Source organism: Balaenoptera acutorostrata, chromosome 2 (assembly GCF_949987535.1).
Source record: "Balaenoptera acutorostrata chromosome 2, mBalAcu1.1, whole genome shotgun sequence".
NCBI classification, from domain to species: Eukaryota; Metazoa; Chordata; class Mammalia; order Artiodactyla; family Balaenopteridae; genus Balaenoptera; species Balaenoptera acutorostrata.
Genome location: NC_080065.1, coordinates 102589931 through 102734109, shown reverse-complemented (window position 1 = coordinate 102734109; position 144179 = coordinate 102589931). Strand labels below are relative to the sequence as shown.

General features: G+C 38.8%; 1 protein-coding gene and 2 pseudogenes across 1 annotated transcript; 1 reads left to right on the top strand and 2 right to left on the bottom strand.

The window, feature by feature from the left end:
* Positions 1–62840: 62840 nt before the first annotated feature.
* LOC130706547 (protein FAM170A-like) lies at positions 62841–67786 on the bottom strand (annotated as a pseudogene).
* LOC102999947 (peroxisomal multifunctional enzyme type 2-like) lies at positions 67654–143316 on the bottom strand. Its single transcript, XM_057539146.1, has 21 exons — positions 143075–143316; positions 138065–138118; positions 123737–123844; positions 121394–121453; positions 119766–119787; positions 119619–119665; positions 118021–118105; positions 116748–116935; positions 110537–110628; positions 107905–107929; positions 106192–106320; positions 102889–102992; positions 101208–101444; positions 98660–98711; positions 92453–92524; positions 89461–89564; positions 85030–85095; positions 76953–77022; positions 76145–76251; positions 74254–74340; positions 67654–68608 (listed from the first exon to the last, which is right to left on the bottom strand). The coding sequence occupies exons 1-21, from the start codon at positions 143130–143132 to the stop codon at positions 68582–68584; spliced, it is 1794 nt and encodes a 597-aa protein (XP_057395129.1). The 5' UTR covers positions 143133–143316; the 3' UTR covers positions 67654–68581.
* LOC130707034 (transcription and mRNA export factor ENY2-like) lies at positions 133202–133512 on the top strand (annotated as a pseudogene).
* Positions 143317–144179: the final 863 nt, after the last annotated feature.

Below are 144179 nucleotides of genomic sequence, written 5' to 3'. Positions count from 1 at the left end.
TGGGGTTGGGTGGTAAAGGGAGATACAGGGATGATACCGAGCAAAGCTAGCCTAATGTGCTTTTACTCTTAAAGGAAATGAGTTTTTCAAAATGTGGACTGGGATATATTTTTTCTAACAATATAGTCTTAACAGCCTTACTGCAAATAAAAAATGCCACAAAGACACAAAATAATGGGGAAAAGGCTTACATTATCCCTCAAGAGATTAAAAAAAAAAGTGTTAAGCTTCTCAAGACTAAATTCCTATTAATTATTCATTTCTGTACAATTACTCAAATGACAGGAAACAGTTTTTAAAAATCAAGATTTTAAAACATGCGGCTAACAGTCTATTAAGACCCTTTTTAACTAAGCAAGGGAAAGTTCAAGAGCAAACTGGCAAAGGCCATACTTAAGTAAAGAAAGAATTGTTCAATTGTGAAATGAAACACTACCCCCAAGTGGAAACTGTTCAAAGTGCAACCAAGTGCAAGCAAAGGTGAGAACTGAAGACTGTATAAATAATTATTGAGATCAATGATGTGCAGTGAAACAGTTTCAGAATAGATTTATTCAAGACAAGTCTCTACCTTAGAGAGTACAAACTTAACACTGACCCCACTCAGTTATCCCACTATCACCAGAGCTAAATCACAGGGATTTCAGGCTTAACTAGAAAAGCACTGGTTACACGCTGAAGGGCTTGGATAGCAACAATGTTCACAGATTGTATACAAAGAGAAATGCATCCACACTATGTGACACTGTTCAGCTTAATTATATGACTAAAATTCTAATCACAATAATATTTTAAAATACCATTACCGCCTTATACTGGTATGTATATACTTTACATTTTCAAAGACCCATCTATGTACATTGCTGCATTTGATCTCCATACAGCTTTTTAGGAGTCTGGCAGGAACAGTTGTTCCTATTTTCACAGAAGAGCAAAGTTTAGGAAAGGTTATGTAACTTGTTCCAGGCTCCAAAGCTTGTCCAGGCTCCAAGGCTGTATGAAATGGCAAAATTCAGACTAGAACCTGGACCTACCACAATACCACTCTGCTCCTCTAATGCTGTAAACAAGTTTCTTTTATCCTAATTATTTCCACTAAAAAAAAAAAAAAAAAAAACACATGTGCTTGGGGAGAATATAGAAGGAACAGTAAATCAGCCACCCCAGTCAAACAAATAGCTTTAAATTAGGGAGTAAAAATGGTTAAGATTATGATAGTTAAGGACAGAGTCTTTTCAGCTAAAACCATCAAAATATCCCCCAAAGTGATATATTTGTAAATCCTCCATATAAAATCCAGTTTATAGCTCTGAAGAGTTTTGTTTTTTTTTTTAAGATGTAAAATCTTTTTCCTATTTCTGTCATTTTAAATAAATCAATGACTTGGATAGTCTACTAAAGACTACATAAGGTTTTTTACTAAAAATCCACCCCAAGATTTTACTAAATACCTGCAATATGCTAACCACTAGAGCAGGGATATAAGAATCCAGAGAATTCTAAAACACACTTGGAGCCTGTAAAAGTACTCTATTAATAGGTAAATGGATACCTAAATACAAAGTATCAAGTTATCAGCTATCCAAGCCTGAAAACAGAACCATGTTTGTGACAAGGCCTGTTTCCCCATATCCTCCCAACACTGGACATCATCATTCTTTTCAGTATAACAATTAAATGATTACAAGTTGTAGCTCATTATTTAATTTACATTTCTTTGAGCACTAGTAAGGTAACATTATTTTCATGGGCTTATTGGTCATTTATACTTCTTATTGTTTTGCCTGCTTAAATCACGTTTCATTTGGGGTGTTTTTCTTTCTTACAGATGTGTACGTGTCCCTTACTTATAAAAGATTTTAATTCTTTATATGTGTTGCAGATCATAAGTTCCTTTATTGAAATGTTGAAAGAGAAACAGAGGTAACATTGGAGCATTAATATTATTTGATGAGCATTACATACATTGTTTTCCAGTGTTTTGTTACATAAACCAGATTGAGAAATCTGGATTCGTCTTTAGCAATCCTATTTGTGTACAGGACTTTGCTCTCAGAAGTTGGTTTTCTTGTTCTTTCTTGCTATCCTTCAGCCCTGACTATTGGCTCCAAAGACTAGAGCAAGAAACATGCTTTGGGTCTCCTGATATCAGGGCTGCTAAACCAGCTGAGGGAATATACGTCACTTATAGTTTGATAGGAAAAAAAAAAAAAGCAAATCAAATTGATTATCATCTTCCTCAAACTGTCCCACCTTCTCAACATCAGTTTGCTGGGTGAGTTATTTCCCAGGTACTCTTTCCTTTCTCCCATTTCTGAACAGCACATGTCACTGAGTCCTCAAGGCTTGACATCAATTTCATTATGATTCTTCAAATGTTCACTCTGTTCCCACTCTGTATCCAGCACTGTGCTAGGTGCTTTAAGCTCGCAAGGTAGACAGTTTGTGCACTGAGGAGTTTCCAGTTCTTTCGAGGAATCGTTTACTGCCATTTCTTTCCTATTCTATAATTTCATGCCCAGATTACTACAGTTGCCTTCCCGGTGGTCTTCTGCCTCCAATCTTAATCTTTCCAGGCAATCAGCAGACTGTTGCTGGGTAATGGCCCAAAGGCAGCCTTTATACTACGTCATCCCCTTGCTCAAAATCTGCAGTGGAACCCTAATTATTCACTGCCTAACTTTCAAGATCCCTTAAAGTCTGCCCTCACTTTACTGTTTCACTTTACTATAAGTAGTTCGTCCTTTTTGCTGTAGCTCAGTGCGGGAAATTGCTTATATAGCAGTTTCTAACTTGCCCCTTAATTATCAAGAGTAATAATGTTATAATGCTTTGTATTTGAAGAGTGCTTTATCACTGTGCTTACACATATTCGTGTTCATATATTTATTCAATCCAAGGGTTTGACACCAGCTGAGTCATATCCACTACCAATGACATATCTATAAACGACTTTTATTTCCAAAGTAAAATGGTGCTTCCAAATTTACAAAATCAAAATAACTTGCATATGTATTGATTCTGTGAGTGACATCCTTTACAATGAGTAATCTGAGAAGCATATAAAAAGATGACATGGGCAATATTATACTACAAGTGTACTTATTTTTTGGAGAGGTTATTTACTTTTTTTTTTTTTTAATGCTTTCAAGAAATTCAAACCCTGCAGATTCAAAAAGTCGTTTTAATCCTTGTCTTACCCCAGAGGTAACTGCTATTAACCATCTCTTGGATGTTCTTCCAGACATTTCTGTTTTCTATGCTTGATGCCTTTCCTCCTATTTTGATAAAGTTTCCGATAGCAAACAATAGCATTAAGAATCATTTCATTGATTTTAGAGCTGTGGGCCCAATGGGGATTTCTTCCTGTATTCTGTTCATGTCCTGACTGCTACCAAAAAGTATTTAAGGTGGCTTAAATGTGCAAGGGCTATTAAAAAATGGAAAAATTAAGAAAACGTTACATCAGAGAAAGAGAAGCCTACTCAAACCATATGCTAATGGTAGTTACTCTATTTGGGGACAGTGTCAGGTTTACCCTCAAGCTTCTTGACAGCCGAAGAAAAGGCGGAAAACACAGAGCTGTCATACTATTTTCACGTTTGGTAGAAAGATGCAATCGCCCTAGTTCATCAGAGTCTTTTCCAGAATGGCGCTAAATGTATCTAAATATTTGAAGACCTCCAAAATGTTATGACAGTTTAGAAAGCAACGTCTTAAATTAGGGCTCTTTAATTTAAGGGACTTAATCTGTCTCAACAAGAAGGCATCAAAGGTCTCCTTAAAGGGAGAAGAAACTGAAAATGAGAGACTGAGTCCCCTCCAGAGTTCAGATCTGGGACCCTATCTCCTGTTTATATGCACTCACCACCTGGGTAATCTAATCCAGTCTCCTGGCTTTGAATACCACCTAGAAACTGAAAATAGATTTACACAGCTTCAACCTGTCCCCCCAACTACAGAGTCCTATGTCCCACTGCCTACCTACTATCCCCATCTGAAAGTCTACTGGGAATGTCCCCTCTCTGCGAATCCGGCCCTCCTCCAGTCTTTCCTATCTCAGTAAACCACCACTTAATCCTTCTCTCTCCCTTTCAACCCACATCAGCAAATAAGCAAATCCTGCCATACCTACCTTCAAAATATATCCAGAATTTAACTTCTTTGCACCACCTCCATCCCTACCACCTGTCTGAATCACCCCCATCTCTTATGTAGATTACTGCAATAACCTGACAGATCTCTCTGCTTCCTCTTCTTTTTTTTAACGAAAAATCACAAGTGTGGACAAGAATTGTTAATAGGATAATAGACCCCAATATGCCCAACGTACTTCTCCACTTCCATGTCTGCTCCCCTAGAACCTATTCCTCACACAGCACTCAGAATGATCCACTTAAACCTTAAATGAGGTCATGTTGCTCCTCCACGCTCTCCAATGGCTTCCCATCTCAATCAGGGTAAAAGCCAGTCCTTACTCTGAACTAAATGGTCCTACATGACCTGACCTCCTGTGATCTCTCATCTCTCACTTTGTTCCCCTAGATGACTTCACGCCAGCCTGGGATGCCCCCTAAGCTCACTTTGACATAATCTTGAGCACAGTGCCCAGCACACGGTAGGCAGTCACTATTATTGGCTTTTTACCCCCTTTACAAAAGGTTTTAATTCTTGATGTCATTTAATCCCCATCATAATCCTGGAAGTTATTAGGTAAGGTGGCTACTAATATTCAGAGGTCATGTAATTAGACAGCAGAAACAGGATTTATAGCCTGACCTAACTTCAAAGACAATTCACTTTCCCCACTGCAGTTCACCTTCTGGCTGTCAGGATCACACAGCGGTTAAAAACACAGGCTCTGGCATCAGACCACAGGAACTTGTAACTCATCTTTACCAGTGATTATGCAACTGCAGTACAGAAAAGAAATCATGTCGATCTTACTTCAAAAGATTGCAGTTTCAATTACCCAAAAATGCTACTCCTCCAGTTCAAGAATAGAAAGCATTCTGCCTTTCTTACTGTCCAAAAAGAGGTTCTCCTTGCTGGAACACTTCCATCTTCTTTGTGTTCACGCCCTCAAGACAAAACTTAATATTCAGAGAACTCGATACAGCTCACCTACTGAGGAAATCTCAAACCTATTCCATTCCCAACATTTCCTTCAGATATGTGCGAACATTTCTTGAAAGATGTAACGTGTACGAAACCAAATGTCCCTTGTTGTAATTATCAGCCACAGGCTTAGCAGTTCTTATACCCAGATTTAAATCTCCCATAATGCTTTATATTACGGAATATAAAACATAGCAATCATATTTACATGAAGAGAATATCTTAAGTGATACCCTTAACTTTGGGCTTGGCCAGGTGATTTCCTTTGGCCAATGAAAGGTGAGTAGAAATGACATGCCACTTCTAAACAGAAGCTTTATGAGACACCAAGGGGATCCATTTTTATTTTCCCTCTGCTGGAAGAACAGCCATGATGAAAGTTGCTCCTTCAGCTGGGATCCTGAAATTAGTACGACACATAAAGCAGAGACACAGCTGACCAGAAGCTGAAAGGTCAGATAGGTATGAAATTACCCTTTTTTTAAAAAATAAATTTATTTATTTTATTTATTTATTTTTATTTTTGGCTGTGTTAGGTCTTCCTTCCTATGCGTGGGCTTCCTCTAGTTGCGGCGAGCGGGGGCTACTCTTTGTTGAGGTGTGTGGGCTTCTCATTGCAGTGGCTTCTCTTGTTGCGGAGCACGGACTCTAGGCAAGTGGGCTTCAGTAGTTGCGGCACACGGGCTCAGTAGTTGTGGCTCGTGGGCTCTAGAGCATAGGCTCAGTATTTGTGGCGCACGGGCTCAGTCGCTCCGCGGCATGTGGGATCTTCCCGGACCAGGGCTCGAACCTGTAACCCCTGCATTGGCAGGTGGATTCTTAACCTCTGCACCACCAGGGAAGTCCTGAAATTATCCTTTATTATTATAAACCATTGAGATTTGTCTGTTAACTCAGCATAACCTAGCAAAAGTTGACTTATATGAGAAACAAGGTACTCCATTTCTTAAGGTCTTACTTCTTACTGGCCTCTGAGCTAGTCATAGGATTAACTGATTAGTAATTTTTCCATAAACAAGATACTCTGATGTCATAAATCCTAGGTTTGCTTACTCCTCTTTACTATGTTTTGCTTACCCAGGTAAAAATATTCTGAGCAGAACAAAATTAACACAGGAGAAATGTTAGCGCACATGATACAACCTGGACTCAGGGCATCTGTGTTTTAAAAAAGTTAAAGCAGAGGGTAGTGGTGGTTAGGGAAGAACAAAACCCATTGGTAGCCCAGAAAGTTCACAGCTAGGTCACAGGCTAAAAAGTGGTAGAAAATATCAGTGAAAAGTTCTACATTTTCACAGAAACTAAACTAAACTAAATCTGGCTCTCCAGCCTAGTTTGGTAAATATTTTTCCCAAAACACTAATTTTCTGCCTTTTTGGACTCTCACAAGCACTTGCTGCGATACCATCCCTGAGGCAATGACAAAATAAACAGATACACTGTCCCTGTTTACCTTTTTCTTAGAACTGAAAAACTCCAATCTGAGTTCAACAAATTCAAAGGTAATAAATAAATATAGGAAAACTGATCCACATAAACACATACTGCTGCAAAAGGTTTTACAAAACAAGTTTATAAACTAAGATTATAACTTAGTCACAACAAAAAAAGCAGAAATTTATTCAACCAATCTCAAAGACACACCAACCACTCCCCAGCCCGCCCCACCCCCAGAAAAGGGCTACAGCAAACAATAAAGGAAGGAATGAACAAAGTCCCTTCTTTACAAAAGGCAACATTCTCGGAACTTTAAGAGATACAAAAGATAAAATGAGATACTTGCACTTACCGAATTGAGTGGAAAAGATGTAAATAAATAAAAAGTTTTAAGTATTAATAAATAAATAACAATATATTTTTTTTAAAGAAAAAAAAAAAGTAACAACATGTGCCTTTAGGCCCTGACATGAAATATTTTGGGGAAAATCTGGCAAAAAAGGCCTGAACTATACATGCCCTGACCAAATACCACAATACAAAATTTGTCCTTGCCCCAAGAAGTAGACTGGATTAACAGACAGTGGCTATGATCTTAAACAAGGAACATCCAAAGTCGCTGTGTCCCTTTCATAAAGATATATGCTAGGTCCGGGCAGCCGAAGAGTGTGGTTAGCAAGATGAACAAAGGTGCGCAGATGAGAGCAGCAATTAACCAAAAGTTGATAGAAACTGGAGAAAGAGAAGGCCTCAAAGAGTTGCTGAGAGCTAAATTAATTGAATGTGGCTGGAAGGATCAGTTGAAGGCACACTGTAAAGGTAATTAAAGAAAAAGGACTAGAACAGTTACTGTTGATGACTTGGTGGCTGAAATCACACCAAAAGGCAGAGCCCTGGTACCTGACAGTGTAAAGAAGGAGCTCCTACAAAGAATAAGAACATTCCTTGCTCAGCATGCCAGCCTTTAAGATTGAATTAGATTGTGCTGTTTTGTGGTTTTATTTCTGAAAGTAAAACTTGCCATAAATTAGGAATTGATTTCCCAAAATAAAATCCTTTTTTGTATGATGGTATACAGTTTTCAGTAATGATGTATACAACTGTATTGATATTTTTCCCGAAATGTGTTATTTTATTAAATATCTCATGAATGAAAAAAAAAAAAAGATATATGCTGAGGAAGCAAAGTATATTCAATATCCTGCTTAGGTCTTCTTTGTTTAGAAAACATGGCTGCTTCTTCAGTCTTTTATTACACATCTCCGTAAACAAATTGGGATAAATTTGGCTCTCTGTATTCCCTGATAAGATGTAGGAAAACTGGGATTGGGAGGACAATGATGTGGGCCAACAATTTTAGCCCAGGAAAGATATTAATAAATATTGGGCCATACATCTGCCCTATGTACCTACCTGGCACTCATTTAGATATTCCCCACAAAGACTTGGCTGTAGACAAATCCACTCCTAGGTCCATACCAACTGCCAAGTACATCAGGCAAACCACTGAGATTACTAAAACCTCCCACTTTTGGTGTATTCTTCAATACACCATCTTCCAACTGATCCCCCCATAATAAAACTCATGCAAGTGCCCCTTTAATTTAAAAAATTTTTAACTGTTATAAAAGCTTCCATTTGAAAAATTTTTATGAAAGAGATTAAAAAGAAAACACTTTGGATTCCCTGATTCCAAACATTTAGTTATGAAAATGCACTTATTTCTTACCTTATCAATATATTTAGACTTACAAGGATTCATCTTGCACCAGTCTTCTACATCGAAAAATTACAGCCCACAATAGACCAAATTCAAGAATTTCCTTTTATATAATGAATGTCAGCTCATCTTTCTCAGTTCTATTAAGTTGCAAATTCTGTGAAACTAGTTCACTTTAAAAAGTAAGTTACAAAGTTAGCCTCAATGGGGAAAAAAATTTTGCTGGCAGAAGAAAAAATTAGTGATGAAATTTGACCTTGACAAATTATTTCATGTGAATACAAAGGCCTCTGGCTTGTGAAGACTGTATTTTAGTTCCCAGCTACTGAATGAAAAGAAAAATGTATCAACTTACCAACAACTGATGCACCTCTTTCTGCAAAAGCCAGGGCATAGGCTCGGCCCAATCCTATTGAAAAAAAAGAAAAAAATCAGAAGGTTGAGCAAATGTTAGCATAATTTTTCTGGTCCACTCAACTCAATCCCTATTGCAAAGTAACTGGTGAACAATTAATTACATTACAAAGGTAGAGCTTTCATTGGTACTCTCAGCCTCTACTTCACCTACTTCTACTTTCAGGGGTTGGAAAGCTTCAAACTGTATTTTCCACCTATTCTACCAACCATTTCCTATCATTCTACCTAGCTCTAGGATGGATGCTAGATGTGAATTGGGTTCCACCATTAAACACATTTGCATGAAATGTGGAAGGAGGGAATGAGGCAGAAGCCACCTTACTGTGACTTTTGGATGTTACTGTTGGTTAAGAAGCTGATTTCTTGAGGCTTTCTAGGTATTAAGCAGGTATAGTGGCAGCTTCTAGATCCAGCTCCCTAATTTCTGGATGGCGGCTTCCATTCTCTAGATCCCTGGGGCCAGTGGCTATTTGGGCTGTGGCAGTTCCAATGGTAGCCTCAGAGGTAGTGGCTCCCCTAATGGACCAGTTTTATACTGTTCCATAAGGAATTCCAAGAGGAACTGCCTAAAACCCAACTGCTTAAATTAAGTCCTTTCCTGTTTCAAATATCTAGTGGTTTCTATATCCTGCTCTGAACCTTGACTACATAATCACCACACACAGGAAATATTTAATTCAGACTCAAAGGTATGAGGTGTAAATTTATACATCCAAAAATGGATACGTGCCCATATAAATTGTATAGGCAGAGAATATCTCAGGAAGACTATATAAGAGACTGGCAATTAGTGGTTACCTCTGGGGAACAGAATTGTGTAACTAGCAACAAGGAGTGGAAAGCTTACTTCTGCATTGTTTAAATTATTTTAACATGCACACGTTTTTTTGTTTTTTTGTTTTTTTTCTTTTTGCATGGAAATTTACTGTGCCCAGTTTTACAGAACATCCCTTACAATTGCCCAGGCCCAGGTCCTTCCCCCCAGATAAGCCTTTGATAACATTCTCCATGTCTCCCGTTGTTACTGGTCAGCAGAAGGGTTTCACTTCTTCTGGTGTCAATGTGGATCATCTGAATTTCCCTGAGCAGGTTGGACACCTGAGGGGTGACCAGCACCACCAGCCTCCTGGTGGCCCTGTGGTCCCGCAATGATTGCCCCAGCACCAAGGCCCCCTGGCAGTAGACGTCATTGGTAGCCAGCGTGACAAACGCCTGGTCAGACACCGGCATGGTTTGAGGCCCAGCGCGCCCTGGGCACCGGGCGGCCAAGTGCGCCTCGGTGCGGGGGCGGCCTCGAGCAGGGCCTGGCGGAGGCGTCGTCTCCAGGCGACCCGCGCGGACTTCCAGGCCTCCGGCGCTCCGGCAGCCTCTGCCCGGGACGGCGCCCCTGCCCTGCGCCCACCACGCGTCCCCGGCGCCCCAGCGCCTCGGCCCGGCCGGCGGGGCTGCGCTCCGGAACCACAGCCCCGCCCCCGCTCTGCCGCCCCGGGCGCCGGTCCACGCGGCCGCCGCAGCCCCGCGCCAGGCCGGCGCCGCCTCGTGCCCCTGACGCCCCGTGCACACGTTTTTTAAAATGTAATTGAGAAATTTAATTGGTAGTTTAAATTTAATTTGAATTAATTGATAAACATGTAAACAAATATTGAGATGGCTAAATTATCAGGCTCTTCTAAAAAGAACCCAAACTATAAAGTTTTCCAAAACTAAAAGATCACCAAATAATTTATTTTAAAATTTAATCCACTCTGAATGGATGAGAGAGAACCCACCCAATATAATAACTCAAGTCTCCTCATATTTTATCAGATCTAGGCTGAAGCACTTGCTCTAAACATGAGGTTTTCAGAGAAATCAAATACTCATAACCAGAACGCAAAAAAAAAAAAAAAAATGGTAACAAAGAAAATCATCAGATGAAAGGAATGGGGTATGTCTCTCGTAGAGATTGATCTAAGTTAATCAGAGACTTATCTCAAAACCAAGCTATACAATTCTCTGAAAAGATATGTCAGTAATCTACTTTTACCATAAAGGCCCATGCAAACTGTACACAAATCTGTATATAAAGTTAAAAGTGACATTCTCCTCCCTGTTTCCCTGTAATACCACTCGTCCATTAACAGGTTCGTTAAGTGTCCTCCAACGTTTTTATATCTGTGCTTACATAAACATTATTTAAATACTTTATGTGTCTTTGTCTCCCCAACTAAACTAGAAGGTCCTTGTAGGTTGAGATTATGTCGTTCTTTTACATTTCCCACAATGCCCAGCACATCTTTACAGTCAAAATGCACAAAAAGGTAAAGCCAAGAGCCTCTATTTTCTCTTAATCCTCTTTTAAATCCTGTCTTAACTTTCTCCCACACCGAAGTTCATTGTCAACCGTCCTCTCTCCCCCATTTCTCTTCTGACCTTAACTTCTTTAGCACTGTCAAATATCAGTTGATTCTTTTCTCACAGTGCTTGTTCAGTGCTCTCTTCAGTGGGTTAGACTTCTCTCTGCTTCAAGCTGACAGAGCCTCTGAGATTAGCTTCCTGGACTATTTCACCTTCTAGCTTTACCAATCAAAGGAAGTCAAATGACTTCGAAACCTCTCCTGACTCCAGAATCTCCAACTACTCACACACTTCTCACTATCTCCAGAGCTACAGCTTGCTATTTTATAACCATCTCAAATTCACAATGGCCAGACTCCCTTCTTCCACGGCCCACCTCCACCACTCTCACAACTACATCCCCAGCAACTACTACAATCAGCTAATAAATACGAATTCCCGTTATACCACCCATCACGGCAAAATTGTTTCCCTTAATCCTAGACAATTCTAAACCTCTCCTTCCAGGTCTCCCATTAAACTATTCAATATTCCAAGCTAAACAACAGCACCTGAATAGTGCAAAGATATTTCTATTCATCTCTAGAACATGCGTGGGTTGGAGTCAGACTAATTCCCAGACACAGGCCTGGCAGGCATTCACGGACACCCTCCTGGGATGTTTAGCAGTGCCTCAATTCTACAGATATGTATCCTTAAATGAGAACCCCAAGACCTCAAGGACAACAGTCTTCATGAGAGGACTGGAATTAGATCTCAATCTCTCTTTCATAATGATGGCCCAGTGTAGACCTAATGACAGTCTCAACTTTACCACAAAATTATATCTGCCCCAGATCAGTATTCAAATCTAATGGCTAGTAATTGTATCATAATCCAGGCTCTTTAAAATACGGATCAGTTCATGAACAGGAGGTGCTAAATTCAGAACTGTCTAGTCACAACCCATTAATACTTCACAAAATCAATTTAGTGGGTTGTAATCTGCATTTACTTAATGAAACAGAATAGAAACGTTCAAAGTGCACTGCATTTACTATGTACCGTGTCATGAGCTTGTTTCAAATATGGTGTGTGTGTGTGTGTGTGCATACCAGGTCCTGGTATAAAATGTATTTCATACTGTGAATCACTCACTGTCAAAAGAGGTTTAAAACATGAGTGCTTTACTTAATTATTTCCATCAAAAGCAAAGTGTAAACAAAATGTTTTCCCAAAAACATAATCATTTTAGAATAAATATAGCTACGGATAGAAAACATTTGGCCACCAATTAATACTAAAGATATTTTCTGAAAGGAAGCATGTGAATCCATTTTATAAATGGAGACGTGAAAATACGTATGAATTAACTGTCAGAATTCCACTGTTTGTGACTTTTAATATATAATTCAAATTAATTCTGCATTAGGTCCATTCTAGGTATAAGGCACTACCAGTGGGTAATCAAAGGCCCATTAGGTCAAGATCCCTGCACTTGGAGATTACAGAGATCATGGACAGGTGGGAAATAGTGTAAAACCTCACTGCAAAGCATCCGTGTGGGTATGAGTGCTTTGTCTTAAATTTTGTCCTTTAAAAATAGGGTTATTTGGGGACTTCCCTGGTGGTGCGGTGGTTAAGAATCCACCTGCCAATGCAGGGGACACGGGTTCGAGCCCTGGTCCGGGAAGATCCCACATGCCGTGGAGCAACTAAACCTGCGCGCCTAGAGCCCGGCTCTGCGACAAGAGAAGCCACCGCAATGAGAGGCCCGCGCACCGCAACAAAGACCTGATGCAGACATAAATAAATAAATAGAAATAAAAATAGGGTTATTTCACATAACCAATCTCCACTTGGCTTCTGAAATACAGGAAGATCTGGCCCACTTCAGAAAGGCCTCTGCTCTCCAGTTCCTACTGCCCCCACCCCACTCTCATTTTATTCCTCTATCACCTGCCTGAGTCCTGCAGGCATTGGAGTTTGCAATCCGCTTGATAAACACACAAAGTCCAAAAAGGAGGACTCTTATCAGATGCCTTTTTTTAAAGAAGGCCCTCTCAAGAACTTAAAATCATCCGACAGAGGGAAAGATGATTGACTTTTCAAAGGCAAGGGGCTGACATCTCTACTACTGCGGGGGTGATTCCAGCCCCCAGACGGCTTTTCCGCCACGTTTAAAACACTTGACAGAGGCCTAGGGAGTCTATTAACAGGAAGAGTCGCAATCGATACGCACAGACGGGCGTCGGGATGAATTTTACCTAGTTTTGCAACCCGCAGCCGAGCCGGGCCTCTCTCCTCTCAAGACCTGAAGCCTTGAGAAGCTCCCACAGGGTTGGGGGCGGGTGGAGAAGTGGGCTGCACCAGGAGTTTCTGGCTCCCCACTCAAGGCTGGCCAGCCCCTCCTCACCATCCTCAGCCGATTAGGCGCCCGGAGAACAATCGTTGTCCGTCCTCCCACCCTCAACCCCACCGAGTCCAGTCGCTCGCTCCCCAAGCCGCCCCGCCACCGCTGCCCGCAGCCCAGATGCTGAGATCGCAGCTACAGCTGCGTGCGGATCCCGGACCGCTGGAGGACGCCGGCCCTCTAGCCTTCGCGTACTCACCTCCCCCCCGCGCCGGTGACCAGTACCACCCGCCCGTCGAACCTCAACGGCGACGCCATAAGTCCAGCCTGCAGCGACACATACACTAGCAGAACTACTGGAGTTCAGACTGCGGGACAAGGAGGACAGGAGGACAGGCTGGGGCAGGACGGCAACGACCTGCCAGTTTCTGCGGAGGAGAGAGACGCCCGAGTTTTCCAAGTGCGCCTGCGCAGCGATCCCTTGGAACTCTGGGAAATGTAGTCCAGCATGCCTCCAGTCGCGGCGAGAGCCTGCCCAAGAGGCTTGGCTTGAAAGGGCCAGTTCTGCGGCCGGAAGTAACGGGAGCTGCTGGGACCTGTGTAGTAAAATGATTGACTCCCCTAACTTCATTCATACTTTCATCCATCGTTTTGTCATTCACTCAACAAGCGTTTTCTGGATTTAGGCGAGGATGCAGCCCCTATCCTTAAGTAGCTTTCAGAAATAGCAAGGGGTAAAAAAGATTTCCTAGAATGTAATCGTTGGACCTCTTGGATGGAAACCACCTGGAAAAATGCAGAGTCCTGGGACCCCAGGCTGACCTCCTAAATGGAACTGTTACCAAACTGGTCAACTGGACCCTCACTAAAGTCCTAGCCAGGCGCCGACACCCAGGGAGGTTCTTTTTCCGCTCAGATTCGCACAGCCAATAATGAAACCTATGCTGAGACTGGAACAGCACAAGCTTTCATTAATGGCCAAAGAATGCAGAAGCGCAAATTTAGTTCTCAAATCAACTTCACAACCGAATTGGGACAGAGACACCATATGTTTAGGAGGGCCGAGGTAAAAGGGAGGGAATTGGAAAGAGTGGGAGGCATACTCACGTCTTATCTGAGAACAGGGTTGTGGTTTGGACACAGAACTGATGCAACACTCTTTTTCAGTCCTTGTATGGGCTTTTCCAGTTGTTGTCAAGGCGATCATCACCTGTCATGGTGCCGGTGGATGGGCCCTTTAGCATGCTAACGTATTACAATGAGCGTATAATGAGGATCAAGGTCTACTGGAAGTCAAATCTTCTGTCATCTTGGGTCTAGTTGTTCTAACCAGTCCTTGCTTTTCTCTTTGCAGCTTCCTCCTGAACTTAGATAAGAACAACTGGTTTCCATTCGAGGGAGGGGCAGGGGTATGATTCTGGGGCAACAGCCTTGGTAACAGAATCTCAGGGGACAAAAAAATGTCAACAGGTGCTCCTAAACGATTTTTGCTTTTGTATGGTGAGTACAGTCAAATTATGTAGGTTTTCTCAATTTTGACACTATTGAAATTTGGGGTCAATAATTTTTTTGTTATGTGGGGTTGTTCAGTGCATTGTAAGATGTCTAGAAACATCCCTGACCTCTACCCACTAGATGCCAGTAGCACCCACCCCCAAGTCACAAAAATCAAAATTGCCTCCAGACATTGCCAAATGTCCTCAGTTGGGGTGGGGTGGGGATAACCCCTGAAAGAGAACAACTAGTTTATACTAAGATAAACTAAGCCTCAGAAGTAACATTTTTGGAAACATAATTTTACTAGAATAAATAAACTTTAATGTTTATTTTCCAAGGTGAAAATAATGCTTTCTAAATAGTTACTAAATAGCTTCAGTGGTGTCCAATTTTCAAGCGTGAAATTTCATTTTGGGTATTGTCATGCACTTTAACACAACTGAATTGAACATATGAATCCTCATGTGGTGTCTCATAAGTCAATATCTTAGGCAAAGAGGAATCTGAAACTTTTTGAATAATGGCTATGCTTGGTTTCCGATTAAGTCTCCATTTGTTCACACTCTCAATATACTATCTCTGTCCAAAAGACATAGTGATGATATGGGCTTCCCTAGTGGCGCAGTGGTTAAGAATCTGCATGCCAATGCAGGGGACACAGGTTCAAGCCCTGGTCCGGGAAGATCCCACAGGATGTGGAGTAACTAGGCCCGTGCGCCACAACTACTGATCCTGCGCTCTAGAGCCCACGAGCCACAACTACTGAGCCCACGTGCCGCAACTACTGAAGCCCTGGCACCTAGAGCCCGTGTTCCACAACAAGAGAAGCCACCACAATGAGAAGCCCGTGCATTGCAACAAAGAGTAACCCCCACTCGCCGCAACTAGAGAAAGCCCACGTGCAGCAATGAAGACCCAACGCAGCCAAAAATAAAATAAATTTTTAAAAATAATAAATTAAAAAAAGACATAGTGATGATAAGTACAAAAAGAGAATTATAAAGCTAGGATCAAACAAAAATCTTTGTATTTCCAGAGAGAAACCCAAAGCAGAGAATGGGGCTATACTCACAGACCTATCCTCACAACTTACTGGAATCCAAGTGCAGAAGCAGGAAAATATACCTGGAAGGTAAAGGTGATAAAGAAGATTGGGGCTCAGCTCTCTGAGAAGTCATCAGTTAGTGTCCTTCTGTTTATAAAAAAAAATTTTTTATTTTTTTTTCCACACACACACACTGTATTTTATTTTTACAAGAGATAAATAGACTGACACCAAGCATTGTACATGGATGACCACAACAAAAGCAACAATGATTGCAATTACCAAACATGAAACACACTCATACTATGTCATAATATTGACATTCAGTCCAGTAATCCTCCACTGTAACAGCTCCTTTACTTTGCAGTGAAAATTGATTTGTATATTCTTTGCCTCTGAGTCCTTGTGGGATTTTTTTTTTAATTCAGACAGATAGTCACAAAAATTATACTCATCCTCATCAGTTCACTCAGTCCCATGTAATTAATTTCTTTTTTATCTTGATCTTTTCTTAGCACTTTTATGAGTTCATCAGTTTTTCATTAGAGTTCTGAAAATGCTTATTCATTCAGTTCAGCAGTACAGTCAGTTACCAGAAACCTGTACTTGTCAGAGTCTTTTCCATGAATTTCTTGAAGATGAAACCCTTTTATAGGAACATATTTGCAAAATCATCAGAGTACACCCAGAACTGTCTGTAAATGACAAAAGACTTCAAAAGGACCATGGTTAAAGATTTGATGAAAGTTCATAATAATGCAGTTGACAAGAAAATTAGTTATTTCTGAGATATACATTTTAAAGTAATAACTAGGATTATTACTTATAACATTATACCAGAACATATAAGATTTTTAGAAGTTTCCTGTAATGTCTGAAACATTTATATTAACATATTTCCATACATATTTCCATACAAATACAAATATAAGATTTTTAGAAACTTCATGTAATGTCTGAAACATTTATATTAACATATTTCCGTACATATTTCCATACAAATACAAGATTTTTAGAAATTTCATGTAATGTCTGAAACATTTATATTAACATATTTCCATACAAATAACCCAATGAAAGTTTAGTATTAGTTGTTTTGTTTGTTTTTTTATACTGCAGGTTCTTATTAGGCATCAGTTTTATACACATCAGTGTATACATGTCAGTCCCTATCGCCCAATTCAGCACACCACCATCCCCACCTCACCGCAGTTTTCCCCCCTTGGTGTCCATATGTCCATTCTCTACATCTGTGTCTCAACTTCTGCCCTGCAAACTGGCTCATCTGTACCATTTTTCTAGGTTCCACATACATGCATTAATATACCATATTTGCTTTTCTCTTTCTGACTTACTTCACTCTGTATGACAGTCTCTAGATCCATCCACGTCTCAAGAAATGACTCAATTTCGTTCCTTTTTATGGCTGAGTAATATTCCATTGTATATATGTACCACAACTTCTTTATCCATTTGTCTGTTGATGGGCATTTAGGTTGCTTCCATGACCTGGCTATTGTAAATAGTGCTGCAATGAACATTCGGGTGCATGTGTCTTTTTTTTTTTTTTTAATTTTTTTATGTGGGATCTTCCCGGACCAGGGCTCGAACCCGTGTCCCCTGCATTAGCAGGCGGACCCTTAACCACTGCGCCACCAGGGAAGCCCCGACATGTGTCTTTTTGAATTACGGTTTTCTCTGGGTATATGCCCAGTAGTGGGATTGCTGGGTCATATGGTAATTCTATTTTTAGTTTTTTAAGGAACCTCCATACTGTTCTCCATAGTGTCCTTCTGTTTATAAAAAAAAATTTTTTAATAGCCATCCTGAAACTCTGCCTGGGGTTCAGTTGATATACAGAAAGAAACTTCCTCCATGAATGTCAGACATTCCTTATGAGATCATTTTACTTCTTCCTGAAGTTTATCCTTTAGAAAAGAGCTTCCCAGATGAGGTGTCATGAATGGGTTACAGATGTGCATGAAATATTGATATCCTCAACGCTTAGTGTGGCTGTGGAGAACAGAATGGCTAGAACCCCCTGGCTGATCTCTGGCCTGTGACCATTCTTATCTAGAGCTGACCCTTGAACAACATGAGTTTGAACTGTGCAGGACCACTTATGGGTGAATTTTTTTTCAATAGTAAATGCTACAGTACTACAAGATCTGAGGTTGGTTGAATCCATGGTGTGGCACCATGGATATGAAGGACCAACTATAAATTATATGAGGACTTTCAACTGCACAGAGGGTCAGCGCCCCAACCCCTGTGCTGTTCAAGGGGTTGTTCAACCCCTGTGCTGTTCAGCACCCCAACCCCTGTGTACTTCTGTCAGAATACTGCAGGAATATTTTATATGTGTGATGCGATTTGAAAATATTTAGGAGTTAAAGTATTAGTACTTCTTATAAGAATCTTCATTAGCTTGCTAGGGCTGCCATAACAAATACCACAGACTACTGGCTTAAAAAACCGAAATTTATTTTCTCACAGTTGGAGAGGTTGGAAGTTTAAGATCAAGGTGTCGATTGGTTTGGTTTCTTTTGAGGCCTCTCCTAATGACTGCAGATGGCTGCCTTTCACTGTGTCTTCACATGGTCTTTTCTTGCAGCAGATACCCTGGTGTCCCTTTGTACATCCAAATTTCCTCTTCTTACATGACACCAGTTAGATTGGATTAGGGCCCACTCTAACAGCCTCATTTTGACTTAATCTTCATTTTAAAGGCCCTATCTCTAAATACACTCACATTTTCTGGTCCTAGGGGTCAGGGTTTCAACAGAAGAATTTTGAGGGAACACAATGCAGCACCAACAGAGATTACTGTTGATAAACTCTTACTATTTTACTTGAAAATATCTTCATTTCACCCTCAGTATTAAATGATAATTCAGTTGGATATAAAACTGTCAATCATAAACTATGATCAAGTGGGATTTATTCCAGGGATGCAAGGATTTTTCAATATCCTCAAATCAATCAATGTGATACAACACATTAACAAATTGGAGAATAAAAACCATATGATCATCTCAGAAAAGCATAAAAGCAGAAAAATCTTTTGATAAAATTCAACATCCATTCATGATAAAAACACTTCAGAAAGGGAGAAAAAAGGGAACACACCTCAACATAATAAAGGTCATATATGACAAACCCACAGCTAACATCATACTCAATGGTGAAAAGCTGAAAGCATTTCCTCTAAGATCAGGAAGAAGACAAGTATGACCATTCTCACCACTTTTACTGAACATAGTTTTGGAAGTCCTAGCCACAGCAATCAGAGAAGAAAAAGAAATAAAAGGAATCCAAATTGGAAAAGAAGAAGTAAAACTGTCACTGTTTGCAGATGGGATGATGCTATACGTAGAACATCCTAAAGACACTGCCAGAAAACTACTAGAGCTCATCAATGAATTTGGTAAAGTTGCTGGACACAAAACAAATACACTGAAATCTGTTGCATTTCTATACACTGACAACAAAATATCAGAAAGAGAAATTAAGGAAACAATCCCATTTACCATCACATCCAAAAGAAATACAGAGGAATAAACCTAAGGAGACAAAAGACCTGTACTCTGAAAACTGTAAGATGCTGATGAAAGAAATTAAAGACCCCACAAACAGATGGAAAGATATACTCTGTTCTTGGATTGGACGAATCAATATTGTTAAAATGACCATACTACCCAAGACAATCTATAGGGTCAATGCAATCCCTATCAAATTACCAATGGCATTTTTTCACAGAACTAGAACAAAACATTTCACAATTTGTACGGAGACACGAAAGACCCCGAAGAGCCAAAACAATCCTGAGAAAGAATGGAGCTGGAGGAATCATCCTCCCTGAACTCAGACCACACTACAAAGCTACAGTAATCAAAACAATAAGGTACTGGCACAAAAGCAGACATAGAGATCAATGGAACAGGATAGAAAGCCCAGAAATAAACCCATGCATTTATGGTCAATTAATCTATGACAAAGGAGGCAAGAATACACATTGGAGAAAAGACAGTCTCTTCAGTCAGTGGTACTGGGAAAACTGGTCATGTAAAAGAATGAAATTAGAACATTCTCTGACACCATATACAAAAATAAACTCAAAATGGATCAAAGACCTAAATGAAAGACTGGATACTATAAAACTCCTAGAGGAAAACATAGGCAGAACACTCTGACATAAATTGCAGCAATACTTTTTTGGATCTATCTCCTAGAATAATGGAAACAAAAACAGAAGTAAACAAATTAAACTTAAAAGTTTTTGCACAACAAAGGAAACCATAAACAAAACGAAAAGACAGCCTACAGACTGGGAGAAAACATTTGCAAAGGATGCTACTGACACAGGATTCATTTCCAAAATATATAAGTAGCTCATACAGCTCAATATCAAAAAAACAAACAACCCAAACAAAAAATGGAAAGAAGACCCAAATAGATATTTCTCCAAAGATGACATACAGATGGCCAACAGGCACGTGAAAAGATGCTCAATATTGATAATTATTAGGGAAATGCAAATCAAAACTGCAATGAGGCATCACCTTACACCGGTCAGAATGGCCATCATTTAAAAGTCTACAAATAATAAATACTGGAGTGGGTGTGGAGAAAAAGGAACCCTCCTACACTGTTGGTGGGAATGTAAACTGGTGCAGCCACTGTGGAAAACAGTAGAGAGATTCCTTAAAAAAATAAAAGTTGAGTTACCATATGATCCTGCAATCCTACTCCTGGGCATATATCTGAAGAAAACTCTAATTCAAAAATATACATGTACCCCAATGTTCACAGCAGGACTATTTACAATAGCTAAGACATGGAAACAACCCAAATGTCCATCAATGGATAACTGGATAAAGAAGGTATGGTATATATATATATACAATGGAATATTACTCAACCAAAAAAGGAATGAAATAATGCCATTTGCAGCAACATGGATGGACCTAGAGAATATCATATTAAGTGAAGTAAGTCAGTCAGAGAAAGACAATTATCATATGATATGACTTATATGTGGAATCTAAAAAAATGATACAAATGAACTTACTTACAAAACAGAAATAGACTCACAGACATAGAAAGCAAACTTATGGTTACCAAACGGCATAGCAGAGGGCATGGGGGGAAGATAAATTAGGAGGTTGGGATTAACATATACACAATACTATATATAAAATAGATACACAATGAGGACCTACTGTATAGCACATGGAACTATATTCAATATCTTGTAACAACCTATAATGGAAAAGAATCTGAAAAAGAATAGATATATATACATATGTACAACTGAATCACTTTGCTGTACATCTGAAACTAACACAACATTGTAAATTAACTATACTTCAATTTTTAAAAATTGTTTAAAAAATGTCAGCTGGTGTTATATAAAGTCTAGCGTACTATATATTATGCTAGATAATATGAATATTATGCATATTATACTATATTAAAAACTTTAAATTATCTTTCACATATACATATATATTTAACATATGCTGAATATACATATTTAAGTATACTCTAGAATATATTATATATAAAATAATATACATATGAATATATATGTGTGCATGTGTATGTGTGTGTGTGTGTGTGTGTGTATATACATATATATATATATATATATATATACACACACATATATATTCCAGCATATAGTTTTTTGTTTTTTTTTTTTTTTTTATTTTTTTTTTTCCACACACACACACACTGTATTTTATTTTTACAAGAGATAGATAGACTGACACCAAGCATTGTACATGGATGACCACAACAAAAGCAACAATGATTGCAATTACCAAACACAGCATATAGTTTTAAATGGCCAGGCATTTGAAGAAACAAGACAATGTGAACAAAATCCAGGAGAAAACAAAGGTTATAAAACAGACACCAAGGGCTTCCAGATAATAGAGTTACTGACATAGATTTCAAAATAATTATTCTTATTTCGTTCAAGGTAATAAAAAATGATTGAAAATTTAAGCCATGAATGGAAAATTTTAAATGATCTAATGGATTTTTTAAAATAATAATAAAAATATAATGACTAGATAAAGAATTTCAAAAATGTATTTACTATCAAATTACACATGATAGAATTAGTGACCTGAGATAGGTCAGATAAAATACGTGAAATAAGCACATGGAAAAAATAAAAACATGAAATACTGGAAAAACTTAAAGGTCAAAGAGATGTGTAAGAATTCCAAAGTAGCGAAGAGAGAACATGAAGAAAAAGCAATATTTGAGTAAATAATGACTGACAATTAACCAAAACTGATGAAAAATATATAAAGCGTCTAATTTTAGAATATTCAGGTAAGATAAATACAAACAAAACTAAACCTGACTACATAATGGTAAAATTACAGAATATTGGAGAAAAGATGAAATCTTCTAGGTAGCCAGAAAGAAAATGTTCAAATGAACAAAAGTTTAATTTACGTTTGGTTTTTTATTTCTCTATTTTTTCCAGTTTTCCAATTATTGAGAAATAATTCACATACATCATAGTATATAACTTTATGGTCTACAGCAGGATGGTTTGATTTTTTGATTTGCATATACTGTGAAGCAATTACCACAATAGGCTCAGCTCACATATAGATACAATAAAAAGAAAAAATAAGCAAAAAGGAAAAAAATGTTTCTCCTTGTTACGAGAACTCTCAGGGTTTACTCTCTTAACAACTTACCTATACAACACACAGCAGTGCTAGCTGTAGTCATCAAGTTGTACATTACATCCCTAATATTTATTTATCTAATAACTAGAAGTTTGTACCTTTTAACCACCTTCCTCCAGTTGCCCTTCCCCCCACCCTCAGCCTCTGGTAACCACAAGTCTGATCTCTTTTTCTATGAGTTTGACTTTTGTTTTTTAGATTCCACATATAAGTGAGATGACACAGTATTTGTCATTCTCTGTCTGATTTATTTCACTTAGCATAATGCCTTTAAGGTCCATACATTGTCAGAAATAGTAGAATTTCCTCATTTTTCTGACTGAATAATATTCCATTTTGTGTATAGATACAACAACTTCTTTACTTATTTTATCTATCAATGTACACTTAGGTTGTTTCCATCTCTTGGCTATTGTAAATAATGCTGCTATGAATATGGGAGGGCAGATATCTTTTGAGTTAGAGTTTTCATTTTCTTTGTATATATTCCCAGAAGTATTAGAATTGCTGGGTAATATGGTAATCCATTTTTAATTTTTTGAGGATCCTCCATATTGTTTTGCAGTGGCTGTACCAATTTACAATCCCACCAAACCCATTCTCCTCATCCATACCAGCATTTGTTATCTCGTCTTTTTTATAATGGCCATTCTAACAAGTGCGAGGTGATGTCTCATTGCAGTTTTAATGCATTTCCTTAGTTACTAGTAATGTTCAGCATTTTTTTCCATGTGCCTGTTGGTCTTTCTTATATCTTCTTTGAAGAAATGTCTATGCAGGTTCTTTGCCCATTTTTTCATTGTTTGGTTTTTTTGCTGCTGATTTGTGTAAGTTCTTTATATATTTTGGATATTAATCTCTAATCAGTTATAGGGTTTCATATATTTTTCCCATTCCATAGGTTGTCTTTTCACTTCGTTGATTGTTTCTTTTGCTGTGCAGAAGCTTTTTAGTTTGATGTAGTCCCACTTGTTTATTTTTGATTTTGTTGCTTGTGCTTTAAGTATCATATTCAAAACATTACTACCAAGACCCATGCCAAGGAGCTTTATTCTAGGGATGGGGGGGGAGGTGAAGTCAAGATGGCAGAGTAGGAGGATGCAGAGTTCACATCTCCTCACAATTAGGGCACCTACCAGGCTCTGGTGGGGGACCTTGGACACCTAAGGGGACGGGAGGAACCCCTGCACAACCAGGTAGGACGTGGGGGTTGGGAAGAGGGAAGCAAAAGTGGAGGCAGGATGGGACTGGTGCTCCTGAGGGGCGGCTGGGGGAGGGGAGGGGTTCCAACACCCAGAGGGGCCCACTCACCACTAAGGGATCAGCGGGGACAGGGAGATACCTTCGGGGGATCAGAGGGGAATGTGGCCAGCATTTCCCCCACTTGCTCGGGCCCCAGCAAGCCTGCTGGGGTCCCAGGCCTGAACCTCCACCCTCTGGGGCCCCCTCCAGTCACGCATGTCCTGTGGGCATGGGAGGGAGGGGGGGAGCAGAAGTAGAGGCGAGAGAGAACCAGTACCCCAAGGGGCAGCTGGGGGAGGGGAGGGGTTCCCATGCTCGGAGGGGCCCACTCATGGTGAAGGGATCAGTGGGGATGGGGAGAGAACTTTGGGGGATCAGGGAATCAGAGGGGAATGCAGCCAGCATTTTCCTGACCTGCTCGGGCCCCGGCAAGCCTGCTGGGGTCCCGGGCCTGAGCCTCCATCCTCCAGGGCCCCCTCCAGCCACACTGAGCCTAGGCCCAGTTGCCCCTGCCTAAGCCCCGCACCCCCATGGGCCTTTTCCGGCATTTTTTTTTTTTTTTTTTTGCTGTTGTGGTTCTGTTTTGCCTTCTTGTTGTTGTTTCATTCATATTATTATTTTTTCTAATATATTTTTTATTTTTCTAACTTTATTTTATTTTTTATTCTTTGTTACTGTTCTGCTCCTTTTAGTTTGTTGCCTTCTTTTTTTTTTTTTTTTTTTTTTTTTTTGCTGCACCGTGCAGCTTGCAGGATCTTGGTTCCCAGGACAAGGGTCAGGCCTGAGATTCTGTGGTGGGAGTGCTGAGTCCAAACAGCTGGACTAACAAAGAACTTCAGACCCCAGGGAATATTAATTGGTGTGAGGACTCCCAGAGGTCCTCATTCTGGCACCAAGACCTGGCTCTACACAACTGTCAGCATTGGACTGCGAACTCCAGTGTTGGACGCCTCAGGCCAAACAACCAGTAAGACAGGAACACAGCCCCACCCATCAAAAAAAGTGAGATGACAAAAAAATATGTTACAGAAGAAGAAGCAAGGTAAAAACCTAAAAGACCAAATAAATGAAGAGGAAATAGGCAATCTACCTGAAAAAGAATTCAGAGTAATAGTAGTAAAGATGATCCAAAATCTCAGAAATAGAATGGAGGCATGGATTGAGAAAATACAAGAAATGTTTAACAAGGACCTAGAAGAACTAAAGAACAAACAGTGATGAACAACACAATAACTGAAATGAAAAATACACCAGAAGGAATCAATAGCAGAATAACTGAAACAGAAGAATGAATAAGTGAGCTGGAAGATAGAATGGTGGAAATAACTGCTGAGGGGCAAAATAAAGAAAAAAGAATGAAAAGAAATGAGGACAGTCTCAGAGACCTCTGGGACTACATTAAATGAACCAACATTTAAATTATAGGGGTCCCAGAAGAAGAAGAGAAAGAGAAAGGGTCTGAGAAAATATTTGATGAGATTATAGTTGAAAACTTTCCAAACATGGGAAAGGAAATATCCACCCAAGTCCAGGAAGCACAGAGAGTCCTATACAGGATAAACCCAAGGAGAAACACACGAAGACACATATTAATCAAACTAACAAAAATTAAATTCAAAGAAAAAATATTACATGCAGCAAGGGAAAAGCAACAAATAACCTACAAGGGAATCCCCCTAAGGTTATCAGTTGATTTTTCAGCAGAAACTCTGCAGGCCAGAAGGCAGTGGCATGATACATTTAAGGTGATGAAAAGGAAAAGCCAACAACCAAGATTACTCTACCCAGCAAGGATCTCATTCAGATTCGATGGAGAAATCCAAAGCTTTACAGACACGCAAAAGCTAAGAGAATTCAACACAACCAAACTAGCTTTACAACAAATGCTAAAGGAACTTCTCTAGGTGGGAAACACAAGAGAAGAAAAAAACCCACAAAAACAAACCCAAAACAATTAAGAAAATGGTAATAGGAACACATATATCAATAATTACCTTGAGTGCAAATGGATTAAATGCTCCAAACAAAAGACACAGACTGGCTGAATGGATACAAAAACAAGACCTGTATATACACTGTCTACAAGAGACCCACTTCAGACCCAGAGACACATACAGACTGAAAGTGAGGGGATGGAAAAAGATATTCCATGCAAATGGAAATCAAAAGAAAGCTGGAGTAGCAATGCTCATATCAGATAAAATAGACTTTAAAATAAAGACTGTTACAAGAGACAAAGAAGGATACTACATAATGATCAAGGGATCAATCCAAGAGGAAGAAATAATAATTGTAAATATTTATGCAGCCAACATAGAAGTACCTCAATACATAAGGCAAATGCTAACAGCCATAAAGGCAGAAATCAACAGTAACACAATAATAGCTGGGGGGGAACTTCCCTGGTGGTCCAGTGGTTAAGAATCTGCCTTCCAATGCAGGGGACGCAGGTTCGATCCCTGGTCAGGGAACTAAGATCCCACATGTTGTGGGGCAACTAAGCCCATGTGCCGCAACTACAGAGCCCATACACTCTGGAGCCCATGTGCCACAGCTAGAGAGACTGCGTGCCGCAACTACTGAGCCCACATGCTCTGGAGCCCTGCACCACAACTAGAGAGAAGCCCGTGCACCGCAACAAAGATCCCGCATGCCACAACTAAGACCCAATGCAGCCAAAAATAAATAAATAAATATTTTAAAAATAATAATAATAATAGTGGGGGACATTAACACGCCACTTACACCAATGGACAGATCATCCAGACAGAAAATAAATAAGGAAACACAAGCTTTAAATGACACAATAGACCAGATAGATTTAATTGATATTTATAGGACATTCCACCCAGAAGCGGCAGAATACACTTTCTTCTCAAGTGCACAGGGAACATTCTCCAGGACAGATCACATCTTGGGTCACAAATCAAGGCTCAGTAAATTTAAGAAAACTGAAATCGTATCAAGCATCTTTTCTGACCACAACGCTATGAGATTAGAAATCAATTACAGGAAAAAAACTGTAAAAAACACAAACACATGATAGCTGAACAGCATGTTACTAAATAACCAAGAGATCCCTGAAGAAATCAAAGAGGAAATCAAAAAATACCTAGAAACAAATGACAACAAAAACACGATGACCAAAAACCTATGGGAGAGAGATTAACCAAGATGGCGGAGTAGAAGGACGAGCTCTCACTCCCTCTTGCGAGAGCACCAGAATCACAACTGGCTGCTGGACAATCATTGACAGGAAGACCCTGGACTTCACCAAGGAGGACACCCCACGTCCAAGGACAGAGGAGAAGCCACAGTGAGACGGTAGGAGGGGCGCAATCAGAGTAAAATCAAATCCCATAACTGCTGGGTGGGTGACTCACAGACTGGCGAACATTTATACCACAGAAGTCCACCCACTGGAGTGAAGGTTCTGAGCCCCACCTCAGGCTTCCCAACCTGGGGGTCCGGCAAAGGGAGGAGGAATTCCTAGAGAATCAGACTTTGAAGTCTAGTGGGAATTGATTGCAGGACTGTGACAGGACTGGGGGAAACAGAGACCCCACTCTTGGAGGGCACACACAAAGTAATGTGTGCATCGGGACCCAGGGGTAGGAGCAGTGACCCTGGGGGAGACTGAACCAGACGTACCTGCTGGTGTTGGGGGGTCTCCTGCAGAGGCGAGTGGTGGCTCTGTTTCACCGTGGGGATAAGGACACTGGCAGCAGAGGTCCTGGGAAGTTCTCCTTGGCGTGAGCCCTCCCAGAGTCTGCCATTAACCCCACCAAAGAGCACGGGTAGGCTCCAGTGTTGGGTTGCCTCAGGCAAAACAACCAACAGGGAGGGAACCCAGCCCCACCCATCAACAGTCAAGTGGATTAAGGTTTTACTGGGCTCTGATCGCCACAGCAACAGGGAGGGAACCCAGCCCCACCCATCAACAGTCAAGTGGATTAAGGTTTTACTGAGCTCTGACCGCCACAGCAACAGTCAGCTCTACCCACCACCAGAGCCTCCCATCAAGCCTCTTAGATAGCCTCAACCACCAGAGGGCAGACAACAGAAGCAAGAAAATCTACAATCCTGCAGCCTGTGGACCAAAAACCACAGTTACAGAAAGACAGAGAAGATGAAAAGGCAGAGGGCTATGTACCAGATGAAGGAACAAGAAAAAAACCCAGAAAAACAACTAAATGAAGTGGAGATAGGCAACCTTCCAGAAAAAGAATTCAGAATAATGATAGTGAAGATGATCCAGGACCTCGGAATAAGAATGGAGGCAAAGATTGAGAAGATGCAAGAAATGATTAACAAAGACCTAGAAGAATTAAAGAACAAACAAACAGAGATGACCAATACAATAACTGAAATGAAAGCTACACTAGAAGGAATCAATAGCAGAATAACTGAGGCAGAAGAACGGATAAGTGACCTGGAAGACAGAATGGTGGAATTCACTGCTGCGGAACAGACTAAAGAAAAAAGAATAAAAAGAAATGAAGACAGCCTAAGAGACCTCTGGGACAACATTAAACGCAACAACATTCGCATTATAGGGGTCCCAGAAGGAGAAGAGAGAGAGAAAGGACCAGAGAAAATATTTGAAGAGATTATAATCGAAAACTTCCCTAACATGGGAAAGGAAATAGCCACCCAAGTCCAGGAAGCGCAGAGAGTCCCATACAGAATAAACCCAAGGAGAAACACGCCGAGACACATAGTAATCAAAGTGGCAAAAATTAAAGACAAAGAAAAATTATTGAAAGCAGCAAGGGAAAAACGACAAATAACATACAAGGGAACCCCCATAAGGTTAACAGCTGATTTCTCAGCAGAAACTCTGCAAGCCAGAAGGGAGTGGCATGAAATACTTAAAGTGATGAAAGGGAAGAACCTACAACCAAGATTACTCTACCCAGCAAGGATCTCATTTAGATTTGATGGAGAAATCAAAAGCTTTACAGACAAGCAAAAGCTAAGAGAATTCAGCACCACCAAACCAGCTCTACAACAAATGCTAAAGGAACTTCTCTAAGTGGGAAACACAAGAGAAGAAAAGGACCTACAAAAACAAACCCAAAACAATTAAGAAAATGGTCATAGGAACATACATATCGATAATTACCTTAAACGTGAATGGATTAAATGCCCCAACCAAAAGACATAGACTGGCTGAATGGATACAAAAACAAGACCCATATATATGCTGTCTACAAGAGACCCACTTCAGACCTAGGGACACATACAGACTGAAAGTGAGGGGATGGAAAAAGATATTCCATGCAAATGGAAATCAAAAGAAAGCTGGAGTAGCTATACTCATATCAGATAAAATAGACTTTAAAATAAAGAATGTTACAAGAGACAAGGAAGGACACTACATAATGATCCAGGGATCAATCCAAGAAGAAGATATAACAATTATAAATATATATGCACCCAACATAGGAGCACCTCAATACATAAGGCAACTGCTAACAGCTATAAAAGAGGAAATCGACAGTAACACAATAATAGTGGGGGACTTTAACACCTCACTTACACCAATGGACAGATCATCCAAAATGAAAATAAATAAGGAAACAGAAGCTTTAAATGACACAATAGACCAGATAGATTTAATTGATATATATAGGACATTCCATCCAAAAACGGCAGATTACACGTTCTTCTCAAGTGCACACGGAACATTCTCCAGGATAGATCACATCTTGGGTCACAAATCAAGCCTCAGTAAATTTAAGAAAATTGAAATCATATCAAGCATCTTTTCTGACCACAACGCTATGAGATTAGAAATGAATTACAGGGAAAAAAACGTAAAAAAGACAAACACATGGAGGCTAAACAATACGTTACTAAATAACCAAGAGATCACTGAAGAAATCAAACAGGAAATAAAAAAATACCTAGAGACAAATGACAATGAAAACACGACGACCCAAAACCTATGGGATGCAGCAAAAGCGGTTCTAAGAGGGAAGTTTATAGCTATACAAGCCTACCTAAAGAAACAAGAAAAATCTCAAGTAAACAATCTAACTTTACACCTAAAGAAACTAGAGAAAGAAGAACAAACAAAACCCAAAGTTAGCAGAAGGAAAGAAATCATAAAGATCAGAGCAGAAATAAATGAAATGGAAACAAAGAAAACAATAGCAAAGATCAATAAAACTAAAAGTTGGTTCTTTGAGAAGATAAACAAAATTGATAAGCCATTAGCCAGACTCATCAAGAAAAAGAGGGAGAGGACTCAAATCAATAAAATCAGAAATGAAAAAGGAGAAGTTACAACAGACACCGCAGAAATACAAAACATCCTAAGAGACTACTACAAGCAACTTTATGCCAATAAAATGGACAACCTGGAAGAAATGGACAAATTCTTAGAAAGGTATAACCTTCCAAGACTGAATCAGGAAGAAACAGACAATATCAACAGACCAATCACAAGTAATGAAATTGAAACTGTGATTAAAAATCTTCCAACAAACAAAAGTCCAGGACCAGATGGCTTCACAGGTGAATTCTATCAAACATTTAGAGAAGAGCTAACACCCATCCTTCTCAAACTCTTCCAAAAAATTGTAGAGGAAGGAACTCTCCCAAACTCATTCTATGAGGCCACCATCACCCTGATACCAAAACCAGACAAAGACACTACAAAAAAAGAAAATTACAGACCAATATCACGGATGAATATAGATGCAAAAATCCTCAACAAAATACTAGCAAACAGAATCCAACAACACATTAAAAGGATCATACACCACGATCAAGTGGGATTTATCCCAGGGATGCAAGGATTCTTCAATATACACAAATCAATCAATGTGATACACCATATTAACAAATTGAAGAAGAAAAACCATATGATCATCTCAATAGATGCAGAAAAAGCTTTTGACAAAATTCAACACCCATTTCTGATAAAAACTCTCCAGAAAGTGGGCATAGAGGGAACCTACCTCAACATAATAAAGGCCATATATGACAAACCCACAGCAAACATCATTCTCAATGGTGAAAAACTGAAAGCATTTCCTCTAAGATCAGGAACGAGACAAGGATGTCCACTCTCACCACTATTATTCAACATAGTTCTGGAAGTCCTAGCCACGGCAATCAGAGAAGAAAAAGAAATAAAAGGAATCCAAATTGGAAAAGAAGAAGTAAAACTGTCACTGTTTGCGGATGACATGATACTATACATAGAGAATCCTAAAACTGCCACCAGAAAACTGCTAGAGCTAATTAATGAATATGGTAAAGTTGCAGGTTACAAAATTAATGCACAGAAATCTCTTGCATTCCTATACACTAATGATGAAAAATCTGAAAGAGAAATTATGGAAACACTCCCATTTACCATTGCAACAAAAAGAATAAAATACCTAGGAATAAACCTACCTAGGGAGACAAAAGACCTGTATGCAGAAAACTATAAGACACTGATGAAAGAAATTAAAGATGATACCAACAGATGGAGAGATATACCATGTTCTTGGATTGGAAGAATCAACATTGTGAAAATGAGTATACTACCCAAAGCAATCTACAGATTCAATGCAATCCCTATCAAATTACCAATGGCATTTTTTACGGAGCTAGAACAAATCATCTTAAAATTTGTATGGAGACACAAAAGACCCCGAATAGCCAAAGCAGTCTTGAGGCAAAAAAATGGAGCTGGAGGAATCAGACTCCCTGACTTCAGACTATACTACAAAGCTACAGTAATCAAGACAATATGGTACTGGCACAAAAACAGAAACATAGATCAATGGAACAACATAGAAAGCCCAGAGATTAACCCACGCACCTATGGTCAACTAATCTATGACAAAGGAGGCAAAGATATACAATGGAGAAAAGACAGTCTCTTCAATAAGTGGTGCTGGGAAAACTGGACAGCCACATGTAAAAGAATGAAATTAGAATACTCCCTAACACCATACACAAAAATAAACTCAAAATGGATTAGAGACCTAAATATAAGACTGGACACTATAAAACTCTTAGAGGAAAACATAGGAAGAACACTCTTTGACATAAATCACAGCAAGATCTTTTTCGATCCACCTCCTAGAGTAATGGAAATAAAAACAAAAATAAACAAGTGGGACCTAATGAAACTTCAAAGCTTTTGCACAGCAAAGGAAACCATAAACAAGACGAAAAGACAACCCTCAGAATGGGAGAAAATATTTGCAAATGAATCAACGGACAAAGGATTAATCTCCAAAATATATAAACAGCTCATTCAGCTCAATATCAAAGAAACAAACACCCCAATCCAAAAATGGGCAGAAGACCTAAATAGACATTTCTCCAAAGAAGACATACAGACGGCCACGAAGCACATGAAAAGATGCTCAACATCACTAATTATTAGAGAAATGCAAATCAAAACTACAATGAGGTATCACCTCACTCCTGTTAGAATGGGCATCATCAGAAAATCTACAAACAACAAATGCTGGAGAGGGTGTGGAGAAAAGGGAACCCTCTTGCACTGTTGGTGGGAATGTAAATTGATACAGCAACTATGGAGAACAATATGGAGGTTCCTTAAAAAACTAAAAATAGAATTACCATATGACCCAGCAATCCCACTACTGGGCATATACCCAGAGAAAACCGTAATTCAAAAAGACACGTGCACCCGAATGTTCATTGCAGCACTATTTACAATAGCCAGGTCATGGAAGCAACCTAAATGCCCATCAACAGACGAATGGATAAAGAAGTTGTGGTACATATATACGATGGAATATTATTCAGGCATAAAAAGGAACGAAATTGAGTCATTTGTTGAGAAGTGGATGGATCTAGAGACTGTCATACAGAGTGAAGTAAGTCAGAAAGAGAAAAACAAATATCGTATGTTAATGCATGTATGTGGAACGTAGAAAAATGGTACAGATGAGCCAGTTTGCAGGGCAGAAGTTGAGACACAGATGTAGAGAATGGACATATGGACACCAAGGGGGGAAAACTGCGATGAGGTGGGGATGGTGATGTGCTGAATTGGGCGATTGGGATTGACATGTATACACTGATGTGTATAAAACTGATGCCTAATAAGAACCTGCAGTATAAAAAAACAAACAAAACAACTAATACTAAACTTTCATTGGGTTATTTGTATGGAAATATGTTAATATAAATGTTTCAGACATTACATGAAATTTCTAAAAATCTTATATTTGCATTTGTATGGAAATATGTATGGAAATATGTTAATATAAATGTTTCAGACATTACATGAAATTTCTAAAAATCTTATATTTGTATTTGTATGGAAATATGTATGGAAATATGTTAATATAAACGTTTCAGACATTACATGAAATTTCTAAAAATCTTATATTTGTATTTGTATGGAAATATGTATGGAAATATGTTAATATAAATGTTTCAGACATTACATGAAATTTCTAAAAATCTTATATTTGTATTTGTATGGAAATATGTATGGAAATAGGTTAATATAAATGTTTCAGACATTACATGAAATTTCTAAAAATCTTATATTTGTATTTGTATGGAAATATGTATGGAAATATGTTAATATAAATGTTTCAGACATTACAGGAAACGTCTAAAAATCTTATATGTTCTGGTATAATGTTATAAGTAATAATCCTAGTTATTACTTTAAAATGTATATCTCAGAAATAACTAATTTTCTTGTCAACTGCATTATTATGAACTTTCATCAAATCTTTAACCATGGTCATTTTTAAGTCTTTTGTCATTTACAGACAGTTCTGGGTGTACTCTGATGATTTTGCAAATATGTTCCTATAAAAGAGTTTCATCTTCAAGAAATTCATGGAAAAGACTCTGACAAGTACAGGTTTCTGGTAACTGACTGTACTGCTGAACTGAATGAATAAGCATTTTCAGAACTCTAATGAAAAACTGATGAACTCATAAAAGTGCTAACAAAAGATCAAGATGAAAAAAAAGAAATTAATTACATGGGACTGAGTGAACTGATGAGGATGAGTATAATTTTTGTGACTTTCTGTCTGAATTAAAAAAAAAAATCCCACAAGGACTCAGAGGCAAAGAATATACAAATCAATTTTCACTGCAAAGCAAAGGAGCTGTTACAGTGGAGGATTACTGGACTGAATGTCAATATTATGACATAGTATAAGTGTGTTTCATGTTTGGTAATTGCAATCATTGTTGCTTTTGTTGTGGTCATCCATGTACAATGCTTGGTGTCAGTCTATCTCTTGTAAAAATAAAATACAGTGTGTGTGTGTGTGTGGAAAAAAAAAAAAAAAAAACCTATGGGACTCAGCAAAAGCAGTTCTAAAAGGGAAGTTTATAGCAATTCAATCTCACCTGAAGAAACTAGAAACATCTCAAATAAACAATCTAACCTTACACCTAAAGCAACTAGAGAAAGAAGAACAAAAAAAAAAAAGCCCCAAAATTAGTAGGAGGAAAGAAATCATACAGATCAGAGCAGAAACAAACTAAATAGAAATTAAGAAAACAATAGCAATAAATAAATAAGGTCAGTAAAACTAAGAGCTGGTTCTTTGAGAAAATAAACAAAATTGATAAACCTTTAGCCAGACTCATCAAGAAAAAAAGAGATAGGACTCAAATCAATAAAATTAGAAATGAAAAAGGAGAAATTACAACTGACACCACAGAAATACAAAGGATCAAAAGAGACTACTATAAGCAACTCTATGCCAATAAAATTGACAACCTGGAAGAAATGGACAAATTCTTGGAAAGGTACAACTTTCCAAGACTGAACCAGGAAGAATTAGAAAATATAAACAGACAAATCACAAGTAATGACATTGAAACTGTAATTAAAAATCTTCCAACAAACAAAAGTTCAGGACCAGATGGCTTCACAGGTGAATTCTATCAAACATTTAGAGAAGAGCTAACTCCTATCCTTGGCAAACTCTTCCAAAAAATTGCAGAGGGAGGAACACTCCCAAACTCATTCTACGAGGCCACCATCACCCTGATACCAAAACCAGACAAAGATATCACCAAAAAAGGAAATTATAGGTCAATATCAATGATGGACATAGACACAAAAACATTACAATTTGCATTTCTCTAATAATTAGTGTCAATGTTTTTCAAGTTGCCTAGGGCAAACAGGAATTCACTGAAGGGCAGAAAACTCATGTCAGTTTGCCATTCTGTGTTTTTTTTATATGTTGATCTTGCTGTTCCCTGAACATATTGTTCCAGAAGGCAGTATTAAAGGACAATCTCATAGGAGGTTGGAGCACTATATTTTCTTCATCGTGAATATGCTTTCAGGGTTCACACAGATGCAGGTTTTTTTGTTTAAACAGAAAAGAAGGAAATAATTAGTCCTTCCTAGATGCAGAATATAGGGATTTTGATCTGAAAAGAGTGTGAAGAAGTTATGGGGTATCACCTCACACTGGTCAGAATGGCCAACGTCAAAAAATCTATAAACAATGAATGCTGGAGAGGATGTGGAGAAAAGGGAACCTTCTTGCACTGTTGGTGGGAATGTAAATTGGTACAGCCACTATGGAGGACAGTATGGAGTTTCCTCAAAAAACTAAAAATAGATTTACCATATGACCCAGCAATCCCACTACTGGGCATATACCCAGAGAAAACCGTAATTCAAAAAGACACGTGCACCCGAATGTTCATTGCAGCACTATTTACAATAGCCAGGTCATGGAAGCAACCTAAATGCCCATCAACAGACGAATGGATAAAGAAGTTGTGGTACATATATACGATGGAATATTATTCAGCCATAAAAAGGAACGAAATTGAGTCATTTGTTGAGAAGTGGATGGATCTAGAGACTGTCATACAGAGTGAAGTAAGTCAGAAAGAGAAAAACAAATATCGTATGTTAATGCATGTATGTGGAACGTAGAAAAATGGTACAGATGAGCCAGTTTGCAGGGCAGAAGTTGAGACACAGATGTAGAGAATGGACATATGGACACCAAGGGGGGAAAACTGCGATGAGGTGGGGATGGTGATGTGCTGAATTGGGCGATTGGGATTGACATGTATACACTGATGTGTATAAAACTGATGCCTAATAAGAACCTGCAGTATAAAAAAACAAACAAAACAACTAATACTAAACTTTCATTGGGTTATTTGTATGGAAATATGTTAATATAAATGTTTCAGACATTACATGAAATTTCTAAAAATCTTATATTTGTATTTGTATGGAAATATGTATGGAAATATGTTAATATAAATGTTTCAGACATTACATGAAATTTCTAAAAATCTTGTATTTGTATGGAAATATGTATGGAAATATGTTAATATAAATGTTTCAGACATTACATGAAATTTCTAAAAATCTTATATTTGTATTTGTATGGAAATATGTATGGAAATATGTTAATATAAATGTTTCAGACATTACATGAAATTTCTAAAAATCTTATATTTGTATTTGTATGGAAATATGTATGGAAATATGTAAAAAAAAAAAAAAAAAAATAACACTTTTTTAAAAAAGAAAAACATTAAGAAAAGAAATAAGGAAAAGAGACTCTGCCAACCAAATGTAAATTGGAAGAAAATCACAACGTGCTGGAGCTAAAAGCAATCTTAGCAGTTGAAATACATGGCATTAATGTCCTCAATTCTTTACCCTGCCCTTATCCACATCCTTCACATACCACCTGGCAGTACCTTCTCCCAGGAAAGAGACAGAAGATACTTCCCTACCCCTTGCTTTCGGGTTTGCCACATGATCTGCCTGGGTTAATGGACTGTTAACAGAAAACTGTTTGTGCTATTGTGCCTGCTCTCTTTCACATCTGTCAGAGCAGAAGAGTAAGCCTGGGCTAGCTGAGGAGGAGGATTAGAGACCTACAGGGCTGAGCCAGCCAGGGATGTACCCAGCCTAGAACAGGGGACCCTCAGGTGACCTATGGATTTGTGATCTAGGTAAATGCATGTTGCTGTGGGATACTGAGATTATGTGGTGGATCGTGCCATATATTAGTTGATGCCACACCCAACAGCGTCAACTCCTTCAATTTATAGAGGAGAAAACCAGACCCCAAAGTGGAAGCAGATGGATAGTAGTGGCAGGGCTGGAAGTTAGGCCCTGAAACAGAACCTTGACTATCTGAATATTTACTCCAGGCTCAGATATGCACTGGCCACATGGACATTGGAAAGCCAATTAGTTTGTCTGAATCTCAGTCTTTTGTTTGAAAATGAAGGTAACATGTACCCTAAATAAAAACTAGAAATTGTCTGGTCTAAATAAGGTATTCGATGTGAAGACACTTTGTGAAAAAGGGATAAAGACGCTCAAGTGGTTAGTGTTGAATGCATGCCAAGTGCGTGATGAAACTTTTGCTTACTTGATATTATTTTATCTCATTTAATCTTTTAAATACCTACCTATTAATAAGGTAGGTGTGCACTCATTTGTTGAAAATCAGGTGATTACCATGTGCTCACAGAGCCAGGTCCTGTGTACATGTAACGAATAAACAAATTCATGCTGAGGGAACTTAAGTAACTTACCCAAGTAACTTAACCTCAAAGAACCTGGCATGTTTTTATTGATCAGTAGGGAGCCTGATGATTGTAGCTCAGGAAAACTGTTAACTATTGCAAAATGACTTTCTGCTACTCGTCACCCAGAAACATGCTACAAAGTTATTCAAATTAGAGTGTCTGCTTTTAGAGCTTTGATCTGAGAATTTTATTAGAAACATCTGTTTTTACTATCCAAATGTCATGATATATATGCCATGCCACCTACCATTAACAGTCACTGGGGTCTCTAATCACAACATTCCATCTGCTCTGGAAGATGACTACCCCTCTCTCTGGGGCACTCCCAAGGGCATAAGGTGCATTTCAAATGTGCCACATGGCCTATATTTTGATTCAAACTCCACCCAACATACCTTTAAAACTCAACAATATGTATCTTAGGTTTAACTTCTCGGCATGAGAAGGACTGACTCTCTTTTAAGGTATCCCATAACACTTTTCAAAATTAAATACATCAATATAGGCCCCTGCAAATGTGGGGGGAATAACATAAGAGAAAAACAGATTTGATTTGCACCAACAAATATTATTTGGGAAAACAGGAGGTCAGTGCCCTAAATTACTGGGAATGCTTATTAGCAATAGAGAATCTTGCCCTGAGTGAGACTTAAGAAAAGCCACAAAAAGAATGAAAATTGTGTAAAGGCAAATAAACTTCTTTTCTCAGCTTCAAGAGTACTGAGCTCAAACTCCATTCCTGGCTTCCTAATTGCAATGTAGTTTAACATAGGAGAATGTTCTCTGAGGTGAAATCTCATGTAATTTCTTAGGGTCTTCAGGGATTTTAGTTAATCCAGATTAAAGTAAATCGATCAGAATATGAAAGGGTTAAGAAAATATGCTTTTATTCCACCTCAAAATCTCTTTCCCAATAAAACATATTTGATATAGATTCTACTAGCAGGTCTTAAAATTTACAATATTCCAAAGAAAATGAGGGATGATGCTGGAGGAGGGCAGTGGAACCCCGCCAGCATTTGAGAGGACTTCCCTCTGGGCAAGGTTTCATTCTGATTATTTTCATTGCACTGAGTCACAAATTTCAGGACACAAAGAAATGAAGGGGCAAGGAGTAAGGGCTTCCTCTTCAACTTCCTGCAAAGCTTTAGTTTTGAATAGAAACACCTTGAAGTCATTATTGCTGAACAAAAATGTGTTGCGGACAAGTCTGCAAACATTTCATATTCTTTTCCTTGTTGAAATATTTATAATGGGTATTGTGGAAAGAAGCACACATTTGGAAAGAATCTCTGAAAACTTGCTTAATTGTGATAGCTAAATAGCTTAATAGTAAATAACTAGTTTAATAGTAAATATATTATGTCTATAAAACCACATAAATATAATAGTATATATAATGATATATAGTAGTGTAATATTAGTGTGTGTGTGTATATATATAGTATATAGGGACAGTATTCCTGTTCAGAAAGGGAATTTTAACTTAAAAGGTCTTCATTAACAGGCAAAATGCATGGAATTTTCAGCAGGCAAATATTAATACACATTGTGAAAGACAACTGTGACTTTGTGGTAGTATCCTACTTGCATTTTGTAAACTCTATGAAGTGTTTGCTTATCCCCTGCCTGCATTTCAAGCAACACTTACCAGTGACTGTACCAGATTTAAATCATAATTTACAGTCACCAATACAAAAGTGCTCCTGAAAAAAAATTATTCTAGTTTTTAGCATTACTGAGGTATAATTGAGAAATAAAACTAAGATATTTCAAGTGTACAATGGGATGATTTGATAAAAAATATTTATTTTAAATGGAACTCATCTATGGGTAGGAAAGTGAGTTTTGTATTTGTTATGTTTAATCTCTGCCCAAATCAACTTCCCTTTTATTTGAGGTTAAGGAACATAAAAAGTAGAGCTTGGGCTTTTATATCTTTTAAGTGGGTTTCTGCTTAAAGATACTAAAAGACAGCATCTACACTAAAATGCCTTCTGCAGTCAGCATGGTATTTATGTGGTGGCACAATATTTTGAAATATCAGCAGAAGTTCTCCTCTTTTAGTCTTTTTTTTTTTTTTTTTGGTAAGACCGTGGCCTTTTCACCATTCACGCACCTAAACTGTGAGACATTCATAAAGAAAATAATTTTATAGCAAAAAGAAGCCATTTGGGATTCTAAAGGCAAAATCCTGAGCCTGAATAGATTTGAAGACAGAGAGTTAGAGATAGACTTCCTACCATGACACCATGACAGCCAAAGATTCTCCTGATTTGATGGTGGCAGGCAGGGGACAGGAAGGGCAGTAAAGAGCCCAAATGGAGAGGAAATAGGAAGTAGAACTTACAGTTCCCTAAGAAAGGTGAGTCCTGTTCCCTGGCCACAGTAAGCTGAATAATTGAAAACCAGATTGTTTGAGGATGGTGATAGATGCACCTGGAGATCATTAAATCTATTTCTAGTTACCATTAAAGGCAGGTGGGAAGGCAGCAAAGTATTCTAAGGAGCCTCTATTCCCGAGGCCAGCATGATATTGAGATCTACTTAGGTGAAACCTGAAGAAAGAAGCACACTAAGGCTTGGCTGTTAGCCTGCGCTGCTCCACAAATAGTTCTCAGCTACAGAGACCACAGCAAATAAAAAAGGAGAGGACACAGGGTAGAAAGTGAAAGGTTTTCAGTTCTTCTTAAGGTTCTTGGCAACTGGTCTGCAATCCACAGAGACCCACCTTGGTGTGGGGTGGGTGGAGGAATAATTTAATGAGAAAGGGAGAAGCAGGCATGAATCCTCAAATAGTAAAGGAGATGTTTGCATTTGAAAGTGATCGGTAGGGCAGCAAGCACAGAGCTGAAATAGGTGGAAGCACTCTAGGCTGGTGTGTGTTATGCCTCCCTTGAGGGTGACTTGGAGGCTCAAAAGTGCCTGACAACCAGGAATGTGTTGCTTACTTATGCTAATTATGAGCAAGAGCTCAGAGTTCACTGCCCCAGAGAAGCTGCTGAATAAATACAATTCATTGCCTCTCATAAAGCACAGCTGTGTGAAATACCCTGCAGAACCAGATAGAAGTTTGGGGAACTAAAAGGGAACAACTTTCTATTTTTCAATCTGGTCTTTGAAAATAGTTTTTATATTTAAAAAAGAATCCACTAAGTACTTTTCAAATGATGCCAATAAAATTTACCTGGGATTCTCTGTAAATATCAGACAACCTGTCCTTTTTTTTTTATCATAGAGACAAAATAAGCCAGACTATCTAATAAATGGTCAAAGAATTTGACAGCTCAGAGGCACTTCATGTTAGGAGCATGAAATATTGTACATGCTTTAAGAGGGGTGTGAATAGAGATTAATATTGCAAAAAAAAATGGAATTGTCAGTGTCAAAAAACTGGGACAGTGTCAAAGAAAAACTGCATTGATGGGGTTAAATAGGCAAGGAAGACTTCATTCAAGACTATTGCTTAGGGACTTGCCTGGTGGTGCAGTGGTTAAGAATCCACCTGCCAATGCAGGGGACACAGGTTCGAGCCCTGGTCCGGGAAGATCCCACGTGCCGCGGAGCAACTAAGCCTGTGCGCCACAATTACTGAGCCTATGCTCTAGAGCGTATGAGCCACAACTAGTGAGCCCACGTGCCACAACTACTGAAGCCCAAGCACCTAGAGCCCGTGCTCCGCAACAAGAGAAGCCACCACAGTGAGAAGCCCACGCACCGCAATGAAGAGTAGCCCCCGCTCGCCACAACTAGAGAAAGCCCGTGTGCAGCAATGAAGACCCAATGCAGCCAAAACTAAAAATTAATTAAAAAAAAAAAAAAAAAGAGTATTGCTTAGGGGTCAAGACTACTGCAATCACGGAGAGAAATTGAACTCAGCTCCGGAAACAAAAGGCAGGAGAGAACATTAAGGCCACCTTGATCAGAAGGTAGAGTTGAGTTTGGAGAGAATTCGGAAATATGTTCCCCTCCTAGCAGAAGCACAGTCATAGGGAAATGGGAACTCGGGACTTGTAGTGTCCTATTCTGTTATTTGGGAAAAGAAAAAAGAGGATTTTCTCTGTCTCTGCCTGGACTCTTGGCAGTGGTGTGCTAGTAAAGGGTTAACAATTTTTTTTCTCCCTCCAGAAGAAAACAGAGCCTTTTTTTGTAGTGTTTGTTAATTTCCACGCTATAAATTTTCCCAAGATGACCTATTTCAAGCTATCAATTTAATGACACTGCAATGTGAATTTGGGAAGAAAGGCTCACAATCAGGTCTTCAGAGGTAGAATCAGCCAACTCAACCACATCACACTGCTTTTTAGCCATACACACTGGCAAAAAACGAGAAGCAACTAGAAATAATAATAATATATTCTAAGGATCCAACTCCTCATTAATGAGGTTTTACACACGTACATAAAGAGAAGACGTTTAGGGTAGGAATAGCTTAAGAATTATAACACAGACATTAATTTATAACACCTTACAAATTGCAGCTGATTTAATTCCCATTACTGAATTCTGATGAGAAAACCGAGGGTCTCAGCTTCACATAACTAGTAAATGGCCAAGCTGGGAATGGACCAGAGGACTAACTGCTTCCCAAACCCTCTCTCTCCATGAGCTCAACTCTGAACAACATTCACAAATCCTTTTCTCAAGACCTACATCCTCAAAAATATGTCTTACCTAGAGCCCACAATTCTTACAGGTAGATATATCCTTTAAGGATAAACACAACCCAGGATGCTGAAAATATGAAAATTTGTCTGTGAGGGACATCCTTATTCCATGAGCATCCCTTGCACATAAGTGGGACATATTCTGACGTGATCCAATGGAAGAAGAAAGGAGTAACTTTTTGATTTGGAAGGAGACAGTTACAGAAACTTCAGTAGTTTGAAGCCCTGTTGTGATAGATGGGAAAGCAAATGTTAAGTCTAAAATGAGAAGAGAGGCAAAAATAAAAGCCCCTGGAAACAATAATCGGCTGACTTATTCATCTTTGTATCCCTCCGGGTCAGAATGTGGCTGAACTCAGAGCAGGTGCTGGCTACTCGTTTGAAGAAAGGAGAGAGAATTGGAGGGAAAGCCAGATGGAAGGAAAGGTAGAAAGACACAAAGAAAAAAGGGAAGGAGAAAATTCAGGAGGGAGCGAGGGGGACCTGGTGGGTGTACTTTTAAAAATGTGAAGAGTGTCCAAAACTGGAGTAGAAAGGCTGTCGTCACAGCTGGGAAACGTGGCCTGACTTTGACATTCACCTGAGCACTGGTTTCTGCAGGCCCACAATTGACTAAATGTTATTTGTAATCTTCACCTTGCCCACCTTGTCACAACGTGGAACTCTCTTGGTCACACCCATTTATAGGACATAGTTATTAAATATTGTGCAAGACAAAGTGGGTTCTCATGTTATGTCTTTATATTTGTCTATTTAATAATAATTAAAATGAAGTCAATAAAATATGTACATATTTTTATTTTAAATTGCATAGACAATGTACATGTGTTTTTTTTACTTTTCTATGAAAAATAAGGGCAATTGTCTTATTTAAAGCACATAGCAATGAGGAGTGAAATAAAAATGCTATAAAATACTCTCTTTTTATTCAGTTAAGTAAATGAACTTTCTACCTGGAAGATGATACTCTCCTTGGCATCACTGTCATAGATTAATGGCAGATTTTTGGATGCAACCATTGATAAAAGATTTTTTCTGGCTTTTAATAAAGTACTGTTCCATGAAGGATATTATAGTCTCCCAACATGGTTCTTTTGTAGAGTGGTTCAGTTTTTTTCCACTTGCATAATTTTCATTTGTTATCAGACAATAAAACATTTTGCTCAGAATATTTCTCCCCTCATCTTGCTTAATTGCAAATAAAATTAATGGGGATAGTATTGGGGGGCAGGGAAGAGAACCAGAATGTGAATACTCATATCATAATTCCTGTTACACACATACATCTTGAATGTGATTATCTAAACTGACTGAGATAGTCATCCCTGAAGGGGTCTTGCATGTCATAGATGTTGAACGTGGATTTGTGGGGAAAAAAAATGAACAGAAAATAGTTCTGTCTAGGAAGAGTTCTCCATTCACTAGACACCTCTGCCCTTCCCAAGTTATCGGCGCTACGTCACACTGTGTAGTCAGCCACGAGCATAGTCAACTATCAGAACTGGAAAAGAAACATTAATGAGCCAAATTCCTTTAGACTCACAGATGTTTGTTGCATACATTCTAGAATGGCAGTATTTTTTCCTCTTTTAACTGAATCTCCTAGGATGATAGAGTTCGTGCAAAGCTAGAGAAAAAAAAGAGCATTATTAAATTCACTCAGTAAACACTTTTCAATACCTACGATGTGCTGACACTAAATCACTAAAAATCCTTTTGAGAAGTAGGTAAAGAAGGATGCACCAGGCACTAGTCAGCCATTAGAGATGCTAGACAGGCAACGACGACTATCATACAGTATTGATAAGTACCAAGATGGGGATAAATGTTTGGGTACTAGCTATCGGCGCAACACAGCATGACAGTGCATGCAGGGATAGGGGACAACTTTGGAAGTTTTTTGGATTTACTGATGCTGAGCTGAGTGAGTAGCAGTGAGCCCCTCAAAGGGAAGAGGGAAAGGGTGCTCCAGGCAGTGGTGGTTTAAACTAGTTATAAAGGAAACAGGCTGTAAAGTTATAAAGGGCAAAGGAGGATCAGAGTCTGAACTCCCTGGTTTAATAACTATTGGGTCTGGGCAGATGACTTTTCTTCTACGCATCTATCTACTCATAGGGAGCCTTAGAGAGAATGAGAGAGTAAAAAAGAAAAACAAAACAAAAAAGAGTACTTGGGGACCGCCCTTGTGGCACAATGGTTAAGAATCCGCCTGCCAGTGCAGGGGACATGGGTTCGATACCTGGTCTGGGAAGATACCACATGCCACGGAGCAACTAAGCCTGTGTGCCACAACTACTGAGCCTGCACTCTAGAGCCCACGTGCCACAACTGCTGAGCCCATGCACCACAACTACAGAAGCCTACGCACCTACAACCCGTGCTCTGCAACAAGAGAAGCCACCACAATGAAAAGCCCGCACACCACAATGAACAGTAGCCCCCGCTCTCCGCAACTAGAGAAAGCCCGCGCGCAGCAACGAAGACCCAACACAACCAAAAGTAAATAAATAAAATAAATAAACTTATTTTTTAAAAAGCACTTGGCAGCATGTAATTACTTAATAAATTGTATTTTATCTGCAAAATTTTGGTGATGCATTCAGGTAACTGTATTTCTATAAATCTGGAGTGAAAAATTATCAACTTAGATAATGATCATTGAGGCAGAAAAGAGAGTTGAGGGTTAAAGGACTTTCTGCTAGAAATTACTAGTTGTTGCAGGTTGTAATTTCCAGAAGCAGATACCATGTAGAGTATGCGGTACAAGATGTTCATAAAGGATCAAAACCTATGAAAGAAATGGTGAAACAGGATAGAGAAGAGGAAGAAGTCAACTGTGAAGCAAGCACAAGGAAGCCCTGGCCAACCCAGCAGGGAGTCCTCAAGTGAGCAGTGCCTCTCGGAGTTATGTGCATGGGCCAAAACGGCCATGTCTTTATCCCTCTGCCTCACTCAGTTACAAGTGGGCTACCCCAGGAAAGTCGTGACCTCAGACAAGGCAGCTCTCAGCCACTGAGACAGACAAGTTCTCTGAAATTGGGCAGCAAGCCCTTCCTTGAAGGGGGATCCGGGAGGCACATCTCTGGATCTATTACAATAGTGTTCCCTAAAAGTATGTCCTCCTCCCCTTCCGGGTGAATGCCAGATGGTGCTTCTCAGCCCCTTACAGATGGGCTGGGCACCCCACTCTTTGTGGACAATGGAGACCCTACTTGGGAGTCTTCTGTTTCTCTCCTCCTGCACCAAGGGGACTGCATGTTCCATACGGCAGAGCTGAAGGACAGAGAGCCTCCCTCCACCTGCACTGAAGAACAACTACATGGACATGATCCTGAAGAGGTCAACCTTCAGATGTAATGCAATGAGGAACTGTGATAAGCTCTTAAGGAAGATGGTGACATGATTAGATCTGCCTTTAGAAAGATCAGTTTGGGGCTTCCCTGGTGGCGCAGTGGTTGAGAGTCTGCCTGCCACTGCAGGGGACACGGGTTCGAGCCCTGGTCTGGGAAGATCTCACATGCCGCGGAGCAACTGGGCCCGTGAGCCACAGTTACTGAGCCTGCGCGTCTGGAGCCTGTGCTCCGCAACAAGAGAGGCTGCGATAGTGAGAGGCCCGCGCACCGCGATGAAGAGTGGCCCCCACTTGCCGCAACTAGAGAAAGCCCTCGCACAGAAACGAAGACCCAACACAGTCAAAAATAAAAATAAATAAATAAATTAAAAAAAAAAGTTTAAAAAAGACAGATCAGTTTGGCTACAATATGCAAAAATTTTGAAAATCGATGAGGCTGGAGGCAGACAACTCATTAGCTACCACTTTTTGAGACAAACAGGACGACAAGGGAAAAGGATTTACAGTCAAGGAAAGAAAGTAAAGCTACAGCTAAGGGGTTAACTGTACTATTTGATGACAGATTGGATGGAGGTCAGAATACGTAGTCTGGGGTGTGAGGCTGGGGTCTGAGGCTGGGGTCTTCTATTGTGTTTCCCAGAAGAGCGGCTTGATAGGACAACAATAGCAGCTAATATTTACTAAATGCATTTGGGCACCGGCCACTCTGCTCATCACTGCGCATGCATTGCCCTCTCTTCTCAGCGGTCACAGTTATCCTTTCTGCTCTGCTGGCAGAAAGCCAGCTCTATTTAGGAACTAGTTTTTTGTGTATCTTTAAGGGGCTTCCCTACCCCCAGGGGTAGATGCTCATCAGTCTATGCCAGCCATTATAATTTCATTTCCCTTATCAGTGATTTGTTACACATGGTCAAGTATTAGAAAAACAAGACAAAGAGGAAAGTCTAGTGAGAGGCCTCTGGGATTGTTTTCCTCATAATTAAAAAAGGAGAAATAAAATAGGGACTCGCTTGTTCCTGCCTTTGACACTGCCACGTGAGGCCTCTATGTTAGGACCTACTTGTATTCTTTTTGTGCCCAAAAGGGGAAAGTCAAGAGACTCCCAGAGAGAGTGACCAGGAGCCCTCACATCATGGAGCTGAGGAGGTAACCAACTCTGATAGCGCCGACCTTGGGACTTCCTGTTATGCGAGGTAGCGAATTATTCTCGCTGTTGAAGCCACTTTTCATTTATTCAGTGACTTGCACCTAAAGGATCCTCGCTGATACACCTGTTTTAGTGTTATTATCTATGTTTGAAGGAGGTAGGAGAAGGAGTGAGGGGATAGCCCAAGCTCCGCAGATCTACCAGCAAGAGTAGGAGATCCTCTCACGATCTTGGTGGTCACCCCCGTGGAAGTACTAGCAGCTTAAATGCCAGTATTTGGGAAAATAATCTGCTTTTTTCACTTTCTTTTTTCCTGAGACCCGACCTCAGGCTTTCACAGTCTCAAGTTTTCTTCTCATTTGTAAGACATCCTTTGTTTCTGGGGATTTTAAAGTCACAGCTTTTTTCCTCACTTCTTGCTCTGGCCCTTAAGTATTTCATTAGCTCCATTCACCACATTAGATGAAGAGTGTCTTTAGCTCCGAATGATTATTAGTGGCTGTTCAAGAACTGACAATAAAAAGTCAACATTTCGGACTTCCCTGGTGGCCCAGTGGTTGAGTCCGCCTGCCAATGCAAGGGACACAGGTTCAATCCCTGGTCCGGGAAGATGCCCCATGTCTCGGAGCAACTAAGCCCATGCGCCATAACTACTGAGCCTGCTCTCTAGAGCCCACGAGCCACAACTCCTGAGCCCATGTGCTGCAACTACTGAGGGCTGTGCACTTAGAACCTGTGCTCCGCAACAAGAGAAGCCACCACAATGAGAAGCCCGCGCACTGCAACAAAGAGTAGCCCCCGCTTGCCACAACTAGAAAAAGCCTGCACACAGCAACCAAGACCCAAAGCAACCAAAAAAGAAAAAAAAAATTCAACCTTTCACTAGTGACTGGCGTGCAATGGTGTATAATTTTGTGACACCTAACAGGGTTCTATGCTCTGTAGATCACAGGACTGGGAATGGCTGTTACTATGGCTGCAGGTTTTTCAAGGACGGTATTCTTTTGAACAGAAGACCCTGCAAACAAATTCTCAGATTCTGTCTTTTGTTTCCAGTCTCATTTGTGGCTCAGGTGAAACTATTTTTTCCAACAGGATAAAACTGTTTAGAAGTTTTTTTCCTTCAATAAATACAACCTTAAATAGTATAACCTTTAGAAAATGCTCTCTTTTCATTTTAACTTTAGAGTAGTTATCTAATGAAGGCAAGATATTCCTGAAGGATAGGCAAAACTGGGAAAATTGTGTGTTCCAAACCAAAAAAGAAATCACAGAATGTTAACCAAATCTTAACTTGAACCAAATCTTATTTTGCTAAGTCTTCTTTTTTAGTTCTAAATTGAGTATTAAAGCATAGAGCACAATGACATCAATACATTCTCTTAGCATAATGCTATGTATCCCAAAATGAAGCATGGTATTAAATACGAATTCCTCCACTTGGGGTTTGCATCCCATGTTTTCACAAAGACTTTCCTCAAACACCCCCTCTCCTGCTTCAACCAATTCTCAGTTCTTGATGGAATATTACCATCAGCATACAAACAAGCACTAATACTGGTTTTTTTCAAATCAAATCAAATAAAACCTCCCATGACTTTGACCTGAATCATCTTCCCACCACTCTTCCATTCCTTCCCAATTCATTGTACGTTTTCTTGACAAATATAGAGTCATGTCAATATGATCTTCTACATCCAGTCCAATCAAGTTTCCACCCCTTCTATTCCAGAAAAAGATCTTGTCAGGGTCACACACACACAAATTTATCCAGTGGTCACCGTTCTTTCCTTAACCAGACCTTTCCATTGCTTTCAACATAACTGCTCACTTTTCTTCACAAAACTCTCTCATCTCTTAATGTCTAGGACCCCATGTGCTTGTAACTGAGTGCCTGCATTGTTAGCTGCTTCATCACAGTCTCCTTCGCTGGTCCTTTTCTCCTCCTCCACCACTAAATGTCCTGGGCTCTCTAGGTGACATGTTTTCAAGCCTATGGCTTTAAATAGAACTTGTCCGCTATCACTTCCACATCTGTACCTTAAGATTCAAACATGCCCTAGAACTCCAGAATCATATACCCAACACCCTGCTGGATATTTGTCCACAGGTTTTTTAAAAAGCATCTTAAAATTAACACAGCCAAAATAGTACTCTTGATTCTCCATAGAACTCAATTACCAAACTCTTTTCTCAGATTAACTGTTCTGAATAAATAACACTATCCAATTTTTTAAGCCAAACTTTCAGGGATTTTTCCTTATTTCTCACTGTCCATCAGAATCCCCACTCCCAAATGTACACATATAAATTATCCACGTATCACGTAAAATTTGCCTTCAAAACATATCCTAAATTTATCTTCTTGTTTTCCATTTCTACTGTTTCAACCATCATTGCTCAGATTATTCACAGCACTTTAGCTAGTCTCCCTGCTTCCATTCTTCTCCCTACACAATAGTTTTCTGTTTGGTTTTCCTTATTAACTTTATTGAAGTGTGACTTACATGCAATAAAAAAGCACCTATTTTAAGTTTGCAGTTTGATGAGCTTGTCAAATGTATACACCCATATGATCATCAACCCCATCAGGATACAGAATATTTCCATCACCCCCCAAATTTTCCTTGTATCCATTTGCATTTTACCCACCCTCACCTCTGGCCTAGGCAACAACTGATATGTTATCAGTTGTTGCCTAGGCCAGAGATTACTATAGATTAGGTTTACCTCTTCTGTAATAGTATATACATGGGTTCATATGGTATGTGTTCTTTTGTGTCCTAGGTAGCTCAGCACATTTTTTGAGATTCGTCAATGCTGTGTGTCTAGTAGTTTGTTTCTTTTTATGGTTTGGCTATACCACAATTTGTTTAAGAAAATATCAAAGAAAATCTTTGTGATCTTAGAGGATAAAACTACTAAATAGGCTATAATAAAAAATTAACACCATCAGTTCATCATGATGAACTGCCCAAAATTAATGTATTAAATAACTTAGAGCCCAGGGAGATGATGCTAGGAAATCTACCAAATAAACCATCTAGTCTAAAAATCATATAATCATGAGGAAGTATACTTATAAGCCCATTCTTCAATGGGGAAGTACTAAGGTTCAGTAATTAAACATAAGAAGTACATAAATAGTGAGTTTGGGGGAAAAGAGATTGTTTTCTGGGATAATCACACATAGGTGACAAGCTAAAAATGGCATAAAGTCCATTGAAATTGGTTACATAAAATTACAAGGTATCTGAGGCATCTGCATTCGAGACAATATTCTCCTCCAGTTAAGGTATGGAAAATTAGACATAGGGCATTTCCAAGTAATGTAGTCAATACTACTGTAGTATTAAGTGGACAGGAAGTCCTGCTTTTAAACTGAAATTGTTCCTATTAGCTTTAATAACTGATGTGAGCACTTTTAAAGTCTGGATAGCCATTAAGGATTCATTTCCACAATATGCCTCCATTTAATGTGAAATCAGATGGAAGGTGTCCCAAACAACTGTTCAGTTTCTTTTTTTTCAGTTATTCATTAATTAATTTTATTTTTTGTTCCACCTGTTGAATGTGCTCTTTAAAAAGACTTTGTATGTTCCATTGTTCAGTGAATTATTCTATAAATTTCAGGTATGTCCTGCTGGTTGATATTTTATTCACATCTTTTATATCCTTAGTAATTTTCTGCAGAAATTTCAACTATAATGTGGATTTGTCTCATTTTGTTTGCAGATTTTTTGCAGTTTTTGCTTCATAGATTTATGAATCTCTGGTACTAGGTTCACAGGGATTCAGAATTGACACTTTTATTTTTATGAAATTCCCCTTCTCATCTTTGTCAATATTCCTGGTTGTGAGGACTTCTCTGTATATTTTCCCATTCTCTTACTGTTGGACTATCTGTAACTCCATATTTAAAATGCACTTCCTCCAGATGATATAAAATTGGATTTAGCTCTTAAATCCAGTGTAATATTCTTTGGCTTTTTTTAAGAAAGTTTAGAGCATTTATAATTAATCTAATGATTTACATGGTTGTTTCTAAGTGTACCATCCAGCTATTTGTTTTCAATTTGTCCCATACGTATACTTTTTTGAGTTTTATGGTTTTATTAACACGAATACAATGTGCACACAAGCTGCCTCTTCATTTTCTTCGCTGTGCAGCCTGGCATTGGGATTGGTGACTGACAGCCGGCTAGGCTGCTCTTTCCACAATGGCTCTGTGGTTCTTAGAGGAGACGATGTGAGAAATCACAGCCCAGTAATATATGTTCCAGATCAGCAGCATTTCAAGCTCCTTGACATTGTGGACAGAAACTTTCAGAAGTCACTGGTCAGCAAGTGCTTTGTTTTCTTGTTGTTCCAGTAACCAAAGTTGGACATCAAAATCTGGCCCCTGAATCTCCTGCACACCCTATTGTCATGCCCCTGGGCTTCTGCCAGTTCTTAATTATGACATATCGGTCTGACTGGTGCTGGATGGATTTGTTGGTTCTCTTTTTGAACTTTGGCTTCATGAGAGGTCTGAGGGTGGCCATGATGCTGAGGAGGACGTGTCCCATATATTTTTTGTTCTCCGTCCCTGCATTTTTTATGACTATTTAAATATTTTCAATATTCAATTTTTCTTTACCATGGTCTTACTAGCTATAACTTTTACGTTTATGCAGTAGGAGCTCTAGGGTTTGCAATACGCATCTTATCACAGTCTTTCTTCAAGTAATATTATGCCTCTTGAGTTTTAATGTAAGAAATGTATAACAGTATATTTCTATTATGCCCTCCTCTTATTTATACTTTTATTGTCAAATAATCTACATCTTCATATGTCATAAACCCCACAAATATATTATTTTATAATTTAAACAATAAAATACACTTTAAAGAAATTTTAAAATGAAGGAATTTTTAAAAAATTTACCTACATAGTGACTATTCACAGTATTTTTTATTTCTTAGTAAAACTCTGGTTTACTCTTTCTTCAGCCTGAAGAAATTTACTATAAATTTTCTTCTTGTGCAGATCTTTGGGTGATGAGTTCTCCAAGGTTTTCTTTTCCTGAACATATTTTTATTTTAGCTTCATTTCTGAAGAATATTTTTTCTGGATATAGAATTTTAGGTTGACAGACCTTTTTTCAACATTTTAAAGATGTTGTTCCAAAATATTCTGGTTTGCATTGTTTCCGATAAAAAGTCAACAACTTTCTTATGGTTATTCCCCTGCATTTAATCTCTCTTTTCTCTGACTGCTTTTAAAATTTTCTCTTTAACAATGATTTTATAAAATTTGAATTATGTGCCTTTGCTTTTCTTTTTCTTGATTAGAATTTTTTGAGCTTCTAGGACATGCAGCCTTATAATTTTGAACAAATTTGGAAAATATTAGCCATTATTTATTCAATTCCTGTAAACCTCCTTCCTGGAACTCTAATAACACTATTGTTAGAGTACTTAGTACCATCCCATATTTCACCAAAGCTAAATATATCTGTATGGATAATTTCTATTGTTATGTCTTTAAGCTCACTGATATGTTTTCTGTGGTGTTTAATCTGCACATAACGTATTTTGGGTTCTAGACATTCTATTTTGTTCCTTTTAATATATGGAATTTCTTCCTCACTATGTTCATGTTTACATCAACCCTTGAATGATCTGGACATTTCCCTTTTCCCAGTGCTGAGGCACCTGAATTAAAGTTCAGGGGTCACCTAGGTAAAGTACAGGGGAATTACTGTTATACATTTGTCACAGTGAAAAATGATCTTTCATCATAGGCCTCTCTTCCAGTCAATGGGTTCATGGTCTGAGAATCAGATCACATCTGGAATCTAGGGGGAAAAACTTGTGGGCAGCTTTTTAATGGGCAGCTTCCCTCTGCCTCCTTATCATTTATTTTTATTTATTTTGATTGTACATATTATGCAAAATGCTTGCTTGCTGCATATTCAGATTTCTGTAAGGACTAACATATCCTGTTAACCATTTCTATATCTCACTGTGAGTCAAGCTTCCTCATCTGCCACACAGATCTTGTTGCTCGTTGTGATCATTGCACTTAACCTTGCTTTTGATTGCTAAGCACTACCATCTCCGCTTTGTTATTTTGAGATGCAATCAAATTAATTGCTATCAGGATTCCCAGTCCTAAAACAGCATCTTTTACTGTCATTCATAGCCTAGAGAGAACAGCCATCCCTGAGCTCCTAAACAATTTTTGTTCCCCTTTCACCAGTTACTTGCTTAGTACTGTCACCTGGCATGTCCTCTAGGCCTTCGCATGAACTACTGTCAGCTGTTTATCCAGCTTTATGTAATATATCCTACCTACCTCTCTTTCGGAATCCTTTTTCCATCATCAGCCCTGATAACTCCGACATTCCTACCTAATTTATTTTGTGTCACTATTTTTTTTTTACATGTTTCTAATAGCTATCCTAGGAGAGAATAGCATGATCTCCCACTGTAGATGCCAGAGTGTTAAATTCTATTTCACAGGACTATCTCCCATATTGATAAACTCCCCCATCCCCAACTTTCTTTTTTGTTCTGTTCCCCCTCATTCAGCATCCTCAACATATACAATCCTGTGCATCTACTCTTGTCTCCTCATGCTATATTGGTACATATTAGCCAAATCCTGCAGCAACGGCAGCACATAGTTTTCCTCATTCCTTAGCAAGCCTAATAGTTCTCCATATGGATGTTCTGGGATTTGTGCTGGTACTATCTTAGATCGGGTTTCCTGAAAATGGGGCTTTTTAATGGGAAAGTTAATGGACAATGCTCTTAGGAAGTTCACCTGGAAGAATGTGAGAAAGGCAGAATCTGGCAGAAGGAGAAGCTGAATCACAATGTACAGTTGACCCTCGAACAATGAGAGAGTTGTTGAACAACCCTCCACACAGTTGAAGATCTGAGTATAACTTATAATTGGCCCTCCTTCTATGTGGTTCCTCCTTATACACAGTTCTGCATCCATGGATTCAGCAACTGCAGATCGTATACTACTGTAGTACAGTAATGACCTATTTCTGGATCTCAGTGCTGGTTACACAGTATGTTTAGTGTAAGAAAATCCACTGAGTTTTAAATTAACAATAGATGGAAATTAATGCAGCATATTGTAATTCAGTGAGTTTTTTTTATGGGTTAGAGGTTTAGAAAACAGTTTTTAAAAATCTTTATTAAAAGATACTTTTCAGAGCCAATTATTTTCAGAAAAAAAAGTTTTCTTAAATGAAAATAAAGATGAAAAGACAAAACTTTAAATACTCTAAAAAATTTCCCCAGAGTTGGATTTTTTCAGTTTATATAATGCAATCTGCTTAAGCTGATCTATTCTAAACAGTCTTTCACCACTGTGACAGTCCAAAGTTAACAACTTTTATTTATATATGTAAGGTCCTTCCAGGGTACATTTGAATCATCAAAGACAGACAAAGATGTGTTTAATTTCATTTAAGTCTATTTGGTTAAATTTTCTCTCTTTGAACATCAGTAGAGCCATGTGTGATATCTAATGGAAAATATTTCAGATTATTTGCTTAAGCAGATGGTCATGTGTGAGTCTATCGTCTATTATTTATATTTTAAAGTCATTTAATTTTAGAACTATATAATTTTGTTCTCTATTTTCTTCCTTCCTTCTTAGGTGTACACCTAATACATAGATGGATTACAAAAGTATAGGAACTAGAATGTTTATAACATCACTGTTTATAATAGGCCAAAACTGCCAACTACACTATTAATGCTTATCAGCACTAGAATGGATAAATAAACTGTGGTATATGTCCATAATCGTAGTATGTAACAATGAGAATAAAAATCAAAATCCACGTACAACAATATAAATGAAACTCACAGACATATCAATTGAAAGAAGTTCAATTCTTCATGAAATACTCATGAATTCAAAGTTCAATTATTCATGGCTGAATAATATTCTGATGTGTGTGTGTGTGTATCAAAATTTGTTTATCCATTTAGCTGTCAACACTTAGGTTGTTTCCATGTCTTGATTATGAAGTAATGCTGCAATGACCATGACACTGCAGATGTCTCTTCAACATAATGATTTTGTTCTCTTTGGATATACACCCAGAAATGGAATGGCTGGATCATATGGCAGTTCTATTTTTAATTACTTGAGGAACCTCCAAACTGCTTTTCATAGTGACTATATTAAAACACTTCCTGATGTGAAATTCCTATACACTAGCAATGAAAGATCAGAAAGAGAAATTAAGGAAACAATCCCATTTACCATTGCGACAAAAAGAATAAAATACCCAGGAATAAATACCTAAGGAGGCAAAAGACCTGTACTCAGAAAACTATAAGATACTGATGAAAGAAATCAAAAATGACACAAACAGAAGGAGAGATATACCATGTTCTTGGATTGGAAGAATCAATATTGTGATAATAACTATACTACTAAAAGCAATCTACAGATTCAATGCAATCCCTATCAAATTACCAGTGGCATTTTTCACAGAATTAGAACAAAAAATTTTACAATTTGTATGGAAACACAAAAGACCCTGCATAGCCAAAGCAATCTTGAAAAAGAAGAAACGGAACTGGAGGAATCAGACTCCCTGACTTCAGACTATACTACAAAGCTACAGTAATCAAGAGAATATGGTACTGGCACAAAAACAGAAACATAGATCAATGGAACAAGATAGAAAGCCCAGAAATAAACCCACACACCTATGGTCAACTAATCTATGACAAAGGAGGCAAAGATATACAATGGAGAAAAGACAGTGTCTTCAATAAGTGGTGCTGGGAAAACTGGACAGCTACATGTAAAAGAATGAAATTACAACACTCCCTAACACCATACACAAAAATGAACTCAAAATGGATTCGAGACCTAAATGTAAGACCGCACACTATAAAACTCTTAGAGGAAAACATAGGAAGAACACTCTTTGACATAAATCACAGCAAGATCTTTTTTGATCCACCTCCTAGAGTAATGGAAATAAAAACAAAAATAAACAAATGGGACCTAACGAAACTTCAAAGCTTTTGCACAGCAAAGGAAACCATAAACAAGACGAAAAGACAACCCTCAGAATGGGAGAAAATATTTGCAAACGAATCAACGGACAAAGGATTAATCTCCAAAATATATAAACAGCTCATGCAGCTCAATATTAAAGAAACAAACAACCCAATCCAAAAATGGGCAGAAGACCTAAATAGACATTTCTCCAAAGAACACATACAGATGGCCAAGAAGCACATGAAAAGATGCTCAACATCACTAATTATTAGAGAAATGCAAATCAAAACTACAATGAGGTATCACCTCACACCAGTTAGAATGGGCATCATCAGAAAATCTACAAACAACAAACGCTGGAGAGGGTGTGGAGAAAAGGGAACCCTCTTGCACTGTTGGTGGGAATGTAAATTGATACAGCCACTATGGAGAACAATATGGAGGTTCCTTAAAAAACTAAAAATAGAATTACCATATGACCCGGCAATCCCACTACTGGGCATATACCCAGAGAAAACCGTAATTCAAAAAGACGCATGCACCCCAATGGTCATTGCAGCACTATTTACAATAGCCAGGTCATGGAAGCAACCCAGATGCCCATCGACAGATGAATGGATAAAGAAGATGTGGCACATATATACAATGGAATATTACTCAGCCATAAAAAGAAATGAAATGGAGGTATTTGTAATGAGGTGGATGGAGTTAGAGTCTGTCATACAGAGTGAAGTAAGTCAGAAAGAGAAAAACAAATACAGTATGCTAACACATATATATGGAATCTAAGGGAAAAAAAAAAAGGCCATGAAGAAGCTAGTGGCAAGACAGGAATAAAGACACAGACCTACTAGAGAATGGACTTGAGGATATGGGGAGCGGGTGGGTGAGATGTGACAGGGTGCGGGAGTGTCATGGACATATATACACTACCAAATGTAAAATAGATAGCTAGTGGGAAGCAGCCACATAGCACAGGGAGATCAGCTCGGTGCTTTGTGACCACCTAGAGGGGTGGGATGGGGAGGGTGGGAGGGAGGGAGATGCAAGAGGGAAGAGATATGGGAACATATTGTATATGTATAACTGATTTACTTGGTTATAAAGCAGAAGCTAACACACCATTGTAAGGCAATTATACTTCAATAAAGATGTTAAAAAAAAAAAACCCCAAAAACACGCATGCACCCCAATGTTCATTGCAGCACTCTTTACAATAGCCAGGTCATGGAAGCAACCCAGATGCCCATCAACGGACGAATGCATAAAGAAGATGTGGTACATATATACAATGGAATATTACTCACCCATAAAAAGGAACGAAATTGAGTCATTTGTTGAGACGTGGAGGGATCTAGAGACTGTCATACAGAGTGAAGTAAGTCAGAAAGAGAAAAACAAATATCGTATATTAACGCATGTATGTGGAACCTAGAAAAATGGTACAGATGAGCCGGTTTGCAGGGCAGAAGTTGAGACACAGATGTAGAGAACAGACATATGGACACCAAGGGGGGAAAACTGTGGTGGGGTGGGGATGGTGGTGTGCTGAATTGGGCGATTGGGATTGACATGTATACACTGATTTGTATAAAATTGATGACTAATAAGAACCTGCAGTATAAAAAAACAAACAAAACAACTAATACTAAACTTTCATTGGGTTAACTGTATGGAAGTATGTTAATATAAATGTTTCAGACATTACGTGAAATTTCTAAAAATCTTGTATGTTCTGGTATAATGTCATAATTCATAATTCTAGTTATTACTTTAAAACTTATATCTCAGAAAAAACTAAATTTCCTTATCAATTGCACTATTATGAAGTTTCATCAAATCTTTAACCATGGTCCTTTTGAAGTCTTTTGTCAGTTACAGACACTTCTGGGTGTACTCTGATGCTTTTGCAAATATGTTCCTATAAAAGGGTTTCATCTCCAAGGAATTCATAGAAAAGACTCTGACAAGTACAGGTTTCTGATAACTGACTGTACTGCTGAACTGAATGAATAAGCATTTTCAGAACTCTAATGAAAAACTGATGAACTCATAAAAGTGTTAACAAAAGATCAAGATGAAAAAGAAAATTAATTACATGGGACTGAGTGAACTGATGAGGATGATTATAATTTTAGTGATTTTCTGCTTCAAATTAAAAAAAAAAATCCCCACAAGGACTCAGAGGCAAAGAATATAGAAATCAATTTTCACTGCAAAGTAAAGGAGCTGTTACAGTGGAGGATTACTGGACTGAATGTCAATATTATGACATAGTATGAGTGTGTTTCGTGTTTGGTAATTGCAATCATTGTTGCTTTTGTTGTGGTCATCCATTTACAATGCTTGGTGTCAGTCTATTTATCTCTTGTCAAAATAAAATACAGTGTGCCTGTGTGAAAAAAAAAAAAAAAAAGAGAGGCGAACTCATAGAAACCGAGAGTAGAAAAGTGGTTGCCAGTGGCTGGTGGTGGGGGAAATAGGGAGAGGTTGGTAAAAGTAAAAGGGTATAAATTTTCAGCTATGAGATGAATAAGGCCTGAGGATCTGATGTAAAACGTGGTGACTCTAGTTAATAGCACTGTATAGTGTAATTGAAATTTGCTGAGAGTAGAGCTTAAATGTTCTCCCACACACAGAAAAGGTAAATATGTGAGGTGATGGATATGGTAATTAACTCACTGGGGGAATCATTCCACAATGTATATGTATATCAAATCAGCACGTATGCTTTAAGTATCTTACGATTTTATTTGTCAACTAGACCTCCTTAAGGCTGAGGTGGAAAAAAAGAACAGACACACGGGAGGAAGCCACAGGTGAGTGGGGGAGGAGCCTTCCAGGCAGAGTCCAAAGGTGCTCTAGGTAGAGGCCTAGAGGGTTTTGAGATAAGACGTGAGAGATAACGAAGGCATCAGCCATGCAAAGAGCCAGGGCAGAGGGCCCTGGGCAGAGGGAACAGCGTGAGGTGTGTTCAAGGAACAGAGAGGGTCCAACCAGGAGAGCAGCGTGGGCAGCTCTTGGTGGGGATCCTCCTCTGCCCTCTCCCCTTGGGCGGAAAGACTCGCTCCCTCTCCAGAGTGTCCTCACTGACGGAGCTCCAGCCACATTAAATAACAGTTAGTCTAGTAAGAAAGACAGTAGTTTAATATCCCCAGCAACCGCTCAGTGCCTGGAGCTTAGCAGGTGTCTGTAAGATGAGTGTTTGTTGACTGACTGACTGATGGACTGACTGGTAGATGGCAGGCTACTTCTATCTGACTACAGACAGCCTACGAGGAATAATGTCTGGCTCTAGCTTTACTCTCTGCTCTTGATATTTTCCCTTGTGAGAGCCTATTCCCCTGAGGCAGAAAGCAGCCAAGACACCAGCATATTCCTCCCTTTGAGCGTCCTGCCCGTGGCTGGAGGAAAGGCAGCAGGTGTACGCACTCCTGTGTGGAGTTTCTCTCCTGCCCAAGCGGCAGTCATGACCCCACCTCAGTCCTGCCCTTGTTCCAGGGTTTTCTGCCTTTTCCGGTCCTACCAGCCCTCAAACCGCCAGCTCCTGCCCCTTCCCTGCCTCTTACTGGTGACCAGCTTTTACTGCACAGAGGAGGCCGAAGCCACTGGAGGGAAGCCCACAGCCCCTCTCCCGCCCCCTCCTCTGCGCTCTGCCTCAGTCCCCTCTCCCTCTGGTACCGGAGAGGGACCTCCGGCCCGGGTCCCCATCTCCTCTCTCAGTGCTTAACACACCAGCAACTCTCCCCTCTCCACTGCAACCTTCCACCGCCACACAAACATGGTCTTATTTCTTCTCTTTAAAGGACAACGACCCTCTCCTAGCCCACTTCCCTCCCAGCTGTTGCCCCATTTCTCCTCCCCTTTGCAGCCCCGTCCTCGAAAAGCTGCGTGTAATTCTGTGAGAGAACGAAACCGCCCGCCTCGGCCCGGCACGACGATGACCACTTGCCTGAGGCGTCTCACAACAGGAGGTCCCGACACGGAACACGGTGCTGCCGAGGAAAACTAACCAGCAGGACTCGGGAGGGGCCAGAAGACGGCGGAGACGACCAACCTCGCAGAGCCCTTCGCACTGGAATCCATCTTGGCTGAGAGATGCGCGCGCCACCCGGAAGGACCCTGAGGCCGACTACAGGCCAAGCGAGGTGATGGGCCGGAGGCAACCCGGAAACTAACCCCGTTACCGTGAAGCCCGAGACTGCGAGGCACGTGGCAGAGCAGTCCGCCTGGGTTCCCTAACCCTGCTGCTCTCCGCCCGGGCGCTCCTTCCCAATAAAGCCTCTTGCTGTGTCAGCAATTAAAAAAAAAAAAAAAAAAGTCACAAGACCTATATAAATTATTTAGAGTTAAGCATATGTAAAAGTAAATATAACAAACTGAGTATGACCAATTAAACTCTGCCCAACCCAAGGATTAAAAAAAGACTGTTCTTACTTTATGAGAACAGACCCTCTTCTTAAGTAGCAGATCAGAAAGTGAGAGTGAATCAAAGAAACACAGCATTTGAAAAGTCAGCTAGTCCAAGCCTCTTGATCACGCATACAGAAGCTGAAGCCCACATAGGTTGAGTTACTTGGTAAAGGGCCCAATGTCCTGACTCAAGGACTAGCATTTTTCACTAATTCATAAGACACAATCAAACTCAGTACCTTGGAAAGAGATGGGAAAAAATGAAGAAATCAATCATAGAGTTACTCATCTTTAAGTAGAGAAATAGCCATGACAAAATTACAGGTATTGAGGGAAAATTGAAGTGCAGAGTTTAAAATGTCAATAATCCACAGGGAAACGGGAGACTATTTATAATATTAATATTAAATCCCTATCTAAAAGACATTAAAAGATCTCCAATCAAAATGTTAATTTTAGAATAGATATGGTATGATACAATTTATAAATCAAAAATACTTAGAAGAAACACAATCTGGTTAACAGGTTAAGTCACAAGGCAATTGCAGGAGAAAAAGAGTATCTTTCTCGAAATGTCCATCAATAGGGGAATAATTATATTATGATTTGTCACTAGAAGTAAATAAATAACATTGGCCTAAAAAATGGGATAGACCTACAGCAAAGATTTATACTAAATCTCTATATTAAAGACATCAAAATATCTCCAATCAAAATGTTAATTTTAGAATGGATATGGTATGATATAATTTATAAATAAAAAATCTCTGTAAAGCTATAAATCACATATAAAGCACCTACATATGTAAATTCATGGACCAAAAGTCTTGAAATCAGACAGCTAGTGATCAATAATCTCTACAAAAGGAAATAGTCTTGACAGTGGGGTTGGGGGGTTATGAAGGGAGAATTTTATTGTACTTTTATACATTGTACCCTTTAACATAATTGTTTTTTTAATTAATTTATTGATTTTTGGCTGCTTTGGGTCTTTGTTGCTGCTAGCGGGCATTCTCTAGTTGCAGTGAGCGGGGGCTACTCTTCACTGTGGTGCACGGGCTTCCCATTGCAGTGGCTTCTCTTGTTGCAGAGCACAAGCTCTAGGCATGCAGGCTTCAGTAGTTATGGCACGGGGGCTCAGTAGTTTTGGCATGGGGGTTCTAGAGCGCAGGCTCAGTAGCTGTGGTGCACGGGCTTAGTTGCTCTGCGGCATGTGGGATCTTCCCAGACCAGGGCTCGAACCCATGTCCCCTGCATTTGCAGGCAGATTCTTAACCACTGCGCCACCAGGGAAGCCCAATAATTCAGTTTTTTTATAAAGAGAACATTCCTAATATTATTCCTAATTTTTAAAAATATATAGTTGGATAACACTATGAAAAATTAACTGATATATTTTTTATTATTTCTCTTTGCTCCCTGGATTTTTTTCCCCCATCCAGTCAGCTAGGCACTCTGAGTTCACTGTATTAGGAAGGTAAAGACTCAGCAGAAATGAGGGAGAAAAAAAGAAACTTCTCAGCTTTGGAATGTTAAAAACGGAGGCCACAGTAGAACAGGTGAGAATTCTGTGAACAAAATATAAATCTCATCTCAAATGTAAAAAGTATTCTCTGCACTAGGAGGCAGAAGAGGGAGGGAGGGAAGGACTGAAGGAGGGAGATCAGTGTGGCCAGGGACATGGAAACTGTGCTTGAGGACGACATGCCCAGGAAGAGAATCAGAATCTGGAGGAGATCCAGCCTGCACGTGATCATTGCCTCCAGCCAGCACCCCCATCTCAGACCTCGGGCAATTCACAGAGTGAGTGGGAGTAAGTCAGGAGGGCCACGCACATAGTCTGTGTGGCAAGGGTTGTGGCCATTCCCTATTTGTGAGAAGTCCCCAGCAGTTTTCAGGCCTCCTTCTGGAAAATGCTGGTGGACGTCCCTAGTGCTTATGTGAAAGCTTGTTCATGAACCCTGAAAGATACAGATGTAGATGACTGATAGATAGATGCATAGATAGATAAATGTAATTAAATGAAACATCCAGGAAAGGTTTGGAAAATGCCCTTTATTGCCTATGATATTTAGACTGTCATATGATGTTAGACTGAGTGCTGGGCCCTTCATCCTCCTTCAGACCACTGGCACTCTGTCTGCTACTACTATCCCGAGGGTCCTTTCTTCTCCCTGGAAGGGATAAAACAAATGAGGCAGAACAGGAAGAGACAAGAAGCACTATAAGCTCTGCTGGTCGGGGTTACCCTCCAGCGTTGCCTTAAAGCTCAGAGCCACACACACCACAGTGAGCTTGGCTCCAGATCAACTACCGCACAACGAAGCTTCTGGAACATTTCCATATCTCGGGGGACCTCATTTCCACCTGACTCCCTTTCACATTTCCCTTTGTCCCAGAAGGCTAGGTACACTGGTCAGGGTGAGATCTCAGCTCAGGCCACAGGCTCTCAGACCTCAAACTTCTGGTCCTGCGGGGCCCCCTGTCCTCTCTTCAGACCACCCCTGGCTCTCTCTGCCGAGAAGGAGCTGCTGGCAGTACGTCCTCTTAAGAGCTGAGGTCCATCATGCAGACCCTGAGAAAACTCCTAGTCAAAACGCTCCACATTCTTGTTTAAGTCAACAGAGGTCAATTCCTTTGGAAGTGCTGGGTGTGTCCCAAGTTGATGCAACTGCAGAGCCATTAGATAAACCAGCACATCTCTGCGGCCCCTTCCCTTACACTCCTCGGGGCCCTCGTGACATAGGCTCAGAAGACTGTGCCAGCCTCAAGCCTTACCTCTTCCAACAGAAGGCCACACCGTCTTCTAGGATCTTGTCCCATGAATCTCAGTTGCTGTGTGGAAATCAAAAGAGAGAAAAACACTTCTTCGCTAAAGAGAATTTCCTGTGGAAGCTGAAAAGCTCAGGATCAATTCCCACTTACAGTCATGACTTTATTATTACATGACTGGGCCAGAAGCACGGGAGCCGGTTATCTCCCCTTCAGTTCCCCCTGAGGTGCTAAAGCCCCCAACTCTCCCTTATGGAAGCATGAGTCTGGGGTGGAGAGATGCGACTGGCTCGGAGAAGGTACAGCTCCCTCCGCAGCCCAAGCCCCTGCTCACTTCCTCTCCTTCGGAGAATGTAACACGCAGCCTGGACATTGGCTCCACGGTCTCCTCGGGCTGAGGTCTTCCCCCGTGGGCTGCTCCTCCTCATTCTCCTTTGCTCCTTGCTTCTCCTCCTCCTCTCCTCCTCCTCCACCTCCTCCTCGGTGGTGCTCTCGGATTCCACATCGCCCATCATCTGGGCCATGGTGAGATGAAAGACATGGCAGCTGAAGCCCTCCTGGACGCCGTACCGCACGTGCTGCCGGAGGATCTCCAAGGTGGGGAACACCCGGCAGCAGGCCATGCACCTGAAGCCGGCCTCCATGGTCACCAGCCAGTCCGGTGTCTTGGCCCTGGGTCTCTCCTGGACTGCAGCTGACCCTGATGGGCTGTATGGCTCTGCCCTTTCCTCACACTCTTTCTCCGCCCCAGTGGGCTCACTGTCAGACAGGCGGTTTCTGGTGGACACAGCAGAGCGGGGAGAACCTACCCGCACATCCTCAGGAAGGGTCACTTCTTCTATCCTCAGCCGCTTTTCTAGCAACCCCAAGGGTTTCTCTGTCTCCCAGGAGACAGCTACACCCTTGATCGTTTTCACCCGCATGTAGTATATTTTCATGCCTCTTTCCTCTTTGTTTGTATACAGAGAGGTCTTACTGAATGAAGGGGATGAGAAGGCGACACACTGTGGTGGGGGAGCGGTCTCCCCTTGTTCCTGAACCCGGGCTAGGGCTGCTCTAGGCCGGGGAGTGTCTCGATGTAATCTCCAGATTCCTGGGAAAGGAAATTAAAAACATAATAACATGCGCGGGCCATGCTGGAAGCTGAGGGAGCAGGTGTGGTAGATGAGAGAGGGACATTTGCATGACGTAGCTGTGTCATGAGCTTGGTGTCTGTTGGCCGTAGGATGGAGTGGTGTATCTGGTGTCATCTGTGGGCTTTTCATCTGCGTGTGGGGGGATACTGGAGCGGTGTCTGTATACAGGGGTGTGGAGTATGGTGGTGAGGGCTGTGGTATGTGAGGGATGTGGGAGGATGCGTGTACTACGAGGAGTGTGAGTTTGGGAATATCGGTGGTGCATTACTTGTGGAATGGGGGTGTAGGAGAGGAGCACTGTGGATCACGTGCTTGGGGTTTACGTGTGCACTAAGAATGGCTGTGCCTGGAGAGCGGATGTATGTGTGAGCTGGGTGGACCTCAGCTGGATGGTCCTGCTCTCAGGCTGGAGGTCTATGATGAAGAACTCTGTCCTTCTCAGGAAGCAAAGGCAAAGGCAAACCCTACATTTTCCTCTGAAGATGCTTAATCTGGTCCCTCTGCCCTCCACCTCAAGCCCAGACCTTTCCGGCCCCTGCTCCTTAACTTCCCCACCATGGTGGTACCAGGATTCACACGCCCCCAGACTCAGCTGAGATCCACGCCCTCGTACAGCTCAGCCATCCTGCTCAGGCTCCTCCACAGAGCCCTCAGCGCCTCTGATGACCCTGGGTTTCCTCTCAGCCTCCCTGGGATCTGTGTGCCTCCTGCCTCCCAGCCAAGCAGCCCCTCACCTGAGGAGCCCCGCGCCCTTACCACCACGGATGAGCTTGCGTGGAGAAGAAGCACAGAAGTATTCAGAGGCAGAGGGGACCTCCCCTGCCCCTGGGCTGCAGCCTTGGGCCACCACAGGGGATCCAAGCCGAGCGGGATCCTCTTGTGACTTCGAGATTCCTGAGGGAGGAATGAAAGGCTCAGGGTGGGTTCCTCAATCCTCTGTCCACAAATATTTACTGACGGTCTGACATGTGTCAGGTGCAGTGAATACACACAGTTGAGAGTGTGGCTCCCAGTGGATACTCCAGTATTTAATTAAAATCAATACTTATTCTGTCAGTGTCTTGTGGGTAATGTGGGCCTAGGTGGTGACTGTGAGTATGTGTGAAGAGTGAGTGATGTCTATCACTTAAGTCTGTGGTAAGTGTGGGGTTGGCGTGGGGAGCACAGTGCAGATGTGTGTATCTGTATCTGTGGCCTCTGTGTGCATGATTTCTGTTCACAAGTCAGGAATTCTGGGACATGTAACTTTTCCTCATCACACGGTGTGGCTTGTATTTATGGTGTGTGTTCATTCATTCATTCACCAAGGTTCAGTAAGCAGCTACTCCTATGTATCCGGCACTCTTCCATTGTTCTAGTCTCTGGTAAGGCTGCACATTCTAGTAGAGGAAGACAAACACTAAACAACAATACAATCAATATATAACACATCAGCTGGCGGTAAGTATATAAGGGTTGCCAGACTTAGCAAACAAAAATACAGGGCACCCGGTTAAATTTCAATTTCAGATAAACCCAGAATAATTTTGTAGTGTAAGTATTCCCATGCAGTATTTGGTCTTACTTATTTTTCGTGTAAGTATGGCCCATACAATATTTGGGACATACTCATACTGAAAAATTACTTGTTGTTTATCTGGAATTCAAATTTAACTGGACAGCCCATATTTTATCTGGCAACCCTGACATGGGTTAGTGAGACTGTGCTTTACTGTGGTTTGTACAAAGCGGGTCTGGCATCACTAAAGAATGTGTTAGAAGTGTGGTGTGTATGACATGTGACTGGTTCTTACAGAGGTATTTAGAGATAGCTGAAGTTAGCTGTGTTTGCGAGAGTTGAGGAGATACATATATATATAGTGTGTGTGTCATATATATATAGTGTGTGTGTCTATATACATATCTCATCTCCAGCGTTTGGTGTTGGAGGAGAGGATTGTGACACAGGTGGGTTGTATGAGAACGTAGTACAGGAGTGATGCGTGTATATACCTACATGTGCTGTGTGTGGTTTAATAAGGAAGTTATATGTGGGGTGTGTGATATATTTGCTGTATCAGAGTGTACATGGGTGTATGAGTTACTGCCTCATAAAACACCCCTAACAAGAATTCTGTACACACTCTTACATACACCGAGTGTCACCCAGCTCCAGGCAGGGTGACAAGAACTTTACCATGCAGACTTTATATCTGATGAGCACTCTACCCCCATTCATCCCGCTCTTCTCTCCACTACCACACACACACACACACACTCACACTCACACACACACACACTGGAACATAGAGAAAAATATTCTGAATGGTGAGACAGGGGCAGTCATTGCCTTCCCCAGCCTGTCCCAGCCACTGCCTGAAAATCTGCCTGCTGTCTAGACCTCCACTCCCAGGGCCCATCCTAGTCTCCAGGACCCTAGGCCTGGTAGGAGCTACTGGGCTCTAATCTGGGGCAGAGGCCTCCAGCTGGAAGTCTGGGGTAGGCTCCACTCTGCCCCACTTCCTCACGTGACCACCCCTCTCCCAGGGCAAGCTACTCGCCTACGTTTAAGGCACGCAGGCACCACGTGGCCCGTGGCTCTCAGAGCTCCCCGCAGGACCCTGAGGACATCTCTCACCCCCGCCCATGCGGGCTCAGTCTCTGGAAAGCCCTTCCCTTCCCTTGATCTCCTTTGAGAAATTCTTCCTGTCGAAGGAATAAAACCTCCTTGCTTTCAATGACACCATCCCTAGACAAACAATCTCCTTTCGAACTGCATTCCACTTCTCAAGATACTTTTCAACAAGGCCTTCAACTCATGGGGCTTCTCTTTCCACTTTGGGAAAAGGGGCCAAGCAGCTCATGGGTCTCTCTCAGCATCCTTGCATCCTTCACACCCCCCACCTCGTGACCCCAGGGGAAGATCAAAGAGAATAAGAGAGAACTCGGGGACTGAGAAAAGCTGCACCTCTAGGTCTGTGCAAGCAGGATGCAGCCTGCTGTGAGTCCGACAAAGCTCCAGGCCCGGCAGCCCCAGGAGAGGGTCCTCAGACCAGCGGAGCTGACCTCCCATCTCCCAGGGGCACCTGGCTGTTCTGTGCCGTCTCACACCACAGGGACCCTCTGCGTGGATACGGCAGCATCAGTGAGACAAGGTCTCTCGCACCCTGCTTCACAGGTGACACGTTCTCAGTACCCCCCTTCCTAGAGAAGGCTCAGTTTGGCAGAAACCCATGTTCCCCCCACAAGTTGCCCCCCACATACCTCCTCCCTTCTCGGCAGTTTCCTGGGACTCTTCACTTTCCAGATGTTTCCTCTTTTGTCGCCGTCTCATCGTACCAACTGGAAGATTCCCTTAGAAGATGCCTCACGTCCAACTCCTCCTCTTCCCTACAGGTTGGCCCTTCTTGGCTTTTGGGAAATCCGTTGAAATGATTCAATACAAATAAAAATAGTCAAGTCTCCTAAATGGCTGAACAACTTGGACCACTTAGTGAACAAGCAGTACTGCTTAGTGCTCACCAGGGCTGTTAAGTTTCAAAGGTTGCCAGGCCTACAGCAGAATTCTCTAACCTCAGTGATGACATCAGAGCATTCTGTGGACCTAGGTTCAACAGTCTCTGCAACAGCACAGACCCCATTTTCAAGAACAACTCCTTTTTCCCAGCAGAACCTTTCCCATGAATTCAACTCTCACATCTTTCAAATGTGGCAGGATACTTTGAGATGTTAATCTTTTCCTGTTCATTTTTTTCCTTTTCTTCCTTTATTTCACGTTTTCCCTTCTGCATTCAAGTGGGTAGCAGACCCTATGTTCACTGGCCAGTGGAAGAGCCCGGCAGGGCATAGCAGAAATAGCATGCTGATCATCTTGGCTTTTATTTCTAAAATCGCAAACTCCATGGAAAAGAGAGGATACTTGAGCAGAAACATAACAGAAGCAGGTTTTTGAAATTAGGTACTGTCTTGTTTCCCTACTGGAGTGTTGAAATGTGCTAATTAAGTCAGAGAGAGATGTCTGTAAATCCTGGAGGAGAAAAGGCCTCTCAAGTGTGGCTGGAGGGGTAAATGGAGCAAAAATTCCAAAAGGAGATGGCTGTAGTGTGCATACAAGCAGAATCATGGCAACCTGTCCCACGCATGGCACAGGAGCCACCAAACCTACAGGAGGCACGGCCCCCGAGCTGATGGGCATCTACACTTACAACTGTGGGCTCCAGTCCACAATGATCATCCTTCCACCCACTCCCTCAAAACCTTGGCCCTGTATGACTTCCAAATAGGGATGGCGGAAATCCAAACAGGACACCAGCAGGATCAAGGCTTCAAATACAAATTACATGGAGTTATAAAAAAATTTTCGTACTATTTCTTGCACACCTCTGCTTGTGGGCTGTAATTTATACCAGTTATAAGTGGCAATGCATCTGGATCCTCCTGATTCCACTCTAGAATTAGAGACACCTCATTTTGAGGTAGTGGCCAGGATGATCCAGTGGGAAGATTGGTGCACGGGATGAGGTAGCCTCCCAGAAGTCACTGCTTTCATTAGAAATACCACATGGACTGAGGCGGGTCCCAATTTGAAAAGGCACTGCAGAATGACTTAAAGTTTCAGGCACCGAGAGAGTGAAGAGAGGACAACTTCAGCCTTGTGAGGGTTTGCTGATGAGATTCAATCTTCCTGCTTCTTGGAAAATCTCTAGAAAAGAAGGGACAAGGAGGATTTTTTTTCTTAATTTTTTTGTGGTAGAAATTTTCAAACATACACAAAGTAAAGAGAATGATATAAAAGGAATGCAGCACCATTTACCCATCACCCAGTTTCAACAATTATCAAAAGTCTGCCATTCTTCTTCTGCTACACACACACACACACACAAACACACTCACTCACTTGCACACTTTCATTTCTTTGTGTATTTATTTTGGTTTAGGAGTTTGGGGAGGGTGGGGGAAGTGCTGTTTTTTATTGTAAATCTCAGACATTATGTCATTTCTCCTTACATGCCACAGTATTTACCTCCAACAGATAAAAACTTGTTTCTAACATAACATCATTCTCTCGCCCAACAAATTTAATCATCATTTCTTTTACCACAATAACTAAGCCATACTCAATTGCCTCCAAATGTGTTTAAATGTCTCTTTTATACATGATCTATTGAAATCAAGATCTAAAGAAGGTCCACGCCTTGCAATATGTCCATGTGTCTTTTAGTCTACAACAGTTCTCCCTCCCTTTGATTTGGCACCGATTTATTGAAGAAACTAAGTAATTTATCCTGTAGAATTTTCCACAGGAGTCTGTTGATTGTATTCCTGTGATGTCATTTAAGATGTTCCCTATTACCTCGATTTCCTTATAAACAGGTAGTTATAGCTAGAGAATTAATTAGATTTAGATTCGATTTCATGTTACTACAAGATTATTTTATAAGTGATGCTGTGTACCTTCCTATTGCTTTGCAACAGTAAGTACAAAAAGTTGTCCGGTTTTTAATGAAGTTAAGATTGATCAGTGAGCTCAGGTACTGTCAGCTTGGTCCCTCCATCCATAATGATGAGGAACCACAATGCTCCTCACCAACCATTCAACAAAGAGTATTAACAACCGGTGATAATCACCACTTCCTTAGGAGCTGAACTTTCATTAGAAGTTCTAATGCCGTCATTCCAAGGAGGATGATTCTTAAGGCATCTTTCTTAGACCCTGAATTTCTGAAAGAAATGAACCTCTCCTCAGAAAAGGAAAGATGATTCCAAACGTACCAGCTCAGGTTCTCCAACCTAGAGCCAATGGGTTCATCACAGCAAGCCCCAGCTAGGTTGGGACATACTTTTGTCATTCCTTCATTTCTCTGTCCATTCTTCATTATAGAAACCGTTATTTAGCCCCTACTATGTGCCAGGCTCTCTAGATTCTGTACTTGAACATTTAAGAACAAAAAAGATGCAAAGAGTTTCTCTCAAGGAGCTTAATTCTAGAGGAGAAGATAGACCATTTTTTTTAAATAAGTAAAATACCTAGTAGGTTAGATATTTGCAAGTACCATGATGAAAAAGAAAACAAGCAACTGGATATGGGACTATAGGAAATAGGGCAATTTCTATGCTGAATGGGAGATCATGGAAGGCTTCACTAAAAGGGCCTCATCTCAGTAGTACCTGAGGGCAATAAGGGAGCTTAGAGCCAAGGTTACATTTTTCAGGCAAAAAGAGACTGGAGTCTGGGTCAGGGGTTGCCTGGCCTGTTTGAATACCAGGAAGAAAGCCAGTGTGGCTGAGGGAGGGAGAGAGTGGTAAGAGGGGAAGTCAGAGGGATAATGAGGAACCAAATTATATAGGGTTTTAGAGGCTACTGCTCAAACTTTGGCTTTTACTCTGAGTGACATGGGAAGCTTGGAGAGTTTTAAATGAGAAATTACATGTTAAAAGATCACTCTAATTGCTTTGTTAAGAACAGACTTTTGGGAGGCAAGGTCAGAATCAGAGAGAACAGTGGGCCTATTGCAATAAACCAGGAAAGAGATGAACCATAAAAGGAAAAATAGGTAAACTAGACATTATCAAAACTAAAATCATTTGCTACGTGAAAGATTCTTTTAAGAGTATAAGAAGTCAAGCTAGAGACTGGGAGAAAATATTTACAAACTACATAGCCAACAAAGAAGTAAGTCTATAACATATAAAGAACAGACATATGGACACCAAGGGGGGAAAACTGCGGTGGGGTGGGAATGGTGGTGTGCTGAATTGGGCGATTGGGATTGACATGTATACACTGATGTGTATAAAACTGATGCCTAATAAGAACCTGCAGTATAAAAAAACAAACAAAACAACTAATACTAAACTTTCATTGGGTTATTTGTATGGAAATATGTTAATATAAATGTTTCAGACATTACATGAAATTTCTAAAAATCTTATATTTGTATTTGTATGGAAATATGTATGGAAATATGTTAATATAAATGTTTCAGACATTACAGGAAACGTCTAAAAATCTTATATGTTCTGGTATAATGTTATAAGTAATAATCCTAGTTATTACTTTAAAATATTATCTCAGAAATAACTAATTTTCTTGTCAACTGCATTATTATGAACTTTCATCAAATCTTTAACCATGGTCATTTTTAAGTCTTTTGTCATTTACAGACAGTTCTGTGTGTACTCTGATGATTTTGCAAATATGTTCCTATAAAAGGGTTTCATCTTCAAGAAATTCATGGAAAAGACTCTGACAAGTACAGGTTTCTGGTAACTGACTGTACTGCTGAACTGAATGAATAAGCATTTTCAGAACTCTAATGAAAAACTGATGAACTCATAAAAGTGCTAACAAAAGATCAAGATGAAAAAAAAAAGAAATTAATTACATGGGACTGAGTGAACTGATGTGGATGAGTATAATTTTTGTGACTTTCTGTCTGAATTAAAAAAAAAAATCCCACAAGGACTCAGAGGAAAAGAATATACAAATCAATTTTCACAGCAAAGTAAAGGAGCTGTTACAGTGGAGGATTACTGGACTGAATGTCAATATTATGACATAGTATAAGTGTGTTTCATGTTTGGTAATTGCAATCATTGTTGCTTTTGTTGTGGTCATCCATGTACAATGCTTGGTGTCAGTCTATTTATCTCTTGTAAAAATAAAATACAGTGTGTGTGTGTGGGAAAAAAAAAAAAAAAGGGTTTCATCTTCAAGAAATTCATGGAAAAGACTCTGACAACTACAGGTTTCTGGTAACTGACTGTACTGCTGAACTGAATGAATAAGCATTTTCAGAACTCTAATGAAAAACTGATGAACTCATAAAAGTGCTAAGAAAAGATCAAGATAAAAAAGAAATTAATTACATGGGACTGAGTGAACTGATGAGGATGAGTATAATTTTTGTGACTATCTGTCTGAATTAAAAAAAAAATCCCACAAGGACTCAGAGGCAAAGAATATACAAATCAATTTTCACTGCAAAGTAAAGGAGCTGTTACAGTGGAGGATTACTGGACTGAATGTCAATATTATGACATAGTATGAGTGTGTTTCATGTTTGGTAATTGCAATCATTGTTGCTTTTGTTGTGGTCATCCATGTACAATGCTTGGTGTCAGTCTATTTATCTCTTGTAAAAATAAAATACAGTGTGTGTGTGTGGAAAAAAAAAAAAAAAGAAAAGAAACTAAAAATGCAACTACCATATGACCCAGCAATCCCACTACTGGGCATATACCCTGAGAAAACCATAATTCAGAAAGACAAATGTAGCACAATGTTTATTGCAGCACTGTTTACAATAGCCAGGACATGGAAGCAACCTAAGTGCCCTTCGACAGATGAATGGATAAAGAAGATGTGGCACATATATATAATGGAATATTACTCAGCCATAAAAAGAAACGAAATTGAGTTATTTTTACTGAGGTGGATGGACCTAGAGTCTGTCATACAGAGTGAAGTAAGTCAGAAAGAGAAAAACAAATACCGTATGCTAACACATTTATATGGAATCTAAAAAGAAAAAAAAATTGGTTCTGAAGAATCTAGCGGCAGGAGAGGAATAAAGATGCAGATGTAGAGAATGGACTTGAGGACATGGGGAGGGGGAAGGGTAGGCTGGGACGAAGTTAGAGAGTGGCATGGACTTATATACACTACCAAATATAAAATAGATAGCTAGTGGGAAGCAGCCACATAGCACAGGGAGATCAGCTTGGTGCTTTGTGACCACCTAGAAGGCTGGGATAGGGAGGGTGGGAGGGAGACACAAGAGGGAGGGGATATGGGGATATATGTATACGTATAGCTGATTCACTTTGTTATACAGCAGCAACTAACACAACAATCAAAAGCAATTATACTCCAATAAAGATGTTAAAAAAAAAAAAAAAAAAGAAATCATGATACAGTAAAAAAAACAAAAAAAAAAGTTAGGGCCTAGGAAGGAAGCCTTGAGCCAGGCAGACCTGGGTGTCTATCCCAGCTCCACCACTTTCTATGTGACCATGAGCAAGTTATTTAGGAGACCTGAACCTAGATTTTCCTAAATTAAATGTAGAGCTGTTACGCATAGTAGAAATAATGGGATAGCCTGCTTATAGGTACTCGACAACTTTAAGCTGTTATTATTGTTGGTGGTGGTATTTAAACTGCTCGACACAAACCATCAATGTAGTACAAATGATCAGGCCAAAAAGTGTCACCCTGGTCAACTGTATTAACAAAAATAATCTGTAAAAAACTTATAAAAGGCTGATTGCATGTCCTTTTAGTATTTTACTGGAGCACTGCTAACAGCCTCACCCCAAAATTACTTAACTCTATAGGGAGATATACTCTGTCTTGTTACTTACTATTAATTAAGCCCAGACTCTGTGACATAAGATGTTAATTTGTGTCACATTTTCATTTTATATCTGTCTGAGAGTCATGCCTTTAATTTTCTGAAGATTATATTCTGACAACAACTTGAATGATGGGTTGAGCCAAAAAGATATGGTTGGTTGGGTTTTCAGAAATGCTATGTAGACAGGCACCAATTTAGCTGAGAATAAAAAACAGAAAATAGCTTCTTTTCGGCCAGAACCTCCATCTTCCAGTAATTCGCCAAAATGACCAACACAAAGAGAAAGAGGAGGGGCACCCGCTACATGTTCTCTAGGCCTTTTAGAAAACATGGAGCTGCTCCTTTGGCCACATACATGCAAATCTACAAGAAAGGTGATATTGTAGATATCAAGGGAACGGGCACTGTTCAAAAAGGAATGCCCCACAAATGTTGCCATGGCGAAACTGGGAGAGTCTACAATGTTACCCAGCATGCTGTTGGCATCATTGTAAACATACAAGCTAAGGGCAAGATTCTTGCCAAGAGAATTAATGTGCGTATTGAGCATGTTACGCACTCTAAGAGCTGAGATAGCTTCCTGAAACGAGTGAAGGAAAATGATCAGAAAAAGAAGGAAGCCAAAGAGAAAGGTACTTGGGTTCAGCTGAAGCGCCAGCCTGCTCCCCCAGGGAAGCACACTTCGTGAGAACCAATGGAAAGAAGCCTGAACTGCTGGAGCCCATTCCCTATGAATTCATGGCATGATGGGGGTAAAGAAAATAAAAGACCTGGACTGTAAAAAAAAAAAAAAAAAAACAGAAAATAAAAAACAAGGTACGGAGGCATCTTATTTTCAATTAAAAGTTACCACTGCTTTTTTAAAAAAAACTTTCTAAGTTTTATCTCATATCCATAATATTAACCAAAAGAATGCTAGGATGGAACATAATTATAGGATACAGTGAAGAGGGTTAACGAAACAATGTACCTCTAACTACATTATCCATACCTTGGTTTGGAAATGGATTCTATTTCCTTCCTTCCACATCTCAGTTTGTAGAGTTTGTCCTGGATATACTGGTTTTGCAAAACGAACCTTTAAAAAAAATGTGTTTTAGGGTTAAGAATGTTTTAATATGAAACTTTTCCACTTTGCAGGGGGGTGGTATTTGGGGGGAAGGTTGGAGAGCATAAAAGGAAGAAACAGAGACTGGACTATACTTAAATTCATAAAAATAGTAGTATGATAAAATTAGTAGAGATATAGTTAGTAAAAGTTAATTCTTTGTCTTTCAAAATATAGAATCAATAAATAGTTTAATCTTGACAAATCAAAACACAGAAGAATAATCATATTAAGTAGAGTTATATAGGTAACCACCAAAACAACTTAAGAGAAGCAGTTAAAAGTAGCACTAGGGGCTTCCCTGGTGGCGCAGTGGTTGAGAGTCTGCCTGCCAATGCAGGGGACACGGGTTCGAACCCTGGTCTGGGAGGATCCCACATGCCGTGGAGCAACTGGGCCCGTAAGCCACAACTGCTGAGCCTGTGCGTCTGGAGCCTGTGCTCCGCAGCGGGAGAGGCCGCGACAGTGAGAGGCCCGCGCACCGCGATGAAGAGTGGCCCCCACTTGCCGTAACTGGAGAAAGCCCTCGCACAGAAACGAAAACCCAACACAGCCATAAATAAATTAATTAATTTAATTAATTAATTAAAAAAAAAGCACTCATTAAGTCTGAGGAATAAGACCTGGGGTTGTTGTATAGGACAGAATAATTACATTTTTTATTTCCTAATTTTCTATACTATTTTATTTGCTCTGTGTATATATTATTCGCTGGTTTTAAAAATAATTATAATAATAACTATAAAATAGTTATAATAATGAGAATAATCAGTGTTATCAAAGGCAAGACATCAGAAAATAAATTTCCACTGCTGCAAGGAGCACAAACTGATAAAAGCTTTTGGAGCTATTTGACACTGCCTTAAAGTTTTGTTTTGTTTTGTTTTAAGTGTATGTCTTTCGATTTATGCAAAACTGTGCAGAGTCAGTTTTCTTTGCAATTTATAATGGATGAAAACTTGAAGCTAACTTAAAAGTGCAAAACTAGGGCTTCCCTGGTGGTGCAGTGGTTAAGAATCCGCCTGCCAATGCAGGGGACACGGGTTCGAGCCCTGGTCCAGGAAGATCCCACATGCTGCGGAGCAACTAAGCCCGTGTGCCACAACTACTGAGCCTGTGCTCTAGAGCCCACGAGCCACAACTACTGAGCCCGCGTGCTATAACTACTGAAGCCCGCACACCTAGAGCCTGTGCTCCGCAGCAAGAGAAGCCACCGCAATGAGAAGCCCGCACACCACAATGAAGAGTAGCCCCCACTCGCCACAACTAGAGAAAGCCTGCGCGCAGCAAGGAAGACTCAATACAGCCAAAAAATAAAGAAATTTACAGTGACCACAAAAAAAAAAGTGCAAAACTAAAATCAATATGCAACCAACATACTGATATAGGTGCATGTTTATTAGAGTTCAAATGCAGCCACTTAACATTTTCAATTAAATTAAGGCAAATTATAAAACTGTAAAACATGAATAAATAAATTTTTACAGGTAAATCATGAGTTTGTTAAGGCATATATGCTGATATATGTATGCTCCTAATTAATTTACAAAACAATCAAATCAATCTGTTAAAAGTATAACTGTATATAATATCCTTCATGATGCATGTGTAATAGAGGCATTTATAGCTACAAAAAGAGAACTTGCGGATTGCCAAGTCAATGAAATAATAAAAATAAGAACTTCGGATAGTACCTATTTTTAAATGAAGTCACTAAGACTCCTCTAAAACTAAAAAGGAACAAGTAGTTAAATTATTAATAATTTACACATACCTTAATTGCTTTGAATCTTGACACATCATTATCTGCAAACTGCTGTAAAACATGCCTGGCAGAAAATCCAAATGTACATAATCCATGTAATATGGGCTTGTCAAAACCTAAAAATGAGAGAGAGAATTTAGTTAGATAAAGGCACATTTCATGTTTAAAAACCAAGAACAGTTCATTCAGGACTTCAAAAATACATTTTTAAACTGCATTAGCCTGACTCATACCACCTAATTTAACACATTATTGACCAGGGGGATTTTTGCAGAAACTAACGCCTATGGCGTTAATACATCTCCAGTCAATAATGTGTTAAGAAACATGGAAAATATTTTATAAATAATACTTCCTGGGAAAAAAATTATGAAATAAACAAAAAAAGAAAAAAAAAAGGAAGGAATGTCAGAGATCTGGGGACACAAATAATTATTTTGTTTCGCTTTGGTTGTAACCACGAAATCATCCACAGTGATTTCAATATCCATGTATGTAGATGATCCTTCTTCAACCTTTCAGTTCTTTGCTCTCCCCTCCAATGGCCTTGACCTTCATGATAACTCAGACACCCATCCCCATGGTCCCATCCTAGACCTTGCACTAGCAGGAGCTACCTTCCACCATAATCTGAATTTCACGTACACCATTTTCTGAACACTACTTCCCACCTTTCCATGTCTTTTGCATAAACATATTAGGAGAGGGCTATTTTTAAAATGTTACTCAAACTTCCAGTCATAAGTAGCGACGGCTTTAAGTATTATTTAGATAACTGAGCTAATATTTTCATTGGCTCACATTATTAGCAACTCACCTGCTAAGTTAGCAAAGTCAGGATCAATGTGTAAGGGATTCCAGTCTCCACTGAGGCGGTACAAAGCAGCCTGTGGAGAAAGAATTATAAAAGAAACTAGCACCCAGTGCCTTCTTAGAATACATTAAAATAAAAACAGGAAATACGGCTGATTATTGCATAAGAAATGCATTATAATGTACCTCATAGTAGCTTTGATTAAAAAATAACTATTTCTAACAAAAAAAGATTAAGTGTAAATCAAATGCTTTTTGTAACACCTGCCACTGAGATCATAAGGCGTGAGGACTGTCAAATAATAGGAAGGGGAACCAAGAACTACATCTGGGAACAACACTGGTTACCACTGCCTAAGGAGAAATTCACAAAAAGGAATCCATCAATCTACTCTCGTTAAAACACAATGAAGGGCTTCCCTAGTGACGCACTGGTTAAGAATCCGCCTGCCAATGCAGGGGACACGGGTTTGATCCTTGGTCCGGGAAGATCTCACATGCCGTGGAGCAACTAAGCCCGTGCGCCACAGCTACTGAGCTTGAGCTCTAGAGCCCGCGAGCCACAACTACTGAAGCCCAAGCACCCCAACTACTGAAGCCCACATGCCCTAGAGCCCACGCTCCTCAACAAAGGGAAGCCACCACAATGAGAAGTCTGTGCACCACAACGAACAGTAGCCCCCGCTCGCCGCAACTAGAGAAAGCCCGCGCACAGCAACAAAGACCCAATGCAGCCAAAAATTGTTAATTAATTAATTAATTTTTTAAAAATAAAATAAAATAAACACACATTTTTTAAAAAAACACAATGAAGATAAGGTGTAAATGTTTATAGCCTCTTCTAACCAAGCAAAATTTATGCCAACTTTCTTAATGGGGTGTTTTAAATTGAAGCCTGTAACCCAATACTAGACATATAAACATCACACACTTCTCACAAACTTTCATTCTACTGGGTATACTAAATCCTGAGATCAGCTCATCCTGCAAAAAAACAGACTAATAACTTGCCATTAAGATTATATTCCTGCTTACTCCAGATCTTCACATCACTTCTGTACTTAGATAAGGCACAATTAGCAGAAAGATATAGATAACAATAGGAAAAAAGTCACCATACTTCCCAGCATTGAAATTGTGCGTTGGTCAAATGAGAGAGTACTTTTCAGTACTGAAGGGAAGAAATTCACAAAAGAGCTAACAGTAAGTATTTAATGTATCTGTGTATTAACTTTGGGTCTGCCTCTAGACTTCTCTCTTATCAATTGCTAGGTTAAGCTTTCCAAGACTATTAAGATGTTGTGTAGAGACTAGCCAAGTCAGCATACCTGACTTTCTTAATGAGTTTTTGTTGTTTTTAATTATTGATTATTCTTTTTTAACACATTTTATTTACAGAAAATAACATCTCCTGTAATTCATAGGAAAATGTTGTTTACTTTTTAATGTTTTGTACAATTTTCATAAGCTCTTTCTCTTTCCCATCACTCTATATGATAGTTTTCTAAATTATTCACTTTTTTAATGACTCAGTATTTTTTCCCTTTATATGGCTTCTAAAAATAATTAAATCAAATCAACAATTATCATATAGATGTGACTTAAGATTCTGTATAAGATGGCAGAAGATTAAATGATAAATTTTAGAAAGCACTTTAAAAAAAATAAAACACTAGGCAAATATACATCATCATGTTGCATACAAATGGTAAAAGAATGACGAATTTCAGGGCCCAAAGCGGAAGGTGTCAAACACATAATAGATCATGGGCTTTGGCACCAGACAGACCTAGGTTCAAATCCAGCTCTGCCATTAGTGGGCAATTTTCTTTATCACCCTAGCCTCAACCTTCTCATTTAAAAAACTGAGAGGCTAATCAAACTCTTACAGAGCATTATCCTTGATAAATATTCATACCTCAATAAATGTGAACTATTATGATTATTTAAAAGATTTCAGCAACAGTATAAGACGATCAAGTTTTTAAGATTAGTGTCAGTGTTCTTACCCCACAGATATCATTCCTATAAATGAAAAGAAACAACTTTTCTAAAGAAATCATATTAAAGGAATATGAAAATTTTCATATTATTTCAATGACAGCATTGCTTCCAACAGAAGGCAGAATTAGCAAAGACATAAAAGATCTATGATGAGAAATGACTAAAGTCAACTGATTGGATGTTTGACTAAATTCAATCATAATGCAAAATAACCATTCTCCAAACAATAAAGAACACTATCAAGGTTTATTTTCTGAATATCCTGAAGGACTTTCGTATTTCAGAAGAAAAGCAAAAAGCTTCGTGTTTTGGTGTTTCATTTCTGCCTAGATGTAAAAATCACTAAAATTCACACATACAAACTAAGAAAAATAGATCTATATTGTCTTACTTGAGTATTAAATGTAAGTGGGAGGATCTTCCATATATGAGTAAATTAGTTCCTAGTTTTATTTATTTAAAGTGTACCATTAGGGACTTCCCTAGTCATCCAGTGGTTAAGAATCCACCTTCCAGTGCAGGGGACATGGGTTTGATCCCTGGTCAGGGAACTAATACCCCACATGCCAAGGGGCAACTAGGCCCTTGCGCCACAACTACTGAGCGCACACCCTCTAGAGCCCGCGCACCACTACTAGAGAGCCCACGTGCCGTAACTACTGATCCCACACACCCTGGAGCCTGCGCACCAGAACTAGAGGGCCCACGTGTCTCAGTGAAAGAGTCCGCATGCCGCAACGAAGACCCTGTGTGCCACAACTAAGACCCAATGCAGCCAAATAAATAAGTAAATTTTTTTTTTAAAGTGTACATTAAGTTAAACCAAATGCTAAATAAAAAAGGTCAGGAATTAGTTCTTCCCAAATCCTCACATCCCCTAAAAAAGCAAACAGATCGACAAGAAAAACAAGTAAAAGTACACAGATCCCAGGCCTACAGTGTAATTAGAAGAGAAAAACCACACACTTCAAATTCCTATAAGTAGAAAAAAAAACACCTATATCCAGCAGCACTGTCTTGTGAGCACCCTCTCAAAACTGCTAGAGAGAGTGGTAGGGGTGGGGAGGGGGAGTATAGCAGAAGCTCATGGAAGAGAAAAAAGGAAACAAAGAAAAATCACTTCGAGACACAGACAGTCTACCTCGAGGACAAAAATACTGAGAAGAATCCTGGAAGATTAGAATACTGACTACTGAGAAAAGAATTAAAAGTGCACGGGCCTCCAAACGGCAGTCCTAGAAAGGCAATACTTCTGAGGAAGAAGAGGATAAAACAAAGATGTCTCCTTCGAAGACGAATGGTGAAGAAAGAGAAGCAAGAGGGGAAATTTATGATCCTGCAGGATAAAGAGAACTACAAAAAATTTAATAAAACACTTCCCCACTATGCCTTACTCCAAAAAGCCATCCATTAAAGAAAAGGCACTTTGCTATACTGACAGATGACAATCTTGAATTTCTTTAAGAACCTTGTAAACTGTCCCAAACTACTAACTTTACCTACAAAATGCATATAGGTAAGTAATCTTCACCTGTACAAAGCTACAATAAGACTAAAAAAGAAAATAAGAACCAAAACATTATAATAAATACAATTTTCCCAAACAAAACAACTAGCAAACAGAAGAAAACGATAACACAATACTCAAGCATTTGGGGATAGGAAATAAACATCTGGAATCTGAAATTCAAAAACCAAAAATATAAATGGACAACAAACATGAAGAAATGAAGTAAGAGATGATTAAACTTGGGAAAGAAAGAAAAGAAAAATCAAAGTCATACCAGAAATTGAAGACTAAATTATAATGTTCCCAAAGGAGAACATATTCAAACAAAATTTTAATAAGGGGCATAGAAGAAAAAGAAGAAAAAAACCAAGAGAATGGAAATGAGATTAATAAAGAACTACAAAAGGACAGAAAATGGTTGGAAGAAAGATAGAAAAAGATCCAATGTACATAAAGAGTACCTGAAGAAATAAAAATAAAACAATGAATAAGAACTAATATTTAAAATTATAACCCTAGAAAACTTTTTGAAAATAGAAGATCTGAACACACATATTAAAAAGGCCCACCAGGTACATGGGAAAACGGACCTGGAATGAGCAACACTGAGACTTATCCTAGTAAAACTATTAGATTTTTAAAGATGAAGGAAAAAAAAATCCTAAAGCCCTTGAGGATAAAGATCAAGTAACTTAAAGGAAGATAATGACTGGCATCAGACTTCTAAACAGCAATATAGAAAGCCAGGCAACAATGGAACACCATTTTAAGAAACTCAAGATTTCATATCCAGCCAAGCTGTCCTTTGAGTATCCAGGGTATAGAAAAATAGTTTTAAATACATAGGAACCGGACTTCCCTGGTGGCGTAGTGGTTAAGAATCCGCCTGCCAGTGCAAGGGGACATTGGTTCAAGCCCTGGTCCAGGAAGATCCCACATGCCGCAGAGCAACTAAGCCCATGTGCCACAACTACTGAGCCTGTGCTCTAGAGCCCATGAGCCACAACTACTGAGCCCACGTGCCACAACTACTGAAGCCCGCACGCCTAGAGCCCGTGCTCCGAAACAAAGAGAAACCACCACAACGAGAAGCCCGCGCACCACAATGAAGAGTAGCCCCCGATTGCTGCAACTAGAGAAAGCCCGCGCGCAGCGACGACAACCCAGTGCAGCCAAAAATAAATAAATAAATTTATTTAATAAATAAATAAATACATAGGAACCAAAGGAATACTATACACGAGGCCTTCTTGGGGAACCTACCACAGGAGGAGCTTTATCCAACCAGGAGATATGGGAGAACCTTTGGCAAAAGGATTGATATATATTTGATTGCAAATCTAAGACTAAAACAAAGGTGGGGAAGAGGGAAGAATAATATATAAATGTTAAATTGTTCTGAAAAAGTAAAATTAATGCATTCCCCAAAATGGGAACTGTAAGGGAAAGAGAAACAAGAAAATAAAATAGGCTCTTTAATTGTTAGAAACAAATAGGAAACAAAGCACAGCAATAAAAACTGAGAAAACAAATAGTAATAAATGAGAAAATTGGGCACTATGGGCATATAAAAAGGTATAGGACTTCCACTTTCAGCCTAGATGGAATAAGTGGAATGAACTTACTCTTCCACTGTAAACAATTAGGAAAAAAAAAATTTTTTTAAGTGGGCGAGGGAGATACTGTTCTTAGACATTGGACAGTAGGCAGGACAGGATTATGATTCTTGATAGAAAAGAAACAAACAAGATGGACTCTACAATGGCCACAGCGCTCTGCCTGACAGCACTTTCTAGACTGCAGTGCAAAAAGGGAAACCGAAACATAGCAAAACAGTCTCAAAGAGTTAAAGAGATAAAGATCAGAGTTCTGGGAGAATGGGCAGCTGGAATGCAGACGTACTGAAAGGGAGGAAGCTACACAGGAAAGAGCTCCAGAAATTGAAATAGAAATCCCCTTGAGGGCCACAGAGAAAGGCCCTGGAAGATGAGACACCACCCGGAGAAGAAGCCAGGTGGAGATTAGAGGCACGCCAGCCAACAGGGAGCACTAAGACCCTGCACTTGTGAAAGAGCCATCCGGGACTTTCCTGCCCCACCCAGCCGCCGTCTGAGAACAGCCACATGAGTGACAGCCAACACCGTTTGTAGCACAAGGACCACCCAGGCGACCCAGAGTCATGCAAAATAATAAATCACTGTTTCAAAACAAAATTTTAAAAGTACTTACAATACACATGGTAATATAATAAAGAATTATACTTTAATGGATAGTATAACCAATATTCCAAAGATTAACTTTATTTAACAATGATGGTAGCTAAGGTCCTAACTGTTAGAATAAGTAGTAGGAGATATGTATCTAGGGAAACTAAAGATACTTGTTTTCATTCTCCTCAAATACAAAGCCTGACACCTGTTACCTATTTATTCTTTGGTCTTTCTAGATTATCGGGGAATAATTTTCTCTTTATTAATTATGAAAAACCATGAAGTATACTTGTAATATATACCAGTTTGAAGATGAAGAAATTTTCCTAAAGGCATGAAAAACAAAATATTCCAGAAGTGATATTGGTAGAGCTATGGTTGCCAGTTTCCCTACTGATTGAAAAGTTACTTATTTAATTTAAATACCTGGCACAAAGTTTAGGCTATAACAACATAATCTGTTCCATTTCCACTTCTCCTTAAAGGTCTGTTCGTCCACAATCATCTCCCACCACTCTCCGGTGTGAATGCTCTAATTCTTACTCCTTGTACATACATCATGCTCTTTTCTGCTATCATTACTAAGTTCTTATCCCCTTCCAGGTCATACTGCAAGCCTTATACCCCTGGCAAGACAGAAGATCTATACACCATTTTAGTTCAGAAGTCCCATCTTTCCTACCAAACTCTTCTGTATGTCATTCTCTAATGAGTAGCCCATCTCAGAATGTCTACAGCACTTACTCTATAATTCAAAGCCTTGTATTTAATCATTCGTTGCTTAGAATAGGTGCCCTAGAAATGAAGACATCTACGCCTTATATCTAAGTGTCCTTTCAGTTCCTTGTCAATAGATCACACTTCTTCTACTTGATTTGTATCTCCTATAGCACAGATCCAATTTAAAACAGCCCACAAATCCCCTGAAATTTATGCAAAGTTTTATGCAAAATGTTTTTGAAGAAACAGTCGGTAGTTTTTATCATATTCTCGAGTGACCATATGATACAAATGGTCAGGAACCTCTGTCAAATGATGGGTGCCCATTATTTATACAAAAAAGATTTGTTAACTTATAAACTGTCCTTTGTCACACAGCAAAATACTCAAGTCTGCTAAAAGCTAACAAAAAGTTCTATTCATCTGAAAAAAGAAAACAAGAAAATCTTTCTGCTTCCTGTATAAAGAAATTCAAGCCATGGAAACTATTCAGCTTTTCTTATCTACAGCAGATACATTTTATTATTTCAGTAACACAAGAATAATAATGGAGCATTTCTGGGTTTTCTGAACCATGAAACCATGAAGTCTTCTGTTCTTTAGTGTGCTAATAAAATGAATTTCACTATGAAGCTTTAATTAAACATAAATATGAGTGCTCTCTTAAGAAACTGATAAGAAATAGGGATGGGAAGAACAATTAAAGGCAAAAACTAATCTGAGGTAGAAAGTATTGTTCTATCACCCAATTATATAGTGTATAAAAAAATACAATTAATATGTTCCAAACTTAATTCTTTCTGGCTCATGAAATTATATTCCTATTTGCCAGCACACATAAATCCTGCAGAAGTTCTCATATCAAGTATATCAAAATTAGTATCAAAAAATAAGTGAATTTTACAAATAATGTGCTGTCATCACCTGCTTATTCACAGCATAACTTCAGAGCTTTACATATTCTGCTCTATATTTGCATGGTTAGGATTCTGGCCATCTTAGGGAAGAATCGTCAGGTCTCTCAAAAACAAAGTTGCTTTTCTCATCTTTATGGTCACCTTTTGCTTCTTAGATAAATCTTTGCATGCTTACAGAATTTGTTAACTGACAGGGCATTTTAACTCCTCCATCAGAAAACATATTATTTATGCCAAACAAATGAGATTAAATCATCTACTCCTTTCTCAGATGCTTTATTGTACCTGTCCACTAAAGTTAGCATAAAATAATCTCTCTCGAAGCAATGTAGCTCAGTTTTCTTTTCCAATAGAAGAAAGGATAACTGAAATTTGCCTTTTATTTTATCCTGCTCTCTAAGGCTTTAATGAAATTCTTCACTACTAAGCTAGGCAGTCTCCTTAAGGCAAGCAATCCATTGCCAACAAAGCATGATGCTTTTTCAATTGACTAATGAAAAGCCATTTTACATTTTCTTTTGATACCTAGTGGAGAAAAAAACTGCTAAGTAAAAATTCAGAAAGAACGAATTTCAACTACAGAAATATGCCATTATTTTTATTACATAGAAGAACACAGCCACTACTTTTGGACTCACAAAATTACAGGGTATCAGAGTTATCAATCAAAAAGTGTCAGGAGTCAGGTGGCTTTATCACTTTTCGAAAATACATTCTTACCTGACTAAGTGAGGTGGTATCTGTAAGTACAGCATCAGGAGGTCTATTAGGTATGGCTACAGCTACCTGAGATCAAAAAACATTACACGTTAAATTATAACAAAATAATTGTTATTCTCTTTACCCAGACTGATATTTGATAAACAACCATGTTTCAATATACAGTCATCCCTCAGTTTCCAAGGGTGACTGGTTCCAGGACCCCTTCATGGATACCAAGATCTGCAGATGCTCAAATCCCTTATATAAAACGGTGTAGTATTTGCATATAATCTATGCACATCCTCCCATACACTTATAATACCTAATACAATGGAAATGCTGTGTAAATAGTTTGGGAACTTTCTGGAATTTTTTTTTTCTGAATATTTTTGATCCACGGTTGGTTCAATCTGCAGATGCCAAACCTGTGGATACAGAACCCACAGATATGGAGGGCTGACTGTAACAAAATCTGCAAGCTGGATAAAAAGTTTATTTTAATATTTTATTTTCAGCACATAATGACATTTAAAATTTCATAACTGCTAGCTTCATCTACATTATGATTTCCCTGAAATGACCTTGTTTAACGAAAGGAATTATATAACCAGATCCATTCTCTAGGCCACAAAGGAGAAAAAGGTAAAGACTCTTTTCCCAATGCAAAAGATGACAATAACTGTAAGAATTAGACCAACAATTCCCATCTATATTGATTTAATCTTTAAATGCACTTTACTAAGGGTGTGGATCTCTTTGCATTTATTTTCTTTTTAATTTTTATTGGAGTATAGTTGATTTACAATGTTGTGTTAATTTCAGGTGTACAGCAAAGTGAAACAGTTATACATATATATATCTATATCTATATCTCCACTCTTTTTTAGATTCTTTTCCCATATAGGTCCTTACAGAATATTGAGTAGAGTTCCCTGTGCTATACAGTTAACTCCTTATTAGTTATCTATTTTATATACAGTAGTATGTATATGTCAATCCCAATCTCCTAAATTATCACTCCCCCACCATTTCCCCCCTGGTAACTATAAGTTTGTTTTCTACATCTGTGACTCTATTTCTGTTTTGTAAAGAAGTTCATTTGTATGTTTTTTTTTCAGATTCTGCATATAAGTGATATCATATGATATTTGTCTTTATCTGACTTACTTCACTCAGTATGGCAGTCTCTAGGTCCATCCATGTTCCTGCAAATGGCATTATTTCATTCTTCTTTATGGCTGAGTAATAGTCCATTGTATATATGTACCACTCTTCTTTATCCATTCCTTTTTTTTTTTTAAGTGCATAAATCTTTTTTTTTTTAATAAATTTATTTTTTTTTTTTGGCTGTGTTGGATCTTTGTTGCTGTGTGCGGGCTTTCTCTAGTTGCAGTGAGCGGGGGCTCTCTTCATTGCAGTGCGCAGGCTTCTCCTTGCGGTGTCTTTTCTTGTTGCGGAGCACAGGCTCTAGGCGCACAGGCTTCAGTAGTTGTAGCACGCGGGCTCAGTAGTTGCGGCTCGTGGGTGCTACAGCACAGACTCAGTAGTTGTGCCGCACGGGCTTAGTTGCTCCACGGCATGTGGGATCTTCCCGGACTGGGACTTGAACCTGTGTCCCCTGAATTGGCAGGTGGATTCTTAACCACTGCACCACCAGGGAAGCCCCCATTCCTCTGCTGATGGACATTTAGGTTGCCTCCATGTCCTGGCTATTGTGAACAGTGCTGCTATGAACATTGGGGTGTGTGGTTTTCTCCAGATGTATGCCCAGTAGTGGGATTGCTGGATCATATGCTAACTCTATTTTTCATTTCTTAAGGAACCTCCATACTGTTCTCCGTAGTGGCTGTATCAATTTGCATTCCCACCAACAGTGCAAAAGGGTTCCCTTTTCTCCACACCCTCTCCAGCATTTACTGTTTGTAGATTTTTTGATGATGGCCATTCTAACCAGTGTGAGGTGATAACTCATAGTTTTGATTTGCATTTCTCTAATAATTAGTGATGTTGAGCATGTTTTCATGTGCTTTTTGGCCATCTGTATGTCTTCTTTGGAGAAACGTCTGTCTAGATCTTCCTCTTTGCATTTATATCCTAATTGGAGCAGTTGAGCTTCTTGGATGTGTAGATCAACGTTTTTCATCCATGCCATTGTTCCTTCAATTATTTTTTCTGCTTCTTTCTCTCTCCTCTCTGGTATGCCCATTATATAAAAGCTGGTGTACTTAATGGTATTTCACATTTCTCTGAAGCCTCTTCATTCTTTTTCTTCACCTTTTTTCTTTCTGTTCTTCAGACATAGATAGATTGATCGATCTTCAAGCTTTTTGATTTTTGATCTTCAAGATTTTTGATTCATCAACAGATGAATGGACTTTCAAGCTTTTTGATTAAAATCAAAAAGCCACTTCAAATCTACTGTTGAGACCCTCTAGTAAATTCTTCATTTCAGTTATTGTACTTTCAGTTCCAGAACTACTTCTATTTGGTTCTTTTTTTATATAATTTCTATTTATTGATTTCTTTCTCTTTTTTTTTTTTTTTTTTTTTTTTGAGCCACACCACGCAGCTTGCAGGATCTTAGTTCCCCGACCAGGGACTGAACCCATGCTCCCTGCAGTGGAAGTGCGGAATGCTAACCACTGGACCACCAGGGAATTCCCCAATTTTTCTCTATTTGATGAGACATTGTCCTCATACTTTACTTCTTTACACACTTTACTTCTTTAAGCATGGTTTCCTTTAGTTCTTTGACTATATTTACAATAAATGCTTTGAAGTCTTTTCCTATTAAGTTGTCTCAAAAGCAATCTCTGTTGCCTGTTCTGTTTTGTTTGGTTTTTTCCTATCTATGGGTCATACTCTTTTATTTCTTTCAGATCTTGTAATTTTTTTGTTGATAACTGGATACTTTAGATAATATATTGCAGCAACTCTGGATACTGAGACCCCTTTCCCCTTCCAGGGCTTGTTGTTATTGTTAACTTGTTCATTTGTTTAGACGATTCATTTGGCTAGACGATTTTAGTTAAGTATATTTCCCCCACAGTGTGCAGACTCTGATGTTGCTCCTCAGAGGGTACAGCCTTGGGCGAGCACAGTCAGCCTGGGATGACAGTGGTTTTAGCAGGGCACTCTGTGACCGTCTCTCCCTGATCTCTCTGTTAAACTGTCTGTCCAGCTGTTGGGCTTCACAAATTGCCAGATGACTGTTCTATTATTTTCAACAGTGCCCTGGGGCATAAATTGTTCCACAGTCTGATCCAATTAAAGTCAGGCCTTTTAGGAGGTGTAGTCTTTGAGGCCAGTCTTTGAGGTTTGTTATGATCCCATGACGACTCTCCTTAGCTGTCTCTTTCCATGGTTCTCTCTGGCAAACTTCTAGTTGGACTAGTTTAGTTTACTGCTTCCATGGAGCTACCAGCCTCCTCTTGATTATCACTAAAGTAACCTTGTTTTTGAAACCATCCTTACTTTTGAGCTTCCAAATACTTGCTACCAAAATGACTCAGTTTCCGTGGGAAGGGCTTCAGAGCTCTCTATCATGACAGCCTGCCTTGCCCCCCAGGCAAAACCTCTGCACCACTGCCACGGACATGAGGGCAAGGATAGTGGCCCACTTCTCTCCAAGTGACATCCTCACTTTACAAGAAGAGTCCTAGGCAGAGGTCGGAGCTTCTGGTCTTCTCAGCTTGCCTCTAGCAGCAGGGGACCCCCACGCTATGAGCAGCCTGGGCAAGAGTTATCAGGGCCCTAGTGTTCTCAGCCTGCCATGGTGGAACACAGTCTCCACCCTACAAGTGGGGGTAGGGTGGAGGAAGACAGCCCCGTAACTCTCAGCCACTTTTACCTGGAATTGAGCTTCTGCAACACAAGCTGGGGCCGGGGAGCCGGGGTGGGGGTAATAGGAAAAATGAGTGAGCTGCTCCTCCTAGGAAGACAGTGCAGCCCTATTCAGGGAACTGAGGGCAGAGGTAAAAGCTAGGTTAAATTGATGTAAAATCCAATTTACAAAATATTTTTAGGAAAAAAATATGTTTTTGGATAGAATTTGAGAACTAAAGAGTAACTAGAATTGTTTTATACAAGAGAAATGCTCAAGTCATTTAATGAATGATAATTTGCATTTATACAAGGATCACTTGTAAGTGTTAGGTTTTTCTAAAGAGTTTTGGATGCAGGCAAAGTTTGCATAAGAAAGTAAAGATATTCCCATAGTTACCTCAGCTACATTACACTTACGTCAGCCAGACTTTTCTATATATAACATATGTTATATATTAAAATATACAAATATAAACAGCATTTCAAATCCAAGGAACACATTCTGATTCAAAGAAGTGTGGATTACTGAAATCCTACTCTATGAAATTACACATATGGTAAGTTCAAAATACAGATAAGGATACTTAACGACACATGTTTCTCACTTATGAAGTCATAGCCTACCTTAGCTTTGTCTGACGTCCGTTTTCCACCAAAGCCTCCAGCGCCAACAACAAAGATGGAGAACTGATTATAACATATAAGTTCCTCCCCAGAGTAAGAGTAGACTGAAAAGCAAATGAAAAAAAAAAAAGAGGTTATTACCAAAAGACATAACTAGTTACCCAATATGTGATCAACAATCCTTTTAAATGTTTCAGAAACAAAATCCAATTACTAAAAGGCTTTGCAATTTAAAGACACCCAAGTTTGGGATACAGAGCACTCATTTTAATCATTCACTACCAGTCTCTGGAAGGCAGAGAGAAGAGGATCTTGACAAATCCTTTCTGGACTATGAAACAGCAGTTCATCTCACCTCTTCTTAAAGTGCCCCAACTGCCTTTCATATTTCAATTCTCTCCTTCTCAAACCTTTCAAACAATTCCACTATAAAATGCAGACTAACACACATGAAAAGATGCTCATCATCGCTAATTATTAGAGAAATGCAAATCAAAACTACAACGAGGTACCACCTCACACTGGTCAGAATGACCATCATTAAAAAGTCTACAAATAACAAATGCTGGAGAGGGTGTGGAGAAAAGGGAACCCTCCTACACTGTTGGTAGGAATGTAAATTGGTGCAGCCACTATGGAAAACAGTATGGAGGTTCCTCAAAAAACGAAAAATAGAATTGCCATATGATCCAGCAATCCCACTCCTAGGCATATATCCAGACAAAACTATAATTCAAAAAGATGCATGCACCCCTATGTTCATAGCAACACTATTTACAATAGCCAAGACATGGAAACAACCTAAAAGTCCATCAACAGATGAATGGATAAAGAAGATGTGATACACAAACACACACACACTGGAATATTACTCAGCCATAAAAAAGACTGAAATAATGCCATCTGCAGCAACATGGATGCACCTAGAGATTATCATACCAAGAGAAGTCAGAAAGAGACAGACAAATACCATATGATATCACTTATATGTGGAATCTAAAATATGACACAAATGAACATATCTACAAAACAGAAACGGACTCAGAGATATAGAGAACAGACTTGTGGTTGCCTAGGGGAAGGGAAGGGAAGGTGGTGGAGGGATGGATTGGGAGTTTGGGATTAGCAGATGGAAACTATTATATATAGGATGGATAAACAACAAGGTCCTACTGTATTGCACAGGGAACTATATTCAATATCCTGTGATAAGCCATAATGGAAAAGAATACGAAAAAGTATGTATATATGTATAACTAAATCACTTTGCTGTACAGCAGAATTTAACACAACATTGTAAATCCACTAAAATTCAATAATTCAATAAAATTAAAAAATTAAAATAAAATACAGATAACCACACTCCCAAATTTTCAAACATTCTGCTGAAGTCCTCAATAGAGCCTGGAATGTAAAAGAAGAAATAAGTGAGAATGAAGGTATAAGCTTCAGGAGGGCAGGATCACGGCTTTTTTGCTCACCATCATATTTCCAGCAATTAGAATAGTAACTGGGACAGAAAAGGTACCTAATAAATATGTATTAAATTAATTAGTAAATCAATGAACAAACGATGTGACTGAGCAAGTTAGTGAATAAGTAAGCAAGTAATGAATGAAAGACAGCTGTCCCTCTTTCTACTGACTACTTTCCTGGTGACAGTTTGAGCATCACCTAAATCACCAGCACTATAAAACTAGGAATATGATTTTGAATTGTATAATAAGGAAAAATATAATTATAACAAAAAATAAGGGAAGTCATGGTGATTTGCATTTAAAATAAGACTTTTATCCTTATTACACAGAAAATTGGATATCTAATTTCATCTATATTTTATCTACAACTTCTAATACATTATTACCCATTACCAAGCTATAGCTAAATAAATGGAGTAGATCAAGAAAGAATAGTAAAAATTAAAGCTAAGGTTACTGCAAAACTTTTTTGTGGTAGACATTTGGTAGAATGGTGAGAAGACTAAAAGAAAACCAGGAGAGTTCCAGCCAAATGTTAGCCAATATTTGGAGTGGTAAGAAAATACCAAAACCTTAAAAAAGAAAGAAGAGGGGTAAGGAGGAAGAGGGAAAGAGAGAGAACAGACACATGTTCTATGTGTCTATGATGAAATACATAGTTTACTTTGTAAACTATGAGTTAACAAAAACAATGTAGTGGAAAAATATTTAAGAGCATTAAAAATGTTCTCAATATATTATTAAGTAAAAACAAGGCAAGTTCCAAAACAACATATTCAGTATAACCTCCTATGTATTTAGAACAAAAATGATAAAGCCTACATTCCAAATACCAGACAAAAACTTTCCACTGTTATGTCCAAAATTTTTTATAATGTTTATCTATTTCTATTGTTCTTAAACTTTAAAACAAATAAATTCTAAGCAATGTATCTTTGGCTTATGTTTAGTTACTAGTATTTCAACATTCATTAAACTACTATCATCTTTTTTTCCACTGCAAATAAAATGTGGTTATGGTGTTTAAACCCCATTTTAAGTTCAATAGGTTTGAATGTGCAAGGTTAAGAACCTAACTACCATTTATAAGAATGATTCAGGGGTCAAATACGTTTGAAGTTCCAAAGAGCTAACACAGAAAAGAGTATCTACAACATAGCCTAATTATCAACTGAGGGCAGTCTATGTATTCATTCCTGCCAAAAAACATACTCTAGGAAGCATAATTCTCCTCTATGTTTGCTATACCAGCTACATTTCTCACCTCTGTGCTTTGGTTATGTTGTTACAAATCTCCTGAAATGTCCCACTCTCTGGACCTCTACCCCAATCTACTCCACCCCCTCCTCCCGTATTTTCTAAAAAAGCTTATGAATTTTTAGAACACTAATCTTGCTTTCTCACAATTGGAAGATAAATAGAAACTTATTAATCAACTTCTGTGATAAAGTATTATGTTACATACAAAGCCTATGAATCTAACAATATTATTATAAGAACTAGAAATAAGTTACCATCCATAAGAATTATTAAACTGGATCCTTTATCCAGGACGTCAGCAACAATTGCTTCACATTTTAATTTTCCTAAAAATGGAAAGTAAATAAATAAATAATACATAAATAAATAAGGAGACTGTTTTAAAGACCATAAGTTATATGAAGACATGAGAGAAATTAACATAACTTCCACTGTAAGTTCAGCAAAGCTAAAAAATCATGATTTAGAATAATTTTCAATATAATGTTGAATCATAAACATTAAAAACAATCAGAATACCTGAGTCACCAAATTTGAAACATCAATAATTCTGATACATTAGGTTGTAAAAAGTAACAATTTTCAATCATTCAATGAACACTTGTTAAGCATACAGCCAACACCATCTACCCCATTCCTTCTCAAATCTCTATGGGCTTCAGTTAGACAGTGTTTCTTTCTAACTACTCTGTTCTTTTAGGGACTGTTCCATTATTTAACTGGTAATGTCTTGATGGATTAACAATTATTTGAGAGTGAACTCATAATCTTTTTCTCCAACCTGTTTTTCTCTTTTGTTCCCTATACGAATGAATGGTACTATCCACCCAACTGCCAAGCCAGAAACTTCAGCATGACCCTTGTCTCATAAAACAGTGTCTAAGTATGTGGCAAGACTTGAGTATGCAGAGACTGGGAGGAGCTAAATTATATGAAAAGTTTCTGACTTCGTCCTGAAGTCTATGAACAGCCATCTGGGGTTTTTAACAGGGAAGTGACAAATACACTTGCATTTTGGAAATAATATTCTGGCTGCAGTGAGATGAGCAGACCTGAAGAGAGCAAGAATGGAGGCAGAGGGCTTCCCTGGTGGCACAGTGGTTGAGAATCTGCCTGCTAATGCAGGGGACACGGGTTCGAGCCCTGGTCTGGGAAGATCCCACATGCCGCGGAGCAGCTGGGCCCGTGAGCCACAATTACTGAGCCTGCGCGTCTGGAGCCTGTGCTCTGCAACAGGAGGCCGCGATAGTGAGAGGCCCGTGCACCGCAATGAAGAGTGGCCCCCGCTTGCCGCAACTAGAGAAAGCCCTTGCACAGAAACGAAGACCCAACACAGCCAAAAATAAATAAATAAATAAACTCCAATCTCTTTAAAAAAAAAAAAAAAAGAATGGAGGCAGAGAGAACACTTAGAAAGTGAGAGATGATGGTGGTCAAAGTGAGGGGGACAGAAATAGGATTCTAAATGTATTGAAGGGAGAGAATCAAAGAACTTGGTACCCGCCTGGGTATGAAAGATGGTAAAAGAAACGCTAAGGATACCTAGATTGCTGTCACTTTCACCTCCTAAATCTCTCTCTGCTTCTCCCACTTCTCTCCATCTCTCCACCACCACCTTAGCCTAAGCTACCATCATTTCATTTGAACTACCACAACAGACTTCTAACTAGGTACCTACATGTCCACTCTGACCAACTTTAAAACATGCTCTCCTATTATGTCTGAAGTTATTTTTTCCCAAAGTCAACCTGATTACCAACCTGATTATGCCAAATCCTTCTATTTTAAGTTCTAATGGTATCACGTATGTTTCATCTGTAATGTTTATCACATATAGTTGCAAGTGTACATTTATTTGTGTGGCTTTTTGACTATTGGCTGCCCTCCCCACCAGCTAGGTTATATGCTCCGTGAGGGCAGAGTCCAGATTTACTTCCATTCTCCATTTATTCACAACCCTAGCAGAAAGTTTAGAAGTTAGGAAGTAATCAATAAATATTCATTGTCAAATTGCTGGTGACCTCCTCAGGTGATCAACTCCACATCCAATCAAACACCAAGCCCACTCCCTACATATCTCTATAATTTCTCCACTTATATCCATCCCCATGCCCACAATCCTATTCAATCAACCACGGTCTCTAACCTAGATTATTACAACAGTCTCTTAGAAAATCTCCTTCTCTCTATCTCATTCCCTTAAAATCCAAGCATTACAAACATGAGCCAGAGTTGATGCTTTCTAAAATCCATGTTTGATCATATAATTCTCTCCTTTCAGTCCTTCAGTGGTTATCTATTGTCTTTAAAATAAAAGCCAAACTTCTTCACCTGACCACACACTGCACACTGCCTCAGATTAAAAAAAGGGCTGTGTGAAAACTTAGGCTGTAACACTAAACTGAAGACTCAAACTGAGACAGTGGAGCAGGAGGACACGGAACTTACCTCCCCACCAACAAACACATCAAAAATACATCTACATGTAGAACAATTCTCACCGAAAACTAAGTGCAGACTAACAGAAAGACCTGTACAACCAAGACTATAAGAAAGACCCACCGGTAATTGGGTAGAAAGGGAAGAAAAGCGATCAGGTCAGGACCTGTGTCCCTGAGAGGGGACTCAGAGGAAAAAGGAGATTACACGGGAAGAGACCTTCCCTGGGGAGTGAGCAGTTCAAGCCACACATTGGGCGCCCCAGCCCTGGTGTCCAACAAGGGGAACACGAGTCCCCTTGGCTGGTTGGAGGGCCAGTGGGATTAACAGGAGGGCTGTGGGAAGCCTGGACTCCGGGAGCACGTGAACACTTACGTGCCCCTGAGGCAGGGCAGAGAGGGCAGACTGAAACCACTTGGGTAGCTGACTGGTTTCCTACGACTGCCCTGGTCCCCAGCCTGAGCTGAGAGAACACGCCAGCACCATGTGCCTCATGTCGCAGCTTCACACTCTGGGCTGCCATGATTGAGGAAAAGGCTCAGCCATGAGACACTGAGGAGGTTCAAACTCTACATGGCAACTGAGCAGTGAGCGGGCAGCAATTACTGGTGGCTGCACAGGGGCCCCAGATCTCTGATGGTGGCCATGCCAAACGAAACCCATGCTCTGGGAATATTACTCAGCCATAAAAAGAAACGAAATGGAGTTATTTGTAGTGAGGTGGATGGAGTTAGAGTCTGTCATACAGAGTGAAGTAAGTCAGAAAGAGAAAAACAAATACTGTATGCTAACACATATATATGGAATCTAAGGGGGGAAAAAAAAAGGCTCATGAAGAACCTAGTGGCAAGACGGGAATAAAGACACAGACCTACTAGAGAATGGACTTGAGGATATGGGGAGGGGGAAGGGTAAGATGTGACAAAGTGAGAGAGTGGCATGGACATATATACACTACCAAACGTAAAATACATAGCTAGTGGGAAGTAACCGCATAGCACAGGGAGATCAGCTCTGTGTTTTGTGACCACCTAGAGAGGTGGGATAGGGAGGGTGGGAGGGAGGGAGATGCAAGAGGGAAGAGATATGGGAACATATGTATATGTATAACTGATTCACTTTGTTATAAAGCAGAAACTAACACACCATTGTAAAGCAATTATACTCCAATAAAGATGTTAAAAAAAACAAACAAACAAAACAAAACCATGCTCTGACCGTCACTGATTACCCACACCTGCCCCTCTTGCTCCACCACTGCTCCCCTCTGGAGTAAGGGTGCCAGTGCTGGGAGCGGGGGGAAGCACACACTTAAAGGAAACTTAGCCAGCTCAGACCCGACCCTCAGGGCTTCTGCTCCAGCAACTTGGGACCTGCCCCCGCACCAAATAGTGGGGTAACAGCCACGAAGCAGAGGGGAAGCTCTACCTAACATCTGGCTTGGCCCTACCCCTCCATCTCCAGCCCCACCCCCTACCAAGATGACAGCTGCCAGCACACCTTGAGAAAAGACATAAGTTGTGCTCACATCAAATCCAGCTCTCCCATCAATGCCACTGGGCACATGCAGACTGTATAGGGACATGCCCACAAAAGAACACCCCTTCAAGACCACCATAGGTAACTATTTCACCAAATTTCAATAGATAAAGAAATAGATAAGCAAAATGAAAAGACAGAGGAATCTGTTTCCACTGAAAGAGCAAGAGAAAACTCCTGAAAAAAACAACTAATGAAATAGAAATAAACAATTTACCAGATAAAGAATTCAAAGCATTAGTAATAAGAATGCTAACTGAATTATGGAAAAGAATAGCTGACTACAGTGAGAGTTTTAACAAGGAGCTAGAAAATTCTAAAAAGAACCAATCAGAACTGAAGAATACAACAACTGAAAAGAAAAACACACTAAAAGGAATTAACAGCACACTAGGTGATACAGAAGAACACATAAGTGATCTGGAAGATAGAAAATGGAAATCACCCAATCAGAACAGCAAAAAGAAAAAAGATGAGAACATTTTAAAGGATCTTTGGGGTAACATCATGCATACCAACTTTCCATTATAGGGGTCCCAGAAGGAGAAGAAAGGGAGAAGGGGGTAAAAATATATTTAATGAAAATTATGGCTGAAAATTTCCAAAGTCTGAAGAAGGAAACAGATAGCCAGGTACAGGAAACACAGAGGGTCCCAAACAAGATGAATCCAAACAGACCCGCACCAAGACATATCATAATAAAAATGGCAAAACTTAAAGAGAGAATTCTAGAGGCAGCAAAAGAAAAACAAAGAGCATATACAAGGGAATGCCCATAAGGCTATCAGCTGATTGTTCTGCAGAAACTTTGCAGGCCAGAAGGGAGTGGCATGGTATATTTAAAGTGCTGAAAGGGCAAAACCTACAACTTAGGATACTCTGCCCAGCAAGATTATCCTTCAGAATTGAAGGGGAGATAAAGAACTTCTTGAATAAGCATCAATACTAAAGCAACCCTAAAAGAAATGTTAAAGGGTCTTCTCTAAGTGGAAAAGAAAAAGCTATAACAAGAATTAAGTATCTATAGAAAAGAAAAAATCCCATTAGTAAAGGCAAATATATAGGGAAGGCTGAGGCTCAACCACTTAAATAAGCTAGTACAACGACTAAAACAAAAAAAATTGTAAAATCAAGTATAACTACAATAATCAGTAAAGGGATAAACATGAAGATGTAAACTATGACATCAAAAACACAAGTATAGGGGCTTCCCTGGTGGCGCAGTGGTTGAGAATCTGCCTGCCAATGCAGGGGACACGGGTTCGAGCCCTGGTCTGGGAAGATCCCACATGCCACGGAGCAACTGGGCCCGTGAGCCACAATTACTGAGCCTGCGCATCTGGAGCCTGTGCTCCACAACAAGAGAGGCCGTGATAGTGAGAGGCCTGCACACCGTGATGAAGAGTGGCCCCCGCTTGCCACAACTAGAGAAAGCCCTTGCACAGAAACGAAGACCCAACACAGCCATAAAAATTAATTAATTAAAAAAAAAAAAACACAAAGTATGGGGGAAGCGAGTAAAAAATGTAGAGCTTTTAAAATGTGTTTGAACTTAAGGGACTACCTGGTTTAAAACAAATAAACACAGTCATAGATCAACATCTATGAGCCCCATGGTAACCACAAATCAAAAATCTACAACAGATACTCAAAAACAAAAGAGAAATGAACACAAGCAAAAGAAAAGCATGAAACCACAAAGGAAAAAACTAAAAGAAGAAGAAAAAAACAGCGAAGAACTACAAAAACAACCAGAAACAAGTAACACTAACACTGAAACAGAATTATTCAGCATTAAGCAATACGAATTTTTTTTTAATCTCAAAAAAAATTAAAGCACAATTCTAGCTATTTGCTGACCTCTACATTATATAATGTGAAATGAAAAAGACTTTTTTTTTATTTTACCACCTTACATGGTCAGTATATAATTAATATTCTGACATCAGAGTAGCAACATAAAACAAACATATCAAAGTAAAGTGAAAAGATAATGAGAAGATTTACTAAACAAGTAAGATATTATTGAGAAAAATAAACTGATTATTAAGACAGCCTTGGTTTTACTTACTCTAAAAGAAAACAGAAAAAAGTTAATTACAAGACATTCTGTATCTTTTAACATTGTTTGCGTTATGAAAAACAGTACCAACACAAATACCTGAGAAAAGAATGAAGAATCATATTCATGGGAATCATAACTGATTATACACAATCACTAAGTTTAGGACACACACAGAATATGCTCCTTTCAATTGTTGACCAGATGTTTAGTATTTTGAAGTAATTTATTAAATAAGACTATTCAAATAGGACAAAGTTTAAGGCAACCAAAATAGGTACTAGTTAACATCAATCTACTCTAATGGCTGACATGCACATGAATAACTTATAATATAGTTTATTTAGGTTGCTCTATGCCAGTTTAACACATTGACACAGTTTGGAAGGTTAGTCAGAAAATAAAACCATCAAGAACTCACCTGCTCTGGGAAGTGGTTTATATAACTCCAAGTACTGCTCCCCATGAAGAACCTACGTTAGGGTAAGCAAAATTTTATTAGTAGACTTTCTTTTTCCACAGCTTCTTCTGTGGATACCGCTAATCACAAGTGGCATTTCACTGTCCACACGTTCACGCGACTACTTCCCCCAAACTATCTGTCTCAAATTGGCTCCCACTTCTTAATTATATGATTCAGAAATAATCAGTCCCCCAATCTAAAGACTGTCAGCTCTCTAGAATAGAAAAGATACATTTGTGTTCTTTCTTGACATTCATAAATTTTTGTTGACTGATAACTGTGGATTATTTGCCAATGGAGACACTAAACTAGGCGTATTTCCAGTGCTCGTCACTGCGCCTGGAACACAGCAGGTATCCAATAAATATCTATTGAATAAAAATGAACAAATAGGTCAGTACTAGTAAAGTAATTTCAGGTCACACCTGCCAAATACAAATGACACAACCAAAACATTAATATAAATCTTACAACCACAGTCAAGTAAAAGCACTGCCAATGTCAACATTTCCTTAGTGTAAGAGTAAATACTAAAGACCCCGTGCAACATCAGAGCCACTTAACTTCAATGTATCAAAGCAAGAATATAAAAATATATGTAGGAATACAATAGGACAGTAAAAACAAAACCTGACCCATATATCCGAATGACCACACTCAACTGCTATGGGACAGTTTAATTCCCAGTCTTCCTCAGAACCCAGAAGGGAAAAAGAAAAGGGGTGAGGGTAGTGATGGGAGGACAAATGAAAGACTGCCTCACTATCATACGACCTGGAAGCTCAAGGTTAGGAAGACTGGGATTCAAATCCCAAGACGGCTATCATTCCCAGTGACAGATTTTGAACACTATTCATGATTTCCAACTCCTTCCAACTCTGAGGAAGAATTCTGAAACATTTACTTTAATTGTTTGTACTGACATTACCCAAACAGAAGAACTGTATGCAACAAATACCATGGGAGAGTGACTAAAACAACAAACTGCCTGGCATCTATTCCTTGCCTCCCTCCCAACTTCATCGAATACTTTAATAAAATAACCGTAGATTCTCATAGACTCAGAGCAGCAATGAGCTAATCGATCCTCCAGTAAATGGGTTCTCCAATCAGTGAAAATCACAGAAATCAGTTCAAAAGTCTACGATTCAACAGTTATCAACTGGACTCATGGCCTGACCCTCACTTCAAGAAATAAAATAACCCCAAAGCCTTCTCACAATTGTTTGCTCCTCCCTTCTTGAAACCATTTATTCACTTTGCTTCTCAAATACCACACTCTCCTGATACGCCTCATACCTCACCAGCCACTCCTTCCCAGTCTCTCTTGCTCACTCCTCCTCATCTCTTCCACCTCTCACCTCTCACCAAACTCAGGCTTTTCTCTACTTACGTTCACACATGGGTGATTTCACCCAGCCTCATGTCTTTAAATCTCACTTAAATGCTACCAATCCCAGTAGGGGCTCCCCCGCAAACTCTAAACTCACATATTTAACTGCCCACTGTATACCTCCACTTGAATGTGTACTAGGCATCTCAAATCTGTCCAAAACCAACTCCTGATCATCCCCACCTTAAAGTAACTGTATATATCTATTTTATTATACATAGTAATATATCATACATGTTACTACTACTATACATGTTAAATACATTGTACATAATTAATTCTAAATATATGGGTATATATGCATATATATCATCCCAGTTAACCAGACCAAAAACCTTCTTCCTTGACTCCTCTTTCTGTCCATGCATATCCAGACTAGTGCTGGAATTACCATAATCAACTCCAAACTGGTTTCCCTGCTTCCATGCTTGGCTCCCATAAATCTATTCTCCACAGAGGAGCAAAAATGAGCCTGTGAGTGAACATAGCCAGATCATACCACTCCTCAGTTCAAAGCACTACAAATGGCCTCCCATGTTAATCAGAGTATGAGGTGAAATTCTTACGATGACTACAAGGCCCTCTTCTGCTACCACTGCCCCCTTGCTCATTCTATAGCTGTATCAACCCCCTTGCTGTTCCAAAAACAAGGTAAGTATGCACCTGCCTCCAGGCCTTTTACACCTGTTCTCTCTGCTTCAAATATTCTTCACTCTTGCTCCTTCATCACTATCGTCAGGTGAGGATTATCATACCCACTTTATAGATAAGGAAACTGAAGCTTAGAGAAGTTATTTACCCTTGGTCAAATAGCATGTAATGGCAGAGAGAGAATTAATAACATTATGCCAGGGTTATGGACTGTATATAATTATTGTTGTCTTCTTTTTGCTTGCCTTTTCAACTAACTCTCTACCCTTTTTTTCTTTTTAAGAAAAATCAAAAGACATGCTAAATCTTTATCCTTGAATCCACCACTATAAACTATTGTATTAAGACACCACACACACACACACACACACACACACACACACATACACAGCATGTGACATTTACCAATCATATTTAAAGAAAGAGAAGAAGAGCAAAATAAAGGTTTCTTATTATGCATACCTTTGCCAAGTTGACTGAGAGCCCAGGAATCTCTGCTAATCCTCCACCCATTATAGATTTCTGAGCTAGAATAACTCCGAAGGTAGGCAAACAGGAGAAATCAGAACTCCCTTCATAAATAAATTTCAAATCTTTCGGTTCCTTGAGAGATGCTCCCACTCCAAGGGCATACATAATAGTGTCCAGTTCCGTATAAGAAGAAGAAAATGGAGGAAGTTTATGGCCAATAGCTCCAGCCTATGGAACAATTGTAGAAAGTTATTTTTTTCACTGATATTCTTGTCAAATCTTTAAATTTCTGACTTTTCAAAACTATTAACTGCTACATACTTAGCTTTGTGAATAGAATGTCATTTTACTAAATCTGATAGGGTATCATAATTGTTTCACTATATTTTTTAAATAAAATCAATTATAATGTATGGAAAAAGACTTCATTTACAAATAAGTACTTTTTTCTTGCCCGCTTCTTGTTAACAGATAGTATATCTCATTTTCAACTTTCCTGTCTCTGATGATGGAAAAGCCTATTAATACAGTGACTGTTAGCTACTCAAAATTACAAAAAATAAAAAACTTATTATAAACAGGGATAATGAATGGCTCTATAAGATCTATTTTATAAAAGTCAGTAGAAACAGATGAGCAAAACACTGCTTAATGCTTGTAAATCAGACTCCCTCATAATGGTTTTGGTTATAATTAGATTTTACCATAAGCTCCTACCCAGGACTGTCCTTTATCTAATTGGATATTGTATTTTTCTATTTAGTGATGACATGCCTAACTAATTTGTGAAGCATATGTTAGGTTCTAAAAGAATCATGTCCAATTTTTGATCACTTTCATTCTAAAGCAAGAGTCAGCAAACAACAGCTGAGAATTAAGAATGGTTTTTACATTTTTTTAAGAGTGGTCTAAAAAAAGAAAAAGAAGATTATGTGTCAGAAACAGTACGTGGTCCATAAAGCCTAAAATATTTACCATCTGGCCCTTTACCAAAAAAGTTTGCCAACCCCTACTCTAAAGTAAAATCACATTTATAAACTGATCATATTCTCAGGGTTACAATTAGATTGTTTATTTCATCACTATGTCTCCCCTGAGTCACAAAACACCAAAACTGAATGTGTCAAATGACTTATTTCTTATTATTTATGCACTATAATTTTTTTAAAAAAAAAGAAGTACTGGACATAGTTAATCAGCAAACTTCACAAGAGCTATAACCACAGCTCTCTTAGAATTTCTGACACAATGGGAGACTTTTTACTTGCAGCCATGTTGAAATATTTCCAAAATACAATCTGTCAATGCTTTTCCTTAAAAGAAATGACTCAAAAGAGGCACTAAGTTAAATATCCTTTTCTAAAGAGTTAGAAAGTGACTGAAGGACGATTATCAAAAATGCTCCAAAAACCAAAAAATACGCTTGTTTATTACACTGAAGAAGAGAAAGTAAAAGTTACATTTAATATTTTAGCTTTACGTTCATTCAAATTTTATAAACATTCATTACATGTTCTATAAAGTTTTATGGTCACTCACCTTTCCTATTTAACAATAAATTAATAGCTTGGAAAAGCATTTTTTGCATAAAAGAAAAGAAAAAAGAAAAAAAGGAAAGAAAAGAAAAAAGTCTCCAAAGAAGGCAAAGCGTTAGGCTTTCTCTTCCACTTACAAATCCTGATGTAGCTGTTGATGTCACATTACTGGTATGATTTGCCGAAACTCCTCCATCTGAATCTATTTTATTTAGAGCTTCAATTATACCGTCAATTGAGTCTAAAAAGAAAGAATAAATAACAATAATAATGCTTTTTTCCATCAACAGACGAATGGATAAAGATGTGGTACATATATACAATAGAATATTACTCAGTCATAAAAAAAGAATGAAATAATGCCATTTGCAGTGACATGGATGGACCTAGAGATTGTCATACTGAGTGAAGTCAGAAGGAGAAAGACAAATATCTATGATATCACTTATATGTGGAATCTAAAAAAATGGTACAAATGAACTTATTTACGTAACAGAAACAGAGTTATAGATGTAGAAAACATACTTATGGTTACCAAGTGAGAGGGAGACAGGGAGGGATAAATTGGGAGACTGGGATTGACATATAAACACTACTATATATAAAATAGATAACTAATAAGAACCTACTGTATAGCACAGGGAACTCTACTCAATACTCTATAATGACCTATATGGGAAAAGAATCTAAAAAACAGTGGATATATGTATACGTATAATGGATTCACTTTGCTATACAGCAGGAACTAACACAACATTGTAAATCAACTATACTCCAATAAAAATTAATTAAAAGAAAAATCAGTCCCACTAGGGTGTGGGAAGAGCATCTGCATATGTGAAATATCTAGCCAGTTATTTTACAGTGCTATTGAAATAGTGACCCACAGGACAAACTTCCAGATTTTTCCTATATAGTTGAACTATATTTCATTTGTACTGAAAAAAAATTTAAATCATGAATGATTCAAGTCAATCAACTTCAGGATAAATAAGGATGAACAAACTGAATTTTCTCTTTAGGATCACTGGAATTTAAATAAGACAGAGTGCTTTGGTAAACCTATTACATAAAGATCATAAAAGCATCATCTTTCAAATATCCTAAAGAGCTAATATTCTCCTGGTGAAATCCAAATAAATGTAAGCTATTTCCAAAAAAAAAAAAAAAAAAGCTTTTGTTACAGACGTGACTAAGAAAAGCTACAATGCTTTAGACAATCATTCCTATAACATCCAGCAAGCCTGCTGCAGAACCTTCGCTGGCATTCATGAACTGACTGTACGATGTCAGGCTATTGCAGGAAAAAATCGTGAGACTCTGAACAGACCAAAGATAACTGGGTGTTTCCAACATACTCTCCCCACGTTATGATTCCAAAGAGGCTCTGAGCTTTGCAGTCTTTGAGTGATTTTTACAACTCTGTAAAGTCGGATCCTTGTCCACAGATGTGCAATTTCCATCTGGTGGAGGGACAACTAATTTTCCTTCTCTCCCCACCATCACTCCTCCTCCAGGATGCAACAATGTCAAGATTACCCCCCAGGTCTCTGTACAGGTAACTTGCTCAGAAAATATTACTGAAAATTCTTCCAGAGAAAACCACCATTATGACCAGTGACTATGGACAGAATTCAGAAGCTGCTATTCTGGGGTCTGAAAGGTTAATAAAGGAGATTCACAGAGTATCCACATATGCCATAAGGTTCCAAAAGCTCTGGGACCTTTCTAACAAACCTCCTTCTAAACTCAGACAAAAACTATAACTAAACTACAGAATGTGAGATGACCAGGGCTCTCTGCCATTCCTGGTGACACGAGGTAGGTTTCTTGCCTACCAATCTTCCTCTTACCACCCCATTTAGGCTGCTGCCTAGATGGGAGGCTATTTAACTGAAAGTAACCTCGGTACAGGCCGGCGGTACTGCACTCAAAGACAGACCACCTGAGTTAACTCTTGGCTCAAACACTGAGAAAGCTTGGGCCACTTACTCAGCTTTTCTGGGATTTAGTTCCATCATCTGTAAAATGAGAATGGTGAAATGGGTGCTTGGAAAGTCGTGATTCTACAGAAAGTGTAAGATTTTTTTTCTAACTGTACTTCAAATACTAGGGGTATCTTTTCATTTATAACTATATAGTTCATTGTTAGCTTTTTCTTTATATTAGTCTAATACTTTTAAGGCAATAAAATGGAATTCTGACCTCAGAGAAGAGTTTTTAAGACACTTCTTCCTTTTTCCTTTTCCTAATTTTCATTGATAGGTGATTGCTATTCGGAGACTAAATTTATCTCAAATATCAAAAAAAAGAATACAGAAAATGCTACCGCTAATGACATAACAATCATGTTATCCTCTGATTGAGAAAAGTACAATGAATATTTCAGTGAGTGTACCAGCAGACAGGAAAGTAACATTGGGATTAAAAAAAAAAAAAGAAAAGTCATTTTTCAGATATATTCCTCTGTCAAACATTAAATATAATACTAGGAAGGGAAAAAAAGATTTTTCTATAAAATAATCCTGATTCATGATCCTTCCCAGAAAGGTCCTTTAAATTTCATATACTATATACATATGTGAGTTATACTAGAAAAAATAATGTGACTTTTATTGGCCATCTCTTCCTGTGGCATATCATAGATGATTCAATAATTCAAGGTAACAAGCATTTACTAAATCCTTTCTATGAGTTCAGCACTATACTAGCACCAAATACAAAAGGACATACAAGATACATTCTCTGCCTCCAAAGGAACTTACTATGCAGCTAAGAAACCACACACTTATGAAACAAAAGCAGTGGAAAGCAGTCATGATTAGATGCTCAAGTTGTAAGAGTTCAGCTAAGAAAGAGATCTTCTGAAGCCCAGAATATCTGGGGAGTTTTGTTGAACATCTGGGGCTTGAGTTTTTCTAAAGAAGCACCGAGATTAGCAGAGGTGATAAAAGGAATAAGAGGCATCTTAGAAAGGCAGAGAAACAGTAGCAAAGACAAAGTGCTAAAACAAAGCAAAATCTATTCACTAGAGAGAAAAGACCTAAGCCTAAATAATATAAGACTTAAATAAACTTTTGGGGAAATAAGGAAAAATCAGGTCAGATAAGGAGCATGTGATTAGATAAGGCAAGACTTTGAAACCAACCACCAGATGGGGAATAGATGCATTGAGCACAAATGGGTAAACACCTCCTACCATCCTCTCCATCACACATATACCAAAAAATCAGGATCATAAGAAAACTGAAAAACTGACAGTGGGAGTAACATACATACCTTAAATTGGAGAGTTCTAATACCTACTGGAGCAGAAAATGTGCTCTAGATGATTTGAGCATCTAAGTTATCACAATTAAGAAGACAATTCCATAAGAGAAGAGAATGCTTTGTTGCCTCTGATTCCCCAACCAGGACTGAACTGACTTGGGACTCTTTACCTTGAATTCTCTGAGGCTTGGTGGCATTATCAAAGTCACAGATCTTCGTCCAGTTAGCCTTCACCGCCTCAGGAGTCATTGGCTGAGTCCTCTGTCTTACAATGGCTCCAAGGGTCCGCTCCCATCGTGCTGGTTATAGAAACAAAACTAAGATACTGAACACACAGTTTAAGAGCGAGACAGAAAGCAGAATTCATGAGTCTCCTGAATTTTTTTTTTTAACTTCAAGAAAAATGGAATTTGGAAAAAAGATTCTAACTTCTAAAGATTTTTACTACAAAATTTTTTTAAAAGAATAACAAACCCATTAGGATGTCAAATTTCTTTTTCTAATATTTGAAGCTGAAGGGAAAACCTCTCCCTCCTCTGACTATGCCAGATACTACTAAAGGTAAGATGAAATGCTGAATCAGAAAGTTAAATTATGTATAATCACACCAAAAGACTGTCTTCATCACCACAGATCACTTAGATAATACACTTTAAGGTAACAGAACAGAGTAGAGCTTTGTTGAATAGAAAACTGAAAACTAGTGGTGATAACAGGCCAAAGACTCCAGATAATCAAATTAATATATCAGACAACCCCACATAATTCTCCCGTTTCCTCCCTTTGCTCTTCCTCCTTGTCCATGGGAAGTCAACTAGATTGCCCAGATTCACAAAAATCATCATTGCTGCATAAGTTCCATGAAGATAATTTTTAACATTGTGTCTTTTTTAAAAAGCCTGAGGAATAAACAGAACCTTATTTAAACAGAATGGTCAGACTTTGATGATTACTAAATCGAAGATTTGTCCTGGGGAATGACAGAAGCTTCTAGAGATTTCTTATTGATAAAGTCCCATATACAGCTTTTATTGCAACAACTGATCTTCCTTTCTTAAAAGATGTCATAAGACACTTAAAAATGTTTGAATAAGTTACTTCATAACTTAGAGAACAGTCATTAATAATAGTCTACAATATGTTGTAACAATGTCATCCAGTAATGGCAGCCTTTTAAATAATTCAATTAATTTTGATACCAGCATCCAACTGAAAACTTGAATTGGGATATTGGAATGTTCACAATTTTTTTTAAACACCATAAAGTAATTATCCAATCTGGAGCTCACAAGGTTTAAGAACTGGGGGAAAAGAGGACTTAAGCCAGATGAATTTACTGTTGGGCTGAAGGAGAATAATTTCTATAGATCAGCTGCAATTTCTCTTCTAGAAAGCTGTCCAGTGTGATTCCCCACTGTCTCCTTCTGATGTCTCATGCTCCAAAGAAGAAAAGAATCACTGAGAGAATTGGAGAACTTGCCTAGGACAGAGCTCTTCCCATCTTCAAAAAACGCCCTCCCTCCCACTCACTACTCTGCTGAACAAGCATGTGGGGTGCCGGAGACATGGGAAGACAAACATCAATATAAAGAGAGACTGTGCTGTCTGAAAAAACAGCCAGTTCTGAATAGGACAGGACAAATATTGAATAAGCACTGCTAATAGGAAAAAAACTGAAAAGATCCTTGAAAATACCACAGGCCTGCAGGACAACTTCCATGTTTTAGAAGACCTGTTGCTATTACAATGTTTGAGTTTGATTATGCGTGCACTAAATCCAATGGTTCGGCATTTGACAAGGTCTTTACCCAGCTCTACCTGGATATGCAGGTTTAAAGATATGGAAATAATGTATGGCAAACCAAAAACCAAAAGGGACTTACATTTTCCAATCCATCCTGCTCCAACCTACCAAAAAGAGGAGGAAGAAGTTATACCATCTAATGTGAAATTACTAATAGAATTTTCATGAAATTAACAAAACAGGCAGCTATCTTTTTACGAGTATCAGAATGCTAGATGACAATGGATGAAAATAATGCAGCTCTACAAAACTCCGTTGGCCGGCATGACTTTGCACTATTCATGTTATCAGAGTAGAAAAATAAAGCAACACAATATAGCAGAAATGCATGTAGTAGAAAAGCATGACTTTGCACAGAAACCAAGGTGCGATACCAGTTCTTCTACAGACTAGCTGTCTGATTCCTGGTCAAATAATTTGACTTCCCTAAACTCAAGATTCCCCTTATATAAAATCAGGATAATAATACACTCTTCATGAAGTAACCATGAAGGTTAAACAATATAAATACCAAATTTGCCCAGCACATCACTTGAAATACATGTCCTTCTAGAAAGACTTAATGAATAAAAAAAAATAAAAAGCAAAGAAAAATAAAGCCAGGATTTGACTTAATGAACTACACATACTCATTTTAATGAAACACCTTTATATAGAAATGTGGCAAATGACCAAATACATTAATCACCGTCCAGAAAGATGGTATTTTTTCTAGAAGCCATTCAAGGAAATCCTCAGAAGAAAATGTCTGATGTAAGAAAATCTGTTTGTCATATCTTCAAACACCACAACTACAGTGTTCCACATGCATATAACAGAAGAAACTGTACCAGCAGACAGCACACTTCTCAGTGGCTCTACGCTCAAGGGTATGGCTTTTTAATCACTCATTCCTTTACATATATTAACAGGACAATCGGCCTTGATGCTGTCAGAGTAGTTAAAGTGGCAGTGGTACTGATAACAGGCAAGAAAAATATCATCTTTTATCATATTTGGGGAGTGAAGCAACAAGCTGCAAACTCCTCGCAGGTGCTAGAAACAACAGCTCCAGTCGATCCAAAAAATCTCTATCTGCCACTCTAGATATCTATCAAAACTTGGCAAACAAAGTGTCAATTTACATTCAAGGTTTAAGTCAGGATATTACACACCGCTCTTACTGTATTTTGCACTCAATCTCACACAGCAAATGTCCCTTACTAAAACTGTTCACAATATAGTAAAATAAAAGAACAACATACAAAACTTCATCTACAGCATTATCCTAGTTATCTGTGCATGTCTGGGTATGTGTGTAAATTGTATACCTAAAATAAAAAGACTACTCGTGTAAAATGCACATCTAATAAAAGACTGGAAAAGAATATCCATAAAAATATTAATAGGAGTTATCTCTCGATAGTGGTAATGTGGGTGATTTTTATTTTCCTCTATAAACTCCCCTATATATTTGAAGTTTTCTACAAAAAGCATATATTATTTTTGTTCACAGAATTAATAACAAATATAAATGTAAAAGACAAAGAATTTTTGTTTAATTCCTTAATGAGATAAAAGACAGGCAGAACAAATTTGGAGCTCCACATGGCTTGATATTATTAAATTTCTCTTCTGTAAATCTAGAGTTGTAAAGTTCTTTCCACCTCTAATTTTCCACAATTCACAATCAACGACTGTGATTAAGAAAGCAGAGGTGCCTATCTCTGCATAGACAGGTGTAGACTGTTTTTCATTTACTAAACAGCTTTTTATTCAAATAAATCAGGCTAATATATCATTCACTTCAAACTGAGCCAGGTAATTTTGCTACCAAGAAATATCTTTGGATGTCATGTATTCCGCATGCAACAGGTTTATTATTATATTACCACAGAGACTCAAATAAAGGGGGGTGGTCTAAAATATAACAGTTTATGCTAGAAAAGAAAAAAGAGATCAAACTCAAATGAGGACCAAAAAATATATAAATCAGCATAAGGAAATCTAAAGGGACTTTGATTATAGAGTGAAAACTGAACCTCACTGGATAGTAGGATTATGTGTGGTTTTTATTTTTATAGCAAACTTGTAAAGCTTTGCGATAGGGAAACATAGCAAAGTTTATTTTTAAAGTTAATACAAATAATTTGTGTTTACTGATCTATCATACCCAGACTGAATTCCTGCTATACTGATATAATAGTTAAAATTGAGGGGTGACTGCTAGGTATGCTAAGAGTTTAAAAATATGATCTCCAGTTCTCACAACAAAACCCCAAGAAAACTAAAACTCAGGGAGGTTAATCTGTACAATATTCCAGCGAGCCAGCAATTACCAGAGCAAGAAATCAAAACCTGGCCTGGCTGACTTTAAACCATCACCTCTGTCCCTTCACTTTACTACTCAGCATCTCTAACCAAATGAGACTTTCTGTATCTGACTAAACACATCAAACCAGCCAGTCACATTTTCATTTGACAAGAATATCAGAAATGAAGAACTAGGGAAGAACAATTTACAAAGTTGCTGTTACTTTCTCAAAAAAGGACATTAGTCATACTTGTTCCTTAATTATAACAAATACATAATATTAAAAAATATACAAGTGATACCAACTGATGCAGATTTTTACAAATGTGAACAACTGGAAAATACTGATTTTTGAATCATTTTTTATATTTAATTACACAAATATTGCTTTGGGAGAAAGTGCAAAGGTGCAGAATACCTCAAACAAGCTACCATTTTCCTCACAACTCTCATGGCAAAGCCAGAGGACCAGGGGTGCCACGTAATCTGGCTTCAGAGCTTCCAGAAGATCTGAAATAAATAGCCAAAAAAAGAAAAAAAAATCTATCAATAAGAATATATACATATTCAATCAATCATTTTACTTTCTGAAAATTCCTCACATAAAATTATAGGTTCAGAGACTTTTTAAATAAATAAGAAAAAAATTAGATATACATAAGTAATTAGTATTAACATCCAAGGCTTTTAGAAGAATCTTTTCATCCCAATGGATATATTCAGGCTTCTAACATAGAAGGCATCAGATATACCTTTCCAAGATGGGTAACATACTGTTTAGAAGACAAGTTAAAGCTGCCTTGGCAAAGACTGGTGAGCAAAGGCATACATAGCATAATGAACTTAGGTACCATTCATTCCCAAAACTATTTTGCTCTCCCAGAAGCTAGAAAACTACAAAACAGCCTTGACAACTGTAATGGCAGTAAGATGATGGAAAATGGACCTTGCAACCGTTACTGATGAGTCACAAAGTGTAAGAAATATTTTCCTGCTGCATACCTTCTGTGAGCAACTTAACAGAGCAGAAAGGTACTACACAAGGAGCATGAACACCTAGATTTTACTGCTGGCCCTGCCATGTAGGCAATTTAGGGCATTGAGCACAGCGCTCAACTCTCTTGGACGTGTGTCTGCATCTGTAAGATGGTAATTAAAATGCGTTACCTGCCTATTCTACTAAGTTGTTGCAAGGCTCAAAGGAGACACGATTTGTAAATACATCTTATAATCTTTAAAGAATCAAATAAATGTAAATTTTAACTGTGAAGGGACAAAATACAGTTTTATATTTTAAAGTGACAAAGATGACATTTACAGTCCCTGTAAATTAAAGAGCAGCTCTAAGAACCTTTCACTTTACAGTATTCCTGACCCCAGAAACTGTGAGATAATATATACTTGTTGTTTTAATCCACAAAATTTGAAGTAATCTATTACACAGCAGTAAATAACTAATACAGCTTGGGAAGTTAGTTCATGGGTATTCATCCTAAGATTATGTTTCTTTTCATGTAAGAAACATGTAAGTCACATACATGACTTTCCATTTTTCAAATATATTTCAAAGGGGGAAATGAAATTGCAAATGTCTCCCCACATTACTCATAACACCTGGTTCTTTAACAAATAATTCCTTTGACAGCCTGTAAGTTAATATTTCAGAGGAAAAGAGGAAAAACGCTGAGGCAAAATAAATTTTCGGCTTTTTCTAAACTATAAAAAAGTAATAAATACCAAAATTTAAAATAACAGGAATTCAGAATCTGAAGGGCTTTTAAAAATGATCTGTAACAACTCTCTTCCTTTACAGAAGAGAAAGCAGGTCCAGAAACTTAAATTATTTGTCTAAAGTAGATCTTATTCTCCAAACATCTTTCACTAGGGTTTGGTGGACATAAAAGATACTACATTAAACAGTGACCTAACATCTCTAGAGGTCAAAATTAATGGAAGCTACATTCCCAAAGGAAAGCAAATTTAAAAGCTCAAGTTTTCAATATTTTCTTGGAAACTTGCTGCTTCCCCAAGAAAGTCTACAGCCAATGGCAAAAAGTGACTAAGGTAGGAGTCTAGCACAGAAATGATAAGCATAAAATTCTAAATAGTGGTTATCTCTTGGCATGAAGCAGAGGAACAGAATAGAAGGTATAAAGTTAGATGCAAGTAATGTTCCAATTCTTGGGTTGAGCAGTGAGTTCATGACTATGCATTACATTTTGATACTTTACTTCTTGCCAGTAACCTACACTGTTGTGCATATATATGTAGCATTATACTTAAATAATCCAGTTCTTTAACAAGAATTCCTTCAAAAAGATATGAGAGTATAAAGTTTTTTTAAAATAAGGGACTTTTTTAAATGGCCCTGTTGACAAAAGAAAAGGAAAAAAAAATTAGATCTCAGGTACAAATAGCTATTCTACACTAAAGCAAACTGGTTAGGCACAGCTCTTAGGAAAAGCTAGCAAGTACATACTTGGTATTACAAATCCCAAGTTCTAAAATGAATGTTAGCTCAAACGTGGAAAGTAAAATGGTACTGTGAATAAGCATTTGTATGCCATGAAGCAGCTAATTCTAAAGTAATTTCACTCATCAATTGTTTTGTACTGTTTCACAGAAACTACTTTTAAAGTATTACAGATATTTTCTTTTTAGATATATGTTAAAACCAGGAGTATCAAAAACCATACAGTTTTCCACCAGTCAAGTATTCTATTTCTTATATAACTAAATAAATAAGCATTGGCTCTCAATCATACATTTAAATTTTTAAATTTACAACTTTATATTTCATGTTTTCAAAGAACAAAGTTGGAAGACTCACATTACCTGATTTCAAGACTTACTATAAAAATATAGTAATCAAAACATCATGGTATTGGTAAAAGGACAGGCCCAGAGATCAATACAACAGAACAAACAATCCAGAAATAGACCCACACATACATACATGGTCAACTGATTTTCCACAAATGTGCAAAGGCAATCCAAATCAAGAATGAGGAATAGTCTTCAGGACAAATGAACTCGCGGTTTCTTCAACAAATAATTGGCACTTTTTCAAAAAGGAGAATGAACTATCATATGTTAAATAAAACTTAAGAGATACAGTAACAAAACGACTGTGAACCTTGTTTAGACCATTGTGGAATAAACTAACTCTAAAACGATATTTTTTAGATAACGAGGAAGTTTTCATATAAATTTGGTATTAGACAATGGTAATGAATTATTTTATTTGGTATGATATTGGCATTGTGGTTATAATGTCCATATCTGTTAGAGACACATTTCCAAGTATTTATTAGGTGAAATGCAACATCTAAGATTTGCTTTGAAATGTTACAGAGAAAAAGGGAGAGGGTAACAAAATAAATAAATCAATAAGACAAAATCATTTTGAAATATGCCCAGAGCATTCTGTTCTCCTTAACAAAGGCCTATCCTCAAGGGAAGCTACCAGAGCCTTATTTGACCTAAGGGAAGAGCAATTAGACTAGTGTAACTCCTCTAGCCTTCCTGTCTCAAATAAGGGGAGAAAAAAAAAAAAGGCTAAAAAACTCTACTGAAGCTCAGAGTCCAGAGACTTTGACCTGCTAAAAAACTTGCGGATTTAATCATAAGATTATAGAACACTTCCCCTCGCCATAATTTACAGCCACTTCAACAGGCCTCCAGTATAACAACAGTGGATTACAACTGAGAGAGCTGCAAACACAAAGAGTACCTAGGGAAACCCAAAGACAACAGGGGACACAAAAACAACGACAAAGAGGAAAATGTAGCCTCTGACACCAACAGCTACAGCAACCAATAAACGCAACCTAACTCCTAGCCAGATAAACATGAAACCTCACAATAAAGCTCTGTATACCACACTTTCTACTACCCCAATACATCATGTTCAGTTTTCAACAAAAATTTCAAGGCATGCTAAAAGACAAGAAAAGTACAGGCTGAGGAGACAAAGCAAGCCTCAGAACCAGCTTGAAATATAGCAGAGATTTTGGAATTTTCAAACTAGGAGTTTAAAATAACTGTGATTAACATGCTAAGGGCTCTAATGGAGAAAAGTGGACAACTTACAAGAACAGATGACTACTGTAAGCAGACAGAAGGAAATGCTAAAAAAATCAAAAGGAAATGCTAAAAAACAAAAACAATATAACATTTTGAAATGAAAAATCAGTAAGCTTGATTTGAATATATGTCAACAGAAACTTCCCAAACTGAAATGAAATGCAAAGAGAAAAAAGGACAAAAAAATAAAAGGGAATAGAATATCCAAGAACTGTAGTATAATTACAAAAGATACATTGAGACTTCCCTGGTGGCGCAGCGGTTAAGACTCCACGCTCCCAATGCAGGAGGCCCGGGTTCAATCCCTGGCCAGGGAACTAGATCCCACAACTAAGAGTTTGCATGCCACAACTAAGGAGCCCACGTGCTGCAACTAAGGAGCTTGCAAGCCACAACTAAGGAGCCTGCAAGCTGCAACTAAAGGGGCCCACCTGCTGCAACTAAGACCCGGCCCAATCAAATAAATTAATCGATTAATTAATTAAAATAAAAAGATAGAACAGGCACATAATGGGAATACCAGAAGTAGAAGAAAAAAAGAAAACAACAGAAGAAATATTTTAAGCAGTGATGGCTGAGAATTTTCCAAAGTTAATCACAGATACCAACCGCAGATCCAGGAAGCTCAGAAGACATCAAGTAGAATATTGCCAAATATCTACACCTATTATTATGCATACTATATTCAAACTGCGGAAAAAACAAGGAGAAAATCTTGGAGGAACACAGAGGGGAAAAAATACCTTATGCATAAAGAAACAAGGAAAGAATTATGTCAGACTTTCCTTCAGAAACCATGTAAGCAAAAGAAGAGTGGAGTGAAAGATTTCAGGTGTTGAAAGAAAAAAATTACCAACCCAGAATTCTGTACCCAGTGAAATTATCCTTCAAAAGTGAAAGAGACTAAAGAGAATTAAAAAACAAGCTAAAGACTGAGAAAAAATATTGCAAAACACATATCTGATAAAGAACTTGTTTCCAAAATATTCATGGAACTCTTAAAACTCAACAACAAGAAAACAAAGAACCCCCCCCCCAAAAAAGAAGAAGAAAACAAAGAACCCAATTTAAAAATAAGCAAAAAATAAGAACAGACACATCACCAAGGAAGACAAATAAATGGCAAATAAGCACAGGAAAAAAATGCACAACATCATAAGTCATTAGGGAACTGCAAATTAAAACAATGAAATACCCTACACACCTATTAAAAGAACTAAAATGCAAAAGATAAACAATAATAAATGCTGGCAAAGATGTGGAGCAACAAGAACTCTCACTCACTGCTAGTAGGAATGAAAAACGATAGAGCCATTTTTGAAGACAGTTTGGAAATTTTTACAAAGCTAAAGACACTCTTACCATACAATCCAGCAATTATCCTCTTTAATATTTACCCAAATGAGTTGAAAACTTACGTCCACACAAAAACCTGCACATGAATGTTTATAGCAGCTTCACTCACAACTGTCAAAAACTGGAAACAATCAAAATGTTCCACGATAGGTGAATGAAAAAACAAATTGTGGCACCTACATACCATGTAATATTATGTAGTGATAAAAAGAAATGAGCTTCAATCCTCCCAGTCATTTGGGAAAAAGAGGAGAGGATGAAGAGATGGAACACAGGGGATTTTTAGAGTGAAACCATTCTGTATGATCTAGAATCGTGGGTACGTAACATCATGCATTTGTGAAAACGCATAAAATCATACAACCTAAAGAGTGAGCCCTAAAGTAAACTATTAACTATAGTTAATGATAATCAATCAGGGACTTCTGTGGTGGTCCAGTGATAAAGAATCTGCCTTCCAATGCAGGGATGCGGGTTCGATCCCTGGTCAGGGAACTACGATCCCACATGCCGAGGGTCAACTAAGCCCGGGTGCCACAACTACCGAGCTCACGTGCCTCAACAAGAGAGCCAGCGTGCCACAAAATATAGAGCCCACGCACCCTGAAGCCCATGCGCCGCAACTAGAGAGAGAACACCCACGTGCCACAACTTGAGAAAAGCCCACGCACCACAACGAAAGATCCCACATGCCTCAACGACCCGATGCAGCCAAATAAATAAATAAATAAATAAATAAACATTGATCAATACTGGTTCATCAACTGTAATAAATGTAGCACACTGATGTAAAACTGTGTGGGAGGAGGAGTATATGGGCACTCTCTTTACTACCTGCTCAATTCTTCTATAAACCTAAAACTGCCCTAAAAAACAATCTATTAATTGTTTTAAATAATTATTATTATAAACCAGTAAGAATGGTATTACCTCATTCTGTAAAGAAAAAATGTATGTATGTCTACCTACACAAAGAGAAAAAGTTTAGCTGAGTGTGGTAGAATTATGGGTCACATTTTGTTTGTTTGTGCTTTCCTAAATTTTCTATAATGAACATAAACTACACATTATGCTTTTTTAAATTGTAAGGAAATTTTTTTAGCTACTCAAAAAATTAAATACTTTTACAAAGCTCACGCCACACAGGTATGTGAGGAACAGCATTAAAAAAAAACTAAACTACTTACCATCAGGCAAAATGTTCTGGGTCAACCGTGATCCAGCAGTAGGGGCAATAGTGTTACAATGAATGTTGCTTTTCTCGCCTTCAACTGCAAGACAATTTGAAAGGCCCAGAAGACCCAGCTTTGCAGCACAATAATTTGCCTGGCCAAAGTTGCCATATATTCCTGAAGCCGATGAAGTCATGATGATCCTAAAAGGAAAATCAATCTCTCAACATCATCTTTTCTATATTTTGATAATGTTGCAACTCTAAGCATTTTTTTTTTCATTACTATTATACCTGTCAAAAGCAACTCTGTATACTGCCATTAGGTTCTTAAAGTCATGATTCATATATCTAAATTAATATAAATAATAAAAGTAATCTCTCAAAATTCAACTGTGAGATTTTATTGTTTTAGAAAGAATCCCTGGTCAGGATCAAATGAATTCAAGTGTAAGAATGTATATTCATTATGTACTGAAAACAATAAGTATTTATAAACATAAAATAAACTGCCAATTTACAAGTTAAAATTTTAGTAAGAAATATTAGATCATGAAGTTCTAATTCTTTAGTCCTCAGAACTTTGCTCCTTTCCCTTTCTGGATAATATTAAATGCCTCATATTAAATAATACCATCTCATAATCTGACCTAATCTCACTTACTCTACTTAGTAGAACAAGTAAATCCTATCATTGACTTTCAGAAACTGCTAGTATCAAGATATACTAGAACTCTCCAATAAGAACAGATATCACACGCAATTTACTTCTAGTAGATGTGTGTGAACCCTGAGTTAACAGGAATAACTTTTATGTTAGAGAGCATGGGGCCACTTACTAGGTCTGCCACGTCTGAGTCACACAGACGCAACTATAAGAGTCTTACCGTTGCTAGTTTACAAAGACTAACTCATGTCTGACCAGTGTCAGCCAGTAGAAAACAGCCACTCATCTCTCCCCAGTTGGTCACTGGGCACAAAAAATGATATTTTGGTTAGAGAATAAAGTACTGCTGAATCCTCAATGTTTGTACTGCTAAAATATCAGAGAATAGCAGGAGAATCATTAATAATGAAAAGTAGGAGGTGAAAAGAAATACTAAGTTGTCCACCTCGCTAATCTATGACTGACACCAATGTAACGGGGAGGCATCTTCCAAAACTACGTTTAAAAAGCCTGTGCATATCTGAAGGTGTATTTTTCAACGTCAAAGCAATTCTTTTCCTCTGGACATAAGAACCCACACACGGCATCTCCAAACCCCCTTGACAGCCACATACAACTCTACCTTCCAAATTTCTGTTTCTTCATGTGATCCCACGCTGCCCGGGTCACCAGGAATGAGCCCCGCAAATGAACTCTCTGGATGATATCTAAAACAAGACATTTTTATCATGAATATTGTCAAATTTAGACAGACCTATCTCAGAATCAACATAAGCAAAGACTTACTTATACAAAGATGTTCATTTTATACCTAGCATTCAAAATCAGCTATTGTCACATTGCACTCTGAGTAATCATTTTTGCTTTAGTTCCAGTTACATAACCAATCAATAATTCATACCTATTTTGCCTATAATTTATGATTAGATTATTATCTAATATATCTAACTTTATCATAAATATAATGCCACCTAAATACGATGCCTATGCATATCTAAGTGCAATGCCATCTTTAATTTTTGCCTATTTTATATAAAAATTCATAATACAAATAACCAAGAATTTTACATATATAATTGGGACTCAACACAAACGTTAGTTAAAGCATAATCAAAAACCACTCAGTTCTTCATCAAGAAATGTTTATAAAATGTTCAGTATATCCCTAAATCCCTATTTTTAACAGGATTTGCAAATGAGTTAGAGAGAGCTGGGGGTCGGGGCGTGGAGGTGTAGGAAAGAGGGGGAGGGAAAGAGGGAAAAAGAGAGACAGAGAAGCCTGCTTTCTGAAATGTCAATCTAATGAACAGACAACTTGGAGGATGATGCAGATAAACAAACAATTCCAGATTTAATCTTACTCTGATGAAACCAGAAGAGGACACACTCCAGCCCCATCAGAGCTCAAAGCAAAGCACCGACTTAAGTCCCCTCTGCCAACAAATTCTATCTTTCTCAGCTCCTTTTTTTCTCCAGTTATTACAAGGGAATTGGAAGCTAAAAGCCGTCTTTGCTTAATTCTAAGTCAGAAAGATATCTTCCTTCTTCCAAAAGAACTTCTGGCAATATTTCCCAGAAACACACTCTATAAACAATGATGTAATTCATCTCAGTTACCATGCCTGCCACCGTCGCAGCCACCAATGCTTGTTTTAGTTCTGATAGCCAATGAAAGTAAGGGCAAAAAAGAGCAAACAGGATAAAAAAATTTTATAACTGTGACTGTTCATCATCTAAACTCAATCTTTCCAACATGACATTCCTAATGGAAATTTTTCCTACTTATTAGAAGTTTCAAAATTATATCTAGGTTTTTCCCACCCAGTTCTCAGATCTCCATCGTTTTTAGTTTTTGTTTTTTAGCATTTCCTTTTGATTTTTTTAGCATTTCCTTCTGTCTGCTTACAGTAGTCATAGCCTACTCTTGCTCTTGAAATAAGAATCACACAGCCAGACAAGCATGCAAAAGGCTGTTAGAAACAACTAATACTGCAAGAAAACGCTGACAATCTCTCAAAGAGAAAAAGGGAAACGAACGAAAGTCACAAAAGCCTTTTCTTCCAACTGTTCATTTTCAGTTGTAAAGCTTACTCATCACTTATATTAGCAGAAGCAAAAATAGGTAGAAGCAAGTTTTTCCTTAAGTGTGGAAATGTATCAAATATTAGAAGGCTAAATGGATAAGTATGTTCCAGAGAACGTATATTTAAAATAACTTACCCCAGTCTTCATCACTTATTCTACCAAAGGAACGGTCCCTCAAAATTCTAAAAAATTGATATTATATATGTTGAGAAGAGAAAGTCAACACTTAAAAAAAGTTTGCATGTACATTACTTTATTGGAAATTTAAAAAGAAATACTCACCCAGCATTGTTGATCACAACATCTACAATATAAAAATATTCAAGTCACAAATATAAAAGCAAGCATATTAATTTGCCTTTGCTTACAACACATTTCTTTCAAAAGCGTTCCCTGCCTCCCCCCTGCCCATGGAAAAGTAGATATAATAGGTAACAAATGCTAGCAGAACACAATTTTATACCTATAGTAAAAAAAAATCGGATTCACAAAAGCACAATAAGTACCCCATTATATCAGTGCTTTCCTCTCAAGTCTACATACCTAAATGTTTCCACCTCTACCTCCTGCCAAAATTCTGTGAGCTTATTTACAGAATTAGCAGTCACACAACTCTTAGGTTCTTAGAATTCAGTGGTAATCGTAAACCATCCCTCAATTAACTTCAAAATTCACTGGGAAACTTAAAAGTTTAAAAGATTTTTCCTTGCCACTCAAAAGTCAAAAGCCCAGAAAGGAAACCATTAGAGTTAGAAACTGATGGCCTGTCTTCATACATAATTGCATTCTCACTATAAAATAGAAGGGATTGTTTCTTAAGGTTCAACCACCATCTTGTGGCTATTTTCACCTTATGACTTCAGAACTTTGTGGTCTCTATCCCTGTGTCAGACACTATGTGAACAGGTCTCTCACAAACTCAACCAAATATAGCTAGAAAAATATATATGCTAGACCAAAAAAAGGGGGGGGAAACACATTCAAACTACAAAAATTAACATTTTTCAGATTATAAACACGTTGGGCTTATCTGCAGTAGTTTCCCCCTAGTAATTCAATAACCTTTTACTAACAATGTATGGGACTAAGTCAGGAAAATTAAACAATATATTTGAAATGCTTGAAATGCTTCTTAAAAATGAAGATTTTTATTTTATATAATTCATCTTAATTAATTTGCAAGATACTGAATCATTTTCATCTGAATCATTATAATTATCTAAAATATTCCACTGGGTCCTCTATTGCCAAAATACTGATTTATTTTTTATTTTCTAAATATATTTGGGGTATGATTAAATTATTATAAAAAGGAAACTTAGAGAATACTTACAAGTTTTTTTAAAGGCTCTTAAAGTACAAAAAAATATAAAACAAACTCAACACATACATGCATAAAAACTGTCACCTCGGGCTTCCCTGGTGGCGCAGTGGCTGAGAATCTGCCTGCCAATGCAGGGGACACGGGTTTGGGCCCTGGTCTGGGAAGATTCCACATGCCGCGGAGCAACTAAGCCCGTGAGTCACAACTACTGAGCCTGCGCGTCTGGAGCTTGTGCTCCGCAACAAGAGAGGCCACGACAGTGAGAGGCCCGCGCACTGCAATGAAGAGTGGCCTCCACTCGCCGCAACTAGAGAAAGCCCTTGCACAGAAACAAAGACCCAACAAAGCCAAAAATAAATAATAAAAAAATAAAAGATTACTTTAAAAAAAAAAAAAAAAAAAAAAACTGTCACCTCAAGCCCTTTGTGGAATAAGATTAGGGTATGTAAAAAAATTAAAATTTAAAACAAATCTAAAAATTTGATTACCAAAAAAGAGTTTTTAATAAACAAAAGTGAAATAAAATATATTTCATTAGAAAGGTAGAAGCTGCTCTGTTAGTACCATAAATGCAAAGAAACATTACCTATTCTTCCAAAAGCATCCAGTGCTGTCTTCACAACCTTCTCTCCTGCGTCCACTGAATCTGAGGGAAAGGGAAATTAGGACAAAACTTCAGTAATATCCCTTACAAAGGACTTCTAAATTCTGTGGCTCAGAGCACATGACAGATACTATTCATTCAACAGAACTCATTTCCAAGGAAAATACATTTATATTGCAGGCACGTAACAAACTAAAATATAAATGATACATGTTACAAAAGAAATTTAGTCCCTAAGGCAATCCTTTAACCTACCAAAAAAAAAAAAAGAGAGAGGGGGTAAATGAGAAGTATTTGACAAATAATATCCAAGACACCATGGTCCAACAGAACTTTCTGTGAGGATGGAAATGCTCTATTTCTGCACTAACATGGTAACCACAAACCACATGTGGCTCCTGAAGTGTGGCTAGTACGACAAATGGAATAATCTATTTTATTTCATTTCTGTTGAATTTTAAATAGCCACATAAGCACTTCCCCTTAAGGATGCAAATGAGACTTTCAGAGGGAGGGAAGGAGAAGCGTGTTTAATTTGAAAAAGCATGTTCAATTCTGTATCACTACATTTGGAAAACAAACCTACTGTTTTTGTAATACTAACTACAAAAAGAAAAGCTCAATGAAATATTACGGATTTGTGATTTTCTGCTAATCAGCCCAGGAGAAGGGCTCATATCCCCAGAGCTGTGTGTCAAATGGTCAGCTGTCAACTCAACATCACCATTGCCTCTTTCTACTTCCTCTGCAATCACAGCGGGAGCCAGGTCCCTTCCCTGGGACCCATAAGCTCCTGAGTTAGATCTGCCAAAAAGAAATACTCGCTTAAAGGGAGGAAAAGTAGGAAGAGACTGTAAACGCAGGCAATCTTGTGAGCAGGCGGCAGATGTGAGACTGACAGCACATGCAGGTGAGCTCTTGAAAACCACCTGCCACAAGCTGCGATGGTCATCGACAGTTTCCCTGACATGCACCTGCCCAGACCTTCCAATGGTAAGTCTCTATTCTTTGTATAAAACCCTTCACACTTGGAAAACCGAGAGGGGCTTCTGTTTTCTTGACTGAATCCTGATTGATACAGGCTGAATATCAAAACTGAGGGGCAGGGAAGAGAGTCTGAAATCTTTATCTTTACAAAATAGGTTTTAAAACCCCAGAAATTTTTTTAAGTTGAAAACATTTTTCTAGACTCTCAATGTGGAAATAAGATACTAAAATGTCTGTCTCATTATTCCCTTGAACTCTCAAAACAAATCATATCCTATTTCCTTTCCTCTAAAATTTCAGAATAAAGTCACTGGCAATCTAATTTTCTCCCTGGTCCATAAAAACAATCTAATTTGCAGAAAAGTCAGTAAGCACTAGCTTTTTAAAGTAAATCTACTCAAGAAGATTCCTTACAAATACTATTAGAATCAATACATCAAACATAAAGGTTGTATTTGCTGTCTTTATTTCTAATGCCTAACTTTGACTCTTACGTTTTCATAAAGATAAGAAAGTTGCATACAGCAATGATCACCTGTGCAGAATGTAATATGAAGGCTGGGTGCAGAAAGGGGGCACTTCACTTCTTACACTATATTACTTTAAGAAATGTTTTTTAAAAGCAATTTTAAAACGAAGAATTTAATGTTACTCTGTAGAAATACATAAGACCTTTTAGCTAAGGCAGGTCTTTTAAGAAAAGACCATATTCATATTCACATCTACAGTAATGTACTGATTATATCATGCGCTCATTATTAAAAATATTAAATAGACAACTGAATAAAAGTTAGACTCATGAAATAATCTACATCAAAAGTTTAAAAAATACGTCACTAAACATCTTTGGCAGACTTAGGTAAAATCTAATTTCATAATTATACTGGAATGCCAAGATATTTGCTCAATACTTATTAACATGAGAAACAGCATCAGTGGAGGAAATATAAAACAAGCAGTATAGGGCTTCCCTGGTGGCGCAGTGGTTGAGAATCTGCCTGCTAATGCAGGGGACACGGGTTCGAGCCCTGGTCTGGGAAGATCCCACATGCCGCGGAGCGGCTGGGCCCGTGAGCCACAATTGCTGAGCCTGCGCGTCTGGAGCCTGTGCCCCGCGACGGGAGGGGCCGCGATAGAGAAAGGCCCGCGCACCGCGATGAAGAGCGGTCCCCGCACCGCGATGAAGAGTGGCCCCCGCTTGCCGCAACTGGAGAAAGCCCTCGCACGAACCGAAGACCCAACAGAGCCAAAAATAAATAAATAAATAAATAAAATCAAGTAAAACTTTAAAAAAAAAAAAAAAAAAAACAAGCAGTATAGTTCTCTCAAATATTGTACCATAGTTGGCCACTGCTCTTCCGCCTTTCCTTCTTATTTCTTCAACAACCTTATCAGCAGCTAAGGAGCCTTTACCAACTCCCATGAAGTCCCCTCCTAGATCATTCACTGCGATGCAAAAATAAACAAATAAGAATTCAGTTCTAGACCTTAAAAATATGAGTTGGAAATGAAATTATATTATTAGTGTATTTCTTCAGTCAACTTCCTAATTCCCTACTACTATATTCCCATCTTACTGAACACACCATGAGATACGTACTTTCAAAACATGCCTCTTTGTTTTTAAATATAGATATGAAAAAATATATATATATATAGATATGAAGCAGAAAAATATTTAAACACAGGTTCATGTCATGAAATTTTTAACTGTGCAATGCTTCTCCTTTTTTAGAAAGAAAAAGACCATGATTCAACCCACTTTTAGCAAAAAGAAAGAAAAGAAAAAAACCTAAAGATCACTTTTAAGATTAAATACACAGGAAAACAGTATGGACATTCTTCAAAAAATTACAACTAGAACTGCCACAAGATCCAGCAATCCCAATTCCAGGTATTTATTCAAAAGAATTGAAATCAGGAACCAAAGAGACAACAGCACTCCAAATGTTCAATGCAGCACTATTCACAATAGCCAAGATGTAGAAATAATCTAAATATCAACTGACAGATAAAAATGGATAAAGAAAATGTGGTACATAAATACAATGTATTTATTCAGCCTTTAAAAAAAGAAGGAAATTTTGCAATATGTAATGACATGGATGAGCTTTGAAGATAATATGGTAACCCAGTCACAGAAGGCCAAATGCTGCATGATTCCACTTACATCAAAGTACCTAAAATAGTCAAACTCATAGAATCAGAGAGTAGAATGGTGGTTGCAAAGATTAGGGGGAGGAGAAAATGGGGAGTTGCTAATCGGTGGGCATAAAGTTTCAATAATGCAAGATGAATAAGTTCTATAGATCTTATCTGCCATACAACATAGTGCCTGCAGTTCATAATACTGTATTGTACACTTAAAAATTTGTTAAATGTTCATATTAAATGTTCTTACCATAATTAAAAAGAAAGAAAGAAAGAAAGAAAGGTTAAATACACAATGTGAAATATCTTCTCCACGTCAAGAAGGTCTTTGTTTACAGGAATGGTGATAAAGAACAAGCACGGGGCTTCCCTGGTGGCACAGTGGTTGAGAATCTGCCTGCCAATGCAGGGGACACGGGTTCGAACCCTGGTCCGGGAAGATCCCACATGCCGTGGAGCAACTGGGCCCGTGAGCCACAGCTACTGAGCCTGAGCGTCTGGAGCCTGTGCTCCGCAACGAGAGGCCGTGACAGTGAGAGGCCCGCGCACCGCGATGAAGAGTGGCCCCCGCTCGCCGCAACTGGAGAAAGCCCTCGCACAGAAACGAAGACCCAACACAGCAAAAAATAAATAAATAAATAAATTTATAAAAAAAAAAAAAAGAACAAGCACAATATTAAACTCTTGGAGAAGCACACGTGAATTTTTATAAAACATAGTGTGTCATGGTCTACCAAAAAAAGAAATAAAAACTATTTATTGAAAGAGGTCAGAAATTACATACACAACTAATATGTGTTCAGTCATTAATTTATAGCATATATGTAATTTATATGTTTAACAACTGACCACACTTACCACATAACATCTCCCTATATCCAATTATATAGATACAAACATTAATTGCACATTTACTATTTGCAAGGAAATCTACAGAAATCTACAGATGTATAAGAATGGTGCCTATCCTCAGAGTTTATAATCTACTGAAAGTTAAGTATGTGGTAACTACACTAATGCACTAATTGCATCATAAAGTTTATAAAAGCCAACATAACTAAATAATATGATAACGAAGGTAATTTATACAATAATTTAATTATTTACAAAATAACATGCAAAAACAAATGAAAAGATATATAGATCAATGCCAAATAACTTGGAAAAAACAGAATTTAAAACAAATACCTGGGACAAAGAATTAATTTGCATTGCAAAGTGATCATTTTTGTAGGGTTATTGCACACTGTGCAGAATATAACAATTTAAAAATTACTAATTAATAAATGGCATAGAGGTATATACTAAAATTTAAAGTCTCTTAATATTACCAAATTGATAATTACCATACCTGGGGAAAAAAGAAAAACCCACAAGATCTTTTTTTCTTTTCAACAATGGTTCTCTTTTGGTGGGGGCTGGAGTGAGGGCTGCAAGTGGGGTTGGGTGGTAAAGGGAGATACAGGGATGGTACCAAGCAAAGCTAGCCTAATGTCCTTTTACTCTTAAAGGAAATGAGTTTTTCAAAATGTGGACTGGGATATATTTTTTCTAACAATATAGTCTTAACAGCCTTACTGCAAATAAAAAATGCCGCAAAGACACAAAATAATGGGGAAAAGGCTTACATTATCCCTCAGAGATTAAAAAAAAAAGTGTTAAGCTTCTCAAGACTAAATTCCTATTAATTATTCATTTCTGTACAATTACTCAAATGACAGGAAACAGTTTTTAAAAATCAAGATTTTAAAACATGCGGCTAACAGTCTATTAAGACCCTTTTTAACTAAGCAAGGGAAAGTTCAAGAGCAAACTGGCAAAGGCCATACTTAAGTAAAGAAAGAATTGTTCAATTGTGAAATGAAACACTACCCCCAAGTGGAAACTGTTCAAAGTGCAACCAAGTGCAAGCAAAGGTAAGAACTGAAGACTGTATAAATAATTATTGAGATCAATGATGTGCAGTGAAACAGTTTCAGAATAGATTTATTCAAGACAAGTCTCTACCTTAGAGAGTACAAACTTAACACTGACCCCACTCAGTTATCCCACTATCACCAGAGCTAAATCACAGGGATTTCAGGCTTAACTAGAAAAGCACTGGTTACACGCTGAAGGGCTTGGATAGCAACAATGTTCACAGATTGTATACAAAGAGAAATGTATCCACACTATGTGACACTGTTCAGCTTAAATATATGACTAAAATTCTAATCACAATAATATTTTAAAATACCATTACTGCCTTATACTGGTATGTATATACTTTACATTTTCAAAGACCCATCTATGTACATTGCTGCATTTGATCTCCATACAGCTTTTTAGGAGTTTGGCAGGAACAGTTGTTCCTATTTTCGCAGAAGAGCAAAGTTTAGGAAAGGTTATGTAACTTGTTCCAGGCTCCAAAGCTTGTCCAGGCTCCAAGGCTGTATGAAATGGCAAAATTCAGACTAGAACCTGGACCTACCACAATACCACTCTGCTCCTCTAATGCTGTAAACAAGTTTCTTTTATCCTAATTATTTCCACTAAAAAAAAAAAAAAAAAATCACATGTGCTTGGGGAGAATATAGAAGGAACAGTAAATCAGCCACCCCAGTCAAACAAATAGCTTTAAATTAGGGAGTAAAAATGGTTAAGATTATGATAGTTAAGGACAGAGTCTTTTCAGCTAAAACCATCAAAATATCCCCCAAAGTGATATATTTGTAAATCCTCCATATAAAATCCAGTTTATAGCTCTGAAGAGTTTTGTTTTTTTTTTTAAGATGTAAAATCTTTTTCCTATTTCTGTCATTTTAAATAAATCAATGACTTGGATAGTCTACTAAAGACTACATAAGGTTTTTTACTAAAAATCCACCCCAAGATTTTACTAAATACCTGCAATATGCTAACCACTAGAGCAGGGATATAAGAATCCAGAGAATTCTAAAACACACTTGGAGCCTGTAAAAGTACTCTATTAATAGGTAAATGGATACCTAAATACAAAGTATCAAGTTATCAGCTATCCAAGCCTGAAAACAGAACCATGTTTGTGACAAGGCCTGTTTCCCCATATCCTCCCAACACTGGACATCATCATTCTTTTCAGTATAACAATTAAATGATTACAAGTTGTAGCTCATTATTTAATTTACATTTCTTTGAGCACTAGTAAGGTAACATTATTTTCATGGGCTTATTGGTCATTTATACTTCTTATTGTTTTGCCTGCTTAAATCACGTTTCATTTGGGGTGTTTTTCTTTCTTACAGATGTGTACGTGTCCCTCACTTATAAAAGATTTTAATTCTTTATATGTGTTGCAGATCATAAGTTCCTTTATTGAAATGTTGAAAGAGAAACAGAGGTAACATTGGAGCATTAATATTATTTGATGAGCATTACATACATTGTTTTCCAGTGTTTTGTTACATAAACCAGATTGAGAAATCTGGATTTGTCTTTAGCAATCCTATTTGTGTACAGGACTTTGCTCTCAGAAGTTGGTTTTCTTGTTCTTTCTTGCTATCCTTCAGCCCTGACTATTGGCTCCAAAGACTAGAGCAAGAAACATGCTTTGGGTCTCCTGATATCAGGGCTGCTAAACCAGCTGAGGGAATATACGTCACTTATAGTTTGATAGGAAAAAAAAAAAAAAAGCAAAGCAAATTGATTATCATCTTCCTCAAACTGTCCCATCTTCTCAACATCAGTTTGCTGGGTGAGTTATTTCCCAGGTACTCTTTCCTTTCTCCCATTTCTGAACAGCACATGTCACTGAGCCATCAAGGCTTGACATCAATTTCATTATGATTCTTCAAATGTTCACTCTGTTCCCACTCTGTATCCAGCACTGTGCTAGGTGCTTTAAGCTCGCAAGGTAGACAGTTTGTGCACTGAGGAGTTTCCAGTTCTTTCGAGGAATCGTTTACTGCCATTTCTTTCCTATTCTATAATTTCATGCCCAGATTACTACAGTTGCCTTCCCGGTGGTCTTCTGCCTCCAATCTTAATCTTTCCAGGCAATCAGCAGACTGTTGCTGGGTAATGGCCCAAAGGCAGCCTTTATACTACGTCATCCCCTTGCTCAAAATCTGCAGTGGAACCCTAATTATTCACTGCCTAACTTTCAAGATCCCTTAAAGTCTGCCCTCACTTTACTGTTTCACTTTACTATAAGTAGTTCGTCCTTTTTGCTGTAGCTCAGTGCGGGAAATTGCTTATATAGCAGTTTCTAACTTGCCCCTTAATTATCAAGAGTAATAATGTTATAATGCTTTGTATTTGAAGAGTGCTTTATCACTGTGCTTACACATATTCGTGTTCATATATTTATTCAATCCAAGGGTTTGACACCAGCTGAGTCATATCCACTACCAATGACCTATCTATATACGACTTTTATTTCCAAAGTAAAATGGTGCTTCCAAATTTACAAAATCAAAATAACTTGCATATGTATTGATTCTGTGAGTGACATCCTTTACAATGAGTAATCTGAGAAGCATATAAAAAGATGACACGGGCAATATTATACTACAAGTGTACTTATTTTTTGGAGAGGTTATTTACTTTTTTTTTTTTTTTTTAATGCTTTCAAGAAATTCAAACCCTGCAGATTCAAAAAGTCGTTTTAATCCGTGTCTTACCCCAGAGGTAACTGCTATTAACCATCTCTTGGATGTTCTTCCAGACATTTCTGTTTTCTATGCTTGATGCCTTTCCTCCTATTTTGATAAAGTTTCCGATAGCAAACAATAGCATTAAGAATCATTTCATTGATTTTAGAGCTGTGGGCCCAATGGGGATTTCTTCCTGTATTCTGTTCATGTCCTGACTGCTACCAAAAAGTATTTAAGGTTGCTTAAATGTGCAAGGGCTATTAAAAAATGGAAAAATTAAGAAAACGTTACATCAGAGAAAGAGAAGCCTACTCAAACCATATGCTAATGGTAGTTACTCTATTTGGGGACAGTGTCAGGTTTACCCTCAAGCTTCTTGACAGCCAAAGAAAAGGCGGAAAACACAGAGCTGCCATACTATTTTCACGTTTGGTAGAAAGATACAATCACCCTAGTTCATCAGAGTCTTTTCCAGAATGGCCATAAATGTATCTAAATATTTGAAGACCTCCAAAATGTTGTGACAGTTTAGAAAGCAACGTCTTAAATTAGGGCTCTTTAATTTAAGGGACTTAATCTGTCTCAACAACAAGAAGGCATCAAAGGTCTCCTTAAAGGGAGAAGAAACTGAAAATGAGAGACTGAGTCCCCTCCAGAGTTCAGTCCTGGGACCCTATCTCCTGTTTATATGCACTCACCACCTGGGTAATCTAATCCAGTCTCCTGGCTTTGAATACCACCTAGAAACTGAAAACAGATTTACACAGCTTCAACCTGTCCCCCCAACTACAGAGTCCTACATCCCACTGCCTACCTACTATCCCCATCTGAAAGTCTACTGGGAATGTCCCCTCTCTGCGAATCCGGCCCTCCTCCAGTCTTTCCTATCTCGGTAAACCACCACTTTATCCTTCTCTCTCCCTTTCAACCCACATCAGCAAATAAGCAAATCCTGCCATACCTACCTTCAAAATATATCCAGAATTTAACTTCTTTGCACCACCTCCATCCCTACCACCTGTCTGAATCACCCCCATCTCTTATGTAGATTACTGCAATAACCTGACAGATCTCTCTGCTTCCTCTTCTTTTTTTTAACAAAAAATCACAAGTGTGGACAAGAATTGTTAATAGGATAATAGACCCCAATATGCCCAACGTACTTCTCCACTTCCACGCCTGCTCCCCTAGAACCTATTCCTCACACAGCACTCAGAATGATCCACTTAAACCTTAAATGAGGTCATGTTGCTCCTCCACGCTCTCCAATGGCTTCCCATCTCAATCAGGGTAAAAGCCAGTCCTTACTCTGAACTAAATGGTCCTACATGACCTGACCTCCTGTGATCTCTCATCTCTCACTTTGTTCCCCTAGACGACTTCACGCCAGCCTGGGATGCCCCCTAAGCTCACTTTGACATAATCTTGAGCACAGTGCCCAGCACACGGTAGGCAGTCACTATTATTCGCTTTTTACCCCCTTTACAAAAGGTTTTAATTCTTGATGTCATTTAATCCCCACCATAATCCTGGAAGTTATTAGGTAAGGTGGCTACTAATATTCAGAGGTCATGTAATTAGACAGCAGAAACAGGATTTATAGCCTGACCTAACTTCAAAGACAATTCACTTTCCCCACTGCAGTTCACCTTCTGGCTATCAGGATCACACAGCGGTTAAAAACACAGGCTCTGGCATCAGACCACAGGAACTTGTAACTCATCTTTACCAGTGATTATGCAACTGCAGTACAGAAAAGAAATCATGTCGATCTTACTTCAAAAGATTGCAGTTTCAATTACCCAAAAATGCTACTCCTCCAGTTCAAGAATAGAAAGCATTCTGCCTTTCTTACTGTCCAAAAAGAGGTTCTCCTTGCTGGAACACTTCCATCTTCTTTGTGTTCACACCCTCAAGACAAAACTTAATATTCAGAGAACTCGATACAGCTCACCTACTGAGGAAATCTCAAACCTATTCCATTCCCAACATTTCCTTCAGACATGTGCGAACATTTCTTGAAAGATGTAACGTGTACGAAACCAAATGTCCCTTGTTGTAATTATCAGCCACAGGCTTAGCAGTTCTTACACCCAGATTTAAATCTCCCATAATGCTTTATATTACGGAATATAAAACATAGCAATCATATTTACATGAAGAGAATATCTTAAGTGATACCCTTAACTTTGGGCTTGGCCAGGTGATTTCCTTTGGCCAATGAAAGGTGAGTAGAAATGACATGCCACTTCTAAACAGAAGCTTTATGAGACACCAAGGGGATCCATTTTTATTTTCCCTCTGCTGGAAGAACAGCCATGATGAAAGTTGCTCCTTCAGCTGGGATCCTGAAATTAGTACGACACAAAAGCAGAGACACAGCTGACCAGAAGCTGAAAGGTCAGGTAGGTATGAAATTACCCTTTTTTTTTTTTTATGAATTTATTTATTTTATTTATTTTTATTTTTGGCTGTGTTGGGTCTTCCTTCCTGTGCGTGGGCTTTCTCTAGTTGCGGCGAGCGGGGGCTACTCTTCGTTGAGGTGTGTGGGCTTCTCATTGCAGTGGCTTCTCTTGTTGGGGAGCACGGACTCTAGGCACATGGGCTTCAGTAGTTGTGGCACACGGGCTCAGTAGTTGTGGCTCGTGGGCTCTAGAGCGTAGGCTCAGTAGTTGTGGCACACGGGCTCAGTTGCTCCGTGGCATGTGGGATCTTCCCGGACCAGGGCTCGAACCTGTAACCCCTGCATTGGCAGGTGGATTCTTAACCTCTGCACCACCAGGGAAGTCCTGAAATTATCCTTTATTATTATAAACCATTGAGATTTGTCTGTTAACTCGGCATAACCTAGCAAAAGTTGACTTATATGAGAAACAAGGTACTCCATTTCTTAAGGTCTTACTTCTTACTGGCCTCTGAGCTAGTCATAGGATTAACTGATTAGTAATTTTTCCACAAACAAGATACTCTGATGTCATAAATCCTAGGTTTGCTTACTCCTCTTTACTATTTTTTGCTTACTCAGGTAAAAATATGCTGAGCAGAACAAAATTAACACAGGAGAAATGTTAGTGCACATGATACAACCTGGACTCAGGGCATCTGTGTTTTAAAAAAGTTAAAGCAGAGGGTAGTGGTGGTTAGGGAAAAACAAAACCCATTGGTAGCCCAGAAAGTTCACAGCTAGGTCACAGGCTAAAAAGTGGTAGAAACCATCAGTGAAAAGTTCTACATTTTCACATAAACTAAGCTAAACTAAATCTGGCTCTCCAGCCTAGTTTGGTAAATATTTTTCCCAAAACACTAATTTTCTGCCTTTTTGGACTCTCACAAGCACTTGCTGCGATACCATCCCTGAGGCAATGACAAAATAAACAGATACACTGTCCCTGTTTACCTTTTTCTTAGAACTGAAAAACTCCAATCTGAGTTCAACAAATTCAAAGGTAATAAATAAATACAGGAAAACTGATCCACATAAACACATACTGCTGCAAAAGGTTTTACAAAACAAGTTTATAAACTAAGATCATAACTTAGTCACAACAAAAAAAGCAGAAATTTATTCAACCAATCTCAAAGACACACCAACCACTCCCCAGCCCGCCCCACCCCCAGAAAAGGGCTACAGCAAACAATAAAGGAAGGAATGAACAAAGTCCCTTCTTTACAAAAGGCAACATTCTCAGAACTTTAGGAGATACAAAAGATAAAATGAGATACTTGCACTTACGGAATTGAGTGGAAAAGATGTAAATAAATAAAAAGTTTTAAGTATTAATAAATAAATAACAATATTTTTTTTTAAGAAAAAAAAAAAAGTAACAACATGTGCCTTTAAGCCCTGACATGAAATATTTTGGGGAAAACCTGGCAAAAAAGGCCTGAACTATACACGCCCTGACCAAATACCACAATATCAAAATTTGTCCTTGCCCCAAGAAGTAGACTGGATTAACAGCCAGTGGCTATGACCTTAAACAAGGAACATCCAAAGTCGCTGTGTCCCTTCCATAAAGATATATGCTAGGTCCGAGCAGCCGAAGAGTGTGGTTAGCAAGATGAACAAAGATGCGCAGATGAGAGCAGCAATTAACCAAAAGTTGATAGAAACTGGAGAAAGAGAAGGCCTCAAAGAGTTGCTGAGAGCTAAATTAATTGAATGTGGCTGGAAGGATCAGTTGAAGGCACACTGTAAAGGTAATTAAAGAAAAAGGACTAGAACACGTTACTGTTGATGACTTGGTGGCTGAAATCACACCAAAAGGCAGAGCCCTGGTACCTGACAGTGTAAAGAAGGAGCTCCTACAAAGAATAAGAACATTCCTTGCTCAGCATGCCAGCCGTTAAGATTGAATTAGATTGTGTTGTTTTGTGGTTTTATTTCTGAAAGTAAAACTTGCCATAAATTAGGAATTGATTTCCCAATATAAAATCCTTTTTTGTATGATGGTATACAGTTTTCAGTAATGATGTATACAATTGTATTGATATTTTTCCCTAAATGTGTTATTTTAATAAATATCTCATGAATGAAAAAAAAAAAAAAGATATATGCTGAGGAGGAAAAGTATATTCAATATCCTGCTTAGGTCTTCTTTGTTTAGAAAACCTGGCTGCTTGTTCAGTCTTTTATTACACATCTCCATAAACAAATTGGGAGAAATTTGGCTCTCTGTATTCCCTGATAAGATGTAGGAAAACTCTATCCTTCTCAAACTCTTCCAAAAAATTGCAGAGGAAGGAACACTCCCAAACTCATTCTATGAGACCACCATCACCCTGATACCAAAACCAGACAAATATACTACAAAAAAAGAAAATTACAGACCAATATCACTGATGAATATAGATGCAAAAATCCTCAACAAAATACTAGCAAACAGAATCCAACAACACATTAAAAGGATCATACACCACGATCAAGTGGGATTTATCCCAGGGATGCAAGGATTCTTCAATATATGCAAATCAATCAATGTGATACACCATATTAACAAATTGAAGAATAAAAACCATATGATCATCTCAATAGATGCAGAAAAAGCTTTTGACAAAATTCAACACCCAGTTATGATAAAAACTCTCCAGAAAGTGGGCATAGAGGGAACCTACCTCAACATAATAAAGGCCATATATGACAAACCCACAGCAAACATCATTCTCAATGGTGAAAAACTGAAAGCATTTCCTCTAAGATCAGGAACGAGACAAGGATGTCCACTCTCACCACTATTATTCAACATAGTTCTGGAAGTCCTAGCCACGGCAATCAGAGAAGAAAAAGAAATAAAAGGAATACAAATTGGAAAAGAAGAAGTAAAACTGTCACTCTTTGCGGATGACATGATACTATACATAGAGAATCCTAAAACTGCCACCAGAAAACTGCTAGAGCTAATTAATGAATATAGTAAAGTTGCAGGATACAAAATGAATGCACAGAAATCTCTTGCATTCCTATACAGTAATGATGAAAAATCTGAAAGAGAAATTATGGAAACACTCCCATTTACCATTGCAACAAAAAGAATAAAATACCTAGGAATAAACCTACCTAGGGAGACAAAAGACCTGTATGCAGAAAACTATAAGACACTGATGAAAGAAATTAAAGATGATACCAACAGATGGAGAGATATACCATGTTCTTGGATTGGAAGAATCAACATTGTGAAAATGAGTATACTACCCAAAGCAATATACAGGTTCAATGCAATCCCTATTAAATTACCAATGGCATTTTTTACGGAGCTAGAACAAATCATCTTAAAATTTGTATGGAGTCACAAAAGACCCCGAATAGCCAAAGCAGTCTTGAGGGAAAAAAATGGAGCTGGAGGAATCAGACTCCCTGACTTCAGACTATACTACAAAGCTACAGTAATCAAGACAATATGGTACTGGCACAAAAACAGAAACATAGATCAATGGAACAAGATAGAAAAGCCCAGAGATTAACCCACGCACCTATGGCCAACTAATCTATGACAAAGGAGGCAAAGATATACAATGGAGAAAAGACAGTCTCTTCAATAAGTGGTGCTGGGAAAACTGGACAGCTACATGTAAAAGAATGAAATTACAACACTGCCTAACACCATACACAAAAATGAACTCAAAATGGATTCGAGACCTAAATGTAAGACCGCACACTATAAAACTCTTAGAGGAAAACATAGGAAGAACACTCTTTGACATAAATCACAGCAAGATCTTTTTCGATCCACCTCCTAGAGTAATGGAAATAAAAACAAAAATAAACAAATGGGACCTAATGAAACTTCAAAGCTTTTGCACAGCAAAGGAAACCGTAAACAAGACGAAAAGACAACCCTCGGAATGGGAGAAAATATTTGCAAACGAATCAACGGACAAAGGATTAATCTGCAAAATATATAAACAGCTCATTCAGCTCAATATTAAAGAAACAAACACCCCAATCCAAAAATGGGCAGAAGACCTAAATAGACATTTCTCCAAAGAAGACATACAGACGGCCACGAAGCACATGAAAAGATGCTCAACATCGCTAATTATTAGAGAAATGCAAATCAAAACTACAATGAGGTATCACCTCACTCCTGTTAGAATGGGCATCATCAGAAAATCTACAAACAACAAATGCTGGAGAGGGTGTGGAGAAAAGGGAACCCTCTTGCAATGTTGGTGGGAATGTAAATTGATACAGCCACTATGGAGAACAATATGGAGGTTCCTTAAAAATCTAAAAATAGAATTACCATATGACCCAGCAATCCCACTACTGAGCATACACCCAGAGAAAACCATAATTCAAAAAGACACATGCACCCGAATGTTCATTGCAGCACTATTTACAATAGCCAGGTCATGGAAGCAACCTAAATGCCCATCAACAGACGAATGGATAAAGAAGTTGTGGTACATATATACAATGGAATATTACTCAGCCATAAAAAGGAACGAAATTGAGTCATTTGTTGAGACGTGGATGGATCTAGAGACTGTCATACAGAGTGAAGTAAGTCAGAAAGAGAAAAACAAATATCGTATATTAATGCATGTATGTGGAACCTAGAAAAATGGTCAGATGAGCCGGTTTGCAGGGCAGAAGTTGAGACACAGATGTAGAGAATGGACATATGGACACCAAGGGAGGAAAACTGCGGTGGGGTGGGGATGGTGGTGTGCTGAATTGGGCGATTGGGATTGACATGTATACACTGATGTGTATAAAATTGATGCCTAATAAGAACCTGCAGTATAAAAAAACAAACAAACAAAACAACTAATACTAAACTTTCATTGGGTTATTTGTATGGAAATATGTTAATATAAATGTTTCAGACATTACATGAAATTTCTAAAAATCTTATATTTGTATTTGTATGGAAATATGTATGGAAATATGTTAATATAAATGTTTCAGACATTACATGAAATTTCTAAAAATCTTATATGTTCTGGTATAATGTTATAAGTAATAATCCTAGTTATTACTTTAAAATGTATATCTCAGAAATAACTAATTTTCTTGTCAACTGCATTATTATGAACTTTCATCAAATCTTTAACTGTGGTCATTTTTAAGTCTTTTCTCATTTACAGACAGTTCTGGGTGTACTCTGATGCTTTTGCAAATATGTTCCTATTAAAGGGTTTCATCTTCAAGAAATTCATGGAAAAGACTCTGACAAGTACAGGTTTCTGGTAACTGACTGTACTGCTGAACTGAATGAATAAGCATTTTCAGCACCCTAATGAAAAACTGATGAACTCAAAAAAGTGCTAACAAAAGATCAAGATGAAAAAAAAAATTTAATTACATGGGACTGAGTGAACTGATGAGGATGAGTATAATTTTTGTGACTTTCTGTCTGAATTTAAAAAAAAATCCCACAAGGACTCAGAGGCAAAGAATATACAAATCAATTTTCACTGCAAAGTAAAGGAGCTGTTACAGTGGAGGATTACTGGACTGAATGTCAATATTATGACATAGTATGAGTGTGTTTCAGGTTTGGTAATTGCAATCATTGTTGCTTTTGTTGTGGTCATCCATGTACAATGCTTCGTGTCAGTCTATTTATCTCTTGTAAAAATAAAATACACTGTGTGTGTGTGAAAAACAAAAAACAACAACAAAAAAAAAAGATGTAGGAAAACTGGGATTGGGAGGACAATAATGTGGGCCAACAATTTTAGCCCAGGAAAGATATTAATAAATATTGGGCCATACATCTGCCCTATGTACCTACCTGGCATTCATTTAGATATTCCCCACAAAGACTTGACTGTAGACAAATCCACTCCTAGGTCCATACCAACTGCCAAGTACATCAGGCAAACCACTAAGATTACTAAAACCTCCCACTTTTGGTGTATTCTTCAATACACCATCTTCCAACTGATCCCCCCATAATAAAACTCATGCAAGTGCCCCTTTAATTTAAAAACTTTTTAACTGTTATAAAAGCTTCCATTTGAAAAATTTTTATGACAGAGATTAAAAAAAAAATACTTTGGATTCCCTGATTCCAAACATTTAGTTATGAAAATGCACTTATTTCTTACCTTATCAATATATTTACACTTACAAGGATTCATCTTGCACCAGTCTTCTACATCGAAAAATTACAGCCCACAATAGACCAAATTCAAGAATTTCCTTTTATATAATGAATGTCGGCTCATCTTTCTCAGTTCTATTAAGTTGCAAATTCTGTGAAACTAGTTTACTTTAAAAAGTAAGTTACAAAGTTAGCCTCAATGGGGAAAAAAATTTTGCTGGCACAAGAAAAAATTAGTGATGAAATTTGACCTTAACAAATTATTTGATGTGAATACAAAGGCCTCTGGCTTGTGAAGACTGTATTTTAGTTCCCAGCTACTGAATGAAAAGAAAAATGTATCAACTTACCAACAACTGATGCACCTCTTTCTGCAAAAGCCAGGGCATAGGCTCGGCCCAATCCTATTGAAAACAAAAGAAAAAAATCAGAAGGTTGAGCAAATGTTAGCATAATTTTTCTGGTCCACTCAACTCAATCCCTATTGCAAAGTAACTGGTGAGCAATTAATTACATTACAAAGGTAGAGCTTTCATTGGTACTCTCAGCCTCTACTTCACCTACTTCTACTTTCAGGGGTTGGAAAGCTTAAAACTGTATTTTCCACCTATTCTACCTACCATTTCCTATCATTCTACCTAGCTTCTAGGATGGACGCTAGATGTGAATTGGGTTCCACCATTAAACGCATTTGCATGAAATGTGGAAGGAGGGAATGAGGCAGAAGCCACCTTACTGTGACTTTTGGATGTTACTGTTGGTTAAGAAGCTGATTTCTTGAGGCTTCCTAGGTATTAAGCAGGTATAGTGGCAGCTTCTAGATCTAGCTCCCTAATTTCTGGATGGCAGCTTCCATTCTCTAGATCCCTGGGGCCAGTGGCTATTTGGGCTGTGGCAGTTCCAATGGTAGCCTCAGAGGTAGTGGCTCCCCTAATGGGCCAGTTTTATACTGTTCCATAAGGAATTCCAAGAGGAACTGCCTAAAACCCAACTGCTTAAATTAAGTCCTTTCTTGTTTCAAATATCTAGTGGTTTCTATATCCTGCTCTGAACCTTGACTACATAATCACCACACACAGGAAATATTTAATTCAGACTCAAAGGTATGAGGTGTAAATTTATACATCCAAAAATGGATACGTGCCCATATAAATTGTATAGGCAGAGAATATCTCAGGAAGACTATATAAGAGACTGGCAATTAGTGGTTACCTCTGGGGAACAGAATTATGTAACTAGCAACAAGGGGTGGAAAGCTTACTTCTGCATTGTTTAAATTATTTTAACATGCACACGTTTTTTTGTTTTTTTGCTTTTTTCCTTTTTGCATGGAAATTTATTGTGCCCAGTTTTACAGAACATCCCTTACAATTGCCCAGGCCCAGGTCCTTCCCCCCAGATAAGCCTTTGATAACATTCTCCATGTCTCCCATTGTTACTGGTCAGCAGAAGGGTTTCACTTCTTCTGGTGTCAATGTGGATCATCTGAATTTCCCTGAGCAGGCTGGACACCTGAGGGGTGACCAGCACCACCAGCCTCCTGGTGGCCCTGTGGTCCCGCAATGATTGCCCCAGCACCAAGGCCCCCTGGCAGTAGACGTCATTGGTAGCCAGCGTGACAAACGCCTGGTCAGACACCGGCATGGTTTGAGGCCCAGCGCGCCCTGGGCACCGGGCGGCCAAGTGCGCCTGGGCGCGGGGCGGGCTCGAGCAGGGCCTGGCGGAGGCGTCGTCTCCAGGCGACCCGCGCGGACTTCCAGGCCTGCGGCGCTCCGGCAGCCTCTGCCCGGGACGGCGCCCCTGCCCTGCGCCCACCACGCGTCCCCGGCGCCCCAGCGCCTCGGCCCGGCCGGCGGGGCTGCGCTCCGGAACCACGGCCCCGCCCCCGCTCTGCCGCCCCGGGCGCCGGTCCACGCGGCCGCCGCAGCCCCGCGCCAGGCCGGCACCGCCTCGTGCCCCTGACGCCCCGTGCACACGTTTTTTTAAATGTAATTGAGAAATTTAATTGGTAGTTTAAATTTAATTTGAATTAACTGATAAACAAGTAAACAAATATTGAGATGGCTAAATTATCAGGCTCTTCTAAAAAGGACCCAAACTATAAAGTTTTCCAAAACTAAAAGATCACCAAATAATTTATTTTAAAATTTAATCCACTCTGAATGGATGAGAGAGAACCCACCCAATATAATAACTCAAGTCTCCTCATATTTTATCAGATCTAGGCTGAAGCACTTGCTCGAAACATGAGGTTTTCAGAGAAATCAAATACTCATAACCAGAACGCAAAAAAAAAAAAAAAAATGGTAACAAAGTAGAAAATCATCAGATGAAAGGAATGGGGTATGTCTCTCGTAGAGATTGATCTAAGTTAATCAGAGAATTATCTCAAAACCAAGCTATACAATTCTCTGAAAAGACATGTCAGTAATCTACTTTTACCATAAAGGCCCATGCAAACTGTACACAAATCTGTATATAAAGTTAAAAGTGACATTCTCCTCCCTGTTTCCCTGTAATACCACTCGTCCATTAACAGGTTCGTTAAGTGTCCTCCAACGTTTTTATATCTGTGCTTACATAAACATTATTTAAATACTTTATGTGTCTTTGTCTCCCCAACTAAACTAGAAGGTCCTTGTAGGTTGAGATTATGTCGTTCTTTTACATTTCCCACAATGCCCAGCACATCTTTACAGTCAAAATGCACAAAAAGGTAAAGCCAAGAGCCTCTATTTTCTCTTAATCCTCTTTTAAATCCTGTCTTAACTTTCTCCCACACCGAAGTTCATTGTCAACCGTCCTCTCTCCCCCATTTCTCTTCTGACCTTAACTTCTTTAGCACTGTCAAATATCAGTTGATTCTTTTCTCACAGTGCTTGTTCAGTGCTCTCTTCAGTGGGTTAGACTTCTCTCTGCTTCAAGCTGACAGAGCCTCTGAGATTAGCTTCCTGGACTATTTCACCTTCTAGCTTTACCAATCAAAGGAAGTCAAATGACTTCGAAACCTCTCCTGACTCCAGAATCTCCAACTACTCACACACTTCTCACTATCTCCAGAGCTACAGCTTGCTATTTTATAACCATCTCAAATTCACAATGGCCAGACTCCCTTCTTCCACGGCCCACCTCCACCACTCTCACAACTACATCCCCAGCAACTACTACAATCAGCTAATAAATACGAATTCCCGTTATACCACCCATCACGGCAAAATTGTTTCCCTTAATCCTAGACAATTCTAAACCTCTCCTTCCAGGTCTCCCATTAAACTATTCAATATTCCAAGCTAAACAACAGCACCTGAATAGTGCAAAGATATTTCTATTCATCTCTAGAACATGCGTGGGTTGGAGTCAGACTAATTCCCAGACACAGGCCTGGCAGGCATTCACGGACACCCTCCTGGGATGTTTAGCAGTGCCTCAATTCTACAGATATGTATCCTTAAATGAGAACCCCAAGACCTCAAGGACAACAGTCTTCATGAGAGGACTGGAATTAGATCTCAATCTCTCTTTCATAATGATGGCCCAGTGTAGACCTAATGACAGTCTCAACTTTACCACAAAATTATATCTGCCCCAGATCAGTATTCAAATCTAATGGCTAGTAATTGTATCATAATCCAGGCTCTTTAAAATATGAATCAGTTCATGAACAGGAGGTGCTAAATTCAGAACTGTCTAGTCACAACCCATTAATACTTCACAAAATCAATTTAGTGGGTTGTAACCTGCATTTACTTAATGAAACAGAATAGAAACGTTCAAAGTGCACTGCATTTACTATGTACCGTGTCATGAGCTTGTTTCAAATATGGTGCGTGTGTGTGTGTGTGTGTGTGTGTGTGTGTGTATACCAGGTCCTGGTATAAAATGTATTTCATACTGTGAATCACTCACTGTCAAAAGAGGTTTAAAACATGAGTGCTTTACTTAATTATTTCCATCAAAAGCAAAGTGTAAACAAAATGTTTTCCCAAAAACATAATCATTTTAGAATAAATATAGCTACGGATAGAAAACATTTGGCCACCAATTAATACTAAAGATATTTTCTGAAAGGAAGCATGTGAATCCATTTTATAAATGGAGACGTGAAAATACGTATGAATTAACTGTCAGAATTCCACTGTTTGTGACTTCTAATATATAATTCATATTAATTCTGCATTAGGTCCATTCTAGGTATAAGGCACTACCAGTGGGTAATCAAAGGCCCGTAAGGTCAACATCCCTGCACTTGGAGATTACAGAGATCATGGACAGGTGGGAAATAGTGTAAAACCTCACTGCAAAGCATCCGTGTGGGTATGAGTGGTTTGTCTTAAATTTTGTCCTTTAAAAATAGGGTTATTTGGGGACTTCCCTGGTGGTGCAGTGGTTAAGAATCCGCCTGCCAATGCAGGGGACACGGGTTCGAGCCCTGGTCCGGGAAGATCCCACATGCCGTGGAGCAAGTAAACCTGCGCGCCTAGAGCCCGGCTCTGCGACAAGAGAAGCCACCGCAATGAGAGGCCCGCGCACCGCAACAAAGACCTGATGCAGCCATAAATAAATAAATAGAAATAAAAATAGGGTTATTTCACATAACCAATCTCCACTTGGCTTCTGAAATACAGGAAGATCTGGCCCACTTCAGAAAGGCCTCTGCTCTCCAGTTCCTACTGCCCCCACCCCACTCTCATTTTATTCCTCTATCACCTGCCTGAGTCCTGCAGGCATTGGAGTTTGCAATCCGCTTGATAAACACACAAAGTCCAAAAAGGAGGACTCTTATCAGATGCCTTTTTTTAAAGAAGGTCCTCTCAAGAACTTAAAATCACCTGACAGAGGGAAAGATGATTGACTTTTCAAAGGCAAGGGGCTGACATCTCTACTACTGCGGGGGTGATTCCAGCCCCCAGACGGCTTTCCCGCCACGTTTAAAACACTTGACAGAGGCCTAGGGAGTCTATTAACAGGAAGAGTCGCAATCGATACGCACAGACGGGCGTCGGGATGAATTTTACCTAGTTTTGCAACCCGCAGCCGAGCCGGGCCTCTCTCCTCTCAAGACCTGAAGCCTTGAGAAGCTCCCACAGGGTTGGGGGCGGGTGGAGAAGTGGGCTGCACCAGGAGTTTCTGGCTCCCCACTCAAGGCTGGCCAGCCCCTCCTCACCATCCTCAGCCGATTAGGCGCCCGGAGAACAATCGTTGTCCGTCCTCCCACCCTCAACCCCACCGAGTCCAGTCGCTCGCTCCCCAAGCCGCCCCGCCACCGCTGCCCGCAGCCCAGATGCTGAGATCGCAGCTACAGCTGCGTGCGGATCCCGGACCGCTGGAGGACGCCGGCCCTCTAGCCTTCGCGTACTCACCTCCCCCCGCGCCGGTGACCAGTACCACCCGCCCGTCGAACCTCAACGGCGAGGCCATAAGTCCAGCCTGCAGCGACACACATACACGAGGAGAACTACTGGAGTTCAGACTGCGGGACAAGGAGGACAGGAGGACAGGCTGGGGCAGGACGGCAATGACCTGCCTGTTTCTGCGGAGGAGAGAGACGCCGAGTTTTCCAAGTGCGCCTGCGCAGCGATCCCTTGGAACTCTGGGAAATGTAGTCCAGCATGCCTCCAGTCGCGGCGAGAGCCTGCCCAAGAGGCTTGGCTTGAAAGGGCCAGTTCTGCGGCCGGAAGTAACGGGAGCTGCTGGGACCTGTGTAGTAAAATGATTGACTCCCCTAACTTCATTCATACTTTCATCCATCGTTTTGTCATTCACTCAACAAGCGTTTTCTGGATTTAGGCGAGGATGCAGCCCCTATCCTTAAGTAGCTTTCAGAAATAGCAAGGGGTAAAAAAGATTTCTTAGAATGTAATCCTTGGACCTCTTGGATGGAAACCACCTGGAAAAATGCAGAGTCCTGGGACCCCAGGCTGACCTCCTAAATGGAACTGTTACCAAACTGGTCAACTGGACCCTCACTAAAGTCCTAGCCAGGCGCCGACACCCAGGGAGGTTCTTTTTCCGCGCAGATTCGCACAGCCAATAATGAAACCTATGCTGAGACTGGAACAGCACAAGCTTTCATTAATGGCCAAAGAATGGAGAAGCGCAAATTTAGTTCGCAAATCAACTTCACAACCCAATTGGGACAGAGACACCATATGTTTAGGAGGGCCGAGGTAAAAGGGAGGGAATTGGAAAGAGTGGGAGGCATACTCACGTCTTATCTGAGAACAGGGTTGTGGTTTGGACACAGAACTGATGCAACACTCTTTTTCAGTCCTTGTATGGGCTTTTCCAGTTGTTGTCAAGGCGATCGTCACCTGTCATGGTGCCGGTGGATGGGCCCTTTAGCATGCTAACGTATTACAATGAGCGTATAATGAGGATCAAGGTCTACTGGAAGTCAAATCTTCTGTCATCTTGGGTCTAGTTGTTCTAACCAGTCCTTGCTTTTCTCTTTGCAGCTTCCTCCTG

Coding starts and splice junctions, on each gene's coding strand:
- LOC102999947 (XM_057539146.1), bottom strand. CDS start 143,132: ATGGCCTCGCCGTTGAGGTTCGACGGGCGGGTGGTACTGGTCACCGGC. Junction 138,119..143,074: donor GGTCACCGGCGCGGGGGGAG/GTGAGTACGCGA, acceptor TGTTTTCAATAG/GATTGGGCCGAGCCTATGCC. Junction 76,252..76,952: donor TGACTTTGCTAACTTAGCAG/GTGAGTTGCTAA, acceptor TCTCATTTTTAG/GTTTTGACAAGCCCATATTA.